This window comes from Amblyomma americanum, chromosome 6 (genome assembly GCF_052857255.1).
Source record: "Amblyomma americanum isolate KBUSLIRL-KWMA chromosome 6, ASM5285725v1, whole genome shotgun sequence".
Classification (NCBI taxonomy): Eukaryota; Metazoa; Arthropoda; class Arachnida; order Ixodida; family Ixodidae; genus Amblyomma; species Amblyomma americanum.
In genome coordinates, this window is record NC_135502.1 from 35,491,768 (window position 1) to 35,593,452 (window position 101,685).

Sequence of the window (101,685 nt, forward strand, 5' to 3'; positions counted from 1 at the left end):
TTTTAAGCTGCAATTCATCGGAAAGAAAAGGCTGACTTAAGTTTCAAAACCAGCCATCCACCAATGGCATCTACGTATTTTTTTTTTTAGAAGAGATGTGCTGGAGTAACCTATGGGTCGAAAGTCTAGCAAGCAAACGTGAGAATTTGCATACGCTCGACTTCGTTTAATGAAGTTCTGCAATTGGACGTCATCTGGAGTCGACAGCTGTTTTACGAAAGCGTGATCAACGAAGAAACAGGAGAGCTGAGTAGATAGATTTAGTAGAATTTATTTCCATTGGTGGCTAATGTTTCAAATATTTTGTTTTTTGTATCCGGTTTTTAGCGTATGAACGCCTCTTTCGCGCGTACTGATTCAGCTGCAGCGACGTCTGGAAACTGTAGCCTGTCTCAGTCCCCTGTAGGGAAAAAAAATGTTTAAAAAAATTCCACTCCACCTTCCTACAACCTGAATTACACGGTCACAAACTACGAAGATTTATACATATCGCACATCTTATTTTAACGCCATAGCCTTTAATAGCTCATACTCGCGGTGACCGTCCGTCCGTTACATCGCCACTTAGGTCACGTGACTTTCTAATATCACACGACTTATTGAACTGACTTGCAATTTTTACCTAAATTGTAGGTCATGTGCATGATCTACAATTTGGATAAACATTGGAAATCAGTGCAATGAGTCGCAAACAGCTTTCGCCTTCCCGCAGTTAAGAGATATCTAAGTGCCTCCAATTTTTATACAGCGAAACTAGGTCGCCTAACTTTTAGCTGTCACCATAATTGATACGGAGATCACGTCTTAACAAAAAGAAGCCACCGTATGACTGTAAATCCAGACCGGAGCATTGGGCGTTACGTGTCTGACATGGACAAGCGTTTTTGTGAAATGTGGGCTGCGAAGCAAAATGTTTGCATCTGCTTTCACTTTTTTTTTTTCATTTTTCACTGTGTCGAAAACCGCTTTGTGCATTTGAAACTAGTGAACTGCCTAGTACCCTACAATGGTTACCGAACTTACCTGAGGCAGCATCCTCAACCTGTCATGGTTGCCTTTCTTGATACACCCTAATAAAAATCAAATGAATGCAAATCAATACGCACTGCTTAGTTCATTTGACGCAACATGTTTAATTCGCTTTTCAGAGGAAGTTTAAATACTTCCATTCATAGGAGCTATGATAAGCTATATATTCAAAGTACAATTACAATGTAACTAAAAATAGTGTGGGGATCTTGACTGGTACAGAAAAAGAGCATTTCCAAAAAAATGCATTGTTTTTTTTTTTGCAGTTAGCATCACGGTGTCGTAATTTGGATGAAGTCTTGAGTCTTACGACTATCTGAATGAATCGAATGGACACAAAAATTCCCGGAGACATAGGTAGCAAATGGATAAAAACAAGCAAATTTGAGATGAAAGACACAAAGAAGACGCGGGGCGAAAACGATGACAGTAAGGTGTAGTTTTTCATTGACACGAAGGCTAAACTCTGAGAGAGAAGACTAGCAAATGATAACTCCAATTCGTTCTCAAAGTGCTCAACGCCTCACTCAAAGCCGTAAAACCACAAGGCCAGAAAATGTTGAGGGATGTCGGAACCACAATTCTATGCAGCGTAGTCATCAAACAAGCCACCGTTCCCACACGCCTGCAAATCGACAATCGCCATGCTCCTCGTCCTATCTTAGATTCGTTCCCTGCTTAGATAACAGCAGCTCCAGCTCTCGTGCCATTGCACGGTTTTCCTGATACAAGATGCAGCTGTATCCTGTCAAATCAAGGGGGCCCCGAAGTTGGTATGAACGGACCAGGGCGGGCAGCAGGATTAAGGAGAAAGAAGACATGAAGCAGGACATGCGCGTGCGGACGATGCCCAGTTGCGCGGAATTAGCGCCCTTAAGCACGAGGCACGCTTCGTTAATTTAATAAGGCTCCGACAATGCGCCGAGTACAGTTAGCGTGTTTGTTGGTTTGCCCGTCGAAACAACGCATCGTGCTACGTGCAACTCGGCCAGCGAGGAGAAGGGAGACAAGGCAAGAAAAGCCGTTTCAGGGATAATGAGGTTATGTGATGTATCACTTCGCTGAGAATCTGAAAATGTAGATAATTCGCATTTCAAGTTACGGCAGCATATAAACATCAGTAGCTTGCAGGCAATATGTAGAAGTAATAACTTGTTTGTTTTGTTTCAAAGATTTGTTTCAAAAGCATTCGGATAGAGCGCCATGACAATGTCGCTTTTAAAAGTCATTCTTTGAATTTTTTTCTGGTTTCCTGATCATTTTGAACTGTTGATGCTGTTTCATGCTGCAAAGTTGAAAACAACAAAAATAAAGCGTGAATTTGGATATTGAAAAAATTATCTCGGGTTGGAAGGGACAATCGTTCGTTAATGACATGCAACGAAAACATTCCTGATGAAAATTTAGAGAAAGTTGGTAGCTAGCACTTCGTACCATCAATGCAATATCAGCAGAAGCTTACCACTACATTTCACCAATACGTTCAATGTCAAGGTGCCTCGTTCGTGAAAACAGATTCGGACAGGGTAAATTTCATGTTTGTTGCTTTTCCGCGTAATAACATAGTGCAAGCAGTATGAATTTGATTGATTGATTGATTGATTGATTGATTGATTGATTGATTGATTGATTGATTGATTGATTGATTGATTGATTGATTGAATGAATGTATCGATTGATTTATTGCTTTGTTTGTTTATTTACTTGTTTATTTATTTGTTTGTTCATTTATGTATTGAAATTTACACTTCTGGCATTAGCGTATTCGTACTCAGTTACTACTTTGTCCCGTTGTTTCTTGTTTTGTTGAATTTTTTGGTACCATTTGGGTCGTGTTTTATGTATAGAAAATGCATAAATGTGCGTTTTTAAACATGTAATTTTTAAAACTCAAAGCAAACTATAAGCTAACTATAAACTATAAGCTGAGGTGAAATGATTTCATCCGATTGCAAGGTACCAGTCCTACTGTATAATTTCAGCTGCGGCAATTTGCTTATAACGGCATCTAGAAACCCGTCCTCCATCGCAAACACGTTCACTTCCCTCAAGCCCAGCCTAGCTCTACCGAGATTCTGCGAGGCTCGTAAAACGTTCACCCGTTTCAGTGCCGCATATTCACAGTCGTCTTAATGGCACGACCTCGATGGGGCCCAGGGTAACGGCCCCTGAAGTGCGGAGCAGTAAAAGTGGTCGCGCCGTTTGAGCAGAGGCGCGAACTGCCATTCCCGCGTCTTCCGAACCTGCACAACACGGACGTGCTTTGATTACTCAAAGATGCGGGAAGGCATCAGGCTGCGAACGGGCTCCCCAAATGGAATTGCTTCCTTGAAACGGTACTGCGTTCTTTCCCGACCTACTTGCGGGTTTCCGTGAAACAGGAAAGGGGAGCACTTCTCTCACTCCTCTAAAAGGGCCCCCAGATGTCGCTGCGTAAATATTTGGTTCGTTTTTTTGTTTGTTTTTAACCGTTCATATGAATTGCAAAGCTTTAAACGAAACGAGTGCCCAACGCACTGACAGAACCTTTCTCAGCCTCTTAAAGCGACGAACAATACTCGCCTTGCTGCAGCCCTAAAAACGGTCGAATTTTGTTTCCCGCAGCTTAACACTATACGTGACTGTTTGAGGAAAGTCCTATTTTAGATTTAAGTCGAACTCCTTTCCCTTCCAACCTGTCCAACTTGCCCCCGAGGGAACGAGCAAGTTAAGAGCGCCCGGCCCAGGAGGACCAGCACGTGGTTTGATAACACACGTGATACAACACATAGTCCACAGAAGGATTGTAATAAAAAAATGGCTAGCACTTATGAGCAAGCCGATATGCGCACGCGAAAGAAAACGGTAGTTGAAGCCATGCTCCCAAGAGGAGCAGCAGGTGAGGTTAGCTTTCAAAACAAATTATGCGACCTTGTCTGAGATCCAGCTGAATTAAAACACATTTAAGTACGCTTATTTTTAATCCTCGTGCGCCAAGAATAAAAGCCCATCGCCTGCACCGAGTTTACGCAGCGTATAGTCAGTTGATTTCAATTATTTAGTTTTCACAGATCTCTGCGCCAGCTCAGTAAAACCTGCCAGCATCGTATACTGCCGACGCGTCTCATATTTCATGCCAAAAACACACTCTTTTCTCGTTTCTCTTAGAAGGAAATGGGGAAGAAATGGAAGTCCGTATAGCACATGAAAGCAGTATGCAGGAAAAAACAAAAACTATGCGGCGCATTTCACCCAGTCTCCAATCGCGAGTGGACAAGTTCGACGCTGGTGCCAATGCGAAAAGCAAATAGGCAAACAAAGATGAAAGCCCTCCGACAACCTCCACGTCCACCTCACCCGAGAAAGCGGCATATCATGCAGAGTCGAAATGGACTGTTATAGAATATCGCGAGGACAGCCGCGAACGCTTATAGAAGCAACAAAAGAAAGGAAAGGAAACAGCACAACGCGGTTCAATTCCATGGATTCAGTGGAGAGCCAGTGGCCGGATTCACCCTACATGGGCGCACATACCCGGAGTCTGCACGTACGATAAGGAAAAACAAGAGCGATGCGCTGCAGACGCTCGTCGAGGAAAGGCATGAGTGAAAACAGCAAACAGGCATGAAAAAGGCCAGTGGAAGAAGAAAAGGGCGGGCTCAAGGCAGCTGCACAAGACAGGTCGTCACGTCCCAAAACCGACCCGAACCGCTAACGTCCGAGCCGAGGAGCATCTGAACCGATGACAGCGAGCACAGCAGTGCCGTCGTCCTCAGAGGACAGCCGGTGGGGGGAACATGCAGGAGAGACAAGCGCCACGCATTTGCTTCCGCAAGAGCGAACGTACCACCTACGCCAACACGAAGCAGGCATTCCGGCTGCGTCAGACGTGTTGAGGACGAAAGATTCTATTCTATTCTTTCCTTCTTTCTTTCTTTCTTTGTTTTTTTCTTACTTCTTTCTTTCTTTCTTTCTTTTTGAGGGAGAAAAGGGAGGCAAGTGAATGTGAGCATTACCAAAGGACAAATAAAACGAAATGAGGCTTACACTTGCAATGGAGAAAAAAGTGACCCCGCCAGTACAAGCTCTTCTCTCGAAATAGGAGTAAAAGATTCAAGCGCATGCGACTCCCTGAGAGTGAAGAATTTCGGGAGACTTCGAAGTTCCGCCCTGAACGGCTTGTTTTTGTGCGAGAGGTGCTGTCGTTCCGAGTGGTAGCCTGCGAGTAGTATGGCCAGCAAAATTATCTGGTTATCATCATGTTACCTCCTCCTGGACGGAACCAGGCCTAATGCTGCGTACGACTACTACCCAGTCCAAGGAGCAACAAATAGTCTGCAAATGTGCGACCTAGAGATGTGACTGGTAGTTGTACGCTGCTCTTTGGCTATACCATCGCGCTCACGTCACTTACTGAGCAGTAGCCGAATGTGAGTGTTAACCTTACGGCTGGTCGTTCAGGAGCCATACATCACTTCTTGAGACTCGGGGCAGGCTGCAGGTCGCCATTAACCCCTCAACCAAATGGTGCAGTCGAAGCTCATAAGTGGGACAGAAGTCTTTTTTTTTTCAGAATAGTAACCCTCCTCTTTCCTCTCAGCCAGCAAGATAGGGTTAAGGCACAGCCGTGTGCATGGGCGGACGCCTTATAGATGGCCACAAGTTTCTACGGGGTGTTCAATGCATCCGCCACTTGTCAGCAGTCTAGCTATAAAAAATGTTGCGCACTAGTACAAAGCAATTTCTCACACATGTCCCAGTTTGTGCTATCATATCTGAGCCCAACCAAATCTACGAACAAAGTTAGCCAAAACTGGCATGAGCTAATCAAGTAATTGAAAACCGATGCACCTCTGCCGAAAACTCATTGCTGTCTGCTCAAGGACATTTGAACCTGCGCGAAACCTCTAAGGCCTCACTAAACTGTGAAGCAAGTTATTTTCTACGCCGTAACCAAAAATTATCTCAGTTAAACCAAACAATCTGCGATCCAGGACATTTCTTTTTTTTTCCTGCAGAAGCTTCGAAACTCCGGAAATATAGAAAAAGTGCACATTTTTGGTTCCTACTGAAGCTACGTGAAAATTCCCTATCTGCCAAATTTAACTCTTCAGATTTTCTGAAAAGAGGAACTCCGAACGGAACATCACTATATGAATACGGAAGGAAGGAAGGAAGGAAGGAAGGAAGGAAGGAAGGAAGGAAGGAAGGAAGGAAGGAAGGAAGGAAGGAAGGAAGGAAGGAAGGAAGGAAGGAAGGAAGGAAGGAAGGAAGGAAGGAAGGAAGGACGGAAGGAAGGAAGGAAGGAAGGAAGGAAGGAAGGAAGGAAGGAAGGAAGGAAGGAAGGAAGGAAGGAAGGAAGGAAGGAAGGAAGGAAGGAAGGAAGGAAGGAAGGAAGGAAGGAAGGAAGGAAGGAAGGAAGGAAGGAAGGAAGGAAGGAAGGAAGGAAGGAAGGAAGGAAGGAAGGAAGGAAGGAAGGAAGGAAGGAAGGAAGGAAGGAAGGAAGGAAGGAAGGAAGGAAGGAAGGAAGGAAGGAAGGAAGGAAGGAAGGAAGGAAGGAAGGAAGGAAGGAAGGAAGGAAGGAAGGAAGGAAGGAAGGCCTCAGACGTTGCTGGCACATACCCACTACGGGGGAGTGGCCAAGACACAGGCGGTTAATTGCTGGATACCGGAAAGTTTTTACGGGAAAAGGAGTGGTAATAGTATGTAGTCTGATAGATTGGAAGACGGAAGGACAGGGGTCCTGTTAACTTGGAGATCGAGGACGGGACAATGGCTTAATGTGCCTAATAGTACACAATGCCTGTAATGTTTCAATGTCGTACTGACTGATAGCGGGAAAAAGAGATTAGAATGGGAGTCGCTGCGTTTCTTGAAGAAAATTTTGCACAGCAGAGCACACACTCCTGTCGCTTCGTCCAAGCAAAGAAGCGCCAATGGAAAGAACAACCGCGGAGGACACAGGCATGCCTAGTTGATGAAACGGAATTTGCAAAAGACGCTTCCTCAAATGAGAGAAGCGGCGGCAGAACAGCAGGAAGTGGTCTATTGTCTCAGGTTCGGAAGATAAAATTCGGAACGGCCAATGTTCACGCGCAGCAAGAAATGGAAGCAAAAACAGTAACTGCGCACACTACTCGATACGGAAAATAGGGGAAAGAATGGGCCTCCACGGGAAGGCGCTATGCGTCGTTGCAGGTTCTCGGCGACATGGTCGCTGCTGTCCTCTGTTAGCAAAGAATAGAAACACCATAAAGCTGAGACACGAATAGGCAGACCGCCTCTATTTCTTTCCACCCCATTATCCGGTTCTACCCACAATACCTTCAGATCAGATAGCCCAGACGAGCTCACGAAAACAAAACAGGAGCACAAAATGAACAATATCACGTAAATAATAGAACTAACGTTCAGCCACAATTAAAACGTCTGTTGCGGAACGTAAACAGGCCTTGAGAAGATGCTCCCCTGTAAGTGAACGAGTGAAAGCGCCGAAAGAAGAAAGAATATGGAAAGAAAACACGACAGATGAACAACAAGAATGATGAATGTGGATGAGGAAAAACTTGGACGACGCTTAACCTATCCTTCAGAATACAATGAGATAGCATTACAAATCTCACCTTTGCAAGTACTCCTTCTGTATCGTGTATTCATAGACCGCGGTGAGCCTTCACCCCAGTAGTGGCCCAGTGGTGCAGCGGTCAAGCAATCCACCACTGGCCCGGCAGGTGGCTGTTTCAAACACAGCCGCCAGAGGGACTTGTTCCTCTACCCGAGTAACCGTAAAGGTCATTTTTGGACGCACAGTTTTTTGGGACGCTGTCTACCTCTCCACCAGTGAGCTAATGCGCAATGCCAGGGTGGGCAGGTGGCCATTGCAATGAATTTATTTAATTAGTTTCACCGCCACCTGCTATTCAGGACAGGTTGCCTGAAATCCGCTGGGAAGGTTGCCACCTGCCCCCTGTGACAAGTGGGGCGCCTGTTTTTCCGTGACATGGAGAGAAGAGTGCTGGCTTTTATCGAGAACGAGACCTCTAATAATGTCGCTATAAAATCTGTCCCCACTCTCCACCGAGAACATGCAAGAAGTAACAAAATAGACACTCTTTTACCACTGTGATTCCTGAAACGAACGCAGGCTTCTAACTTATGCGGGAGTGAAGCAGATGCCCGCCACCAAAAGGGCCCCACAGCGCTCTGTGTACCACAAGCAACAGCGGGAATACGAATCTGAGCTCACTTTGTCCTCTCTAGCGCAGGTGTGATAAAATAAAAAAAAAAGAGAGACGCCATGAAAACTTGACTGGCCAGAGTACAGCCCACATTTCAAAGCGTTCTGCTTTCTGCCCGGGGAGCGACTGCGTCCAAGCAGTTAGCGAGGACAGGTTCGGCAAGTGAACGGAAGCGCGCAGAACCCCCGGGGCGTTAATGCTTTTAGGCGCGTAAGTGCCCCCAGTCGGAGCTCCGCGCTGAAGAAAAGGAGTTGGAGGAGCACTTTGCTTTAGCAACAGAAATGCTTAAACTTGCTGGCACTTGAAAAGCTGGACGCATCCAGGGGGCAAACGGCCCTGAAAACCAAAAATACGGAATAAAGCTTTACGTGTATCCTCGGGGGTCTCGCATGTTTTATGCTGGGTTTAGCATGCTCTCTGAAACGATTCCTCCTGTGTCCAGACGCTCAGACGCGGGTCTGAACCCTTCAAAAGTCTTAGGTCTGCTGCATTGCAATCTTTGTTACCTGGTGCTACTGATTCAACACTTGTTTCGCAAAGAGCTGCAAAAGACGACCCAAGTTCTTTTTTTTTTACTTTTCGCTATGATGGTGCTCCAAGAGGACACTCCGTATTATTTCGTTCGAGCGTGGCAGACGTATTTTTCTTCTGATGAATTTGAAGCTGTAAGGGAAAATATCGATCTAGGTTAAAAAGTGGCCGCAGGTCCAGAACATAAGGAACAACTTAAAAGGACAATAAGAAAGGCATTGAACTGTATTTAGTAGACGCTGTCATGTCCTGAACAGCAGCCTACCGGTATCCCTGAAATAAAAAGCATATAACAGCTGTGTTCCCCCAGTGCTCATCTGTAGGGCCGAAACTCGGAGGCGCTCGAGGTAGTAAAAAGCTATAAGTTGGCTAAAGACTGCGCAGCCAGCTATGGAAAGGAAAGAAACCGGGGTAACAATAATAGACAAAACGAGAACAAGGTGGATTAGAAAACTGACTCGTGAGGTACATCCTAGAGGAAATCGACAGCAAAAAATTTACAGGGCCCTCCGATATGGAAAGGAATAATCGGTTTACATGAAACACCGAATTTGGCGATTATTTTTCTTCTTAAGTTGAAAATGGCTTTTTGATATTATACGTAAACAGGCAAACAAGCTTGAAAAACATGAAAAAATATGCTTGTTGCACTTATTTAAGGGATAATCAATAATTAACTTCAAAAACTTTCTTCTCTTTCATATTTAGCCGCCGCGGTGGCTGAGTGGTTATGGCACTCGGCTGCTGGCCCGAAAGACGCGGGTTTGATTCCGGCCCCGGCGGTCGAATTTCGATGGAGGCGAAATTCTAGAGGCCCGTGTGCTGTGCGATGTCAGTGCACGTTAAATAACCCCAGGTAGTCGAAATTTCCGGAGCCCTTCACTACGGCGTCTCTCATAGCCTGAGTCGCTTTGGGACGTTAAATCCCCATAAACCAAACCAACCCAATCTCTTTCATATTGGACGGATCCGCGCGTGGGCGGCACATTTAACGCGAATAATACATAGCCGATGGATCGTTCTGGCAAAAGATAAGATTAAAATGTCGTCTGGGAAGCACAGAGTAAGGTGGGCAGATGCGATTAGACTGTCATGGATAGTGCGGCTTTGACTGGTGGAGGACAGGATTGACTGGAGATCCACGGGGCCGGCACAGGACACAAACTGGGTGATGGTGATGATAGTGAGTTTCTTTTACCAGCGGGAATTTCGTCGTGTTCTCTAACGTAAAATTTCGTCACACAGCTCACGGGTGTTTCTGCATATCGGCCCCATCGAACTGCGGCTGTAGTGGCCGGGATTCGATGTCACGACCTCGTTTTCAGTAAGTGAACGCCTTAATAACTACCGCGACGGATTTTCTTTCCTTTTCGATGAACTTATTTCAGATAAAGATGACTTCGTCATTTTATGGCGATAGTGATAATGATAGCAACAAGCCTTACTTTACTGGCATTCCTGGCACAATTTGCTAATAAACAACAACCGCAACACCAACCTCAGCGAACCTTGAAGGCTATGAACTGCACAATTCGGTCTCCAACTGACCCGCAACTCTTTTTTTTTTCGTTTAACATGAGAAGCGCAGCACAGAAAAGGCACTCTTATGACTGAGCTTACAGGCCCCTCATTTCGGAATTCTGTAGTGCAGGTGGAACTAAGAAGCGCCTTGCTTCAACCAAGCTGCCCATGCTGGTCACGTTTCCCGAAGGGGAAGCGGACTCCCTCTCGATGCCTAAAAGACATCGATTCCTTCCTTGTTTTTCAGAAGGCTGTAGAGAGAACAAGGATTGAATAAGGTCTCCTCTATTTCACTCTATCCTCGGTGATGCACGAAAACACTTTCACAACGCACACAAACCATACACAGTACGACGCTAAGTCTGCTCATGCATCCTCACAACCACGCTTGGCTCCCTCTGTTCTAATAATATATATTAAAAAAAGGGCGAGGTGGTAGATCATGATGGTGCGGTGTTAGCTAGGTTCTCGAGCTGTACTGCGATAGGTTCGAAAAAATGAAAAAAAAAATCCATGCGCTCTTTTTCGAAGTATTGTTGCGATAGAATCAAACGCGAATACAGACGCTGCAAGTAGTTTCGTCACGCCTTGAACAGCGCAATATATCAGGTCGCCCAGGAAAACCCCCGCGTAACTGGTACGAGGCGGATAACGTCTAGACATAACCGCATGGAACAATGTTCCTCGCGACATACGATGGTGACGGCCGTCGCCTATCACTGTGGCTAAGCACACACGCACGATGTGATGAGGCTTGGAGGCACTGCTCCACGTCTATGGTGCAGCTTGTATGTGATAGTAGCGGCCGCTTCAGTGTTCAGTAGCCCGCGTTATCAGAGAAATATAACTGCTCTAGCACCCCGTGCTTTAGAACAGGGCTTTAAATCCTGCATTTAGTAGGATTATAGCCCTGTGCAACCCTTTGCACCAATGAACAGTAGTGTTAAGATAATTTTGAAGGTTCAGATGGTCAGTCTCTGAAGTGACGTTATAAATTACTTGGAAAGTCCCGAGTAGAATTTAGTGGGAAAGAAATGTACGAATACGCTTTTCTATGGTACACCAAAGGTTACGTCGCATAGTGGTGAGGAGGAATAGTTAACAGCTAGGAACTGTTGACGAAATGACAGAAAGCCATGACAATTTGAGAAAATCTGGACAAAGGACGGATAATTTCGTTAACAGCTGTTTGCGCACTATTATCTCGAAGGCTTTTGAATAATCGAGAAAGATGCAATCGGTTTGAAAGTTATCACCCGTGTTAAAACGCAAGTCAGAAGCAAATTTAAATACCTGGGTATCACACGAATAGCCTTTCTGAATCCAAGCTTTTCAGAAAAGAAAAAAGAATTACATTGCAGTTGGTTGTAAATACCAGAAGCGATAAAATGTTAAAGTGGGAAGCCGTCGTTAGTAGTCTACATGCCTGCCACTTGAGTCTGAATGCTTCGCAGCTCATCACATGCAAGGGCTTCAGTAACGTAGTAGCGGTTCCGCTTCTGTAAGTTCGCCATCGGGTAACTGCGACAAGAACAGACAGTAAAAAAAAAATATTGAACATTAGGGTTACTGTGATCTGTTGCAATGCCAGGTACCCAATCCTGTAAATTTTAATCAACTTTCATTTCCTTCCTTTCGTTTCCTTGCTCACCGGACACCGCGATGAATTAAGCCACATGGTTTTCCGGTCATTCTTCCATCATCAGCTTATTCTTCTATCTTCGTAAACGTAACAACGGACGCTGTAAATGCCTTTACCAGTAAACAACTGAGAAACACCTATTCATACCTTTACTAAATTCCGACCGTTAGAAGGATAATCCTATCAATGCCCACAGAAATCAAACCCAAGCAGTGCAGTCCCTAGCGAGTTTAAATGGCCCGCGCTAGTCGACCGTGGAAACGCGCTGCCGACAAGTGGCGTTCCTGTGAAGCAACGGCACTTCGACGCCTCACTGGAACGAACACAGAGGGCGCTTTACTAGAAATGTGCTCTTAAATATTTGCGTACGATAACGTAAATATCCAGAGCCTATAGAACAGAATCAAAACTGAAAAGAATTGGTGTTGAGATTATAGCCAAATAGATCTCCAGACCCCAGTGAAGATTTGCGGTGACAAAGGTGCCGCTTTAATTGTTCAGTTCAGCGCAGGTGTTAACGATACAAAGTCGTCAAATACACAGTACTGGAGGGTACAAATATCTGAAGGGATGGATAAAAAGGCCACTATATTTATGAAAAGCGCGAGCAGATTATTAGGAGGAAAGCGAGGCGAAATACTGCAGTAATGAAGCGCCAATCACTATGAGAGTATAATATGTATGTACAGTACATAGTATCGAACGGTATCTGGAAAGGAGTAACGGTGGCAGGACTTAATTCAGGTCGTGTGGTGTCGTACATGAGTTCAGGAACCGAATTTGGGTTAGGAGTCCATTAGGGACTTCTGGGAAGATTTTCGTTACGGACGCATGGTAAGTCCGAACAGCGCAACGGGATGTGGGCTGAACAATATTTGAAGTGCGGAAAGCGCACTGTAAAAGCTAAGGTCGTTAAAGATACAACTCCATCCAAATTTTGCTCATGGTCACAATCGACTCTAAGGCAGTCTGGGTAAGTTGATGTTTTATCAACACAAAAAGATGCATTTCTTGCTGATAAAAACGCATTTCAAATTTTACCTCCTCTATATTCAAACTTGTGACTCCATGACCAACCTTTTGAAGTCGATGGAGGTGCAGCTCAGCTTTTTGGATACCAGCTGGTGATCACCTGGTCATAACGACAAATGAATTTTAGTCTAAGGCATTTCCTAGCTGATCAAAGCTCCGTTTTATATAAAAATGGCGTCTGTCGTTAGAATGTAGTAATCTATAAATTCACTTCAACTTTAACTACTCATCAGTCCTTTTTTAAGCATCTGTACAGAACTAGCCATTACTCACGACAAAATTAATTATTGAGCATGCGGGACAGCAAAATAGGCCAGTAAAGAAAGTTAGACCTATAGTCGAAAACATAAATGGCATGAACTCCATACATTCCGTGAGTAAGGGGCCGGCTGTGGACAAGTGTACGATGACAAAAATGAAATAAAAAAGGAATCGTTTTATGACAATTCAAGAGGCAGTTCTCTAGTGTTTTAATAAATGCCAGGGTATAGAGAACCAAGATTTATGAAAAGAAATATATACCAGCGCATGACTTATGTGCAGTGTAAGGTGAGGCTATTCATAGGCAAAGATACTTTGTTAGAATGTCGTAGCATCCACCCATATTTCGATGCCCGGCAGGATCGGCATCCGCGAACGCTAGGATTCAGAGAAAATGACGGTAATTTTAGTGCGTCCATGGTTGGCATCATTAAAAACCTGTTGCAGGATTGGTGCCTTAAAAGTACAGAAGTGACCTAAGGATAGCATTTTAGGGATATAATTTGGTATGCCTAAACTTACTGGAAAAATCATTCAAAAATTGTGGGACGCTTATGTCACCCTAAAGGTGGAATGTGACAGCATTTGAATGGCTGCTGTAAAGTACTTGGGAGCCAGCCTGCTCCCCTACGGCTCTAAAGACACTTATAGTAGGTTGTGGATCCATGCCAACTGGAGCTGCCCGACGCACGTTCAATCGGTCTAGAACGTTGCAATCTGTTTAGAAAGAACATGTTTGTACTTCTATGCTCCCTGATCTTAAAAGCGTTGCTGTAATGGTTTCTGAGTTCAGTTTCATGATAACATAGGGCATGATGACATCGATTAGAACCATGTGATTTGAAAAGATCGACGTTCCAAAATTAGTACTCCCTGTATTAGACCTGCACAGTAACGGCTGTCTAACAAGACACACTACATTATAATGGCTGTCCTTACAGTTAGCAAAAACGTGGCGAAAATATGCAAACAGTTCCAATATGTACGGGAACAGCCAGTTGTCGCACAACAACAAATTCTGTTCTTATTTCTGCACTGAAGATGAAAGTGACTCGGTGTTTTTATGCGTCTAGAGGAAAACTGTTATACTGCGCAACCAAAGGCTGAAGGTCCACACTGTGTTCCCATTCATATAGGAGGTAACTGTACATGCGAGTGCCATCGTGGGTTTCGCTTTAGAGGCTGTACACAAACTGTAGGCTTGGTGAACTGGCATTCGGCACCCTTGGCAGCACTACCAACGCAGCATTTCGAGGAGTCGCGGAACGATCAACATTCGAATCCCTAGAAGCGGAGAGCAAGATTCTGCATACACACCGGTTGACGTACAGAGAGAATTGAAAGGTTTTGGCCAATTATGCCTTTGTAGTCAGTGTACTGGGAGATGAAACAAACATGACCGTTTTCAAGTCAGGATCGCGTAGATCACAAGCTATCAAAGCAACCTCTAAATAACCATAAAATTATAGTCAGTGAAGATGTACCTAAAGTGCTATGCAAGCATCGCTGCCGCTCTTTCAGACAGCTGAATAAAGTATTAAGAATCTCTTTTTAATTTAACTCATAGAAACCTGCCAAAAGAGCGATTGCGAGTTTTGAAGGCTGAGGTAGAATTAAACCCAAACTTGACGTGTCCAATATTTTTAAATATTAATTCCTAATTGTACCTTTAAAATTTTCAATACTGCAATCTGCGTGCGTGCGGGCGTATATGAGAGGGAAAGGGTTAAAGGTGAGGCGTGATTTGACTTTTATCAATACTGTGTCGCGAAACAGTCACATATTTCAACATATCCGAGCGCCCTCCAACCCCCAAAAAGGAGGAAATCTTGGTGATACAGGAAACACGCTACTAAAAGAAAAGATGGCAGACCATTGAAACAGTAAAGATAAATTCGAGGAAATAAAACATTAAGGAGAATATTAGGCATAAAATCCGACAAGAAAAGCATAATAGCCGTTAGGAAAGAAAGAAGGCTGAAATGTACGCTTCTAGTAAGGTTAGAACTGTCACTATCGCATTGCGCAAAGTTAGGACCGTCAGGTTAGCTCCTGCCTGCATACCAAAGACAATGCGGCCCTATTCCAGATCATACCCCTCAAGAAAGCTAAGAAAGCCAAGCTTCATTCTCGCATCCATTAAAGAGAGCGGCGGTGTAAGCCAGAAGCTTCTATATCCGAGGCGAACTTTGTGGCAGTATGAAAGCCCTTCGAAACAAGAAGCCAGTCGCATTTTTTTTTTGTCCTGCAAGGAAGTTTTAATTCGGTTGACGGTGGTACTAACCATTGGGTCGCCAACGCATAGGCTCAGTCTAACAAAGTATTTGGCATAGAAATTGTGGTGTTGCAGATGACGAGAAATAGCTGACCAATGTGGGGACAAAGCTCTTCACAAAAATGAATCTGGGAGTTATTGATTACAATCAGGGAATTCTAATAAATAATACTCTTCATATTATCTGTGCAGGAAGTGGCATTGAAATTTCAGGCTTGATCGTGTTCTTGAGATGACGTACGCGGTATCCTTTGTTTTCGAAATTCGCAAGTTGCCCTAATGTTTTCGAGGACCACAAAAATCACATGAAAGTGTTTTCTACTCCACGACCACGCAGTAAAATGTGAATGCAAGAGGAAAAAACCAAACAGGCTCACAGTTTTTCTGAAATGATGGCATTGCTTATGGTAGCAAGACTGAATGCAGACTTAAACAAGAGCGTGAAGTGGTCAGCCGTGATTTAAATCACGATTAGGGTTAGACATACTCAGTTCTGTGCCATCTGCTAGCATATCTAAATTTATTATTCCCCTCTGACTTCTGGTGACCCTAACGATGCAGTCTGATATGGTGGTTATTCCTGCAGCATATTATTTTCTCCTCCACGTGATAATCAGAGCCACATAATCACTTCCAGTAGCGTTGCCGCCGGTTCACAAATGCAATCCACGAAATTCACGCAACGGTGGCTCACGTATACGTCTTTATACCACAAGGAATATGATATTAAACAGAGCTAACTGATGCATATCTAGAGAAGTTTGACATCTGGACAACCGAACAGTGAAAGAGGAAGGCGACAAGAACGCATTAAGCCTGAGGACACCATCATCATCATTATCATCATCACTATTCTTCAAGTGCCAGACTTCACAAGCTATGTGCCAACTACCTCAGTTCTTCCATAATCCTCAACTTGGCACTACCAGCGGTCGCCGCGTTCCAGCGGCACCGTATGCACCGGAGGAAGGGATACAATAGGGAGTACGACGTGGGTGTTCGAGATATGTACTCGACAACAAACTTGATTTCGCGGCATGGCGATGACCGAATCGATTTCCCGCGCCCTGCCAGTGTATTCCCAAAAGCTTAATAGACAACATCAGAAATGGCCCGCCATAGCCGTCCCCCATGCTCATACACGCATGTTTATTCAAGTAGAAACAATTTTCATGTTTTTCTTCAACCGCTTATAGGCCGCCACTCCGGTTACAATGAACCAATTTGTATAAAACTCCCTGTTCCTCGACGTACGGGAGCACGTGCAGAGCACGACACGCGAGTGAATGAATGAATGAATGAATGAATGAATGAATGAATGAATGAATGAATGAATGAATGAATGAATGAATGAATGAATGAATGAATGACCTTTGCATGGGCCGCCCTCTGAGATGTCAGCAATCTTGCGCTTTTCTTCACCTTCTTTGCTAGCCAGCCAGTCATATGGCCATATGGTGTGTTTTATTTTCAGATTTGTGCTCGAAGGCAATGCATAAAGCGGAGCCGGGTAGTTTCAGGAACTTGCTGTGGAGGTGCTGTGGGAGTATAGGGTGTTTGCTTGAATTTGGCTGCGACCACCGGCTTCTGTTCTATTCAGAAGACGGTGCGGAGCATGGCAGGCAGGCTTGCGCTGTTCTCGAGCCTGAAAGAGCACGAGTTAAGCTTGACAGTGCATGCGACCTCCGGATGTGTGTTGAGTACTGTCTTCTTTGTCTGCAGTCTGGGATGCTATAAGTGCCCTGTGTTTATTTAGTCGGACGAGCGCGAGTGCTTGTTCCCTAACTGTCATTCGTTCGAACTCAGACATCCATATTACATAATATCTGCTATAAATGCTGCTGGTAGGCTGGGGCATTCTAAACAAATCTGAGCGGGCGGGGGGGGGGGGGGGGGGCGGCAGCTTCAACCCAGGCGAGAGAGCTTAAATAGGAACACCACGATGAAGCCAATTTTTTTAGACATAGAAGTCCAAGAAATACTTGGTTCACATGGAAACCCCCCCCCCTTTCGCCCCCCTTCAAGGGTGACCCGAATATCCGCCCCTATCAATAGCACTGCTTTAATATGATCGGAAACTTCCTTCACTGCGCGCCGAGTTAATCCAATCTTCCCTGCAGGCTCTCTGAGATCCCTGAAGACGACCGTAGGATGTTCGGCGCGTTGGTGGGCGACCTATTCAGCGTAAATAGCCATTGCAACTGTTGAGGTCTCCGAGTGCTTGTCGTTGGCCCTTGTACCGGTTTCGCGTGGAAGAGTTAAACCCTCGTGTCCACTACCGTGACTTAGTAGTTGCGGCGTCCCGCGATACGCCGCTGTCGACGCAGATTCTTTGTTGGTGTTTTGGTGCCCTGTTTGCAAGTTTCCCAGCGCAGGTGGCACGTGACTAGCGAGCTCTTTTCTTCCCCGGTACCGGTTGTTTGATTAGAGAAAAATATTGACTCTCGCCCTGCAGTGAATAGCACGGTTAAAGAGCATTTGTTCATATACTGTGCATTCTTGTCGGCGCCATAGCCCAAATTTCTTAACATGCAGTTCTCCTGAACTGATCACGACGTCCCCCTCGGACGCCGTGACTGCATTGGTGCCCCGCACTGATGCCACTAGCAACAGTGCATTTCAGGGACGTCCAAAAAAGGGATGTTTTCGAATTCATTCCACTGGGATTGAGCTTTGAAGCCGTTTAGTCTGATTGATGCGATGAGCGTTTTGCTGTTCTTCCAATCTGCTGGTAGTCCCAGTATCTTTGAATGCTTCATGGGCAGTGTACAAAGCAGTGGTAAATGCTCACAAAAAATGCAGTAAGCACAGTACGCAAGCGATAAATAAAGCGCAGTAAAAGAAAAGAAACGGTTCTCTTCAGTGCTCCCGTCCGTCTGCCACTGGTTACCAAAGCACAGTATGCGCTGCTACAAACAGCCTATTTTCCGGCTGCTCCCATCGCTATGAAAGTCATATACCAAGCGCCGAGCTCAAATGCAAACATTGTTTTTTTTTTCACGGAAATAAGTATAATGCCAACAGCCGCTCACTGCCAGTGCGCAACTCATATAGCACCATAACCCCACTGCAAAATGTCTGCGAGGACAAAGGCCAACAAAGACAAACGTCTCACTCGCGGCTACTTATGTGGAAGACCGGCCGTAAAAAAACGATTAAGCGGACCAGCACGCGTGCTTTGTGTGTCAGCGGGACAAGTACTTGCTGCTGGAAACAAAGTGATCCACAGTATAGTCTTCCATGTGGAAAGAAGACAAAGGTCACGAATGGCGCCCCTCGTCCGAAGCCTATGTTTTGGCCCTGCTGTTTGTGAAAGGAAACCGTTCTGCTGGCATTACCAGCTAAAGACAGCCCAGCGCATCTATTTAAAGGTGGGGGCACGTTTCATTCCTTTTTATAGTCCAACACCACACTTCCGCTTAGCTTTAAGCCAACATTGTTGCGTGGCCCAACATTTCGCGCAGCGTTGCAGGTTCATTGGGCTGCCTACAGAAAAAGACGCCTGTGATGTTAGAATACAAAAATGCAGATACCTTAGAGTAACCATTCAGCCGAACAGAACGGTGCTGCAAATGTATTTCTTACAGTACAAGGATGTGCTTCCACATTCGACCGCTTTAACACGCAATAGCTACTGCACTCTCAAGGAGAGGCAACCGACTAACTTTTGCAGATACGTCAGTCAATTCGTTCGACACAGTTTTACATACAATCGATCAAGGTGAAAGAATTTTTCGTACAAGTACTTGCAGTGAAATAACTCCAGCATAGGTGTAAGAATGATACGTTGGCTATGATAACAGAATTATATATGGACTGAAGCTGTGATAGTATCCTGTTTTGTTTTTACAAACGCCCGAGATCGAGTATGTCTTTGTAGAACGTCATTTAGCACCTAGAAATCACAGCCTCATTATGACATTACACACTGTTTACCGCAGCGCGGTATTCGGCGCAAAAGAGTATGCAATTTTTTTTTATGCAAGCGCAGTAAAAGAAAGCTGTAAAGCGAGTGTGCTGGCTATAATTGGGGCAGACGGGAGGAACAATTTCACACGAGCGAAGCTAAGCATCTACCTGAGGTAAGCTAGTCTCTGGGAGGAGATGTAAGTCATGGCGGTCATTTTCTTGAAGAATGCTTATTTACATGCCTGGTGGGGCCCATGCTTTAGCCAGATTATGTTATTCAGTCTTGTTACGCAGTGGCTCTACAAATATCTGTGTGTTTTTGTTTCACACACCAAAAAAAATTAATGTTACGAGTCATTTTCGCCAGAAGCTGCACCATCTTGAAACGCGAGCCGGTGTGGTACCCGTTGCACCGCGAGACGCATCTGTCTTTCAACTTCTTCTAGCCATAATTACCTGGTTTATTCCACCTTGCTCAGTGTTGAGGCCGTACAGCACTGTTCGAAGGTTCATAAAATTTTTAATGGCTTGTTACTTTCTTGCGTACGACGTCATACAAAACTGGGACAAAAAGAGAAAAAATGAAAAGTGGAGGCGGAGATTGAAAAGGGAGGGTGGGAGGGGGAGGCACACACAGATCAAAGGAATGAGTGTTAAAGTCTTGCATTGCTCTTAAGCTTGCGCCGCATTGAATTTTCCATACTTTCTCTTGCAAATCACGAGCAGAACTTTGATATTCTTAGAGTAGGAACATGCCTTGCACGCGTATGACCCAAAACATGCGCCACCGCCGGATCGTCGCTGCCAACGACGACGCAAGGGGTTTGCCAAAGAGGAGCAGCAAAATGGAAGCTGCAGAAAAGATCGAGAGAAGGGAATGGAAGATGACGCTACCGTGGAGAGAGCACAACTGTTTGGATGGAGAGGAGAAAAAAAAGAAAAAAAGAGAGACCATTTGGCGAGATTCTTTTTTTGGAAGACGCGACTCGGCAGGCCACCAGCCCGCACATCTCGAACCGTTCACGGCAGGCGCAGAGGCCATTGCAAAGCAGGCGTTGTTGGTAAAGTACCGCTCCCAGGCCTGCGGGACCATTTGAGCTCAATGCCACGGTGTCGCCTTTGCCTTTGTCAGCTGCGCTCGAACCAGACGCAAGCGTGCGTGAACGAAAGAGAAACGACGAGATCAGCGGTGCGTTTTAAAAAGTATCAGTGCGTTCGTAGTTAAAGAATTATGGGAAATGCCTGGCAGACGTATGGCATGATACTGAAGGCTGAAGGGGGGCACCGGGCTTTCATTTATAGTTTTTTTTTAATATTGTGTAGTTAACAGTTTGCATCGATCGTCTACTGCTTTTCTGTAAGAGGCACAACAAAAGAAAGAAAGAAAGAAAGAAAGAAAGAAAGAAAGAAAGAAAGAAAGAAAGAAAGAAAGAAAGGAAGAAAGAAAGAAGGAAAGAAAGAAAGAAAGAAAGAAAGAAGGAAAGAAAGAAAGAAAGAAAGAAAGAAAGAAAGAAAGAAAGAAAGAAAGAAAGAAAGAAAGAAAGAAAGAAAGAAAGAAAGAAAGAAAGAAAGAAAGAAAGTGGAGTAAAGAAGCGGCAGGAGTCATTCACTCTTTTGGTGTACATGGCTGGTTCAAGGTCGCAGACGAAATCTGGGCGCTCATCCCCAATCAAGGGGACGGTTGCACTGTCTTGTGTGTACGGAAACAAGCGGTCAAAAATCTTGAGAAAAAAGTTTTAAATATCCAAAATCAACCACAATATCGTACGCAGACAAGCGATCAGAACACTCAATCACGCTTGCTGTCATAAAACATTGAATGATCACATCTCTTTCCCGTCAGAACCACAGTTAATGGTGGCTGTCAAACTACGCTTCCGGCCTGCTTATTAAGGCAAGAAAAATGCGGTGAGTGGCTGGTTGCGCTTACGTGTCTTCTGTAAAATCGCTGTGCATACCAAACAACAGCGCGCTAGTGTTTATATATTTCATTTTGCAGATATTTTTTAGCTGTGAACGCCATTTGCCACTTATCCTCCAAATAAGCTGAAATGACCAACAGAAAACAGCATCCACAAGCTCGCTAGGACGGACACCCTCTGAGCATCCTCTACGCAGTATGCCTGATGTGTCAAAACCTGCTCGAAGCTGTACTTTCCTGCATGTATCGAGGTTAGTACTATTCCATGACCCCGTCATCCCCGGCTTCGTTCTCTTTTCACGCAGCGCGAATGCTTAGGCTCGTTGTGCAACGGACGCAAAACTCCTCCGCTCGAAGAAAGAAACACTCGACGTGAACAAGAAAGGAAAACAACACAAAGTAAAAACAACACTGAAGTTGTTTCCAAGCAATACCTGTACCTGCCTGGGCACGCTCCACCATTGACACATATTGTGTTACGCCGAGGCACACCTACTCATTTTGATCTAGCATAGGTACGCAAGACATGCACTCGATTAAAATAAGGCGACGTCAAGCAACGGAGCTCCGCTCTGACATCGAGAGTATTCGCCGTTTTTATGGGGTCGGCCGCAATTGCCACTTCCTGTGTGTCGCAACCAAGTAATTCCCGAAGGATGCTGCTGCGCCTGTTGTCCCACGCAGCACGTAGTGTAGGTGATGGTTTGTGCTGTTGGCTCTTGCACGCTCCTTCCTCGCTGTTGCGGTCCCAGTCCGCTTGGCAGCGTCCCAAATGAGTGGAAGCTGGGTCGGTGACACGGTGCCCCACGACGAGCGCCGGATGACGTCAGCGCAGACTGGCAGCGGAGCCGATTGGCAGTAGGTGCAGGAAATCTCAGAAGTCAAACTATTATTTCCCACAAGGGCGGGCACAGAGTAACGGATAATTTTTTCTTCAGCTTAAGAAATAAAGTATGTTTCGCTAGTCCTTGCTTGTTGCATAGCTCCGACATGGGACCCAGCGCGAAGGCACAAAGGACCAGAAAAGAGGTTCTCATAGAACACAGCGCCAGATCCAGTGTTGCTGTGGCCGTCCAGTGCAGCAACATTATGTTGTTGCTGTTGTTGATGTGACCTTGCCACGTGCGAACCTCCTTTTTCTTGTCCTTTGTGTCTTCCCGCTGTTTACCGTGCCGGTTTCTTAATTAGGCGTGTTCTTCAACACTACTCGGCTTTAAGTAATGACTTCAGCATCATTAACCTAACTACGTCCAATAGAAGAAAAAAGCCTCTCCGAAATACCTCCAATTAACATTCTGCAATAACTAAAATATTAAGAATGGGATGGAGAGCACTTGGCAGGTTCTCGCAGATTATGGATGGCATTTTACCATATACCTCTAGAGAAATGTATATAACAGCAGGGTTGTGGGTCTTACGTGGCCCCCCTAGATGTCAGGTGCGTCACCTAGGTCACGTGATCTTGTGACATCCTCACAACCTGCCCACCGGATTCTGAGAAAACTGCCCACAGTGGCAGGTACAACTCAATAAAAATTCGGACGCGAAAGGTTGTTCTGGAAAAGTTACCTGGGTCTCACAAGCCCCACCAGTGGCGCCACCTGCCATCGCAGGGCAGTGGCGCATCGCTGAACTGCTGCAGCACTGCACCAGGAGTGGTATGAAAGCTCCAAGTGATATATGAATGTACAGAATGACCAATTCCGCATATATGGGCATTAGCCCATTATTGTTATCACGTCATAGCCTTAAGGCGGAGCCTAAGTGTGCCCTCGAGTGAAACAGGAACACGGAATCTGAAGACAGAAGTGACCTAATTCGTCCGTCATTTTTTTTTCTCGCCTTTCGTACTCTTCCAAGTCTCCTTCCAGTTCTCATGCGCCTTGGTGCTTCTGTCTCCGCAAGTACGTGCCTGTGCGTGCGTGTACAGTATAGCTTAATTTCAACGTTATCAACGTTAACATACTGTTAACGTTTTCCTAGCGTGGCGGTGGCTTAGCCTGCAATAAAAATGACAGCGCAGGATAGAGGAATCCTTCAGTTAGCTAAGCTGCTGCGTCCCTTTCAGCCTTCTTGCTAAAGTAGACCCCGTTATAGAGCAGTTCAGTACGGGTAGGCTGAGCCCGAGTAGATCCGCTTCACATTGCGCTAAACCGTGCATGGCTGTGTGTGGGTGTGCATGCACGCCTACGTGTGCCTATGCGTGTGCGTCGTGTGTATGTACGTCTGTGGCTATGAGTGTCTGCCTGTGTGCGCGTGTGCCCATGCGTTTTGCGCGCGCATATCTGTATGTGTGTAGGTGTGTTCGTGAGTTTTTTTCAAGCGATGTTTATTGCCTCAGGGTATAAAGGTGATGAAATGAGAGATGAGGAAGATGCTTAAATAAATGAGAAAAGGTGGGCTGATCTAATGAAATCAAGTAGTGAATGATGATATGGACCCTGTTTCTAGGCAATATAGAAATCCGGATTTCCCGGTGAGAAATCCACCGCCGCCAGGCGCCGAATTCTCGTCGGCTTCATCGCCGGGCAAGCCCACAACAGGTGGTGAATATCCGCCTCACAGTCTCTGATCTTGCAGACTTGACACCCGGGACGGGGATATAAATCTTCGAAATGTGGCCACTTGCGTGTCACAGCTAGAGTTAGGGCAACCCCGACCCGTATCCTCCGAAGCGCAACCTCCTCTGCACGGGTAAGACCACGGGGGAGGGTTACCGCCCACGGAGGGATTAGAGCACGTGCGCGGCACCGGAGATGTTCCTTTCTTGTTAAAAGGAGGGTGGTGTCATCCAGAGTGAGAACTCGAGGCAAAGACGAGTTTGGGGTCGAAAAAAGGGTCGCAGAATCTTCGCGGCTTTTTGCGCTCAGCAGGTCACGCGGGACCCACTCAATACGGATTTGCTGCGGGATGCGTGCCACTAGACGATGGATGTCTTGGCAGATTTCTGGGGTGCGACTGACGCGTCGTAGTAGGCGTGTGAAGTGAAGGGCGTCGGTGCGAATGACAATGCGGGCCGTAGGTAGCATGGGAACGGCGGCCACAGAGCAAAGTGCCTCTTGAACCGCAAGCATCTCCGCACAGGAGGAGGAAGGTGGTTCTGAGAGGCGAAACCTTGAAGTTTGGTTCAGGGAAGGCTTGCAAGGACAGTAAACTGCCGTTGTTGTTTCGCAGGCCTGGATGCTTGCGTCAACGTACATAACGATTGAGCCATGCGGCAGATTGGCATCTTGCTCTATAATTCGGTCGCGAAACGACGATGCCGCGCGGGTAGATGATGGCCGACGTAGATGAGTTGGTTTGTTGTCGCTTAGCTGCACAAAACACCAGTGAGGAAGAACTGGCGGGGGCGGCTGTAGAATGGAGTACGATGAAGCATATGCCCAGAGTGCGCACTTGGTGTGTGTAAGGCTTGACTTTAGGCGGCGAGCATCGCGTCGCTGCTGCACCAGCTCATCTAGTGTATTCAGCTGCGCATGTTCTTGGAGCACCACGATCGGGGTAATGCGGGGACGGCAAATAATGACCCTCATTGCCTCTCGATTAACAGCTTCTAGGCGATCCCAATGAGCCCTCGTCAAATGCTGGAATTGGGCTTGGTAAATGAGGCGCGGTTGCACAACCGCCCGCACCAACTGTCGTGCAACATGAGAGCGGGCTCCGCCTGTTTTAGGAGCAAGGCGTCTAATCACAACCAACGCCTGAATTGCTTGATTTTTAGCCCGAGAAAGCCAAGCAGTACCTGTTCCTGACTCGTGTATTGTCAAGCCCAAGATTTTTACGGTCGAACTTTCTTGAATTGGACTTCCTGATAGATGGAGACGAATTGGTGTTGCAGCGAGTTCACGGCGCCCCAGCGGTTGGCGACTGACACGAACGTTGTTTTGCTCACTGAAAGCTGAAGACCAATTGAAGAAGCATAAGTCGACGTAATATCTATGGCTGGTTGTAGAGCTGCTGTTTTAGTCATCAGGTCGTTGTGAGGGCTCCACACCGTTATGTCATCAGCATACAATAAGAACTTGATCGCAGAAATATCATGTAAGCGCCAAGCAATAGGTATAAAAGCAATATTAAATAATGTTGGCGATAACACCGATTCCCGGGGAACGCCGCGAAGAGGCACAAATGATCTGAGGGCCTCACCACTGAGGCGTATGGCAAAATGTCGGCCTTCAAGGAAGGGTTTAACAAGATTGCGCACTCTAACGGGGAAATGCAGCATGTCAAGATATTCCAGGGTGGCAGCATGACTGATAATATCGTACGCCTTTTCAACGTCCATGGCCAGTACAGTACGTACATTGTGGCTGCGAGTTGAGGCCAGAACTGCTGACGCCAAGACAGCCAGTCCATCTTCTGTACCTATGGACGTACGAAAGCCAATTTGGGCGGAATGGTAGAAACCACGGTGCTCAAGCCACCACGAGAGTCGTGGAGCAAGCATTTTTTCGGTAAGCTTGCACAATATTGGCGTAAGCGATATAGGCCGGCAATTTCCGAGGTCTGTCGGCGGCTTCCCCGGCTTTGGTATGGGGATCACAATAGCCGATTTTCAGGTTTCTGGTACGATGTCTTCTATCTATACCTTGTTAATCATGGCGAGGAGTTGAGGCAGTGCAGCCGAAGTTAAGTTCTTGTAAACCTCATACGGAATGGAGTCTGGACTGGGCGCAGTCTTCCGACGGGCCTCATCTATTGCTGCAAGCAACTCGGGCATTGAAAATGGGCTTTCAGTTCCTTCGGCGTCGGCTGTAGATGAGAACTTATCGACATATGCTGGAATGACAGCCAATGGGGCTCCTATGACCCTTGGAGGCAACACATCATACTTGGGGAAAAACTTCCGCGCTATCTCTCTGGCGAAACCATCCGGCGGTAAGTTAGCTGCAAAGCATCCTGTGGCCGCAGTGTCAGAAGGACGGGAACCATGTGTCATTGCACGGAACGTTCGCCAGACAGCAGCATTCGAGGACTTTGTCGAGAACTGCTCACACCACGCATGCCACTGCCGTCGCGAGAGATCGCGTTCATATCTGCGAGCCTTGGCAGTAAGGTAATTCAGCATTGTCCGTGCTTGCGCAGAAGTCGGGTCTCGGGAAGCTGCCATCTCCGCTTGTCGGCGAGCAGCCCACAGGTTAAGCAGATCCACATCCGGCGCCGGGCGATTCACGTCCGTCCAGGTGACAGCAGTAGCCTTATTCAGCGCAGTTTGTATGCAGTCCACAAGTAGTGTAGATGATTGCAGAGAGAGATCTTCTACGGTGGTGCGAAACGTGTCCCAATTCACCACAGAACACTACGGCGTAATCCGCGGGCCCTTGATGGATGGAGACCGATGATGATAGGATGGTGGTCACTACCCCAGCAGCCTGGCTCCAGGTGCCACGAGTGAGTGCCGGGCCCTGACCACCACGTAAGGTGCGGAGCATACGTTGGACTGCGAGCATGGCGCGCAGTCCGCGTTGCTGAATCTGGATGTTTGAGTAAAACAAACAGCGCATCCGCGAATGCGTCCCGCACACGCCTACGACGGGGGCTTGAAGTGGGGTACCACCAGTCCGGATGAGGGGCGTTAAAGTTACCACCAACTAAAATACGCCACCCTGGGTGTTGTCGTCGTAGAGCTAGCAACCACCCCAGATTAATGCGGGAGCTCCACCGGCGGGTCTTACATAGTATGACACGACCAAAACAGTTGCCTTGGGAAGCTTCACAGCCACTGCGACTACCTCTTGATATGAGGGGCAACAGTTTTCTGGGGAGAGGCGAACTTGAGGAAAACGCGCATCAACGTACACCGCCACCTTTCCCGGAGGGGCAGCAGTGTGCACTCGACGGTCGTTCATTGAAGGAGACATGTATCCATTAAAGCCCCGAATGGATGGCAAGGCATTGGTCTCCTGCAGTAGCAGGGCCCACACCTGGAGCTTGTTCATGAGAAGTCGAGGTTTCAGCTCTCCAAGCTTTGTGCAGAGGCCTCTGCAGTTCCATTGGAGCACACCACAACAACAAGTACTCGCCATTTTCGATTAGACTTCCAAGCATTGTAATAGAACTGATGTCAGGTTAGATAACTGGTTTACCAGAAATCGGAGGAGGGATGTTGTTGAGTTATCCTGCAGTGCTGCAGAAGACCTGGTAGAGTCCGCGAAAAACGCATGAGGGCTGGACGTAGTTGACGGCGCTGCAGTGTTGACTGGCACGGAGTGGGATTCCGCTGGTTGTATACGGCGAGCAAGCAATTCACGGCGTTGCCGTAGCTTAGAGACCTCGGCTAAAAGGTGGGCAATCTGGTCGTCAACTGCTGCCATGTTCTCACGCAGAGGTTCCAGCATGCTGTGCTTTTGTGTAGCCTGAAGGCGACGGCGATCCTTGCGCACTTTATCACTGTATGACAGTTGGGCAGGTGCTGCAAGTGGATTGGGCTCAAAAAGCTCCGGCCAGCTCCATCTTCATCTCACTGGAGAGCCGCAAACCTGTTGGATGTCTGTATCGGGGCTCTGTTTTCATTCGGAGGCACTTGCTTACGGATCCCATGCCGAACCTTCTCAGTTGCTTTCTGTTTTGTTCGGCAAGTTGGAGAGGTGATCTCGAGGTCGCCAGTCTTGCAAAGTCCGTACCTGTAAGACCCGTACCTGTAAGGCCTTGTGGCCGAACCTCATCTTGCGTTGTAAAAGGGCATGATCGGCGCATGTGGTCAGGTCTGAAACAGCTGTAGCAATAGACAGCACTCGGTTTGCAAGGGCGAGGCCGCAGAATACAGCCATAGTAGTAAATTCGTTCTGGAAGAGTTGGTGGGCCTTGCAGTGTGACGATGCACAAGCGCCCCTTTCCCTTATACCGCACGTGGATGACACGGTGGGTTGGACAGTACAACTCACGCTGGAGGGTCGTCTGGTCTTCGGCAACGTCGACGTTGTAAACAACAGTTTGTAGGTCCGAACCTTCTACTAGGTACCCTTGGACCAGCACCGAGATCTCGCTTGTAGTCGCTATGCACTTGAGCGTTTGCAGACGCTCGACAGCAGCCAAAGTCGAGAGCCACAGAGCGATGGTATTAGATTTCGTTCTAGCCATGAAGCCACGAAAACCTTTGGTCCCAAGACACTCGTCCAGGTTCGCCTGAAGAATCCTGTTCGGAATATCTGTCAGGCTTTGGGCTGCCAGAGCTTTGATTGCCACTTTATACGATACCGATTCCGATGTCGGCACAACCACCTGGTTGGCATACGCTGGGCAGGAACGCTTGCCTTGTGAGCTGCACTTGGCAGAAGACGAATCCTGTGCAGTGTCCCCTGATGGGCGCTTTTGAGAACTGCGAGAAGCCGGTCGCACGGATGGAGTTGCTGAAGACAGGTCCATTGGAGAGCTCTCCTCCTCACGCTGCACAGTTGAAGCCCCATCCAGCAGTGGAGGCTGGGCAGCTATTGCCGAGTTCCGCCCAGAGGGCAGATCGCTCACGGGCTGAGGTGCATTTGGAGAAGGCGGGATGTGCGCTGCCGCTAATACACCGGGAGCAGGAACCAGGAGATGGGACCCAGTCTCAGTTGTCAAAAGAGGTGTTGCTGAAGCCGTCGTAAACGACGCCGGCGAAGCCACCTCTGCCAGCGCGTCACCGGTGGCCCTAGGCCTAGCCTCGGAGGCCAGGCCAGCGGCCGGGATGACTGAAGGACATTTGCTGACTGCCACCCAGTCAGACGGTGCATGAGCTCCGGGAGCTTCCTCATATGGTGTGAAGTCAACTCTCTTGATATAAGGAACGTATTTACGCGAATTGCGAGATTTTTCACTGGAGTGATGTGCAGCCACCTTAGCAAGCACATTTCGTCTTCCTTATCCCGTTCATGAGAGTTCATATGCGTTCATGTGTGTATACGAGAGATTTTGTGCATGTTCACACAGCGTGCTTGTGTGTGTGTGCCTGCGTCTGTATGCAAGCACGGCTGCGTGTGTATGTGTGGCGTTAGTGGGGCTCGGTGTGTGCGCATGTGCTTGTGTGCGTGTACCACTGTATACAAGTGCGTCTGTGTGCACGTGCCAGAATGACTGCGTTATACATGGGTATCTGTACGCGTGCCCCTGCGTGTGCATGTATTTTGCATGCGTGCGCATGGCTGCGTGTGTGCGTGGGCATGAAGCTTTGTGCATATCTGCATGTGCTTCGTGCGGGTGGACATGCGTGTTCGTGCCAGCCCGCCTGTGTGTATGTACGCCTGTGTGTGTGTGTGTGTGTGTGTGTGTGTGTGTGTGTGTGTGTGCGTGTGCGTGTGTGCGTGTGTGCGTGTGTGCGTGTGTGCGTGTGTGTGTGTGTGTGTGTGTGTGTGTGTGTGTGTGTGTGTGTGTGTGTGTGTGTGTGTGTGTGTGTGTGTGTGTGTGTGTGTGTGTGTGTGTGTGTGTGTGTGTGTGTGTGTGTGTGTGTGTGTGTGTGTGTGTGTGTGTGTGTGTGTGTGTGTGTGTGTGTGTGTGTGTGTGTGTGTGTGTGTGTGTGTGTGTGTGTGTGTGTGTGTGTGTGTGTGTGTGTGTGTGTGTGTGTGTGTGTGTGTGTGTGTGTGTGTGTGTGTGTGTGTGTGTGTGTGTGTGTGTGTGTGTGTGTGTGTGTGTGTGTGTGTGTGTGTGTGTGTGTGTGTGTGGATCTGTTCGCATGTGTTCGCAGCGTATGCAAGTGCATTTGTGTGCCTGTGTGCTTGTGAGTATCTCTCTGCACGCGCATGCCTGCGTGTGCATGTGCATGTATTTGTGTGCGTGCGCGCGTGAACATGAAGCTATGTGCATACCCGCGTGTGCTTTTGCGGGTTGATATGCGTGTCTGTGTGTGCCTGCTTTGCCACCTTATGAGTGTACATGTCTGTGTATGTGGGATGGCTGTAGGTCCATGCGCACGCATATTTGTTTACGTAAGCGTGGCGTTGCAAGTGCCTCTTTGTGTGCGTGTCCATGGCTAAACGCTTGCTTGTACTTGCTTGTGTTTGTGTACGTGTCTAGGGCTGCGAGTGTCTTGTATGTGTATGTCTGTCTACCTGATCGTTTCTATTTGTGAGCGTGCCACTTTTGTTTGTCTGCGTGTGTGCGTGTCTGTGTGGTTTCAGTACGTCCGCGTGCACGAGCGCATGCTTTTGCATGTCTTGCAGACACCAGTCTTGCTCTTGCAGACACCAGTCTGCGCCTGTGTGTCCGCGTGTGCTTGTGCGTGGCTTTGTGCGCATGTGTTGTTCTGAGAGTCGTTACTTGTGTGTCTGTGTGCGTGTACAAGTCTATCTGTAGGCTTGCGTCTGTGGCCCGTGTACGTAAAATGGCTTTCCCGAGAAATCACTTAAAACTTTCACTTAAAACGCATGCAAGTTCATGGTCAAAAAGCCAGGGTGGTGTTTAATTGCGTAGTGTTTTCTTGCAGTCAGGGCATTAGAGGCATCGCGGAGACACGTGAGTCCCCACCCTATTTTGTTTTCATGGCTGTTTCATCTGTAACATCGTGGAATCACAGCGCTTGCAGACGAGGACACAGAGGTGGCACACACGCAATCCTCGGTGTCCTCGTCTGCAAGCGATGCGATTCCATGATGTTCGACAAGTACCAATTAACCCAGAAACATACCCTCCATCTCTAAGCAACTGAGGAACGAAGCGTAATGCCAAAGTGGTTGATCTAGGGATTAAACCAAGGATCCCTGTGGTACCAAGAGAGACGCAATCCGAGAGCAAACTTCATTCAGAACTTTTACTTTTGTTTGCTCGTCACCCACCTGTGGTACATACCTCGGATGGCATTCACTTCTGATAAACGGACGCTGTTGGTCTATGTGATAGACCAACAAGTAAAAGCGCCCGGCGAAAAGAAGAAGTACAGCGTGCTGTTTAAACTTTCCAGCCCGGTCGGTGAGTCTCTCTGCGAGGGTGTGGTCACGCATCAAAAACCTACACACAAGCACACGCGTGACCGCTCGTGACAAGAACATAGAAGCCCGCGCCACTAGGAGAGCTGCAGAAAGCATACGGGCCCAGCGCAAGTGCGGTGACTTCCTTCCGCACGCCCGCCATCGAGCACAAGTTTCATTTATGCTCCTTTAGAGTGCCGCACGTTCCACATACCTACTCTCTGCTCTGCAATAAACGATGCGGTTAAACAGCCTAACCGCAACGGTAAGCAGCTATTACCTAACCTGCACATTAGAGGCCGTGCTCCGACGAAGGGCTCGAGGCCAACCCTCGCCAGGTTATGCACAGTCTCTCTCTCCTTCACCTGGCGCCGTCTGCTCGTCAGAATGAGAGACCGAAAGGCTCCAGCCTGGCTCGTAAGGAGCGCGCAGACGCTTCTTTGGAAGCACCGGCGAAGCATATGAACTGTAGCAGGACGGAGCAGAGAAGGAGAGCGGTTCACGGAAGCAGCGGTGGGACAGACGATGGCTTGCGCGGGGGGGGGCGCCCCGCGTGCTGGTGGAGGCGGTCGCTGGCGATGTCGATTAACCCATTTCGGCGCCAAAACACCGACGCCACTACGGAGAGTCATCGCCCTGCCATCCACCCCGTGTCCGAAAACTTCCCGGGGCGTCCCCGAAAACGGAGAGTGGTGCTCCATTGTGTCGCCAGGGGCGGGCCCCGTTGCCGAAAAAAAAATGCACAGGTCTATGTGTGTGTGCGTGTGTGAGTGAGTGAGAGGTGCTAGCCGTGTTTCAGATGGAGGGGTAAGAAAAGAAGTCGTCGTCGTCACTCACGCCCGCCTGAGGTACGAGGAGGAGGCCAGGCTATAAAAGTGGGCTGCAGTCACGTCCACCGACGACTGTGACCGTCCTCAAGACGAGATGCGGTTACTGGTACGTACGTCCACGGGCGCTACCTAGTGGCATTTTTTTCTGCTTTGCTTTTTTTCATAGAGTAGAAGAACGTAGGGGTCAGCAGGATTAGCAGCTTTAGGCTGTCCATTGTATCTCCAATGCGCGCCTGTAGATGAGCTGCGCGCACTAATCGTTCCAATTCGTAAACATACCTGATTCATTGGAGAGGGGAGGGCCATCTGTACAGGCAGTTTTCTTCAGTCTCTAACACAAGCAACGAAAGTGACTTGCTTAAATTTGCTGTCAAAGATGCCTTCTTGGGTTACGTTACAGGCAAAGCAACCATATCGGTAAAGTAAGTATCGAAGTGATAGACACAACTTTTTTTACACATTGTTCCTAATGCAATGAGGTTTAATGGAGTGTCCAGTTCAAATGAAAAAAAATCCATGTCTTCTAATGCTCTCGTAAAAAACTGTGCACTCAAATCAAATGGTACTGCAGAAACGAGCCAGTTCGCCTTTCTTGCCAACCGTTGAAGGTGACAGGGCCTACGCATTCGCTGTGCATATACTTTCAATGCGAGCACCTTTATTGCGAAAAACGGCTATAGAAGCGGCTTACGCTGACAGCGAGAAGAAAATAGACGCGCTCATCCTAGCCCGTCATTCGCCTGCAGCAGCGGCAGCGTCTGTCACATTCTGGCTCGTCACGATCCGATGGATTACCACTGCTACTATAAGCAACGGTGCTTGCAGATTCTAAAAGGAACATCAAGCAAGATGACGGACCTCGTAAGCCTGAGTTTCGCTGCTAAGTGAAAACCCAACTTTTGCCTCTATTATTTTATACGTCCCGTAGAAGACTACACTTGCCACAAGTTTATGAGAGAGCTTGATGTTTCAAGCCGCAAACGCCGCATCGGCCAAGCAAAGTATCAAGTCCAGTCTTCCAAGCGATTTCGCCTAATTCTGTAGCCTAAGCTTAGTTACGTGAAGTTAATTCGAGTAGTTTCAGTAAGTCTGACTTGGGGCTACAAGCATGCCGGTTGAGAGTCGTCCCGACGCTTAACAGACGTCTACAACATTGCAAAATTAAAAATGCGTAGATTGGTCTCAACAAAGTTTTTTCTTATAATACTGCCAAGATATCCCTAACATTCGTAAAGCACGCGTATTCAGTGACCCTCATTTCTTGCATGTGACGTTTTGAATCTGCTGTCTAATTATTAGAAAGCGCAAATAATTTCTGATCTCAGTGCACGAGCTGAGGAACAGAGCACAGCGTCCGTGTTGGCTCCAACCGAATGTCATTATCTTCTTAACCTTAGTGATAGTCTGCTTAACTGTTAAACAGAGAAGAAAAATAAAACCCTTGCAGGCATTTCTGGAAACAGCTTTTTTAAGAACGTGAAGAGATTCATGGGGAATAAACCAGGCATATGACCAACGGACAATGCGGACACACATGGTCCGCTTCTCACGCAAGTGACGCCTAGTATGCCGGCAGTTAACGACCACTGCATCCAAGCTATACTTGGCATTCAGTTCGCATGATATTTTGGATGCTGCTAAAATCCCTGGCATATTTCCGGAGACAGATGCGGGCGGGCGTCATGCTAAACTTTCGGTTCTCACGAGCTGCTATTTTAAGCCCTTTCCGTTTAGTCAACGTGCTTTTATGAGCAGAGATGCTAATGCGCTTCTGCATCCTTCAGAAAATATTACCGAGAACCCCTGGTACGCACACGTCATTTAGACGCACAATCACGGTAAACTATGGTGATGCATCCGAACTCCTAAGACAAGCGCTGGTCTACAGCCGGTGGCTCAGCCAGCTGACACGTTCCCCAATATGGAAGACAGACTGCTGAGAGCCGCTGCCCACGCTGCTAGTCCTATCTGTTGATATGGCAACGCATGAAATTCTCCTGGTAGTACTGCTTTTCTGTCCATGAAGGTCTACGACAGAGGACCACGGTAGTTACCGGAAACGGCCTGTTATTCGGCACTTTAAACGTTGACTCTGCAAGGGTAGGTTCAATAGCTGTACGGAGAGAGGCATTTCTGTGTTACGGGTCGCTATCGGCGACTGCCTGCCCTGCTCCACGCCTGCTAATTAGTTGAGCGATTCGCGCCCACCGCAGCTGGCGAGTGTGGTCGTTCTGGCCGCCGTGTGCGCCGTCCACTGCGGCGGCGGCGGGTGGTCCGGCGGCGGCGGAGGAGGCGGCTGGAAAGGAGGAGGCGGAGGAGGAGGCTGGAAGGGAGGCGGCGGCGGAGGAGGAGGCTACGGCGGAGGTAAGTGCATCCCATACTGGCCGTCCACAATAGTACAGCTTTGCTGCTTCTGATGACAACTAGTGTAGTAAAGATGACCCTTGCGAACAGGAGTAGCGGCTTAGATTACAGAACAAGAAAGGTTTTGTGACATTGTAGCTGGAATTAAGCGAACTCCTGCCTGAGTGACCTTTCGTGGTGATAGAGTCGGCACCATGGGAAAGGAAGCGTAAGCAGTCGATGACAGCGAGGTATCGAATAGAGGAAATAAGAAAGTTTTTCCGGGATCAGTCGAAAGCGGTAGGAGCCAGGCAGGGTAGCATGAAATCACTGCAATGGCACCTTATTCTTGCAACTCCCGTACCTCGACGTGGAAGGCACGACGGAAACTACCTAAGACAGAAGACACCTCATTGCGGACTGTCAACTATTTGTTTGAATGAGCATAACACATATTTACAATCTTCACAAATAACATCACCTGACTCAAGGCTAAATCCAGGAATACAACACTACTGCAATAAAATTCAAGTCCCGTGGTCCAGCAAAAAAAAAATTGTAAAGCATATGCGCAGAGTCTAGGCGATGCGGAGCTAGCTAGCTCAGCGTTGTCTACAAATGGATGATGTGATTTAAGAAAGGTATGAAGGTATCATAGCAAAAGTACCGCCATGCATTCGAAGCAAAGGTAAGGCTAAGGCGTAAGCGAAAATAAAACCAAATAAAAAAAGAAAAAAAGTAAACAAGTTTGTAACACAATAAAATCAATACGGTAAAATTTTAACAGATAAAACCACGAACTTAACAGCTCGCGAAAAATCTCTCTTGGCAAAGAAAAAATAACAAGCTACATAAAAATAACATGGAATTTCATTGTTACAGATAGCAAAGCAGAAGGTGCATTAACACAAACGTTCCTATTGCTCATCTCAAAAGCATTCATTATATGGCGCGCAACCACATCGCGACTCCTGCAAAGCATCTTGATGCTACTCAACACTACTGTTCTTGCCGCGACGCCTTTACCGCTTTGTTAGCCGCATACAGCTTTTTTTTTCCTCTGTGCTTAACCTGAAAAAAAAATGCTTAATTTTCAGTGTGTCCTCTATGGTCCTTGTTTCACCAAGGGAGCTGCCTTTTATCATAATGCGTGATTGGGCTCCCAGCTTTGTGATGACGAGTCACGTGTTGCTATTTATGAAATGTATAAACATGTGACTGGCTCGTTCGAATAACACACTCGGTAGTGTGAGATTTTATGTTTTGTACTGTACCTTGTTTCTCTCGCGTTTTTCCTGTTGAGAACATCCACCAAACCTCCCGGCAGTCTGCCAAAGGACTTAATCTTGGCGAGTATTATGATCATGACGGTGGCATTGACGAGCCAAACCATTTAACCTTGGTGGATATGTGAATTTTATGATAATGACGACGACATTGACGACGACGGCAATAATAATCACGGGAGTTGTGGTGATGGTACATCAGGGAAGGGACGAAAAGAAACAGCCAGCTGTAAAGCCTCGCTAGGCCCTCACACTGCACTGGACTAGGAGCTCCTGTGCAATCAGCCACGATGTTGAGCGCTCTTTTAGCCTTTAGCAAACACCAGAAGAGTTTTTTTAAATGTATGCAGAAACTCTGAGGGCACATCCACCGGATTTGGGTCAAGTATTGCCACTGTGGCGGCTTCACAGACAAACGCACTCCTAAAGCCTCATGTAGCAGTTATTAGTGCCAGATGTCGTCGCGTCGCGCCTTGCAACTGCTCTTGCGACTATACATCGCAGAAAACGTGAGCAGTGCGACACTGTCGTGCGGCTCTTGCGTTCTTTAAGGTAAGAAATTAGCCCGCGTGCGATAAAAATCACCTACTGATGACGTAGTGAGTTTTTTGGGTCTGTCTACCTGCCGTCACATGGTGGGGAAACGACAAATGAATCAAGTGACATCGGCGCCGTTTTTGTGTATCGCGTGACATGTGTGCGCTTAGACACCGTACAACGAATCTCACGTTCAGCATCACTGCTTCTGCGGACCCATAGCATTCTACTTAAGGGCGTCAAAGCTCTCACATACTTTTTCTTCTGAGTTATTTGCTCATGGGCTCTTTCATAGTGCTTCAAAAAAGCTAGTCATTTAAATCCTGCCAATCTAAATTATTACGGACGCAACTGTCGAGGTCACCTCTATATATCCGCCGTAATTTTAGCCGCGTGCTTACCTACTCGCATTGCCCACAACAGTATGTGTTTACAAGATTAGGTTCAGAAAAAGACGTATTGTTTACACCGCGTGAGCTTGATTTAAAGCATCGGTGGACGAAAAATGAGTCATAGTGCATAGTGCCTACCCAGTGCATCATTCTCACCATTCTCCTGAATCCGAACAGCTACGAGCCCTAAATGTGAAATGGTGAGAATCACAAGAACTCAACAAAGATGCGCTACGGCAAAATGTCCCCCAGAATCACACCTCTGAACCCAGCACGTCGTGCAGCACCGCACCCACCCGATTTTCTTGACCTTGCAAAACCTGCAAATAAATGTTCCCTGTCAGCCTAATGTCTTCGTCTTGAGTGTGGCAATCACTCGCTGCCAGAAATAAGGAAGCGAAAGCCGGAAGCCACAAAAATAAAAAAGAGAAGGAAAGAAAAATATCTCGACAAAACTCCTTACCCAATGATTGCAGTTTACCAGCTGCGCTACTGTTTATGAACAGATTTAAAGGCTTTCCTAACTTCTCCTGTGAGAATTCTTTCCTCTGGACACGTCGAATACAGCAGCGAGGCACTTTCACAACCAGCTTTATCATGCGGCAAAGCGGCTTCGGTTTCTCACTACGCCCGATCGCTCTCTGGTCCTCATAACTGAACTTCAGAGCACGCACCACAAATATACATGCCACAACACGCCACAATCGATGTGACAGGAACTCACAGTCCACATTAGAATACAGACTACGCTGTGTTTATTAAATTTTATAGCATGCATGATAAGGGCGCAGAGAACAGCTCAGCACGTACACGAGAGCACCGGCTACAACAATGCTTGTGGTGTGCTTATGTCTGTTTTTGTGCGCACTCTCAATTTTCATTATTAGCATTGCGCCATTGACTATTTGTTACATTGAAGTTTACTGACCTTTTACTAGACGTTGACATTTACTGCTACTAACTAAACTTTTCGACGTTTAACCGTGACCACGAAATCAACGCATTCACCCAGCATTTCTTTCATAGCCCTTGCAACATTTTGGCTTAATGGCTTAAGCCTCTGTTTGTGCCTCATAACAGCTGTAGTGGTGCCGCCTCTGCATCGTGGCTGCATGGACGTTAGAGCGTAATGGCAATGACACCATCGTCTTGATTTGTGCCCTGAATGAAATCCGAAAGAATGAAATGAATAGTGAAAACATTTTAAGCGCCAGTACTAAAATTCTTGATGTCCCCTTGATGCAAAACAAATTCGCTTAAATTATTCAAGATCCTTCCCATCAGAACATTAACTACGCCTACCCCATTCAAAGTACGCCTACAAACAGAAAAGGGCGGATGTTCTTGTTTTCAACTTTTCGTAAGCTGCATTCTTTTTCGCCGTCAAGCTGCAATTATGGTATTTTTCTGATGCGATCGAAATGAAAACAAACCGGCATTCACATGGGACACAGCCTAGTGGCTCAGTGGCTTCAGTGTTCAGCTACAGTGCACGATTTTCCGGGCTCAGTTCCAGCCCCGACAGTTGTACCTTGATGAAGGCGAAATGCTAAAATGCCCGGGTGCTGGCATATTGTTACACCAGAACCCCAACCCCAGATGGCCGAAATTAATCTAGAGGCCCCTGCTTCATCGCGCCTTATCCCACAGTGTAGTTGTGGTAAGTTAGAACTTTTCAGCCAGATCGAAGTTATTTGGATACTTTCTCCCGTCCCCTTCAGGTGGCGGTGGCCCTGGCGGCGGCGGAGGGGGAGCAGGAGGCGGAGGAGGAGGAGGAGGAGGTGGTATCAGCCAGACTTACAAGACGGGATCCACGTACCTGGTCAAGTCCCTGCACCCCGTCAGCACTGGTGGCGGGGGCGGCGGTGGTGCAGCCAAGGGTGGAGGCGGTGGAGGTGGTCACCACGGTGGTGGAGGTGGTGGCCACGGTGGCGGAGGTGGTGGCCACGGTGGCGGAGGTGGTGGATGGTCCGGTGGAGGAGGAGGCGGTTGGTCCGGAGGCGGAGGAGGTGGAGGCTGGGACTAAGACCACCCGGCTTCCACTCAGGCTGTCTACCCGATTCAAACGACCCAGCGATCAACGACCCCCACTATCTCGCTCGACGACGACCACACCCGACCTCAAACTTTTGTGCAATAAATCAGCGCGACCATCAGAGCGATCGTTACCATCGAAATCACAGAAACAAAAGGTCGTCATGTGTGTTTACTCTGTCAACTTCGGCAGGCATGCAGGACACACTGCTTGTGGACCGACAATGACACGAAACACTGGCCAGGTCGGGTCGAAATTTTTGTCTAGAGAATTAAACATGGCTGCATCTATCGACTAAGGCTTTGATAAAAGGTCTTCAGGCCGTGCCCACATTTCATCGGCATTGTTATAAACGGCCATTTCTTGGTAAAAAATAGTCGAGAAGCAAGCTCGTAACTTCAGCTTACGCACTTCAATGACGGTACGAATGGCTTGGCCAAAGCCCCACTGAGGCTGTGCCAGCAGCAAACACCCTTATGTGGATCTCAAAACCCCGTATGATTGTCGACTGTGCTTTTCCTCTCCATCTACTGCGTTTCACTACATCTAGCAATGCTGTCGCTTGCAGACCAACGATTACCTACTGCGCACTACGCAAGACACGTCCGGTTCAATTACATTTTTTCTTCCTCCAAATTTCAGCCTTCCTCTTCGTTTTATAATGTCATCGATGCTGGTCAGCCAGTTGACCTACTGACACGGGTAAAGGTAAAGAGCTAGGAGTGGCTTTCGTCCTGTGGCGAATTCGACCCGACTAGCTGTGACGACACGCCTCTGCACTGAAGGGAGCTAGTGGTATTCACATGACGCCAGTATGCTGGAAAGCTGGCGACTTTTCCTCAGGTTCGTTAAGGATTCCAAAAATGCAACTGCGGCTCAAAATGTCGGTGAGTTATAGTAGAGAAATTACACTATCGGGTATATCACAAATTATATTGGGCTAGCTGCCACTATAATGCACCGACAGAGGCACGTTGTATTTATTTTTTAGCATCGGCGAGCTGCTTCGTTTCGCACGGTTGTTTCTTGTGTCATTCGACCAACGCATGCCTACGCCTTAGTGGACGTAGATTCCAGAAAGAATGACCTTCGTAATGCGCGGCAATCTCGTTGATATCGACGCTCACTCACTGCACCAACACGCGCATTCGCAAGAAGCAGCCCCATTCCATCTGTCTTCATTTTGAAGAAGAAACCTGTATCGATCACGAACGTCAGTTGATTAAAACAATCGCTTCATGTTCTTTGGCAATTGTAACTTTTCTTGAATCACTACGCTTCCCCCTCACCACGCCGAATTCTGTCGAGCTTTTGACAATACTGCTTACGTATATCAATATCACCTGTGGTTTCCAGAGTGCGGTTCAAGGTCATGCGAAGGAGCTAAAATCACATTGGACAGCCTGGCATGGCGAAAACTGAAAGGCCCCTGATGAGGCCGACCGGAATTCGTTGCTCATAAAGAGTGATTGTGCAACCACAGGCTTATCTTGCCACTCTTCTCATCATCGAACGACGCGCTCTTTCAGATAACCTTTAGAAAAAAATTTATTTACAAAATAATGCGAAATAACTTATCTGCTCACCTATCCTACCGAATTTGCTAGAGATCATACTGTTATTACTATAGCAAATATTCCAGGTATTCTAGTCAGACCTCAGCTACACGTGTGGCTGCGCAGATCCGACGCCGATGTCAACTCCCGCGAAGCGTGTGCTCGGATGCCACGGCTTTTCCATTTTCATTCGGCTCTATTGCAAGTGGCATCTGCATGAGATTTAACGCTTGGCGGTCTGACTGCATGCGGCTTGTTCGTGGGTGACACTGTTCACAACATGATGACGACGAAACCTCGAGGCTTGTTTTTCCCCTTACTTTCCTCATTTATTTGCTCCATTTCCTTCTTTCTCTTTCATTTCATTTCTACCTGTCCTCCTTTCGTTTCGTCCCTCCCCTCTCCTTCTTTTATTTCCTTCCCTTCTTTCCTGTATATCCCTAAGCATCTTTTATGACTCATGTAGAACAGATACGCTCTACACAAATATGCATTTAGACAGTAATTTAATAATAATAATAATAATTGGTTTTGGGGGAAAGGAAATGGCGCAGTATCTGTCTCATATATCGTTGGACACCTGAACCGCGCCGTAAGGGAAGGGATAAAGGAGGGAGTGAAAGTAGAAAGGAAGAGAGAGGTGCCGTAGTGGAGGGCTCCGGAATAATTTCGACCACCTGGGGATCTTTAACGTGCACTGACATCGCACAGCACACGGGCGCCTTAGCGTTTTTCCTCCATAAAAACGCAGCCGACCGCGGCGGCTGCGTTTTTATGAAGGAAAAACGCTAAGGCGCCCGTGTGCTGTGCGATGTCAGTAATTTTGAGTCCGCTTTTACACACGCTCTCAAATTTTCTATCATTCAATAAGCAACGGTGAGTAAAACTGGTCTCGCTCAGCACCTGATTATCTCAGCACCTGGGGTTATCGCTCTGCGATAATCCCGCCATCAAGGCCTGCACAGCTGCCCGATCCCGCCTAGATGCCTCAGAAAGAGCTATATACACTATAGTAGTTGCATGGAAAACGCCTGCACTCACTAGCGGCGAACGCAACAGAGTAAGTCTTTTTGCGTCAAAAGACCGCCGAAAGGATATCACTCTGCTCATACAGTACGACTAAATATATAGCCTCATCTAACCTTAACCCCAAACCGCCTACAATGAAAGCTTTTCTCTCTCGTCCCACATAGCTCCGGAATGTCACGTCCAAACGACAGTGCACAGATGGTCCATAAATGACTTGTGTCCACAGGAAAAAGAAAGAACTCGACGTTCGCTTAGCTGACGTGCTCTGCCGTCGCTTGATCATCGTCTAGCTAAGGTGAGGCGCGACTCACAACGGGTAAACATTTGTACGCGTCACTTTCATATATTTTTCCACAGGCGTTGATTACTGTGAGTCTTAAATATGCTAGAAACCGGACATCGCAAACACGGAGGTGAGCGTAATATGCAGTTGTTAAGATTCTGTCATCCATAGCCCCGCAAGTTCAAGCTAGCCACAGAAGGGTTAAATTATTCGCTTTATTCTCGAGATAAAGGCCTTGAATACATTTATTGCACGATGCATTGTTCGTGTATAGGGTGTCAAATAGACGACTGAGATTCCGCGCGAATAAGGGGTCTCGGTAAGCACAAGACAGCGTGACTATGGGGCTTTCAAGGAGTAAGTGGGCATTGTAATAAGTGAAATCCGCGTGAGCTCCTTTACATGCATAGGCAGCAAATTTCATCCCGCGTTGCGGAGGCATTTTAACCGATGAGTTAGCAGAGTCTAATTTTCTTCTTAATCGGCTATCGATCAGCTCCAGCAAACAGTGACCACACATGAAGACAACCTCCCACCCCCTGAGGAGGCATATGGGGCAGGTGAGGGCAGGATCCATCTTTACTACCTGTGCCCTCAGTTCATCGTTGTTCAAATATGTTGCTACAAAACTATGTATTGTTTTGCAACAATAGATAACAACCACAACAAGAGACGACATATCTGTAACAACAGATGGTATAAGAAATACCCGCAGCAAAGGAGGCCCAGCAGTGACGTTTCAGAGTTTCTGCAAGAAGATTGTTTCAACATGGGTGCTGCTTCTCATGTCGCCTTTTTCCTAATATTCTGTGAAAATGTGAAGTTTTTTTGTCGGAAAGAATGATGAATATAAAAAATAACTAGTAGCCCCTTCCTCATACAATTTCATATTAGAAGAGGCCCACTGTGGGCACATTTGCGCCTTGATATGAAACGATTCTTTTCCAAAGGTCACAACACCCTAAAAAACAAAAAAATGTCTCGTCGATTTCAATAATTACGTCAAATTCGTTCAGATATGTGCGCTAGCATCAAGTAAATCAAGCATCAAGAGCTACGACCAACTAGGTGGTACCAGGCTGTCACCTAATTACCACCCCAACGCCTTCTTCCGTTTAGCTGCTGTGCAAGCATCATTCGAACCACGTTCTCTTACTAACCGCTGCTGCTCATTCCGCTTCGCTTGGTGCGCTTAGGGGCGGTGGCGCCTAATACGGTGGGCAGGTGAGCAGTGGCGCAGTGGCACAAGGCAGGTGCCATGACAGGTGTTGCCATCGGTGGGGTTCGGGTGGCTTCGGTTGGGTTGCTACCTAGCCTCTCACGGTTAAATGGGCTGCCGCCTGACACGGTGGGCAGGTTGCCACCACCCGCTGGGCAGGTGAGCAGCCAGCCACAAAACCGGCTTCAGACAAACAGGCAAACACAAAACGCCCAAATGCTGGGAATGGCCACTATATAAGTGCTAGCGCACTAAAATAAGCAAACTTGCCCCTCAAAGTTAACTCACTATCCCAGTATTGCAGTTATTGCTGGGCAAATAATAGCCAAACAATGAAATAGCACCAGCCCAACAGCATCCGCTACTGTGCTGGCCTCTGACCTTGGAGGAGCGATGCCGGGCTTTCGTTTTTCTAATTCCTCAAGAGTCGTCTTCGTAAATGAAATTTTCCGGGAGAAACTATACACATTCAAGGCTCTAATGCCAACAAGACGCTTCAAAAAAGGATGACGAACAAGTGTGGTGGCGGGGATAAATGCTTGATTGGTCGCGCGTTGAGCTTTGCACTAACGCCATCACGTGTTACGTTTTTCTAGCCAGTGGGGCGTCACTTTTTCTAAAATTTCTTGTTAGGTCTTTTTGATGCTGCAAGCGCTCTTCACAGAGCATCAAGGAATGAACTTTCAAATCGGGGCCGCACACCCCGTGAGATATATTCCACGCTCCGCACGCGCGCTTTGAAAACTGTGTTCCCGGTCCGTTTTCCAGAGCCTGAACCAGCCTGCATTGGTCACGGGCTGTAGATTAATCGATATTTCTCGATTTCTACAGTACAGATAAAAACAGGCTTCTAAGCAGATTCAACAGGACTTGTCGGGCTAGTTGGTTGATCATAATGCAAAAAAGACGAACTGCGCAACAAGAACACGGACGAAAGGGAGGCAGACACACACTAACGCAGACTTGCAACTGCGTTAGTGTGTGTCTGCCTCCCTTTCGTCCGTGTTCTTGTTGCGCAGTTCGTCTTTTTTGCATTCTAAGCAGATTATTTGTAAGCCCAGGACTCGAAAATACAAAAATGAGAAACCCCATTTCTTTGGCGAAAAGCGAAGGATTTCGCGCGTGTGATTTCTCAACCACGCACGCGCTCTAACTAAACCGCGCAAAGCAAACTCTAACATGGGTTCCCTAAAAAACATGGTGATTCACTCACGACACGCGCGGAGTATCAGACTCTCCTGCTCTCTAGGGAAATCAGGGCTCCTCATGCTCTGCACCACCTTCCCATACTCCCCTACAGGCCCCATCACAATGACACCGGAAAACCGGCAGATCCCAGAGATGGGCACTCTCCGGGTCCATGGCCTCCGCATCTATAGAATAACGAGAAAAACACGCCCACCATTCGGAAACATAAGCAGAACACGCTGGTGATCTCCCACCTCATCCGCCGAGTTTCCGGACATCACCGGGGCATTAAGGAGCATGACCTGTGTCGTCTCGTTCAAGCCTTCGTCCTCAACCGCTTTCTCTGCACGCTCCCCAAGCTTAAACCCCAGGCCGGAGAAACCTGCACCCTGGATGCCATGATCCGTACACCATTTAAGACAGAGGTACACCTCCCCCTAAGCACCTCAGCCGAAACACTCTTGCAACTGCGCAAACACAGTACGAAAGGCCCACCAGCACACTCAACACGTGTGGCTCGCGAAGTCCACCACCTGCGGACACGTTCTATACAACCTCGACATCCGCATACCGGCCACGGATCCCACACTGCTCCAGGTCGCCCGCCACATTCACTGCATACTTATTAAATCTCTTCCCAAAAACATCCCCACCTTCCACGGACCCTACCGCAGAGCTCGCGCACGGGCGCTCCACAAACACTATGGCACGGAACCGGATGCCATGTGGGTGGACGCCGCGTGCACGGGCGAGGACGCGGTAGTAACTGTCGCCAACCACTCCCAGCAACCCATCTCCAACCTCCACATATCCCCCACCGTCACCTCAGAGGAGGCCGAAGAGGCCGCCATTACCCTAGCCGTCACATCCACGGAGGTCCGACACATACTATCCGAATTCAAAACTGCAATACTAAATTTCGCGCGCGGGTAGTTCACGTCCCTGCATTTTGCATACTGAACTTCCGCGCCGCACACCCGCCCCGCCACATGGAGCAGTGGCTCAATGATTATGGCTCTCGGCTGCTGACCAGAAGCACGCGTGTTCGACCACGGCCATAGCTGTCGAATTCCGACGCAGGCGAAATGCTAGAGGCCCGTGTACTGTGCGATGTCAGCGCACGTTAAAAAACCCCATGTAATCGAAATTATCCGGAGCCTTCAACTACTGCGTCCCTCACAGCCTGAGTCGCTTTGGGACGTTAAACCCCATAAGCCACAGACCAAACCATCGATCTCAGATTCAAGTCAAGGTAACATCTTTTCTTTTGCGACAGCGCTACAGAGGGTGCTTTTGGTGCATTAACCTGAAGCCTTGTTGTCATAAATGCGTCTTATTTCCATTGGCAACGAGTCGCGGTTTCTGCCTATCAAGATGCACTTCTTAGACAATGGCTCGAAGGTGTGGTGGCCTTCGTCATGACTGCAGTCGCCGCAATGCTCTCCTTCCTTGTCTGAGATGGGGGACACGTGTGACGTTGTAATTATGCTCATTTATTTTTCATTGAGACATCGGCCTGTTTAGCCTATGTATTCCTTTGCACTAGATAGTGGCAAAGAATACACTACCCCTACCTGGCAAGGAACAAAGCCATCGCCGAGCCTTTTCTATCGACCTTTCTTGACAAAATAACTTTCTTGACAAGACTGTACAGTCACCAAGGCGTAGAAGAAGCAACATCGACACCAGCACACTTTCTAATTCTCAGATTATGCAAGACCTAATGCAGGTCTGGCACGACAGCAACCTTCCTTTTCTGTCTCTTCGCTGTTCATTTATGACCTTAACATTTTCTGCAACTTCTCCACCATTAAACCAGACTTGTGAAGGGTAACCGGCCTGCGTCAAAGGACCTATTTGGTTGTGAAAGCTTTGCAACACCCTGTGATCACATGACGTCTTTACAGAATTGTTAAAAACAATGAAAAAATCGCTCTTCGAATGTGCGGATGAATATGTGCAAGATGGATTTTTGATCACGCAGCTCAAAAGCTCAACATACTTGGGACAAAGTAAAGTGTAGCGACATAACTCAAATCCCAACCAAATTATTAACTGGTACTTTTTGTGTTGAAAGCAGTGCTTGAAGCACATCAAGAACACTGAAAAAATCACCAGATGAATACGATAGTCGGTAATGCGAAATGTGAGCTCAGCACTTCACACGTCACCTGCCACTGCTGGCAGGTGGCGTGTTGCGCTATTAGCCACCCCCTCCGAGATTTCCCGTGGCAGCCACTTCTGCTAATACCTGCCACGGTTGTCACGTGGCGTGTGACGCCGACTACGCCGGCGCCGACCACAACTACAAAGCGGGACCCCAAACGGACGTCTCAAAGCTGCGTTCTAATAACTTGTCGGTAGCTGCTCGAATTCAAGGTTGTCACACTTTAGAAAAACGAAATAGTCGTCCATGAATGTAAGAATTCGGAAAACACAAACTCAAAACGCTCTTTCAATCTTCGGTCTCGCAAAGCGAGGAACATGTCGCTAATAATATGGGCTAGGCAAGAATTAATACAGAATGCATGTTTTTGAATATATATATATATATATATATATATATATATATATATATATATATATATATATATATATATATATATATATATATATATATATATATATATATATATATTGTCACTGCCACTGCATTCTGAAAAAGTTGAGTCCAAATAAAACAATAGCATTTCAGGGAAGCTGCCTGCAACAAATCCGCACTCATTCTGGCATGGCATACCATCATGCTTTCCAACGAGCTCATTGATAGACCACACAGTTTTTGCCTGAAGAATTGTGTAATATAGGTCCTTCATATCAAGTGAAAATCCGAAAGCTTCTTTTTGTTATTGCGTTGTGTTCTGTCTACTGTGTCTCGTCAATCGTGCTGTAGCTATGGAATACAGGCTCGAACTTCGCTTTAGAAGTGGACACCATTAGAGACAGGCTCGGCAACTACACCTCATAACCCGACCTCTCCGAATTACGACTTGAATTGAATTGAATTGGCTGTTGGGAAAAGGAAATGGTGCGGTATCTGTCTCACATATCGGCGGACACCTGAACCGCGCCGTAAGATAAGGGATAAAGGGGGAGTGAAAGAAGAAAGGAAGAAAGAAGCGCCGTAGTGGAGGGCTCCGGAATAATTTCGACCACCTGGGGATCCTTAACGTGCACTGACATCGCACAGCACACGGGCGCCTTTTGCGTCTCGCCTCTATTGAAACAAAGCCGCCGCGGTCGGGTTCGAACCCGGGTACTCCGGCTCAGTAGACGACTTCCCTCAACTTCAAACTCACGCACGAGGTTGAGGTACAATTTGCTAACCTCACCCACAAAATTTTGAGCTGACGCCGACCTCAACTCAACCTCACCTCATTCAGCGATGTTGAGGGCATTTTGAGGTTGAGTTCAAGCTCGTGAGGCCGAAAGCCCAGGAGGCTGCCCACATCGGCGAGCCTCCAACTTTTGCTGTGGACAGCACCTAGAAAACACCTACATTTGCGATTATTTCCCAGTTAGTGACGTCACCGTAAATTACAGAAAGGTTTGTGTGCTAGCGATAAGCAACAAACAAAAATGTTTCATTTTATGAAAGCTTTTCAGCAAGCCTAGTTCTTGATGCTAGGCAAAAATATAAATGGCACTTACGCTGTTCAAATTGTCAAGGGGGAAATTTTTTCATAAAGTCGCGTTCCGCATAGCATGAAATGATGCGTAGTTAATTGAAACAACCCGGAGGCAGCTGAGATCCGCACGGGGCGCAGTTGTCACTGAATGGACTCTATAAATATTTTTTTAATTCGTCCTCAAAAGCTTTGCGTCACAAAAGAACTCCCTGCCCATCTCATGTCCTAGTGGTTAGAGAAATAATCCTTTCTATATCCCTTTCTCTCTTTCCCTCGCCTATGCGCTCGGTCGACGTGGAAGAACTGTCAACCGACAGATGTGGATGTTCCGGTCTAACAGCGCTGTTTGAGCGGTGCCCTTTATACCTGACCCGCTTAGCGAGAAACCGTCATGTGTTTTCACTCGGGCGCAGACTGCGCAGGTGACCGGCTGGCGTCCCGTCACATCCGCACACGCTGTCCTCCGATCTAAAAATAAATATAGTCGGCGCGTTTGAGTCTATGTGTTCGCATTATCCCCCACTACGCACAGTGAAAGGTCTCCATCGCAAGATAACTGGACGCATTTCGCCGCCCTGGTTAGTGCTGAATACAGGTGCGTGTGGTTAGTTTCGTTTCCGTTTGCTTTGTCTGTAGCTATCGTGCACAACTAAACTAAAAGGAACACTAAAACTAAACTAAAAATAAAAGAAAATTCAAGTTGATATTAAGCTAACGCCGCAAGGACGATAACAACTCACCCTTTAGTTTTCTAGCAGTCGCGATCTGCGTTTGTGTTCACATGTCCCCGCAGACCATCTACTGAATATGGCGAACGCTGTAAACACCGTCTTCGTGATTCATGTCAGGACAACCGTTTTCAGGGCGAAAAGAGAGGAAAAGTTACTTAACCGTCGCTGTTTCTGTGCCGTTAACTGTTCTCGCGTGCGGTAAGCAAACAGCGGGGTTCAAAGTTGGCGCGCTTGAGGCTACGCGGTCGTATTGCGCTACGTTCAGTGCGAAACAATGTGAAAGGTTGTCGCTTACGTGCATGATCATTTCTGTTGCTGTGCCGTTAACTGTTCTCGCGTGCGGTAAGCAAACACCCGAAGTTCAAAGTTGGCGCGCTTGAGGCTACGCGGTCGTATTGCGCTACGTTCAGTGCGAAACAATGTGAAAGGTTGTCGCTTACGTGCATGATCATTTCTGTTGCTGTGCCGTTAACTGTTCTCGCGTGCGGTAAGCAAACAGTCGGGGTTCAAAGTTGGCGCGCTTGAGGCTACGCGGTCGTATTGCGCTACGTTCAGTGCGAAACAATGTGAAAGGTTGTCGCTTACGTGCATGATCATTAAATCAGTTGATGTGCCGAGCGACTTCTCTCTCTGACGGCCCTTGATAAGGGCCGTGCTCAGTGAGAAAGGGAAACTGACTCCTCGCCCGCAGTAACCGTCGCGTTGAAATGGAACGGACGTACAAGTTGTACTTCTCCCGCGGCTGTCTCCCGCTGCCGTAACAAGCCTGCAGCATAGTTCAGGCCCTATGCTTCAGGTATGCAACATACCTTTGCTTGGTATGCAACATTCCAAGCTTTTCCGCTGCCATAAGGATTTGATTTTTATGCCGCATCTACAGCCCAGAGCAGAATTGAATAGATACTCCTTGAGGCCTTATATACTGCTGCGGCAGTGTGTGCCAACTAGCGACTGGGTTCCAATGCGCGGGCTCCTCTTCCTAAAGGAACTTTATCCCTGCAAAGTCTCGCTCCAGGCCGTGGGGCCCTCTTCCCTTTTGTATAGGAACCTGTGCGTAACACGCGAAAGCCAGAGTCGAACTCTAGACCTCTCACGAGTCACGACCAAGGCGGACAACCTACCGCCAGGTCACGGCCACATTGCAGAGCAATGTTGTAATATATAAAGCATAGGCGCACAGAAACCTCATCGGAAAAGTTCTCTTAAAACCTTGCGAGTGAGCATGATTACTTAATTATGAACTACCATGGCGGCCAAAGCAGAACACGCCCTGCATTACAAGCGCAGGTGACGTGCCAGCAAACCTCGAAGCGTCTTTGTGTCAGAGACTGCGGGTTGCACCGCGGTGCGACCACAGCCTTGCACAAATGCTCCCAAGTTGCGCGTTCACGGACGGCGCCGCATCCGCGGATGGTTCTCGAAACCCGACCTGCCGCGCCCTATGAACCGTGGCGCCGAGCGCATTAATGAGGCCGTGACTGCGCCCAGAAAAACCGGGTCCTCGGATCCCCTATCCGCCCGCCCGCAGCATTGCGGTCGCTGCACGGAAGCCAGGCGTAGTTAGCAGTGCGGCTTCTCTTTTCCCCGCAGAATCGTGCGTGAGATGAGCGAACGGTGACCCGAGACGAATGTCTGAAGGCATGGGATCTTGAACCTCGCATCTGTGACGCGTTCAAACAAATGTGACGTTTTCCAGTGTAAAGAATGCCGTGAAGGACGTTTAAAGTGACGTCAATGTGTAGGTCCACCTCCATTTTTTTTTTTTTTGCATGGTGGAACTAAATGAGCAGAGGATTACGGAAGATGCGAAGAAAAGTATACAGTCCGAAAATTTGAAGTATGCGCAGCAGCTTGCTTTCCATGCGTGTTCTGCATTTGCTCTTTCGCGCACTGACTGCCGACGACGACATATACAGGTAAGCGCCTCAGACTCATCTTGGTGATGCTAAAATCTTTGCCGTCTTGAAGTGCAGTCTTGTGTCAACTAATTATAATTTACCCACTGGTTGGCTTGCAATGCATTGGTGCGTGTTATTCCTCGCCGCCACAGCGCGTTAACAGCCTGTGCGTCCATTGTCTCGATTGGCGTGGGCTGGAACACCATTTCTTTCTTCCTCCCCTGTCCTAACGTACATACATACTCGAAGAGTGTCCGCATATGAGGGATGGCCAGTTAATGTGAGCATATTCAGTCGAATCTGAATTGTGCTCTGAACACAAACGACTCGTGAAAAGGTTCACAGTTTCGGATCCCCTGTGACCTTGATAACCTTAAAGCTTCTTGCTTCTGCATCACGCTTCACTTAAGACATCAGTGACGGTGACATACCTGTACTTATGTGCTAGCCTTAAGCCACTGACAAAGCCCCTCACGTAATGCACTAAGCGTGACATGGTACGGTTTCGAAGCTGCATGTGGTCTATGAGAGACATGGCGTTCCTTAAGAGGGAAAAGTGGCGCCACCGTCTATGCGAGTTTCTTAATGAGCACTTCATCCAGCGCGGGTGCCCGTAAAAAATGAGGTTGCGTTTTAGGCTCGGCTAATCTTGATTCGAAAACGTGAACTCTGCCTCGAAAATGGTAGCTGCACCGCGATTCTTTGCCTTGTACGCAGATTAAATTGTTTCAGTGGGGCACTGTTTTCCACTTTTTCAATAAATTTTACGCAAGTAATAGTTTCGTGTTGGGCTGGTATAGAAATTTTCGCAGCATTTCTTCGAGGTTTCTCTCGGTAAAAGCCGCATTGTTATGGCTGAATCCACGTTTTATGACCAACATAGCCAAGCCAAATGCGAAACCTTAGCTTCCCGGCATTAGTGCGCCTCTCTGTGGTGGATGAACTATTGCAATCCTCACCTTTCTTTCTAGATAGAATCGAGAAACTCTAGGATTAGAGGGGGTAGTGGTGGTGGTGAAAACATTTATTAATCATAGAGGTAGGTGTTGCGGGTCGTGACCTGAAGGGTCACGCCGTTACAACCACTAGGTGATTAAAGGCGCCGTAATGGAGGGCTCTGCATTGACTTCTACCAGCTGGGACTCTGGCACCGACGTCGCGCAGTACACAGGAATTTTTTCCACCTGACGCCAAATGCAGCCGAATTGGTTCTGCCCATTAGCCACCGCGGCGGGTACTTGTGTGGACTGAAATGTGTCCGTTGTGAAGAACGCGCATCTGTGATCGCGTGACACCGGTCAGCCTGGGAGTTCGTTAAAATGGAGAAGGATGCGGAACGACGTACAGGTAACCCTAGTATTACCAATTACCGTACAGGTAACCCTAGTATTACCAAGTTTACCAATTAGTTTGTTTTTATCCCTCCCTTCCTAGAGTGTGCTATAGTGTGATTTTTTTTTATTATGATGGCTCTCATATAATTCACCACTGTCCCTGACACCATACTTATATTTGCACTTGAACTCCAGAATTGTGAGCGTAAACATGACGATAATAATAATAATAATAATAATAATAATAATAATAATAATAATAATAATAATAATAATAATAATAATAATAATAACAACAACAACATAATAATAATAATAATAATAATAATAATAATAATAATAATAATAATAATAATAATAATAATAATAATAATAATAATAATAATAATAATAATAATAATAATCTTTATTGCCACTTTTTATACAGTAAAAATGAGGTTCAGGCCCCGTAAAAGCCAACAAGAGGCTTGCCGGACTGGGCCTGGCAGTCAAAGCAAAGCGACAAAATGGCAGGAGATCAATAGAAAACACTAATCGCTACAAAGAACACTAAAGTTAAATTATTACAAAATTCACGAATAGAGCTCCAAGATAAGTAGTATGCAAAAAGGGAACAGAACAAAACAGAATCACGCGCATTTTCGTGATAAACAAAGACCGACCGCGGTCAACATAAAGCTTTCAAGTGCATCTTCAGGTTCCGCAATGAGGTCACTTCAAAAAGATCATCAGACAATTCATTAAAGATTTCAGGCACATAAACGCAGCGTCTTGATCTACCATACCGCGTTGAACTCCGCGGTACAAAATAACAAGTCGACTTCAGCAACTTTCTACTCGGAACATTCAGCACTAAAAAGTTGGAATTCCAAAAATGGCGACGAACGACTGTTTGAACAAATAAAGAGCGAAATGATGAGAGAGTGAGCCATTGAAAAACGTTAGCGCCGGATGGCAGAGGGGAATTATATGCAATGGAGTTTAACATGTTTTTCAAAAGCGTATTCAAACGGTCATGCCAACGGGAAGGACACGAAGCATAAACAGTGATGCCATACCTAAGGACACTATACGCGAGCGCATGCGTAATAATTTTTTTTTCACGGCCAACGGCGCCAAAGATTTCACATTAAAGAGTAACCATGAAGCCTTACGAAGCTTCGAACATACGTAAGCTAAGTGTTCATGCCACGATAAGCAGCCGTCGAAGACCACACACAGATATTTGTACAAGTTTACATATTCCACCGGTTGACAGTGACCTGGAACACGCTCATACAAAAATACCGGCTTATTTATAAGTGATGTTTTTAAAAGATTTCTGAAACACATGATCTTTGTTTTCTTCGTGTTCACTGAAATTCCGTTCTCAGCAAACCATTTCATCACATTATTCATGTTTTCCTGCAACAAATTCACCGCGGTCTCATAATTAATGTGCTTTGATAACAAAACTGTGTCATCCGCGTACTGGAAAATTGAGCACTTGGATACTATCGAACTCAAGACATTTGTATATAAATTAAAGGGGAATGGAGATAAAATTTTCCCCTCGGGTACACTGCCCTCAGTGGCAGCCTCCCGCTATGTTCTTTTTGGCAGTTTAATCTGAAAACTTGTGCGCGTCCATACAGAAAACTCTTGAGAATATCATAAAAGGGGCCTCGGAAGCCCAACAGATGAAATTTCTGCAACAAAATATTAAGGTTCACGGTGTCAAAAGCTTTCTGAACATCGAGAAAGAGGGCACAACTGACCAGGTTTTCATCAAATGCAGTGTAGAGTTCATCAGCGAATTCCTCCAGAAGTGCTGTAGTGCCCCTCCCTGTAACAAACCCAAACTGAGGGCCCGAAATGACAGAGAATATATTCAAAAAAGACGTCATGCATTCAAACAGAAATTTTTCCAGTATTTGTGACAAAATTAATAATAATAATAATAATAATAATAATAATAATAATAATATTATTAATAATAATAATAATAATAATAATAATAACGATGATGATGATGATGATGATGATGATGATAATGAACTTTATTTTACATCAAAATAATGGAGTGGGAAGTGGGTAAAAGCTGCAAGAAAGCGTGACCAGGGCCCACAGTCCCCTCAAAAAGCCGATACAGGAGCGTGCATGTTCATACAGAAATTTTCACAAAAGACAGCGCAAAACTCTTTTCTTTAAAGCAATACAAGACAGTAATAAAACGGGAAAAATCAAAATTGTTTGCATTCATGGGATACAAAGTGACGTAGTTCGCGAACATTAATGTGACCTAAATCAATTCCATTCTTATTGAGGCTACTAATTAGTGCAGGCAAAATGAAAGGCAATGTTTCCATGCAATAATTAGCACAGTGAGTGACCACGTTCCCCTATTTTGATTCCAGCTTCGCTAGGTTGCGAAAAAAGTCACGGTTTTCTTTTAATTCGGGCTTAAATAAGGCGCTTAATCTATAATGCTATAATTTCCAAAGAAGTATCATGTTTCCTTGAAGGAACAGATCGTGAGTATGAGAACTATGAGAAACATCAAAAAGGAGCCTTTTTTGCAGGATTAAAGCCTTTTCTAAGTTTACTGCTGCAGTAGAAGCCCTATTAAAGAGAAATAACAGAGATAATAATAAAAACAAGAATTTTATATAAAATTTTTTGTGCTAAATGGTAGTATCGTTTTACCTCACGATAGAACGCCAAGAACACTCGATAGTTTAGAACACAGCCAATAAATATGAACATCCCAAAGCATTTTTTGCGCGAAAGCAACCCCAAGAATCTTTATATTGCTTAGGCCCGTTATTTTTGTGCTATATCGTACATAAAATTTAGGTTTAAATCTATATGTTTAGATCTCGGTCTAACCAGTACAGCTTTAGTATTTAGAATAGTCTTAGTGTTTGTTGTCCAGCGCGTAATAGTAAAAATAAGCAAATAATTGAAATTGCCCAGACCGGTAAGCAAGCCCCGGATGCAAAAAAAGAAAAGAAAGAGAGAGAGAGAAGCCCTTTTGCTCTAGCTTTCGAAAGGAGCACGAAAATAAACATCACTTTGATACGTTAGCACTCGAGAAAGAAGACGCATTTTTCTGCGCGTATTTGTCACGAGCAGCCTGTGTCAGATAAGTAAACGAAATTTATCAGTGCACCTCCAACAGCTCCCGAAGATTTGCCGTCAAGCACGCTCTCCAACTTCGTCTTAGAGGCGCGCCGACTTCTCGGAGTGCCTGTGTCTGCGAAAGATAACAAGTGTCGCCCCTTTGACCAGCCAAGAAGGTTAGTTTTTCTCTGAAGGCCTTGGCGGACTTTGAAAGCTCTAGGCAACTGCGCTGCGGCTGTGTGTTGGGCTCGAAACGCGTGGTTTGACACCGGACGAGTCATTCCATCAGGTCAGATATGGTTCCACGGAGTGCTGCTCACTCTATTACTTTCTTAACTTCTGCTAGCAAAATTCGCCCATTATTTTCACACTTTAAAAAGCTTGACTTACAGTCTAGGTAATCAGACTAGTTCATGCAACGCTATTCCAAAGAAAAACCGTTCCGTAGATACGCCATTTAAGAGAGTTGGTTACGGTCCATTTCGGAAGGAAAGTTGTGCGGAAGAAGTGACGTACAAGTGTAACGTGAAGACAGAGCATCCGTTTCCTCATGTTTACCTTAAATTTGTCTGTCGTTTGTTCTGCACGACGTTTCGTTCAAGAAAAAGTGATGGGCGATTATACAATGTGATGTAAAAAATCTGTGACAGCAGGGTGCCAACAATCTCGCCTCTGCTTGAGCTTCGCGTTTTCTACGCGTTGCTTCCAATTCGGTTGCTCACACCACTGTATCTTTGCGTCGTTTCCCCTTCGCTTCGGCTTCGGCTGTTCACACCGCAAAGTCCTGGTGGGCCTGCAGAGCTGGTCCAGGTCCCCACACAGCATCACGTCCATACCGCCAAACGGTACCAGGTAGGTTTTGTTTAGAGCCCGCAAACGTTTGTCGACTCAGTAGAGGATGTTGGCAGAAGTCACGCAGAATCTCGTCGGTAATGACGCATTTAACGTTGCCTAACGAATACTTAGCTGCGCTTTGGTCATAGACCACGGCCCCTCATGGTGAGTTTCAAAGCAGAGTGCACGGTCACTCCATCCAGTGCGACGGTGGATTTACCGTGGGTGGCACATGTGATGTTGCTTCGACATTCGACCCACCACTAGCGACACACACTTTGTAGTGCCTGGTGTAGACGTCCGTGACCAACCAAAGGACAAACGTCTACCCACACCCGACGGCACTATTGATGAACACTTGAAGCGGTTCCATGCGGGGTTTCGCACGTGAATAACGAGCGGCACACTAGAATCTCGCACTCTTCGCATGCTATAGCGTAAGTTAGCACAGACCGCGGCAACTTTGGCGAAGAGGTCCATAATAGTGACAAATAGCGCTAAAGGTCTGTGTGCTCAAAGTTAGTGCACTTCCACTGGGTAACCCAATCTGTTAGGTCAGGTACGCTTTCACGGAGCAGCGCTAATTAACTTCTCGACTTTCTTTACTTTCGGCTACTCAACATTCGCAAGCGCTTATTGAACATTAAGAAATTTGAGTTCAAGCCGAAATCATCAAACTAATTGATGTAACGGTATCCCGCAGCAAAATGGCACTAGCGGTATGCGCTTGAGGCGCATGCTTTTACACAGGATAACCAAATCTGTCGTCACGTCAGACACGCTTGAATGAAACGCTACTTCTTAGATTCCATACACAAATGCATTCTTAGGCTTCATCTCAGACTTTTCGAGTGCGGCGTCCGAACCCGCGACCTCCGCATTTCGAGTACGGTGCTCCCTTTATAAAATTTGTCTATAGACAGTCTATAGACTTCTTATAGACTCTTTTGCCTTTCTATAGATATTTCTTTTTGTCCACTCATAGTCTGTACAGTTTATATAGACGAAAGTCTACTAAAAGTGTATAGCCATAAATCTATAGATTGTCTATAGACTGTCTATACTATTTGTATTGTGTATAGACTATTCTCTAGGATTTATTTATATAGAGCCTACAGACTTTATAAACAGAAGTCTATGAGCAGTCTATAGATTGTCTAAAGAAAGGTTTGTAAGGGTTCTACAGAATGAGCTAAGGCGGCGGCTGTCCAAACTCCTACGTTCGAATTTACTCGTGATGCCCATACTCTCACCTTGAGAATGTTCACCAGTGCCACCCACAACCGTAGCGGCAGACGTGAAACACCGTGTCATACCGCAAATGCCGCGTGGAACATGATATCGGGGGTTCAGATCCCACCGGCAGCATGTGGTTGCTTTTTCTTCACTTTCTAATCAAGTATCTACCACGTAAAAATGATTAAAGAAGTGATTGTCCATCAATTAGCGTCCCAAATAAAAATTCTTAAAAATCTCCTATGCTTTCCTTGGTTTGGAATACTGCTCGTGCACCCACAATAATACATCATGTCTCAAAGCTCTTCCGTGTTCCGATTTTTTTCGCTGGTTATTATTCCTGGTGAACCTGAACCTCTGCCGCCATGCCATGTCATCACTACGCGAGTCTTTAGCAAGTCGCATTGGAACTGCTCTCATAAAAGATGCCCCTGGCTGGCTGTATACGCATAAGGCGAATTCAATTATTTGCCCGCGCGAGAAAAAAAAATACGTTCTTCTTGGGCCACATGGGATATCTAGCATGGCTTTAAACTATTTAGGAACGTGCACCAAGTTGCACAAAAAATAAATCTAAAGTGATGATAGAACGGTCTTTTCAGCGTAAAATGTACGCTTTAAATGAGAGATATATAATTTTATGCCCTACATAACCGGCCACTCATAATTCGATCAAACCTGCTTGGCGCCAACACTAGCTCTTTGTGCATGTATGTCAATCTGAAACCATGAATACTCTTATGTTATTATGTGAAGTCTCAGTTTAATCATTGTTTCTTATGGGTGGAACCATAACTTACCGTCATGAGCCCTTACACTCCTGGAAAATAAAATTCCGCAAGCTAACCGATAAAACTTTCTACTCATCGTGTACATTAAGCACAACTTCCTCGATGCAGCTGACAAAATAGAAGGCAACAATAAGCACGAAGGTGCGAAAAGCAAGTACTGAAAACATTTCCGTTTCGCCAGCACTGGATGTTCGGTGTCAGTACTCTGGGGAGACCCCGTCGAAAGAGTTGGGCTCCATCGACACAAAGTGCGCTTCCAAGCCGACAGCTGTCAGCGCAGAAGAAAGTTGCATGAAAAAGGAAGATGGAAACTACTCGGCCCTCTCTCGGCTTTCGGCGCGTCAGCAGACGCCTGCCAACGGAGAGGAACTCGACACTGCGACGGCGCTAACGGACGTTGCTCTCCTGTGGGTGCGGACTGCGCAGCTGTCGTCACGGCGCCAACTGCACCGGTTCCGACTCACCACGACGTCAGTGCTAATTCTGTCAGTAATGGTGCTCCCGGCGACTGCGCCCCTGCCACCGGAGCCCAACACTTCGTGGACGGAGGGTGTTTTCTTTGTCTCTATAGGGCGTCGCATCTCGTATCGGTTTCAGTCCCGCGAACGTTATCAGCGTTCGCCCGCCCCAGCATCCGATTGCTAACGCGTTGCACTGTTCCTGCGTTCGTCACTGATGGAATGCGAAAGAGGTTTTTGGTATGCGTTGAATGTTTAGATCAATATAAGGCAAACAACGAGATCATGTCATAGGAGAGGCGGGATCCTCTATCCCAGCCACAGTCCCGATCGGTCAGCGAATGTCGAAATTTTCACATGAGGCGTGGGTGAACTCGCGGTTCACACTTTTATCACGGAAAATTAAATGCAAAGATTGAACAAACTGCGCTCTCTCTTCAGCCTGAGCTTTATCGCGATGAGGAACAGTGATAAGCAACAAATAAGGTTTCTTGGTTCAAAGGGCTCTATCGCCAGTTGTCGTCAGATATAGGAGTTTACATATATGCCACGACGTACGCATTAAGTTCTCGATCAGGAGTTCAACAGTTGTGTTCATTTTTTTTCTTTCAAGAGCCAATCCTGTCAGGGATGAGCTGTACGCGCCAGTAGACCTAAACTCCACAAATGCAGCCAGTACACTTCGTTCACATGTAGTAAAGTAATGTACTGATCCGTTCAAGTTGTATCGACTTCGGGTCCATTGTCATCGCAGAGCGATAAAAACATCTGCCGCAAAAGTAAGTTGCCACGAATATGTTAAATAGTGGATTTGATTCCAGGAGTGAAAACTTCAGGTTGACACTTTCGAGCTCCCCCAGAAGTAAACCTAACCTCTTAATTTTTTTCATTACTGTGATGCACCCTCTCTTCGTCGACGGCCTTTAATTTTTTTTTGTCCTTATTGTATTGCGCACTGCTTTCATCGGCGTACAGGTTTCGCAAAGGGACTGCTCCGTTCATTTACCCGCTTCTCCGCGGTACATCCTATGCTATACGTCATTCACGGCTCACTCGGGCAAACAACAGAACAGACGCGCTGACCACCTGGCTAATGAGGTTGACCCTGTGCGAGATATATGTGTCTCCCGACAGTGACATCTATACACGCACAGTCTACGTACTGCAAACGCTAGCGAGCGAAAGGCCGAGATTTTTACCTGCCCCAAGTTTCCTGTTGGATAGAACAACAAAATGACAAAAGAGCACGAGATGGCCCGAGGAAAAGAGGGAATCCTGGCGCACGTCACGTGACAGGGGCCTGCAGCGCGCGCATTGGCTCTTGATACCTGTGACGTCACCAGGATCGGGAGGGATAAGTGTGGAAGGGAAGCTTTATAACGGCTTGCCAGGGGAAATGGTCTCGCAGCGTACTGGTGCGATGAAAAGTGCCAGGAACCGTATCCAAGGAACGTGGAAGGTCACGTGATGTATATACCTGCCGACGCGACAAAACAACCAAGTTGCAAAGAAAATCTGAACGAAGCCGTTACTATTCCTGGGAAAGGTGTTTGAGTTTACGGTGGTCGATTATTGCCTCTCATGCTTTCGTCGTCATTGACACTGACTAAGCGTGGTTTCAGGGCATGGACGGAAGTTGCAAGTGCGCAGTATTCACGTAACAAGGCTCGGAACGACAACAAAAAGGCCTACTGCTCACTCCATGGTGCACGGTAAGAGAATGAGAACATTGTCTTTTGTGAGTTACTCAAGCAGAGCTTTCAAAAACAGCTTTACTTCGAGGTTTTCAGATAGTATAGCGTTCATCCTGTATACCCTGTACATAACGTGTCATGATTTATATGACGGAGTTTCTGTCCCTTGATTATGTGGCACGCTCGACAAATCGCACGAGCTTTTGCTGTTCTTCTTAGGTCGATTATGACACCCACCAGGCGAGAAAGCATCAAAGTGCATGTTCTACAGGTGGTGACAGCACCGCGAAGCGATCACTGTCTAGAGTGTCTTCTCTCCGAGTAACGCATAGATTTCTTTCACTTTATTCAGGTCTGTGGAAACACTAAGGTCAATCAACCAATGAATACCCCGCGGAGTATGCAAAAAGAAATACGTCAACCAGTTTGCCGTGTCAGATAATTATTCCTTAGCACTCAAGCTCGTTTGCATAAAATGCGATTCTTTGACTGCTTGAAGGTGAGCGTTGGGTCGTCGACTTATCTAAAACTCGCATTCCACCTGTATCGCCTTGATCGACCACCTGACGCGACTGACTCACGGGAAGCTCGCTTACATTTTTCCGACCGGTCGTGACCTTTGTCATATCTGACTACCTCGCAGCACTCTGGGCACTTCACTACAGAACACGGGAAGCAATAAACACAGCAGCTCATTCCTGTCCTTGCACCCCTTTTTTTTTAAATTCTAACGGAAAGCAACAACGCGCAGTAACAAACTATACTCGTGTGTTATAGGAACTGCAGAATCCTATTCGACATGACTGCATGCATGTCGAGAGGTTTTTCGAATGGCAAGCAAAACTGTCGACGTCTTCTATGCTCATACTCACCCGTCTCTTGTCTGCGAAGTGAGGTCCTTTGGCCACTGGTTGTTCTTACAGTGCGCTATATCTGCGCTCTGCAGAGAAAAACGATTAAAACTGAGAGACTTTGCGACTCCTTTCGAGAAGAAGTGACGGTTCAACCTTGCATCCCCCCTCAGCCCCCTTTCAATGTTTGTTGAGGGTGGGGAACCTGGCCCACGTTACCATTATTGTTTTTTATCAGCGGGTGAGACGCGAGAGTTTGTAATTGTACAATATTCTGCGATGCTATTTATGTCGAATAACCCGCTATCTTGCTCAAGTGATCTGCGCCTCCTCCTCTATGAACGACAGTGACTCGGGCCATTTGTTCCAAAAACCATCTAAGCGCTAGGCTCAATAATAATAATAATAATAATAATAATAATAATAATAATAATAATAATAATAATAATAATTGGTTTTTGGTGGAATGGAAATGGCGCAGTATCTGTCTCATATATCGTTGGACACCTGAACCGCGCCGTAAGGGAAGGGATAAAGGAGGGAGTGAAAGAAGATAGGAACGAATAGGTCCGTAGTGGAGGGCTCCGGAATAATTTAGACCACCTGGGGATCTTTAACGTGCACTGACATCGCACAGCACACGGGCGCCTTAGCGTTTTTCCTCCATAAAAACGCAGCCGCCGAGGTCGGGTTCGAACCCGGGAACTCCGGATCAGTAGTCGAGCGCCCTAACCACTGAGCCACCGCGGCGGGGCATAGGCTCAAGCTGCAGATGGCGTTTTCAGGTGACTTTTGATATTTGAGAGCGTTTTAACTGTTGCGGCTACCACGCTTCCACAACTTAGAATGGTATCGCTAGAAAATAAGCGCATGGCATTGTTAATTTCAGCGCAGGCTCATAAAAGTAGTGATGCAGCCTGTTTGCAGTACAGCACGACTTAAGGTTCTGCTAACATTTACGTCCGTTTACGGCCACACCGTAGTGCGCTTTCGGTTAAATCCGATGATATGAGCATTAAATTTATTTGCTCACACAGCGACCTCGCCATCGTTGTCATCAGTTTGGGAAAGCCGTATGCCTGTTTGTTTTTTACTCTGACAATTATTTGTCTGATCTTAAGTCTTTTCCGGATTATAGGATGTGGAAGACTTCTTCGCACATTATGAACCTAATAATTTCCCTTCTTGCTGCTCTTGAGATGATATTGTTCATGTCCCGTCCCACGGCTCAGAGTGCATAGTGGCGCCGCGCCATAATAAACCATGCCACAAGTACACCAGGTAGCTACAGCATAAATTTCAAATTGAAGTGCTTCACGGTCGCAGCCAGAAAACATTTCTAGACAACTTAGGCAATCGCCATTAAATAGTCTCATTCAGGAAAGAACTAAGTTATGTAAACCATTAATCTGTTATTGAGCATCCTGTTGTTGAAGTCAAGATAAATCAGATGCGGAAGTTGCTTTAAATGTGCTGATCAAAGGCAAAATATCGGCCTCACTGATAACTATTCGCGCTAATGATTTATCCAGAAGTACGATGAGCGTTAGTAAACGGAGTAGCCTCTTCATGAGAAAACTCTGGTAGAAAAGTGCTATTCATGGCGTGGGCGCATTCAACTACACGAACCCTGCCACCGTCAACATTAGTGAGAGTTGCATAGGGTTGATTAAAGGGCTTTATTAAGTCCCAGAATTGTCAATGCCTCTTAATCGTTGGTACGTCATCGGGGAAGAAGTTTCAGTAGAAACTGATGCTTGTTGCCTCGCGCTTTGCGCCAACGTCGGAATGGTTGTACATACATTCTTTTTTTTAATATAACTAAGGAATGAAGTAGTTCGCAATTTAACTGTATGCATGGTATGGCGATGAAGGCATGAATATGCCTGTATAGGTAACGATATGTAGGCAGCCAAGTCACTGAAACCAGAAAGAGCATTGGGGAATTGCTTATTTTCTTCTTAATTTGTGGCGTTGATGCATGAGCAATTAAAAGTGCAATAATTTTATGCCTGAAACATAACGGATTAGCGAGTAGAAGAAAAACAACCACACGCCGTCACTGGGATTCAAACCCACGACCTCCGTATGCTGCGTACGGTGCTCTATCAGCTGAGCTATGGCGGCGGATGTCAAACTTTCTACTTTCTGGGGTATTTATGCTAAGTGTAACCTAACCATGAGAGTATTCGCCAGTTCCACTCTCGTCCATATCGGCGGACACACAACGTCCTGTATTACCACAAGAGCCACGTGGAACGCGATCGAATGGTGATGGCGGCAGCTCTTCGAGAACCCTTTCATGGTACCTATGGCATGAAGACTGCCAGAACTGAGGCCATTGTTAAGCTAGTGACCAGACAAGGGTATGTAAATCAGACTTATTCAGCCTGGAGACAAAAACAGATTCGAATATTAACACCAATTATTATTTTTTTAACTATAAGTACACCGCGGCCATTCCGGCGTTTACCGATCGCAGCTACATGCGTTGAACTCTGGATCTGAAGCGAAATTTGAACAAGACTTCACTAAACGAAATAGTAGATGAGCGACATGTGTCAACCAGGTAGGGGAACGCTGCGTATTTAGAAATGGCGCTTCTGACATTAACATAAAAAACACAGCCTCGCCGTTAGTTCTGCGTTATGCACTTGACCTCACGAACGGGATAGTTGCTAAAGCTAGGCGACCAGCAGGAAAGTGCCACTTTCCGATGCCAGTTGTCACGCGCTGTGGACCTAATTAACATCGCTATACAGAACCGCTGTTCGCTGTCAAGAAAAACGTAGTTCAAAGCCAAGAGCACGGTCACCAATTTGTCTTAATTCTGAGAACTGTAGCCATTTGCTCTAATTTTCTCAGAAGCCCTGACAATGGTGACGTGCAACGTAGTGTGTCATATTTTCCACTTTGTAGTCTTCAGAGCTGGTTCAACATCATTTTCTTCAATACTGTTAACTATAATATGAAGCTCTGTATCAGCTGAAAAACTCCTTGTGCGTTGTGCCCTAACTGTGGAAGTCATAGTAATTCTGAGTTATTTAAAAAAGATTCACGTGGAAGTCACGCGGAGTCTTCCAGTATTTCTGATTTATCAGTGTCATAAAAGCAATACAATAACTTTCCACCTGCGCGAAGCGTTTTTCAGGCCATCAATTTTGTTTTGTTAAATTTGGAAATGCCTTGGGCAAAATTTTTAGGAGTCATTTCTGACATTGACTGGATGTTTTATCCCAGATCTTAGATCCGCTTTGTTAGTGATTGCAAGTCATCCTGGAATTGGATATGACTGAAATATCTTGAGCGCAACGACAGGACGATGGTAGAAAAGAAGAGGACGTGGCGCCTGTGAATCCCACCGCGTGGGTATGTGCCATATACCTGGGGTGAAGAAGAAGAAGAAGAATATGACTGTTTAAAATTTCAGGTCAAGCCTTTGTATACTCTGCTACATGCAAGCTCTAGCGGGTCCTCTTCGGACACGGTCATCAAACGCAGATTATAATTTATTGCCTTGTATCTAGTTTGCTATAGATTTGTTTAACCCACTCCTGCAATAGCCCCACGAAGAGGCTGCAGTATGTATTTTAAAAAATAAACAAAAATAGTATCGAACATCACCACAAAACACTGAATGTACGTACATCACAATCCCGCTAAAACGCTTCAAAATATAGGGCTGTCACGACACCGCTAACAAGCAGACATTATTGAGACGACACAGGCAACATCCACGTTATAACTGACCTGAAATAACATGAGCGCTGATAACGCTACATCTATAATAACGTCACACGGTGCCGTAACCCAAGCAAAAAAATGAAACCTACCTGCTTTATAAAACCAAAAGGTATATTGTGATTATATGTATAGTATTCTGCATGTGGTCCTGAATTTTATGAAATCAAGCCAAACAAAAATTATCATGCGTGATGAAAGACGAGCAGCATGCTGTGTTGGTTTCCTCACGCGTACAAATGCCACACTGACGACCACTCTGTACTTAATCAGAACCTGAATCGAAAGTGCTTATTAAGCGACGAACATACGAGAGCCATGGTAGAATTATCTTACTTCAAGCACTCCTGCGGCACTCTTAAATGGTGCCAAGGCTTGGAGATCTTATCACAATTTGCTTCTTGCACTTGACCTCGATTGTTATCAAGAGCCTGAACGTATGCGTCGCGAGCTTGTGCTCTTGTGTGCTAGGGTAAACACTTTCGGCCCGTTCGCAGGGCAATCGGAGGGTTTCCGGATATGATTTTCAAGAAAAAGTACGCCGATGGTTATCATAGCGCCCCAGTGGCCAGGCTACGGGTGCTTCTAGACGCGATAAATTGAGCTTACGAGGTTAATTTCACATATAAATCAAACTACAGACAAACAAGAATTCGAAAGACAAAAGAAAAATACTTCCAGGTATATGTGGAAAACAAATCAGTGCGTCAGCAAGGGTACGAAAAAAAAACTACTATTCTGGCGACAAAATGTATGCTTTGTGCAAATCTCAGAGCTGCCACGTAGTATGCAAATTAAGAGAAACAAAGAGAAAGGCTGCTCTCAGCCTCGAGAACGGAGTCTAAAGCCTTTAGATAAAGTGAGGCATGAAGTTAGCGCACATCATTTTTTTTTTTCTGGTAACGCAACCCTTTGCTTGGCTTGTGCTTGAAGAGCTTGTGCTTGAAGAGCTTGTGCTTGAAGAGCTTGTGCTTGAAGAGCTGTGCTTGAATAGCTGTGTTTGAAGATCACAGCTTTGAAATTGCAGGCATATGAGTGTCCCGCAGCAGCTGGCAATGATAGTTCAGACAGCAGTGCTCGCAAACTTTTTTTTAGCCCTCATGAAGCAGATGCCCTGATGCGGGTACAAATGGCAGCAGGAATGTAAACAGGGTGGTGCCAGTCGCCGCAGCTGTGACAGACGTGGTGTGTTTTTATTCCAAGTTACAATAGACGCTCTTCCACGAAACCGATACAACAAAAAACATAGCTGAGTTCAAATATTTCATTGGGGTTAAATTTTGTTCAACCTCATTTGCGGAATCTAAATCAGGTTTTATCGTTTCATTGAAAAACACCTCGGCAGCCGACGAAGTTCACAATGACAAACCCTGCTTAATTTGTTGACGGTGGCCTGCGAGAAATCTAACACGGATTTCCAAACCAATGCGAGTGACACAGGAGGAGGTATTGCTTCCGTCTTTCTACCGTACAGCAACGCATTTCATGTTAGTCTGTAGAGCAAAACTCAAAGCCTGATGCGTACAACAAAAATTACGGAGGACACTTAAGGCTACTTTCGTGCTGTGAAAGCGAAAGCATGCATGAGGGATGTTCGGCTACGGCAATGGCGTACTATAATGCACTTGCCAGCGAAGCTGGTCTGTTCGCACCGCTCGAATGGGAGGTGATAAAGACGACGATACCCAAAGCCAGCTCGAGAGATTGGCAGTTTAGTGCACGAGATGTTGTGCTGTGGCGACCAGGTTTAAAAAAAATGGCGTACTGTTCTAATGAAGTGACCAATAAAATTGTTCTGTTCGCGCTGGCCTGGGTTCGAAACCCACTTCGGAAGAAAATTTATTTTCCTTCCTTTCCTGTTGATGAAGGCACTGCTGATGAACCCATGAAGCCACGTGGGTGTTGGGTCCGTTTCTCGTGGACAGAACGCCGGATTTCCTGACTGATGAGCCATATAACTTTAGTAAAACGAGCTTTTGGGCAAGTTGGTTACTTTGCTTCCACATAACTGCAGCGTAAAAAATTACGAGCACAAAAAAGGGGAGAAACACATACGACACGGACAAAAGCTGCACTCACAACTGATTTTATTTCGCCAGGAATGGGAAATATAAAGGTTCCGCCGCGGATGCGCGCGCAGCAAGTACACGTACCTCGATCACAAAAACCAAAAACCAAAAAAACCAAAAAACCAAAAAACTAAAAACAAAACTTTATCACACCGTGAAACCCATCTTATCGCCTGGCAGAGAAAAGGTCACATTCCGCTTTATACAGATGAACAGAAGTATCGCTTACGCAAAAAAACGCCCTTTTTCTTTATATGGTAAGCCTCCAGTAGTTCACGTGCAGTTTGATCTTTGCTTTTGCCTAGAATCCTTGCACCTTCAAAATGCGGCGAACAATCCTGACAAGACCTGCAATGTTTAACTAAATTAACATCTTCATCTCTCTCTAAATTTCTTTCAGCGGCACCCCAAACCTTTGGGGTGCCGCTGGTTTTTTCAGCTCCGAAAAATCTCGGCCAACTATGCCCTCGCATCTCCGGTAAGGAGGCAACAAAAACTGGCTGCGGGAAAAAGCATACTAAGCCCCATGTAGAGTGCCAGGCAGGAGTGGTCTATGAAATTCCGCTGCCATGCGGAAAAGCCTATGTCGGCCAGTCTGGCAGATGTGTCAACGATCGATTGAGGGAGCATGAAAGAAATTTAGAGAGAGATGAAGATGTTAAATTAGTTAAACATTGCAGGTCTTGTTAGGATTGCTCGCCGCATTTTGAAGGTGCAAGGATTCTAGGCAAAAGCAAAGATCAAACTGCACGTGAACTACTGGAGGCTTACCATATAAAGAAAAAGGGCGTTTTTTGCGTAAGCGATACTTCTGTTCATCTCTATAAAGCGGAATGTGACCTTTTCTCTGCCAGGCGATAAGATGGGTTTCACGGTGTGATAAAATATTGGATTTGGTTTTTTTGTTTTTTTTTGGTTTTTTTGGGTTTTTTGGTTTTTGTGATCGAGGTACGTGTACTTGCTGCGCGCGCATCCGCGGCGGAACCTTTATATTTCCCATTCCTGGCGAAATAAAATCAGTTGTGAGTGCAGCTTTTGTCCGTGTCGTATGTGTTTCTCCCCTTTTTTGTGCTCGTAATTTTTTACGCTGCAGTTATGTGGAGCCATATAACGCTTTCGCATTATATACACCTACATACCCATACCTTCCCTGCTTCCCTACAGTTGTCACTGTTGAAGCACAGCCAAAAGGTGCAGTGTCAGCTTTATTTAATGGCACCTAGACTGAATCTTGCGCGCAGGCAAGGCGATAAACGTCCAACTTCACGCCATTCGAAAGCGTTTGACCTCAGCGTGTTTTGAGGTGCTCAGCAGTGTATGTAGAACGTAGGGCTAGGTAAGTCATCATGAAGCAAAGCAGGGCATAGAGAACAAAAACCCTGCACGGAAAAGCTCTTGTGTTTGTCCTGACTTTTTGTTTTCTCTAGTCGCACGCCGAGTTTCATGATCGAGGTAAAAGAACTTTTTTTTTTCTAAGCATATTTCTTGAACGAACTGTACTTCTCTCTCGCTGACATGTCGCCTATTGAGCGCAGTTTGTTGGCGGTAACGTGTTCCGCAAAATAAAACAAAAACCCTACGCAGTTGGTTCGCAGGCATATCTGAGGGCCGTTTCATATCGATGCTATCCATATGTGCGGTGTTTACTCTCTCCAATGCGTCCAATCAATGACGCGGCCGCCCCATTTCAACTGAGGCGCAACACAAAACTATCCATGCTCTGTGCGATATCAGAACATCTTCAAGAACCACAGGTGGCCGAAATCAGCCCGAACCTCCGCTGTGGTCTCTCTCAAAGACCACGTGCAGCTATATGGGTTGTCAAATCCCATATCACGTACCAGAACAACCCCACCTATGCGCCATAGCATCTAAATAGCCATTATGATCCCGAAGATTCCCCGTAACGCTATGGGACGGCCTGGTATACTGCCCGAAACGGCCGCTCCCATCATAATCTCCCAAGCAATCCGTCGCCTTCCACCCTCTCTCCTAAATGTGGAGAGAGCGATTTTCCTCTATTCACTTTGCCACCTGCCACGGCTCGTAGCAGGCTGCCATTTAATTTAATTTATTTATGTTCAATTAATTACGCAACTAAATAATTAACGGCCTTACGGTTCACGCGCTAGATTCCAGTGTTGAATGGACAGCTACATGGCTAAACCAAAGCTATATTAACTTTCGCTCTAAAAAAGTCACTTGTTGGAGTGACATCTTTTCACTGCTTTTCAGATGCTTCGCAAAGCACGCATGTAAGCTAAGACAAAGCCTGCCAAACTCAAAAGTCATCGCACATCCTCGAAGTGCGAAAGCTGAAATTGTACCTTTACACTTAACACTTTGAGACTATCACGGCAGAATGATGCATTCCTTCTTGAACTGCCGCACCTTCTGCATCCATACACTTGGGGAAAAGTGAAGGCCTCGACATCAGCCATTTGCGCAAGGCATGAAGTTGATCCGTTAGCAAGCTGGTATGTCGGCACTGCTTTGTGTCCCGCTTTTTTTTTTTTAGATACGGGACTGTATTTTGCGTCTATCTTCGTCTTCCTGTCTCTGCACATTTATGCACCGGAAATATATCGGAAGAGGTGTAGGTGTAAGTAGGGTTCTAACGCCACATCTTTGGCGAGTGACCGGGAGAGTGCTTTCCTGGCGCATTAAACCAATCCGCTATTTTAGCCTTGTCGTTTTTTAGTCGTTGCGTGTTTGTCGCTGTGTGTTTGTCTGAAACCGGTTTTGTAACAGCCTGCTCACCTGCTCGCCGAAAGAGCAGCCTGCCCACTGTGTGAGGCGGCCGCTCAATTTATGTGTGAGGCTGCTCGCGAAGAGCAATCTGGATCGCAGCCCAACCCTAGCAACCCAAGTCCCCCCGATGACAACACCTGCCATAGAAGGGCAGTGACGCATCGCTTGACCGCTGCACCACTGTCCCAGGAGTGCTAGGAAGACTCCCAGGGATCTATGAATGAAGAGAATGACCAATTCCGCATATATGGGTATTTACCCATTATCGCTGTCCGAACAACTGCCATCCGTGAACACTTGATCTGAACACCAACCCAGTGAAAACCGCGCACCTAATTCGTATTTGGCCTAACCACGCAAGTAGTTTTTTTTTTTTTTGCTGCTATAGCACAGAAAAAACCACAGCCTCACTGAATCGCATCATGTCTTATATAACGAGGACGAACTTGCAATCCCGTCGTACCCTATCACTCCACCATACAGCTGCCCCTGCGCATCAAAATTCCAGGATGCACAGACATATGTCAAATAAGGGTGACAATTCAGTTGGTTGATCGTGCCAAGCATATACCTCCTACCCAAGGTCAACTACCTAACCTCTATGAAAGGCTTCGTTGAATGCGGCGGTTCAGCATGTCGATTCATCATGCGGTTTTCCACAGGCTAAACGGACCCATAAGCACATAAAGATCGCATGAATTCTAGACTCTTCCATTACAAGCAGCATTACAAGCAGCAAGCACGCAGGGCGTGATCTGAACAACATTCTTAAATTCTGCTGGAGTATGATCCAGGGGAACACGGCGTCACGAGACAACAAAAAGCAATGACACCAGTGGTTCCTGGTTGCTCACTCAAAAGCGGAAATGTACCGACCATGCAAAAAAGTCCCCTTGACGCGAAGCCTCGACTTGACGGGTAAAATTGGCTATTTCCGCAAACCTGCCGTTAACATTCCTAGCTATTTGCGCTTACTCAAACTACACCATGTTTCCCACTGACGGTTTCGAACACGTTCATCAGATGGCTGCATTAAGTAAATTTGAGTAGGCATAATAGAGACATCCTTTGACGCACCGCGCGCCACCCTAATTCTTGCCTCGCGGCTCCAAGTTTGTTGTATATGTCACCGGTTGCATGCTACTACTGTGCGTGCAGTGCCGTTTCTGTGCAGTGACGTGGCCACTAAAATAATGTGCTCAACTGGAAAGAGGCAGTACGTATTTGTTTTGCTATTGGCAGTAACCTTCTGGCTTATTGCAGCGTGTTCTACGCGCGATGCAGTCGCTCCGACTGCACTGCGATCGACAAGTTATGACGGAAGTAGCTATTCATTTTCCTTTGTACTTATTTGTAATTTAGAGTATCCGAATCGTTGAACTGCATAGGATTACGCTACATTCACTGTTTGAAAGACTGTTCACGAGGCTTCGAGTTTTTCTCGTACATCAGCAGACGTAGGATGAACTGCCAAATAATTGCTATTTTTAATTGCGCAGTTAACATCCGCTTTTGCAATATTATCTGGGATACCTTTCTTTCTTACAGCACCAAATGTGAGAATGCCGTGCAGTACTGGCATGTTTTTCTTCAAAACTGTCCGTCGCCACACTACGGTGGGGTAGACTGCTGAAATAGGTCTGAAAAAAAAAAAGTCTTCTCGACCGCTTCCCTTGGTGCATGTTCAACACAGAATCGTGCAGACAGTTGCGTTTAGCTCTGGATGATGTTGACTGGATGTAGTTATTATGATGCGATTCAGCTTGTTGACTTGTAGCTTATAAGTCGCGTTAGTCGAGGACTGTTTTAAGCGTTTTAAGTAACGGCAGGTTGCGAACGATTTCATGGTGATAGCGCGGTTATCGTAATATGACGTTTTGCACGGAACATTACTTGTGGCAACGTGCTATCTAATGCCGCCATCTGGCCGCACATTCGTGCTTTAATGTTTCGGATCGCTTATATGCCAAGTGTGGTCCTAATCATCAATGGCCGAGAAAATTTATCCTTGCCGCGTGGGCATTCGACAGCTACAACTTTTCTCCGGTAATTTTTGACGCCCTACATCTCTAGCTGTAAAGACGTGAGAACTTTTGTGGATAAGTTTACTTTTAGTTGGCGTCTTCGGCTACCCTTTTGGTGTTATTGGATACCGTACTGACTTCCTTTGGTTCAGATCAAATTTCTCCCTTTAGCAGAAGGCGCGATCACTAGAAATTATGTCATGCTTAGAAATGCACGCAAACCGCAACATTCGCCCGTTTTCCTCCATGTGTTGAACTTCGGAGGAAATTAGCGACAAAGAGAATCCACCCTCGACGCCTGCGCGGAAGCTCACTTTGTGATTCTGAAAGATTGGCTCTAATTTCATACGGAGTCCGCCCATCCGGCTTTGCGACTGGGCAAGCTTGTTCTCTGTGCTAAAGGCCCAACTTCCAAAGAGAATAGTAGACGCTGGCGCTGTATCGCGTCCACAAAGAGCCAGTGAATTAAGCGTGTGATTTTTTCACACTGGCTAGACGTTCTTTCACCCGCCGCGGCGACTCAGTGGTTAGGGCGCATCGGCTACTGATCCGGAGTTCCCGGGTTCGAACCCGACCGCGGCGGCGGCGTTTTTATGGAGGCAAACCGCTAAGGCGCCCGTGTGCTGTGCGATGTCAGTGCACGTTAAAGATCCCAGGTGGTCGAAATTATGCCGGAGCCCTCCACTACGGCACCTCTGTCATTCTTTCTCCTTCACTCCCTCCTTTATCCCCTCCCTTACGGCGCGGTTCAGGTGTCCGCCGATATATGAAACAGATACTGCGCCATTTCTTTTCCCCCAAACGAATTATTATTATTATTATTATTATTATATTATTATTATTATTATTATATTATTATTTTTATTATTATTATTATTATTATTATTATTATTATTATTATTATTATTATTATTATTATTATTATTATTATTATTATTATTATTATTATTATTATTATTAGACGCTCTTTCCACAATCATTCATTTTCCTCATTCATGCTCAGACCGTGGAAGTCTAGTTATCTTTTGCGTCGTTCCTTGCTTATACATTTATTACATTCCTCAAAGCGTGCGCTCCAGTCCTCAGCGATTGCCTGCATTGCTTTCTCTTTCCTGGCATCCGTAAGTACCTAACCCCGGCCTGTGCCCGCTTCCGTGATTTCGGAACGCATCTTTTGTTGTTTTTGTTTTTCTTTTTTCGAAGACCGTGATATCAAGATTCGATTATGAAAGGATGAAGGGCAGGTATACTGGGACGAACAGGCGACGCGCCCTGAGACAGTAAACTTGAGGTCCATCTACTTTTCATGACTTCTCAGCACACCGACTCGCCCAGCTTCTGAAATAAGGATGGCCTAACACAGTAGCAAACTACCGTCAACGCCTTGAATTGCGTCACATTCCCCCCGGACTGTATCACAGCGCTATGTGACACCAACTATCTCGAAGAGCCACGTTAGTAAATTACGTAGTGTACTTTTTTTCGCCATTAACGTACGCCTTCTTTGTCACTCCATTTCAGAAAAAGCGCCCTTAACCGCCGTCTTTCGTCGCAGCGAGATTAGAGCAACTTCAGCCTGCGCAACGGGCGATTCGTCTAGCTTTTCTTACTGAAAGCTTTAATAATTTAGGGCACAACCAGCGCGTATGGCTCAAGTGCAAGCTCGCTCTTTAAATAAGCATAAATCATTCTACAGGCCGCCGCGGTGGCTCAGTGGTCGGCTGCTGACCCAACAGACGCGGGTGTGATCCCGGCCGCGGCGGTCGCATTTCGATGGAGGCGAAATTCTGGAGGCCCGTGTACTGTGCGATGTCAGTGCACGTTAAAGAACCACAGTTGGCCCAAATTTCCGGAGTCCTTCACTACGGTGTCCCTCATAGCCTGAGTCGCTGTGGGACGTTAAGCCCTGATAAACCAATAACCAAACCATTATATGGCTGCAGACAAGTTGCTAGTTAAACAAAACTGAAGCCAAGTGGTGACAAATACAACCAGGATTCTCGACTGAGTAGTATACGAAAAAAAAAAAAACACGCAAGTGGCATTGATTGTAGGGACGCTGTCGAACCTACACACAAACTTTCGCGTTCACAGAAAAAGTTAATTAGCGAGCTCTCAGGTGAATACAGCCCTTAAATGCATGGCTAGTTTGTGCAGGCAGAAGGGTACTTTCCCAGCAGGAAGAAACGAGCCATTAATGATTCGCACATAAAAACAAACATACATCTCGAAAACTGACCCGTCTTGCTTAAGCTGGCATCGGCACCCAACAACAGGATAGAAGAGAAAAAAAATGACATAAAGGATTGCCAACTAGCCGCTACGCGTGACCAGGTCTCGCTTATTTTTGTTTCTCGTACGCGCCTGCGGCTCTGCGATGATTCGCTTTTTCTTGAACGGTGAAAGAGCAAGTAGTGAAGGCCCAGAGCGATGATTAGGGTATGCGCGCATAATTGCTGACCCCCTCAGTAGGTGAAGCTGCGTGTGTTCGAAAAGTGGGCGAATTAGCATAACCCGTTTCTTCATTAACAAGACAACTCCTTTGAGCGCCGCTTACATCTACGCAGTGCCCCGTGTTCGAAGAATTTAGTGTGCCTTCTTGTTAAAAAAAATATCGAAACAAGCCTAATTTACGCACATTTAGCATTAAGAGCAGTTGAGCGTTTGCTGGCCATGGTAACCAAGCGATTACACTGCTTTCTTATGCTTATCACAAGGTCGTGGGTTCTGTTCTCGGCTACGCACGTATTTCAATAGGTTGCCCACAATCGCAAAGTCAAAACTAAGAATACAATTTCAAAATCCCTCCCTGCCTTCGCGACTGTGTGGCTCGCTCTTGCGACAACTTCAGCAGACCCGCTAATTTTAGACACACAAAACAAGTATCGTAATTACGCAAAGACAAACTGCGGGACGAATGCCAAGAATAGAACGCCCCGCAAAACACCTCTTGTATCTAATAAAATTGTCTTCAGCATTAGTGGAATGTGCGAATCTCTCGCACTGAAATTTCGCAGCGCGCTTTGGTAGGAACTAATCCCAAGCCTCCTACTATCAGATCCTGGCCTCATACTCCGGATGTGGCTTTGGAGTGTAAATGTTCATGAATTATTCGATGCCATCCCAGTGTGAAGTGAATCGCAATATTACACGTGCGGTCACTAACCGCCATGCCGGCTCAGTGCATTAATCCATGTCGCAACATCTGCCGGTCAATCTGCCGATACATGCACAACCAACTGGGACACCATGTGGCGACGCTGCTTAAATTCCGTCCCAAAAGATTCTGCCATCATGCCCGCGAATCCCACGTGTTCTGCAATTGCAATTTCGCCTCGCCTTGGGATCCGCCGAGGGCAAGGGTTTCCGAAAGGCCAATCCGCAATCTCGCGATGTTCCTTACCTCGCTTTCACTACCGGACTGTCTGGCGTGAGCCGGTGCCTCCAAGGTCGTCACCCCACCCTCGCCCAAGATGCGCCCGCGGTAATATCACCGTTCGCTCCAGGGTAATCAGGTTTCTTTTTCCTTTCGCTCTTTCCCCTATGTCACAGGACGTCACGAAGCAGCTTCAAGCGAAGAAAAAAGGAAGAGAAGCAAAGAAGCCGAGGGCGCTGAAATAGACGCGTTTTCTTTTTCCACGTAACGAGCGGCGAAAGCGAGAGGCTCTCCCTCGCCGACCCGTCTTCGAACCGCTTCGGTTTGTGCTTTCCGCCTCGGCGCCCGGCCCGAGCCAGGCGCACGCTTTGCAGCGAGTACGCTGGAAGAAACGGATTTTGTTGACGTTCGTTTGCTGCGCCGTCGGCGCGCGTTGATTGGTGTGTGTGTGTGGGCTGGTGTCTCGAGCCACAGGCCGGCGAACACGTCTTTTTTTTTTTTTTCGCGCGGTTCGACGAGTCAGTTTGCGGCCTTTGTTTACGTCTTGTCCGATTTTGGTGGGAACGTACCAAGAGGCCGGAACGGTAACAAGGTAAGCGGAATGCTTCATAGCATTTCACTGGCTTTATGCTCGTCTAGCAAGCAACACGTAACCGCGGCTGTCTTGATGCCGGCGCATCTTGCTGCGGCTGCACGCTGTAGAGTTACGATGCAAAACGCGCAGCGAGACAGTTGCTTATAGGTCGCTGCGTCCTTTGAGCAACATGGACCATGCCGCGGATCTGTCTCCACCTGAATTCTCCGGATATTTATTTATTTATTTATTTATTTATTTATTTATTTATTTATTTATTTATTTATTTATTCATTTATTTATTTATTTATTCGTACATACTGCAGCCCCGCAGGGGCTATGGCAGGAGTGGTGATATGGAATGCATGAAAAGCGTGTACATGTTCATACATGCAAGCGTGCATACATAAAGGTATGTACGCTTGAATGTATGAAAAGTATATTCCCTCTCTCGTGATTTTTGACGCTGAAAGCACTGCGGCTGAAAAAAAAATGGAACAGTACGCCTGTACTACTACTTATGGGCTGCCGCTGTCACATGAAATCAGCTCGGAGATGTCTTTTGTTCGCCAGGCGTTAAAGCAAGTTGTTAGTAACCAATCGGCTCAGCCAGCCAAGTCTATTCCTTCAAAACCGCTTCTCTACGTGCGGACCCATTAATAGCTAAAAGGTGTTTTGCTGAAAAAATGTTCCGGCCAAGCGGAATAGTGTAGTTGTAACGTCTTTCCCAGAGAAGGAATGCAGTCCTGCCCGTCTCCCCTCTCACACAATTGTAGCGAAGACTGCTAAATGCTGTTGCGCGAACTTCAGACAGTATTTGCTACCGTTCTCGACTGCGCCAGAAGCACTTCGTGCACCGCTTCCCAATAATTCCTGGGCGTCTTTCTGTGTGACCAGAATGGCTGCAGAGAGTCTGTTATGACCAGGAAAGCTAACGAGTAGAATGGAAGCCCCGCAGTATTTGGTTTGGCGATTGTCCAAATCAGACAAATTTACTGGAAACTTTTCAAGAGGAATGCTTATCTCGAACTTGCCCATAGATGTATACAACTGAAGAACGAAGCGGTAAATGCCCTTCAAAGGAGACCCTGCGGCCAATGGCGTCCACCGATTTTCACCACGTCGCGTTACAAGGCATTAACCTGGCACCACTTGGCATTAACCACTAATTAACCGCGACGTCATGACAATCGGCGGACGCCATTGGCGGGGGGGGGGGGGGGGGGGGAGACATTCTTTCAGGGACATTTTCAGCTTCGTTCTTGTGTTCTAGTCGAGTTTAGTAAAACTCGTGGGTTCAGCTAAAGGTGTGTGCGAGAAAGACACGGGCTAGCTGACCCACTGTAAGGCGCCGTCTGAGCAAGGTCCCGAAATATGCACCCTGCTGACACCGTGTATTGTGTTAAACGCTTCACAGCATCAATCACAGCTGTCAGCGCTTCGAAACCTTCTTATTTTTGGCTGCAGCTACACCTGGACGCGCTTTTTTTGGGGTTCATCAGTGGCTTTTTGTTTTTTTGTTTTTCGGATAAATTCCTTGCGTTGCGTTACGAGTTTGGCCTGCTCGCATAAGCAAGCTGCTGGAACGTGTGAGGGAAGATTAAAAAGAAGACATGAGCGAAGAAGTAAGAAAACATGAGAAATTGTAAACTCGCGGTTATTGCATTGTAACGTTGCCACCCTGCCGACCACTAACTCGCATAGTTCTCTTCCGCATCTACCGCAGCGGTGGCCTAGTGGTTTGAGAATCCGCGTAGCATGCGGGAGGTGCAGAGTTCGATCCCTGGTGCCGCCGGCTACCCACCGGTGCTTCCCCTGGCCTGGTGGCCAGCTTCTTTAGGTCGAAATGCTTGGGCAATGCATCTTTCACTCCACCTTGAGTAGTCGTAAACGCCTTGTGCCCTGGCGTTCTTTGGCCACAGATGCCCTTGCGCAATAAGAATTCATCATTAGTTTTCTTGCCGTGAGCGAAGAACGTGGAGGTTTTTACTGGCCGCGCTTGCAACCAGCCTTACGCAGATCCGCCAGTGGAAGCTGTTGGAGACTAACCTCGCTATAGCAAAGTGCATGGCAATCACGTTATCTGTGGTACAAAAGGAAATTTTAAAAAATGGCGGTGGTTTAGCTTTGGTTAAACCTGGAGTGACGCGATAGCTACATCTGGCCGAGTGGAACTTGGTCACATGACCAACCACGTGACGAACTACGTGTCAGCCACGGCACCGGCAGCTGCTCCGCATCACGTGACCAACCCCGTGACAGCGTGGCGGCGCAGCCACGGCGTGACGGCGCAGCCACGCTGAAGGCTCGAAATGCTACCGTAATGTAGCTATCGCTACAAAAACATGGCGCTGAGAACCTAGTAGTCACTGATGGGACGGTCAGCAGTGATCCCACCATTGCTGCTCTAAAATCCTCTTTTCAGAAAGCGTGCACCTTGCTGGAAAAGCGTTTCACTCTGTCGGTGTTAAAGCAGGTTTGTTATTACATCACCGAATAATCGAAGCGCTCGTTTCAGTGTATCTTTGAGAACAGCAATGGCCTTGCGCTGCTTGACTAACTGGGTGACATTGCCTTCCCGAGATTATCTCTAACTGAAGAACAATCATAATTGTGCTGCGTCTAAAACGCCTGGAGTCATACCTTTACGTCCAGCTTTATCCTCATTCTGGCGCCCTCATATAAGCGCTAAAATTGAATGTATCCAATCTTTACGGCACATCGTATCGTGTACTATGCCCAAGCGCAGTGCTCACTAAGCTTTCGTTTTGCAAGCCGGTGGGGATTGCAGCATTTTCCGCACGCTATTCGGGTCCGTTTATGGCGTGCACACTAGGATTTGCTTTAGTGGTGCGAAGGAAGCAATCTCGCGTCGACGTGAACAATGATATACGTGCTGAAGTATCTGATTACTGCATGCACCTCCCACTGTGCACGTTGAAGAATACTTCTCTACTAAAACCTCTCAACTTGAAGCTGCCTCTCGAGAATGGCTACTTCTTCATCGCATTATTGCTGTTCAAGTTTCCAATCAGTAGGCTTTACGCAGTTCACTATGTAAGTACAGTCATGAGATTTAACAACGTGAACAGGGGAACGTGTGTCGTGCTGTACAGACAACGCAGCCTATGGCGTGCACTGGGAGAATCCAATAGTATACGGGGCCACTTGTTCCAAATCGGCTTTGTATTCTTGACGAGAAAATTAACTCTTTGTTTCCATAGATGCATCTGCTTCTGCAAATTAAACTTTTACTATTTATACGCAGTCGTCAGGCCAAAAAAATAAAAAGCACGAGAACAAGAAACTAGCTCAGCTGGACTTTATTTCTCCGAAAAATAAGCCTATACATATGTCTACGCTAGCAGTGCCGGGTTACTCCCTGTAAAACTGGTGAAAGAAATCTGCCGGTCCGTCTTCTTAAATACAAAGGTACACTCTTCATTCACTACATTAAAACCTTGTCCGTCGATTGCATGTAGGCACCTTACAACGGGGAGCATTGTTCTGAGGCACTTTCACTGCAATGTGGTTCACACTTTCGTATCTTATTGCACCCGGAATGTCCGACGCTATGTTGGACACTGTAGTGGCGGAGATTTGCCTTGCCTCTTCATCTTGTGCGGTTTTTTTCTTCCCTCATGAGACCAAAGACGGTGGGTGTGTTGAACTCCCCAAGCTGAGTTTGTGAATAATTTCCGTGCATTTTGGGAATGAAGGGCCAACCTCAGATACAGCGGTAACACCACAGTCCTGGCTGCAGCGGACGGGGACGCCCCGATGATCACTCCCTTGAAAAAGCTTTGGCTGCGCATTTTACAAATTTGGATATGACCAAGGTCATATATTACACCATTCTGCTACTGCGCGCCTCAGCCACCCTCTCTTTCCTGAGAAGGCTGAGGTCTTTATTCGATTGGCTGGGAGCCTCGACATCCTTGCCCAGTCAACGATGCTAGCAGAGGTTACAAGACTTTCTTTAAAGCTTTTACTAGTGGTTATTTTTAAACTGTCTTTTCTTTGGCATCACTAGGTAGTATAACGTTTTAAGCCGCCTACGCTACCAATCAAATTTCACATTTTTATAAAATTCTGCAGGAAATATTTCTACACCTTGTGCTTCGCGCATGATTCCAAGCAGCACAGGTAATCGTCCCAATATTGCAAACGGATGGTTCCATCTTTGTCTTCTGTAGGGTCGGCCTTTGTCAATACGGTTACAATGTTGGGCCAATTACCTGTGCTGCTTGCGATGGCCTTAGCTGCCTATGTGCCATTAAACCCAACACAACACAATTGTGGTTCTGTGCTTGCGCTGGGCATGCGCTGTTCATGCGCGGCACGTGGTGCTCCTGTGCGGGCGCCTTCTCTTTAATAGTTATGGTCACGTGTTGGAGGCAACGAGCGCAGCAGACAGTACGGCGAGACGAGGCAACAGACAACGCGAAACGGCCGGGACTGCGGCTGTTCGCCGAACAGCTGCGTCTCTCACATCCCTCTAATCGCACGTCACTCATCGTGACGTCACTCAAATCTAGGGTATTGTCTCGATAAAACGACACGCGATGCCGCGTTCGCGCTCATAAATCTTATGACTTTACTGGTTCACTCGCAATACACGGCGAGATCGCCTCCTGTCTGATGCCTTATAGGCATTTCGAATCGCACGGTGCGTATACCTGAAAAACCTGGCCGTTCCACAAGCGCATTTGGAGGCGCGCTCTTGTCTGGTGCGCCAGATTCATGTGCTGGTCGACATATAATTCTAAATTCTAGCGCACTTTTCTTTAGAGGCCCGTTGAAAAATGCTTTTGTGCTGATTTTCTGCGTATGTATAGAGTGACAATGCGCGGGTGCGCCAGATACGTGTTGTGCCCGCTTCCGATTGGTGCGCCAGCCGCGCAACAACCAGCTCAAGCGTTCCGCTAAGTGTAATAAGTCCTGCACACGACTTTGTAATGCTTTACGCCGCCTGAAAGGCGAAATAGGCGGAGCCTGGAGGTGCGACGCCTTGTTTCAAGATTAGCCAGGCGAGCTTGTTTTGTTTTTTTAAGTTGTATGGCGCTGGTCTGCTAGGAATAGCCAGAGTAGACTGAACAGGCGGCTTGTATTGTAATCGGCATTATAAGAGTAGTTCACTCCAATGAACTATCTTCTCGACAGCAGTGTCGCAGCGGCGACGCATTTTGAAGGAACGCTCCTTTTCTTCAACGAAGCCGCTACTTCCAAAATCATAAAATTAAAATGCGTAAATTGTGATGGCCAAGATAATTTCGGAATTCGTTCCTCAAGACCTTGAAATTTCTTCATTGCTTCCTTGTGAATAACGACTACTGCCGTAGTAATCCATTGTGCGTGCCTCGTTAATCATGATTTATGGCCACCGGTGTCATTATCGCAACCCGTGCCTCGGCTCAGCGTGACGGAGGTAAATGAATGGCCAGCTCTTTAGTCGCAGGAAATCTCTTTGCACGCTGATAAGGAGCAGCGTCATTTTCCTTCCGCAGCCGTGACATCCTGTCGGAAGTGCAAAATGAAGCGCCTGTGCTTTAGAGCGCTGGTAGAGTAAGCACAATCTTCACATGTGGGAACAAAGCACACCCGCTGTGTCTGCGAAGCAGCTATGCATATAGGAGCTTCTCTTTAGCAGTGAGTATTCTAACAGTGGTTTTGTTCTGCGTCTTTTTATCATAAACAGTGTGATGGAAAGTGCAGTTGCGGTGATTGCTTTAATGTCATCCATCAATCATAACGCACAACTAACGCGCTGAATGCGTACAACCTAGCCCGTAACTGTACACTCAGATTTCAGCACGCGGAGCTCTTCGCACATAGACTCCCTTTGAGATCTGCTGCATACCGTGTGGCGAGGCATCAAGTTACCATGCTGAATTTTTACCGGTGAACGTTTAAGTGTCTGGGCTTAGCTTCAAAGCAAGTGTTGGGAGCTCTTAAGAGAAGAAGGCTTGCTGCTTGGACGTCGAATATATCGGCATGCACCAACAACCACCTGTAGCATCACACACAGCGGTCACTGATTGAAATGTCTCGCGCGGTGAACGTCTGTCGCTTACCGGTGATTCCACGCAGCAGTAACCATTGTTTTTGCTGTGCGCACATTCCGTTCCGCTGCCGCGTATTCCCCAGTCGTTGTGGTGTCTTGCGTTGTGAGTTATGCAAGCGCTTGTTTATGCGACGGTGTCTATGCGTTTATTTTTTGTGCACTATAGTTCAACCTCGTCATAACGAAGTTGAAGAGGCCCTGCGATTACTTCGTTATAGCGGTAGCTTCGTTATATCCCGGGGTGACCGAGCTTCTGAGGGGAATCGTCATTCCTTCGTTATATCTATTATATCGTTAGAAACAGTTTCGTTATAACAAGAAGCGACTTTATTAACGCCTCAGAAAAATAATATTCTTCATCCTATGTTTCGATAAGAATAAACTGACGCTAAAGGCCAGTTTTCTTGCGCGAAAGTCGGAAGCAGGGTCTTAATACATCTCATGAAAATTGAACAAAACAGAAGCAACATAACAAATGATTGTCCTGGATTGCATTGGTCCTCCCCCTCTGATTTCCAGCACGCTATAGCAATGCTGAAAGGACGTCGAATACAATGCAGAAAGAATTTATAGAAACTGCCTCAATATTAATGGGCCCCTGAACCGCTCTGTGAAGGATTATACGAAGACATCAAAAAGAGAGGAAGAAGTGTTTAGTTCCTTGGAAAAAATTAAGAAAAACACGTAGAAGTGCTCGCAGAAGTTTTCGAAATACTAAAGCCAATAAAGAGCATTATATTCAGTGATCTTTCGTACCGCAACTGAGAACTCCCTGCTTAAATATATAAATAATGTTTAAGGCAGTTTTTCTCCGCAGCATTATGAAAAAATCTGGCATTTTGCCCTGCGTTACTTACATGTTTTTTTCTCCTATTCGTGTTGTTCACTGGGGCTAATGAAGGCGAGTGATTTTGGTGACTGCTAGTTACTGCGTGTGCTTGATTTAGTGTGCTCCGGAGTGTATTTAAAGCAGGGGTGACTCGTGAGAAAAGTTGGTCGCTATGAAAACCTTCATATTGAACCGTAACTGTATATGCACTTTATCTGCTTTACTTCTGTAATCCACCCTTTAAGTAACATCCCCGAAATAGAGGTCATTAACTTTTTAAGGCTACTTCTTTAGAGAGGTGTACATTGCGAATTTAACATCCTTAAATAGGGCTCTTTTTTATGCCAACTAGTGAGCGCTGCAAATATTTCTGAAAACAGTGATTGCGGTAGCCCGTTTTGCAGCATTTTCTCGCCGAAAGATTTGGCAACTAGTACTAATATCATCTTTTTTTTCATTTCTACCATCATACGCATCTCCAGAAAACGAAATTGTTTGACAACACTAGGGGTGTTAATTTCGCAGATACTGGTCTTTTAATATCATATATTTCAATTAATTTAACTTTAAGAAATTTTGTACATGAGTGTAAAAATTAACCATTCGTGTGTTCCTTTGCAAAACTACCGAGTTACCTTTTTTTCTAGGCCCGTATATATTATTAATTGGTTTGATCATAGAAGGTTGTGGCCAAGTAGTACACCAGGGTGGCCAAATCCTGCTCTGGTGAGAGAGTGCGTTGTCGGTTCTGGTCACCGAGATCAGGCCGCACTCCAGGCCTGGTTATGCAATTCCATCGACACGCGGATTTTTTTAGGGTTAATTGGAGAGACATGGGAGAGGCCTTTGCCCTGCAGTGGGTGTAGTAAGGCTGATGATGATGGTGATGATGATGATGATGATGATGATGATATATTATTAGGCGAAAAAGCATTTGTTTCGAGTCGAAATGATGAATGGCGCCTGAAAGGGTTAGGTAATGAAGGGAAGTAAAGAGGCTGTCGCCGTTGACTTCCATAAACAAGTCCGTCACCAAGTTCAAAATGAAACCCTGCGGGACAGAGAAGTAACGGAAGGTTAGAGCACAGTAAAGTAAGAGCGTTGAAAATTTGAAAATGATCCAATCCAAATCGACCCAAAGTCGATCAAATGTCTGCCACCCCGTAACATTTGAAAGCCTGCGTATCCTGCAGTTTCTCTATATGAACAAGGTGAACACGAACATGAATCATAGGAACCCTCTCATGTGACCGGCACGAGTGCTACTTTCAATGTAATCAGTACAGGAAGTAGTGTTCAGGATCCGAGTAACGATCCGTCTTCCTTTCGGTCGTTATTGAGTATTAAGGCAGAAATATCATTGTCATCTTTTGCGACCGCTCATTTTCATCACATACCTGTCGCATCTTCGACATACTATACTTCAGTTCATTTTCATTTCATTCTTGCCACAAGAATTATCGAACTATTTGGACCCATAACCGGAGGGTGATGTGGGGTACAAAAAGAAAATACATTCGGGCAAAACACACCTCTTGAGTGCGATTACAAGTTACCTTATTATATTATACTAAGACAGTTACGATTAGCAGGACTTTCAGGGCAGTTGGGGCATCCATACCCTTTTTCCTCAAAATGACAGGCCTGGCTATAGCCTCGGACCAGCTGACGGGCACGATGGCCCTGGCGATATTGGCGCAGAATATCTTCGGCGCCTCGTAATACGTCGTAATAAAGCTCTCTGTTTCTCTCTCTACCATTATCTTTCTGTTGTATGCACATATCTCTGCGTAAATCTATTATTTCATAGAAAGTGCAGGGTGCTACATTATAGTCGCTCTTTCAGGTGGCAGCATGACGTTACTCTGAAAGCCCACTAGACCGAGACACACCATGGGCTCCAGCGACCAGACTCCGCTGGGCGTGGCCGACATCCCGAGCAAGTACTCGCACATTTTTCGCAAGAAGAAGACGTGGGAGCTGGTCATGCTGAGCGGCGCCGTGTGCGGCATCGAGCTGTGCTACGCCGCCGAGACGGCGTTCATCGGTCCCATCCTGCTGGGGCTCGGGGTGCCCATTTCGTACGTGGCGCTCACCATGTGCCTGAGCCCAGCGCTTGGCTTCTTCGTCACGCCGCTGCTGGGCTCGATGAGTGACACGTGCACGTCGCGCATGGGCCGTCGGAGACCCTTCATTCTGCTCCTCTCGCTGGGAATGATGTTCGGACTCGTGCTAGTGCCCAACGGCCAGGACATCGGCATCGCTCTCGGGGACAACCCGACCGTTGCAGTTCCTGTTGGCGAGAACGTCGCAGTGGCTGATGCCGGGTAAGGGCTTTGACTGAGCGCGATTGTTACACGGCGCCACTTTTTATCGCAGCTTTTCGCGGATAAATTGCTGGCTGATTTGCTTACTCCATCGGGTCGTACCTCTGTAGTGCACATGCGCGAGAGGACTGAGCAATCAAAAATCACTGAACGGGCGGGACCAGATAAATAACATCGCTTTTCTGTATCCAGATACGTTCCATCACAGACTCACCGCACATTTCAGTGAAACCATCACTTAACATACCTTCAGACATCTTTTACTATTGTGTTTGCTTTGTTGCAGCCGTGTCATTTTGATGCAGTTCTTGTACTTAGGTTTTTCTTTCATGGTTAATTTGTATCTTTTCTTTTCATATCTTTTGTCGTATCACGGCTTGTTTGAGTACGCGCTGATAACATGAGCTACGAGCATTTGATATCTTTTATTGTTATGGTTTAACATTTATTGAATATGTTTTTCTTATTTCCCTGTTAGGTTTATTACTCTGTTCTTTTTCCGTGTCTTCATGTAATTTTGCTATGTACTACATTTTTCTTTCCGTATCGTTCGGCCTATTCTGTTAGAAAGTGTTCTAAATGTGACGCCCCCCTTACACAATGCCCTACGGGCCTGTAAGGTATTTCAAATAAATTCTAGGCGGTCCGCATTTCGTACTACCAGCCGTCTTGCCTGACTCGTTTCCATCATGTTCCATCTCATACTGCCCCCGTACGCAGTAGCAAGTAAGGCTAACCCCTTCAGCAAGTTAACAAGTCCACATTTCTCTACCTATGCATCTCGTCACCATATTTTGTCGCCAACAAAAATTTCTAGTGATGCTCCAGAGCACTGTCTCTTAATTTACTTATAAGATATGATGGCTCCAGATGAGGCCAAAGCTTCGAAGCTGCTTCAGATATTTTTCTTTGTTATTGCTTTCAGGAACTCGACCGTCGTTTCTAAGACCGACGGCCAAGTCCAGTCGGCCACATGGGGCATTGCGTTCACCATCCTGGGCTTCGTGTTCCTCGACATGTGCTGCGATGCCTGCCAGTCCCCGTCCAGGAGCTACGTCCTGGACGTCACCGTGGCGTCAGACCACGCGCGGGCACTGTCGACGTTCACCGTCCTCTCGGGCCTCTCGGGTGCCGTCGGCTACGTCATGGGAGGCATCGACTGGGAAAGCACGACGGTCGGAGCTGCTCTCGGCGGACACGTGAAGACCGTTTTCGGGATCGTCGGCACCTTCTTCGTGGTCTGCATCTTCGCGACCCTCACGAGCTTCCGCGAGATGCCGCTGCACGTCGTCAGGGCAGCAACGGCGGCCGGCTACTTCGAGCAAGAGGGAAGCGGGGAATATCAAAGGTTCGCGAATGAGGACTGCAGTGGGGGTGAGGATACGGACACAATGGAACTCGGGAAGAGGGAACCCAACCGACAGGTAAAGTCCGAAGCCAAGGGCAAGGACGACGAGGAGGCACCAACAATGAAGGCCTACCTCCTTTCCATCGTGTACATGCCCAGGTCAGTTGTTCTGCTACTTTTCTTTAAGGCTGCTCTTGTTTACACATCCTGGACCGAAAACAGAGCGTTGCAAGCAAACGTGACCCGCCGCGGTGTCTCAGTGGTTAGGCGCTCGGCTAACCCGAACCCGACCACGGCGGCTGCGTTTTTATGGAGGCAAAACGCTAAGGCGCCCGTGTGCTGTGCGATGTCAGTGCACGTTAAAGATCCCCAGGTGGTCGAAATTATTCCGGAGCCCTCCACTACGGCACCTCTCTCTTCCTTTCTTCTTTCACTCCCTCCTTTATTCGTTCCCTTACGGCACGGTTCAGGTGTCCAACGATATATGAGACAAATACTGCGCCATTTCCTTTCTCCAAAAGCAAATTATTATTATTAAGCAAACATTACTATCGTTCGAAAGCAAAAATTGCAACTCACGGTTACTCTTTCACTTCAATTCAACATGAAAATTTTATGAGACAACTCATTCTAGCGCCACGTTTTCATTTGCATGATACTTTTTATGCAGTCATGTTTAAAAAAAACACCTTGACTTTTTGCATTGCTCGAAGTTACGCTAGGTTTTAATATGAGCTCTTTTGTCGAGTGCATTGCAAGCTGAACAGCGGCTCATTTAGTCACGGTGGTATTACCACATCTGGACACTGACAGAAAGCGCAGTAGTTGTATAGGGGTAACTGTAGCACGTCTTGCACACTCGTGGACTATGAAATAAGAAAAAAAAAACCTCAGTAGGCGAATGGTCTATGTGGACCCTGCCGGCTACAGGTCCATGATGGTGCTGTGCCTGACCAACCTGTTCTGCTGGATGTCGCTGGTGAGCTACTCGCTCTTCCTCACGGACTTCGTGGGCGCGGTCGTGTACGGCGGAGACCCCGTGGCTGCCATGGGCACTGAGTCCTACCGCCTCTACCAGAGCGGCGTGCGGCTAGGCTGCTTCGGCCTCGCCGTCGACTCCGTCACGTGCGCGCTCTACTCCATGATCATCGAGAGGCTCGTTCGACGTTTCGGTACGTGTACGCCGTGCAAACGGCACTTTGCCAGCGAACATACACCAGCGCCCCGCCGCGGTGGCTTTCAGTGGTTAGGGCGCTCGACTACTTATCCGGAGTTCCCTGGTTCGAACCCGACCGCGGCGGCTGCGTTTTTATGGAGGAAAAACGCTAAGGCGCCCGTGTGCTGTGTGATGTCAGTGCACGCTAAAGATCCCCAGGCGGTCGAAATTATACCGGAGCCCTCCACCACGGCACCTCTTTCATCCTTTCTTCCTTCACTCCCTCCTTTATCCCTCCCCTTACGGCGCGGTTCAGGTGTCCAACGATATATGAGACAGATACTGCGCCATTTCCTTTCCCACCAAAACCAATTATTATTATTATTAACATACACCAGCTGCTTTATTTACCAAATAATCGGGGGAAACGCACATGGTTGCCGAGATGGGAAGAGAGACTTGATGTAAAAGAAGGGAGAAAAAAAAGAAACTGCTTAAAACAAACGCAAATATTGTAACATTACAGCGGACAATTACCTGCAGCTGCTGGCGCTGAGCAGTCGTGCGCTAAAGTATAAAAAGAATAAATGCACCCTCGTTTTTGCTAGATGTGGTACTAATGAACTGTGCTCGTTGATGAGTACGTCTGGTCAATGACAGGCTTAAGCCGAGGAGATGGGAATGGGGGGCGTCGTTATAAACGTCGGTTCGTTATAACGATCGCACTGCCTACGGCCCTCATTACAGTAGGATTGGCATTTTGACAGAAACCAGCCTTGATTCCGGGCAGTGAACGAAGTCAGTAAACATTTTTTTTAAACTATGGCTGACTTTGTTGTCAAACCCGACAGCGTGCTGGGTCGTCAATCACGAACCTTACAGACAGGAAAGTCCAGGCAGGGTCTGGGGAGCTAGTACCCTCTTTATAGGTGCCGAAGTTCGCGGTGAGATAGTGAGAGAAGAAAATCGCGACGAATGCCCGCAAAGACTCCTTTGCCGCTCATGGAACAGTCTCGATTACGCACGTACGCACGCATGCCCGCACGCCCCCTCCTTTCTGCGCTTGATCGCCATGACGCCAAATGATTTCATTGGCTACTGCCCTTGGTGGCGGACGTGGCTCTCGCCTGACTGAAAAATGACGTTTTTGTGCATGACAGACGCGCACGCGGGCTGCTGTATTTTGTGAAGAGTTTTTGTGGCAGTGGCGTTCACGACATACTATTAGAATATATTCCAGACCAAGGACTCTTTCGTTGAACAGGTAATTTCGTAGCAGAGGCGTTTGACTACTTTTTTTTTCAATGGCGCGAGAGTTTCAAATATTCAATTCTTTATTTCCCATGTACACATGGAGAGGGTCGAGGGAAAAGAGCCAGTGAGATGCGTCGCGTTATAACGAACTGACGTTTATAACGACGCCCCTCCCCACTCCCCCTCTCCTCGGCTTAAGCCTGTCATTGACCAGACGTACTCATCAACGAGCACAGTTCATTAGTGCCACATCTAGCAATACAGACAGATCATTTCTTTTTCCGCCGCGCCGTTGCGATTTCATTTGATTACCTAAAGACCCCACACGGGTCTTTAAGCAATAAAGCGCAACTACAGCCAGGTTCCAAGATGATGTAGATGTGGAAGCCAGATAAGTAATTACATGCATTCCGTTGAGCAGAGGGTCTTGTTACGACATGTATGTGAAGGAAGCCATCAGTTGTCGAAACCAAGGAGCATAGAGGAATGTTTCTAATTTTTTTTTTACAATTTGTGATTTTAATCAATGGGAAAATAATAGCGCAATTATTTTATCGCTGGAAGATAATTTATTAGAAAGAAGAAGAAAAGGCAAAGTGTATTCTGTGCCAGCAAGCAATTTATATCAGCAATGCACCCTGGCCAATCCCCCGCCGTGGGTGTGTGCCATTAAGCCTGAGGACATCATCACCATCATCATCATTTCCGGCTCAACCCTTGCTTGTAGGACCTGCGAGTAATAGCATTCAAGTCGCTACGTCACACACCCATGGTTTGCTCTACAACATTCAGTCTCCTTTGCGATGCTTGAATCCTCAGAACATGTAGTGCTTGGCGTGCAGGTGTCAAGCGAAAGTCACTCCGCCCACGTGATATGTATAATACCGGCTACTTCGGCCTCCGAGACTCGTTGATAACGCTGCAATATAAGGCGAGCGCTTTGCACTATGTGCTTTTTCTGGTTGCTATGAAAAAACTTGGAACTTTACGAAGCCATTGCGCCACAGGAGAGGAGCACGTATGTATGTCAACTGGCGATTCCGTGCGTTGCAGGTGCCAAGCCGGTGTACGTCATGGGCCAGGCTGCCTACACCGTGGGCGTGGCTGTGCTGGCGATGAGCCGCACCAAGGCGGCCGTGCTGCTCGTGTCGCCCTCAGCTGGGCTCCTGTATGCCACCCAGTTCACCATGCCTTTCATCCTGGTGGCCCACTACCACAGCTCGCGAATGGTACGCAGGCCGCACTTTAAGCTTCGTGCAAAGCGTGGCGCGGGACTTCACAATGTACTACAGAATCCGGCACTCCGAAGCTTCAGAGATTGCACAGTTTTATTGAGAGATTACAAAAATTAGTTTCCGTACATACCCGTACGGCGATTCATTACCTATGCCAATTCGCTGCACGGAAGGGTTATGTAGGGGCGCGAATCTGGCACTGTGCATACGCAGTAGAATGGTCCAGTGTATGGCTATGTTACATCTGTGCTGAGCTAAAACTCTCTGCTGATCAAGCACACTTAATTTTCATCCCTCCTCACAGCTTCGAACTCACAGTGCATTGTGAGCACGCAAAAAACTGCCGGACGCCAACTTCGGTAATGCGCGCACTGTGGCCTTTTTACGTTCGACTGAGGCGCTACTATCAATCATAAATGAAACACGAACAGAACGTGTGCAAAACCCCAACGCAAGGAAAGGAAGCCGGCCAATGCTGGCTCCACACCTGTGTTCCTGATTTCTCTCATTGATTTCGGGCCGGCTTACCTGAGAGCACACGGACACACTTTAGCGTTTCCTTTGACTCCGTCCCCGTTAAAACAGAAGGGCGTTCGTTCCCTGATGGAGGATAGATGCATTGGCGCGTTTAATTCTTGGTTCGAAAAGCTGACGCATGGCACGTCGTCCATAAAGACCAACAGCGACCCTAGCAAACCTCCTTCAATCGAAGTCTTCACATTTCAGAGATCAAATTTGTGTTCTCCACTTTCTGTTCCATTTCTCGGCTCTGCGGTGGGCACATATATTGCGATCTTACCGTGTCCGCAAGCAACACGTACGGAAGCCAAGCCGACTCTAAAAGCTGTGCCTGCACCGTTGGCAGAATGAGCACAACCATGAAATTTACCTCTGCGATTCCATGTGTGCACTAGCTAAACTTCGTCACGGACGATGAGATTGAAAGTAAGAGCGTTATAATGTTTGGATCACTCCTGTCCTCTAACTAGAGTTGAGCTAGAGAAGCTTCACCAACACGTGGTTATCGAAGAATTTTAGTTTGCGAAAAAGATCGCAGACATGCATCGACTCAAACCGTTTCCCCTGCAAATGTGCTCACACACAGCCAACTCGGAAGGTGGCTTGAGGCTACAGCAAAGTAGGCTTATAGGTTCAAAAAGGCTCCTCATATACAGTTTCTTTGTAACAGCCTGCAATTGCGTTAGTTGGTGACGCGAGGACATGATGAAAAACAGGACAAGGAAGAGATGACACTAGCATAGAACGTAGGCCTAGTTCGTCGGTCATTATGAAACTTGTGTTCGTCTGCTCGTTTCTTCAACGTGTCCCGTCATAATATACGCTGTTTCATAAAGAGATGACGCACACAGAGTCCCGCGTGCCTCGCCTCTTCTTTCTCCTGTTTCTGTAGGCGCTGTTCTTCGTGTTTCCTTTTGAACCAGTATGTCGACTTGGACATCATTTAAGTCTATGCTTTTATCACTCTCTCCATCAAATAGTCTGCGTGCGAAATATCTCGTGGTTTAAGCAGGCGCAAAAGATGTTCTTAGTACCACCATAAAGCACTGACGACACAGCTAGTGCCTGCTAGCGGCAGCAGTATTCTTTTAGTGCGGTAGCCTTAGCGCATTTTCCGATTTCGGACATACGTACTACGTACTATCGGCGTCAAATGAAATGCGAAGAGCGGAGCGCGTGGCCAAAGGTCCATTTCACGCCGTCTGCCTGTCCTCAACACAGATAGGCGCGGTCATCCTGTTTGCGAGTTTTGCTTCTTTCTTTGACGTTCGTTTTCTCGTTTTGCCGAGGAAGCGCCACGTGCAATGTTTCCTGTTATCGCAACTTGCACAGCGCGGTATCGATGGCAGCCACGGCTGTAGATCACATGGGTGAAGCGAGCGCTCTTAGCTGCCTGGCCTGCGACGTTTTCATTTTACTTTTTTCGTCGACGTGTTATCAGCTTTCTCGCTTCTACAGGGGAGATTGCCAAGACGGGTGGTTAAGTTTGAGCTTGAGCCGTAAATCTAAAAATTTCAATGTGCTATGCTGAGGATCATCATGGGTGAACTCGAAAGCGAGACGCGACGTCCTTCCATTCGAACCTATGGAAAATTTGGCATCATTACTGGATGCATGGGTATGGAGGAGAAGTAATCTTGTCAGAAGATAAGCGATAGTGTTATCAGCGTCGGGTTGAGCTGTGAACAAACAGAGGCCGACAGGTTACGTGAATTATGAAAAGAACAAAGGCCTTTTCTCGCGTTGCAATATATATGATGGTCACGGCATTAAAGAAATCCTACCTGAAAATATGGTAGGGCCGACATGCACATAAGGCAGGAAATGCACACCTGGTGTTGTACTACGTCGGCTCTCCAAATCACTGACGCTGGTCCCAATGAGTTGAAAACGTTGACTTCTTGGAGAACATCGTGCGACGCCAGTTCGCAGTAGTTCATGATGCATGGTCCTATGCAAACACAAGCCTTGCTTTTCCATTTGCTTCGGAGACCGCTGGCTTCTGCGACGGTAGAACAGCTTCGCAGAACATCCCCGTGTAGACGATGTCTAATGACTGACGTGCCGGCACAATTTAAAAGCGTCCTTCACCTCACCAGCCGTAATGTTGGGTGTGTAGATCTGCACCAGCGGCCACAATAAGTAGGTCTTGATCCTTGCCGGTAACCCGCTGTATGTGCTCACGAGGCCTGTTTCCAAGCCGTCCCACACCACAGAATGCCCGGAAAATTGTGGTAATTGCAGACACTGGATGACCTGTCTTCACGCGTTGCTGCACGCCGCGCTCTCCTTTCGGGCCTGACGCGTGAATGTTCGATTCCGGTGTAATTGAGCTTTTCTGGTGGCGATAAAGCTACCAGAAACAAGCGATTCAGGAAATGTCGCCTTGGACACCGACCGCAACCCGTTCGTTTTTTAACTGTTCGCATCGCATCCAGACGCTGATAACACGAAGATGATGGAAGCAAAATCAGTGCTCTAAGCCAGGGAGCTACGAACGCTCGATTCACACACACGGGACACACCCGGTGCCACCAACGAAACCGCGGTGCGCAAATTGAGATCGGTGGAAAGCGTGTAAAGCGGCGCTCCAGTGGCAAAGCGAGAATATGAACGTCAAAGAAAACACAAGCAAAACACTGAGCTCTGCTGGCAACAGGCAGACCGCGTAAAATGGACATTTGGCCACGTGCTCCGCTGTTCGCATTTCATTTGACATCGACAGTACGCCCGTGAAGCCTGCTTTGTGGCAGGCGGCCCCACCTGCTCATCGGACAACCTGGGTGAAGGCATATAGGCCTTTACCAAGGTCTTTACCCAAAGGCCTCTAGGATGAATGTCTTCATGCTAAATGCCTTTGGGTAAAAAGGCCTTTAGGTCAAATGCCTAACTAGTGCTACCGCACGATATTCCGCGCTTATCCATGCTTAACCGTCAGCTATTTTTTTTTCTCTTCATTCTGCCGTTAATTACATTTATTTGTTCACTGTTTATCAGAGTTACCTTAATTGTTACAAATATTATTGGTATATATCGCATGTGGCTGGAGACAGCACTAAATGAAAATCACTCTCTAAACATTTATTCGAATATCTTTTTGAAGAAGTACTCTGCGGGCACAGTCTTAAGACTGCGGGTAGACAGACAACATAAATAATTAACTTGAAACCACTCATGCTGCTGTGATTTATAAAGGGTGTCCACGCAGGAGACAGCGTTTCCATCATTCCCAGGCGAATGACCTTTCCTCTAAATAAGCAAAGTGAGTGCTCACACAAGCGCAAAAAAGTACTTTCTGCCCGTACACTATCTGCTGCAGAAGCATGCGATGCCCGACGGTAAAAATTGGCGGGTTAAAAGTCACTAGTTTGTCCGCACAGAGACCTATGCAGGATCTGCTTTGATTCATTAATTCGTGCATTGAACGAAGAGAACCCTGATCGACATCAGCGCTCGCCAGACAGATCAAATGCAATTTTCGCCAGGCCTGGTCCAGTAATAATGGCTTAACCATAGACCTATGACGTCATAACGCAGTATGGTGAGGTCGAAAGAAACGTATACTTCGGTCACAGTGAAAATCATCCAAAGAGCGGCCATGGCAGTTCTACAGTGGATTGTCACGCAGTGCATAAAAATGCACATGTTTTATGAGGAAAGAAACGGCGCTGGAATTGTCCCACTCTCAGTGAACACTTGAACCCCACCGCGAAGTACTGGGTGAAGTCCCGGCAGCGGCGGCCGCGGCGGTGAGTCCTTTCAAAGCAGGCAGGGGGAAAATGTGATACAGTGGAGGGCTCCGGGATAAGTTCGACCACCTAAGTTCGGCAGCGTGCACTGACATCGCACAGTGCACGGCTGTCTTTGCAGTTCGCCAACAACCGTCGGCATGCACTCCTGCCACCCCTAATCTAATCTTTCTTTACCTGCGCTTTTCACGAAAATAAGGAGTTTCCATCCGAAACGCGAAATCATTTTCAATCTTCTGTGTTCATCTCTCAGTAGCCTACTGATGCTTACGGAAACATGGCTTTTTAATGACATCACTGAAACTGAATTTCTTGAAGACTTGCCGAACTTTAACCCATTTCGCAAAGAATACACACCCTCAAGTGGCAGAGGTGACCTCATTGCCGTTCGCAGTTTTCGTGTGCAGCTATTAAATATCACAAGGGACATTTAAGCTCCGCCTCATGGGTATGATGCGATAGCGTTAATGGGTTAATGGCCGTATATGCGGAATTCGTCATTCAATACTTCACATTCATAGGTCCCTGGGAGTCCTCATAACCCTCTCCTGGCGCATGGCGCAGCGGTTTAGAGATGCGCCACTGCCCTGCGATGGAAGTTGCTGCCACCGGGGGGCGCTTGTGAGGCCCAGGCTGCTTTTCCCGAGCAACCTATCATACAAGTCATTAATAACTGCCGCCTAACTTGCTTCTCTGCAGATTTATACTGCATTTTTTGCTCACGGTCAAAAACGCCGACACGCCGGCTTTTCTGCTACACGGGATCCTTAACGCTCTCGCATTCATATTTCGTCAGACCTAGAGATGATATGGCTAATTTGTCGCGTCGCTCCTCAAACCGTGCTGTTAGGTGTTTGTTACAGACCATCAGGTAACGACTCTGATTTTTCCCAGCCTAACGACATTTCAGCCAACTGCAAATGCCTCAAAAGCAAAAGTCGCTCTCTTTGGAGACTTTAATTTCTTAGAAATCAAACGGCAAACCCAGATAGTAGTTGGCAATACGGAAGCGAATGAGCCTAAATGTTAACCTAACAGAAGTGGTGTAGGAACCTACGCTCGTAGCAGGAGGGTGTGTAAAAGTCCTAGACCCAATCCTAGCAACTCACCCAGAAGCCCGTTCTTCTATTCGTTATCTACGCGAAGTAAATATATTTCCACGAGGTTATCCATGCCACCTTTGAATTCCACCCGGCACCGCGCCAAATTTACAGCAAAACCATTCGCCTACAGAACAAAGAAAACCATGCATTATGCCAATATCGCACAAACTTTGAGACATCTTTCCACAATCCATCGGTACAAGATGATTGGCCTCGTTTTAAAAACAGGGTCAATGAAGTGGCTACCTGGTACATCCCGAAAATAAGTTTCCACTCCAACCTATAACGGAACAGTAAGAAGACTTGACCGCAAGAAAAAACGCCCTTTTCATGCGGCGAAACTAAAGAAAAGCGACGGCTGTGCATGGGATAAATACTATACGCACGGAACACGCACACCTAGCGTCAATCCGCCTCGTCAATACTCTTTTCATAAGGCTAACTTTCGGTAAATTCTCCGTAAAAATTCCGATAGATAATAAATCTCTTATAAATAATCTGGATAAACCACTGAAACCGAATGCGCCGAAGTTTTTATGCCTTTTCAGCTGTATTCATTAATGACATTCACGCGCCAAGAAGGACCATTTCGTCCCTCTTGGAAAAAATTAAGACTTCACCATCATCCGACGTTGATGGCATTAACTCCAAAATAATGAGCAACACAAATGACATATCCGCATTATGTACACCTTTGCGGTTACCGCAGCTGCTTTCTTTACGCTACATAACATATGACTAGAAAGTGGGAAAGGTCATTCCCGTCTATACATAAGGTAACAAAGGCACCCAGTATATTACCATCTGATCACACTAGCCAACTTGTCTTCCAAAATCATGGAACATGTGATCTATTCTCAGATTATGAACTTTCTCAACAGTAACATCATTCTTTGATCCCTCACAGGACGGATTCCGCAAGGATTTGCGATGCAAAATACAAAATGGCCGTCTTCCTTCATGGTGCGCGTTGTAACCTCGCCCTAAATTCCTAAACTGACGTTATTTGCAAAAGCATTTAGTAAAGTACCGTACAGGCTTTTACTGCCGAAACTAGCCCAACTGAAATTACATCTTATCTTATAGTTCGAAGAATTGCTCACTAATCCCTCCCAATTTGTCATTTTTAATGGTCACAGCTCCGGGCGTTGACGGAGCGTCTATGCAAGGCCTCCGCCGCTGGTGCTCCGTCAAAGGTTGAGACTTCATACATACCTCGGGTTTCTCAGCTTTGCTAGTGAAGTAGTGCTTTAGCACTAAAAATTGCTCTGATTTTATGTGGAAATCATAATCAAGCCATTTTTATATCCAAACCCTTGTATAATACCATCATAGTGCATGGATTGAGTCTTAAGGTAAAAATGTTTCTGGTCACTGCGGTAACTCGCACTGGAGGAATGCGAAAGCATTGACGCCTCCTCGTTTCTCTTTGCCCCTCTTTTCCTCTCTTTGCGTCACTTGTCCCTTCTCCTCACATTTACTCGATTAAGCACTGATGTAAATTCATGCAATTTCTCTATTACCACAATTGTCTTACTTAATCAAGTTCCATCAACTGCCCATTTTGAGTTTTTCAAACTTGGCGCCACGCGTTGCCCTGGCTCTGCCCACTTTTTTTATATTTTGGCTCTCATCAATTAACTAATCAACTTATCGACATAATTCTTTTTTCGACATCGACCTCACATCATCCTGTTTCGATTACAACCTTTCGTTTGGCGCTAAAGGAAATGGCGCATTATCTGTCTCACATATCGGCGGACACCTGAACCGCGCCGTAAGGGAAGGGATAAAGGAGGGAATGAAAGATGAAATGAAGAGGTGACGTAGTGGAGGGCTCCGGAATAATTTCGACCACCTGGCGATCTTTAACGTGCACTGACATCGCACAGCACACGGGCGCCTTAGCGTTTTTTCTCCATAAAAAGCGCAGCCGCCGCGGTCGGGTTCGTACCCGGGAATTCCAGATCAGTAGCCCAGCGCCCTAACCACTAAGCCACCGCGGCGAGGCCTCACAACTGCTACAGATACATTTTGCGGACACGACCTTGTCGACATAGCCCCAGTAAAACTTTCGCTGCAATAAAGTGAAGCCTGCATAGAAATGCGGCCAGCACGGCTGGGATTCGACTCCGCGACTTGGTCTTCATTACGTACGGCTCTCTCTGCGCCGCAGGTGGAGGGAGGCGCCGACTGGTCTCAGCGTGGCCTGGGCACGGACATCGCGCTTGTGAGCAGTATGATGTTCCCGGCCCAGCTGCTCCTGTCGCTCTGCGCCGGCCCGATGGTGCGAGTCTTCGGCGGTTCGCCCACCGTCATCATGTACGGCGCAGCCTTGGTCAGCGCCTGCGGGGCGCTGTGTGCCACTCGCGTCACGTACCACAAGTTGTGAATGGAACGACCAAGCCCGCATTGCGCGTTTCACCACTAGGCAGCGGGCCGCTGTGACCACGAGTGCAGGCATCTCGAGCTACACCGACCAAAGTGCACCAGAGCAGTCGCCTGTGCGCAAACGCAAGAACTGAAGCCATTGTTGTGGGCGCGTCTGTGCAAATGAATCAAAAGGAGCATCACTCACCACAGCGATTCCAAATAGCAAAGGTTATTACGGCCTCCTCTAGAGTACGTTCCATCGATGTCTTCACTTCGGAGCTTCGTGAAGCCTTTAACTGCAGGCATACCTCACCGTTCACAAGACCTCGTCTTAGTGGTTTCTCACTACAGCGCGATGCTGTGAACATTGATCTTCAGTCCCACTACAGCTGGATATCAATTCAAGCTTGCATTGAACGTGTCTACGTGATTATTGCTGTTCTACCTTGCACCTCAAGGATTACACAAGCTGTCGAGCAGCACGGAAAAGACAGGACATGAGTTTGTCATGGACTCATGGAGACATGAGTCTCTGTCATAGCAAACTCGCCCCCCGTACTATCACCTGCTGTCTGCTATGCAGTATGGTTCACGTATGTGCAGCATACGTTTGTCTAGTCCAATACTGTACATTATCTGAAAGCAGTATTAACCTCTTCAGAGACCACAGCCGGCATAGTTTAACGCTGGCCGGTATGGGAAACGGTCACGTCACTGATATTGCTCGGGGCGGCCATACATACCATACCATATTTCGAACAGTATATGCACTTTTAGCTGCGCACATTATGCCGGCAAAGACGAATGATCTCAAACAATGAGCTGCACGGCTTTCGTAGTGCTCTGCAGCCGTCGCTGTGTGTATAGTACATCATAATCCACATGTGTGGTGCTGCGCAGCCACTTGTGCGTGTACCGCGAGAGCACAGCACAGGGCGTGAAAGCTTAGGCACGCACCGGCTACCAGTGCACGTGCTTCACACGGAGACTGTTGGTAACAAGACGAACTCAGCGTGCATAGTATTCAGCTGGCGTTTAAGTGTTCGCAATGCCAGACGTTGGAGACACGCCGCCAGAAAATATGCAAGGCAGCAGGAAGAAATGTGTCGCATGTGTACATACAGTATACATAGGGCAGTAAGAGTGACGGCAGATTTATACGATATACCCACTTGACGTCAAGGGAGACAGGGTGTCTCCCCGGAACTAAGGTGCCACCTGCAAGGACTTGCTCAAGATCGGCCATGCATAAATCAGAAGAAAACCAGCAACGGCTTACGTGTGTTGCAGTTCACAGAGTCAGCGGGTCAGTCTGACTCCCTGATTGTGACTCAAACGACGTCCGGATTGCTCCACCGAATAGCGCAATGCTTCCGAATTAATGGGCTCGTAAGTTCATGTCATGCTAATGAAGAAGTACACGTTGCTTTCTGCGCTCGTGTATTGACGACTTTACGTGAGCGACCGTGATAATTTATGATATATATTCCGAAGACGACGGGCCTGTGTAAACGGTGCTCGCAAGGACAATGCCTTTGTTGCCAAGCGCTGTCCTGAGACGTGGCCAATGTCAATTCTGTTTTGCTCAATTATGTATATTCTCTGTTTTTTTCTACAGAAGCGCCAATGCGACAAGCACAACGGGCATTGCTGAACCTAGTCATGTCGATGTATAGTACTTAGGTGGTGGTCACAGTGGCTAAGCGCTTCTTCGACTCGAAGAGGCCAGGGCGGTCACTGATGATAAGCGATAGAAAGGCAAAATTGTCCTTTCATGACATCAAAATGGGGCTATGTGGACCCAAACACTGTTCACGGGCAACATGCCGAGAAATATTTTCAATGTGCTTGCCGAAGGGTTTCGGAACTGAGTGAAACAGTGTTGCAGCATATAGCGGTACGAGTGGATAGCTATCTCGCATATAGCAGCATTCCGGACTGCCTTTAGATTTCGTATGTGTCATATATGTGATGTCTCAGAAAAGTGTGCCAACTGAAGAAAATTGTATAAATGTGTCTGTAATATACTATATTCGCATGTTGTGCTTCAAATCTGTGACCCTGCTCAATTGTGTCTGTGCCTTTACAGCTCCGGCTAGCCGAACCTTCTTAAAAATAGTGCACGAATCGAGTCATATCCCTTTTATTTTCACAAGTCGACAGCCTGTTGGCGCAAGCAAATTCATCGTGAGGCCGCGGCCTATAGAGGCTTGGGCGTCCGTCTCGGCTCCGGGAAGTGGTTGCATGGTTCGAAACCCACCGCCGCAACCCACCGGTAAAGATGGGTAAGCGTCCCGCAGCCCGACGCTCGGCTTCCTCAGGGGTGTGCGCTTTGAAGAGCTAGGTTCCGCAAACCCCGCTGCGTCCTTATGGGGGCAAAACCAGTTTCGAACATCAGCCTGCAAAGGTGGTTCGTGATTCAGTTGAGAGGTTCAACGGAGTTTCGACATTTTGATGGAGAAAATGAATTCGCTCTATGAGAGTTCCGCAGATGAGAATCAGTCTTCGAAGAGAGTTTCGAGAATTCGGCGCTGCGCTAGTAGAAAAAAAAATATCAACAGCTCTGTACCTTTGGAGAATGGCTGTAGGGCGAGGTGGTCCTATAAATTCCGGAAAGTTTAATCGCAGTGGACACGCAAGAAAGGTAAGACGAGATCGATGCTCGGAGCTCCCGCCCGGCCATACGCCACCCGATGTGATGTGGCTGCGTGCGCACTCCGGCAAGCCCGTAGAGAGTGCGTTGCAGCACTGACAAGAAATGTTTTGAAAATCTAACTGTATTAAATTAGGTCCCAACTGTACGTGAAAAAGTTATTCAATTAACCTGCGTGCTATTTAACGTTTCTTCCTGTTTTCTGACATTTGCCACCGGTGATATACTATGCCATATAAATTACACTCAACGCTTAGTTTAAATATTAAGGACTTTAAGAATAAGGTGACCCTCTAAGTTAGGGGCAAAGGGGTACCGCGGGGCGCCAGTGCGCAGGCGCAGGACAATAACGCCCCTCCGGTGATTGTCATGTGCCGACCTCTGTTATTTGTGGGAGCGAGGAGATGTAAGAATGGGCTGCTAACTTCCCTTTGCTGCTCCTCGAGAGCCGCGAAGGCTGAGCTCCACGTACACGAAGCAAGCAGCATGACGGACATACGTAGGACGCGACTTAAGTATGGGCCTAAAGCAACGCCCTCCGTACCTTTAATCAGAATCGACTGCGAACGTCGGACGCATATTTAGACACTTCGGTTTTTTTTTTTAAAGTGAAATGTACCAGATTGGTAATGGACACGCGGCAGTCACAAAATGCAGCTTATAACCTTACGACTTCATGTCGAGTCTTAAATACCTGTGTTTATGCAATAAACGACCCTTAAGATGAACTCGGTTATAACGAATTCTCGGATAAGAACAATGCGAGATCATTTTGGTTGGTTTCCCATATAGGACTCAATGTATAAAAAATCCGCTTAAGACTAACTGTCTCGCGTGTCCTTCGCTTAAGACTAACTCTCGCAGCGACAGCGAACCACGGTGACCCCGCACAACTGCACTGACGGGGCGCCCGCGCGGCTCTGTGAAAGAAGGAAAAAGTATACAAAATGCCCCTATGCAAGAAAGCGCACCCAACAAGGTGGCTACCGCGCACCTTCACGCTAAACTGTGGGGAAGCAGACTTACGTGAGCACACTGTCTTGGGGGGGACGCTTTCTTGCCGGTGCAGAAAAGGCAGAGCACTATCGCGCCTGCGCCAGTCTTGGCATCGTGCGCGTGCCGCCTCCTCAAACTAGAATGCCCGTATGCGCAAAGCGCATCGGCTCGTTGACTTGGGACTGTTATTAAAAGCTACGGGGCCACATTTGCAACTGGAACGCGGCGGGGCAACATGCGTTATCGCGGCGCAATGGTGGCCAGATATGGGCGACGTGCGCACGGAAAGGCGCGTAGTGTGGCTGCTATGCTATGCTGCAGAAGGAGTGAGATAAGAGAGAGACGCACTGCTACCTTGTTGGTCATCTTCGAAGCGCTCAGAGCAGGATAGAAAGCAAAAATAAAAGAAACACACGCACAAATAGCAGCCTCTGTGGGATGCAGTGAAAAAAAACAAGACTGCAAAAACAGAAAACTAGCTAATTGCCATTTTCAAGTACGATAATGAGAGCTGGTTTTATGCCCTTACTCTTCAGCCCACTTCATACATAGCGCAATAAACCTCTATTTGCAATTAACCTCTCTGTGAAAGGATAAATTTTATTCAATGTTTTCGTGTAACCTGGTTATGGACACACCTGGAATGCTCACATATCTTTTTTTGGGGCCACTTCTCTCAAGACAAACTTTTGATAAAGCAAGCTAATTTTCTGGTGCCTTCAAGTTCGTCTCAAAGGGAGTCTATAAATACTGTATATATTCCCTTCAAATGTCATGTATAGGAACAGGGAGTGCGAAATTGCTTTAGTGTTATTGACTCTGATCTCTGTCGTCCTCAACACGGTGCACACAAAGGCCCTTAAAGCATGCAATAGACCCACCATGGTGTCTTTGTCACCACGGCGTTCGACTGCAGAGTCCAAGGATGGGGGTTCACATCCCGGCCACGGCGGCCACATTTGGATGGAGGCAAAGTGCAAGACTGCCCCTGCGTTATGTGACAACAAGCACATTAAAATACCCAAGAGGTCGAAATTCATCCAGGGCCTTCCATGGAGTGCGGTCTCTCATACCC

At 46.9% G+C, this 101,685-nt stretch overlaps 2 protein-coding genes across 8 annotated transcripts; both read left to right on the forward strand.

Annotated features, from left to right (window-relative positions):
• The first annotated feature begins 25,503 nt into the window (after nucleotides 1-25,503).
• LOC144095198 (uncharacterized) lies at nucleotides 25,504-38,627 on the forward strand. The gene is made up of 3 exons (XM_077628986.1): nucleotides 25,504-25,602; nucleotides 34,257-34,407; nucleotides 38,323-38,627. The coding sequence occupies exons 1-3, from the start codon at nucleotides 25,504-25,506 to the stop codon at nucleotides 38,625-38,627; spliced, it is 555 nt and encodes a 184-aa protein (XP_077485112.1).
• Nucleotides 38,628-54,499: 15,872 nt separating this feature from the next.
• On the forward strand, nucleotides 54,500-99,005 carry LOC144136589 (membrane-associated transporter protein-like). Of its 7 annotated transcripts, XM_077669056.1 has the most exons (8): nucleotides 54,501-54,894; nucleotides 55,388-55,457; nucleotides 59,547-59,636; nucleotides 83,744-84,224; nucleotides 85,150-85,731; nucleotides 86,503-86,744; nucleotides 89,036-89,211; nucleotides 96,765-98,998. In XM_077669056.1, the coding sequence occupies exons 4-8, from the start codon at nucleotides 83,791-83,793 to the stop codon at nucleotides 96,978-96,980; spliced, it is 1,650 nt and encodes a 549-aa protein (XP_077525182.1). In that variant the 5' UTR covers nucleotides 54,501-54,894; nucleotides 55,388-55,457; nucleotides 59,547-59,636; nucleotides 83,744-83,790; the 3' UTR covers nucleotides 96,981-98,998. The 7 variants fall into 7 exon arrangements, with proteins under 7 accessions (XP_077525186.1, XP_077525182.1, XP_077525184.1 ...); XM_077669058.1 differs by lacking the exon at nucleotides 59,547-59,636 and having other exon boundaries at nucleotides 96,765-99,005; XM_077669055.1 differs by lacking the exon at nucleotides 54,501-54,894 and having other exon boundaries at nucleotides 54,917-55,457.
• Nucleotides 99,006-101,685: the final 2,680 nt, after the last annotated feature.

Excerpts from the sequence above, each read along its gene's own strand:
- LOC144095198 (XM_077628986.1), top strand. The coding sequence starts at position 25,504 with ATGTCGGCCTTCAAGGAAGGGTTTAACAAGATTGCGCACTCTAACGGG. Across the intron at positions 25,603-34,256 it reads GCAGCATGACTGATAATATC|CTGGCGAGTGTGGTCGTTCT; the intron begins GTACGCCTTTTC and ends CGCCCACCGCAG. Across the intron at positions 34,408-38,322 it reads AGGAGGAGGCTACGGCGGAG|GTGGCGGTGGCCCTGGCGGC; the intron begins GTAAGTGCATCC and ends CGTCCCCTTCAG.
- LOC144136589 (XM_077669060.1), top strand. The coding sequence starts at position 83,791 with ATGGGCTCCAGCGACCAGACTCCGCTGGGCGTGGCCGACATCCCGAGC. Across the intron at positions 84,225-85,149 it reads GTCGCAGTGGCTGATGCCGG|GAACTCGACCGTCGTTTCTA; the intron begins GTAAGGGCTTTG and ends TATTGCTTTCAG. Across the intron at positions 85,732-86,502 it reads TCCATCGTGTACATGCCCAG|GTCCATGATGGTGCTGTGCC; the intron begins GTCAGTTGTTCT and ends TGCCGGCTACAG.